This window comes from Mytilus galloprovincialis, chromosome 12 (assembly GCF_965363235.1).
Source record: "Mytilus galloprovincialis chromosome 12, xbMytGall1.hap1.1, whole genome shotgun sequence".
Lineage (NCBI taxonomy): Eukaryota > Metazoa > Mollusca > Bivalvia > Mytilida > Mytilidae > Mytilus > Mytilus galloprovincialis.
In genome coordinates, this window is record NC_134849.1 from 51,264,796 (window position 1) to 51,369,050 (window position 104,255).

General features: G+C 32.1%; 5 protein-coding genes and 1 long non-coding RNA gene across 11 annotated transcripts; 3 read left to right on the top strand and 3 right to left on the bottom strand.

Annotated features, from left to right (window-relative positions):
- Window positions 1-1,668: 1,668 nt before the first annotated feature.
- On the bottom strand, window positions 1,669-25,023 carry LOC143054146 (zygotic DNA replication licensing factor mcm3-like). The gene is made up of 22 exons (XM_076227058.1): window positions 24,865-25,023; window positions 23,881-23,993; window positions 23,376-23,498; window positions 22,986-23,071; window positions 22,476-22,606; window positions 20,831-20,905; window positions 20,336-20,419; window positions 19,802-19,881; window positions 19,235-19,343; window positions 15,879-16,009; window positions 14,177-14,233; window positions 13,430-13,527; window positions 10,791-10,999; window positions 10,165-10,254; window positions 9,332-9,416; window positions 9,012-9,141; window positions 7,069-7,222; window positions 6,116-6,256; window positions 4,688-4,797; window positions 3,842-3,936; window positions 2,651-2,765; window positions 1,669-2,168 (listed from the first exon to the last, which is right to left on the bottom strand). Exons 1-22 carry the CDS (start codon window positions 24,931-24,933, stop codon window positions 1,970-1,972), a joined length of 2,484 nt encoding a protein of 827 aa, XP_076083173.1. The 5' UTR covers window positions 24,934-25,023; the 3' UTR covers window positions 1,669-1,969.
- Window positions 25,024-25,049: 26 nt separating this feature from the next.
- On the top strand, window positions 25,050-52,331 carry LOC143054148 (tRNA-splicing endonuclease subunit Sen34-like). The gene is made up of 8 exons (XM_076227061.1): window positions 25,050-25,195; window positions 26,874-27,011; window positions 27,797-27,897; window positions 28,647-28,860; window positions 29,587-29,748; window positions 30,915-31,106; window positions 51,881-51,950; window positions 52,276-52,331. The coding sequence occupies exons 1-6, from the start codon at window positions 25,129-25,131 to the stop codon at window positions 31,100-31,102; spliced, it is 870 nt and encodes a 289-aa protein (XP_076083176.1). The 5' UTR covers window positions 25,050-25,128; the 3' UTR covers window positions 31,103-31,106; window positions 51,881-51,950; window positions 52,276-52,331.
- LOC143054147 (F-box only protein 5-like) lies at window positions 35,259-41,273 on the bottom strand. 2 transcript variants are annotated; one of them, XM_076227060.1, is made up of 5 exons: window positions 41,190-41,273; window positions 38,806-39,538; window positions 38,246-38,345; window positions 37,388-37,528; window positions 35,259-36,890 (listed from the first exon to the last, which is right to left on the bottom strand). In XM_076227060.1, the coding sequence occupies exons 2-5, from the start codon at window positions 39,528-39,530 to the stop codon at window positions 36,648-36,650; spliced, it is 1,209 nt and encodes a 402-aa protein (XP_076083175.1). In that variant the 5' UTR covers window positions 39,531-39,538; window positions 41,190-41,273; the 3' UTR covers window positions 35,259-36,647. The 2 variants fall into 2 exon arrangements, with proteins under 2 accessions (XP_076083175.1, XP_076083174.1); XM_076227059.1 differs by lacking the exon at window positions 41,190-41,273 and adding an exon at window positions 39,869-39,967.
- A 6,089-nt stretch (window positions 52,332-58,420) lies between the features above and the next one.
- LOC143054150 (uncharacterized) lies at window positions 58,421-64,976 on the top strand. The gene is made up of 3 exons (XR_012971575.1): window positions 58,421-59,793; window positions 60,821-61,008; window positions 62,776-64,976. It is a non-coding gene; the product is annotated as an uncharacterized LOC143054150 (long non-coding RNA).
- Window positions 64,977-69,431: 4,455 nt separating this feature from the next.
- Window positions 69,432-76,180, bottom strand: LOC143054156 (palmitoyltransferase ZDHHC22-like). Of its 4 annotated transcripts, none has more exons than XM_076227072.1 (2): window positions 76,115-76,180; window positions 69,432-71,587 (listed from the first exon to the last, which is right to left on the bottom strand). In XM_076227072.1, exon 2 carries the CDS (start codon window positions 71,374-71,376, stop codon window positions 70,426-70,428), a length of 951 nt encoding a protein of 316 aa, XP_076083187.1. In that variant the 5' UTR covers window positions 71,377-71,587; window positions 76,115-76,180; the 3' UTR covers window positions 69,432-70,425. The 4 variants fall into 4 exon arrangements, with proteins under 4 accessions (XP_076083187.1, XP_076083184.1, XP_076083185.1 ...); XM_076227069.1 differs by lacking the exon at window positions 76,115-76,180 and adding an exon at window positions 75,368-75,477; XM_076227070.1 differs by lacking the exon at window positions 76,115-76,180 and adding an exon at window positions 75,347-75,446.
- On the top strand, window positions 75,465-96,690 carry LOC143054155 (uncharacterized). Of its 2 annotated transcripts, none has more exons than XM_076227065.1 (7): window positions 75,465-75,615; window positions 78,431-78,480; window positions 79,545-79,635; window positions 80,469-80,631; window positions 83,181-83,427; window positions 86,601-86,770; window positions 91,737-96,690. In XM_076227065.1, exons 2-7 carry the CDS (start codon window positions 78,462-78,464, stop codon window positions 95,355-95,357), a joined length of 4,311 nt encoding a protein of 1,436 aa, XP_076083180.1. In that variant the 5' UTR covers window positions 75,465-75,615; window positions 78,431-78,461; the 3' UTR covers window positions 95,358-96,690. The 2 variants fall into 2 exon arrangements, with proteins under 2 accessions (XP_076083180.1, XP_076083181.1); XM_076227066.1 differs by lacking the exon at window positions 75,465-75,615 and adding an exon at window positions 75,677-75,806.
- Window positions 96,691-104,255: the final 7,565 nt, after the last annotated feature.

The following is a 104,255-nucleotide window of genomic DNA, read 5'->3' on the forward strand; positions in this document are numbered from 1 at the left end:
CCAAATTAAACTTTTGACCCCAATTTCATGGTCCACTGAACATAGAAAATGACAGTGCATGTTTCAGGTTAAAGTTTTTGGTCAAGGTAGTTTTTGATGAAGTTGAAGTCCAATCAACTTGAAACTTAGTACACATGTTCTCTATGATAGTATCTTTCTAATTTTAATGCCCAATTATATTTTTTATCCAATTTCATGGTCCATTGAACATGGAAAATAATAGTGCGAGTGGGGCATCCGTGTACTTTGGACACATTCTTGTTTTATACATAACATACAAGTAGTGTAAGGGAGGTAAATCTGAACATACCCGACATTGTATGTTTATTGTTTTAGAATTACCTCCCTTACACTGCTTAAGACTGCATTTGTATTAATTGTTCATTGACCAGAAACCCCAGTTTTTCCCTTTTTTTGCCCCCATTTCTGAAACATTTTGAGCCATAAGCCCCTTAAGTCAATTCTAACCATCCCTTCATGGTATGGAAAAATGTGGTTTAATTTCAGAGAGATTCATTCACTTAAACACAAGTTATTGTTTGAAAACTACAAAAATGATTATTTTGGGCCCCCTTTTTGGCCCCGAATTCCAAAACTATTGAGACCATAACCCCCAAAATTAATCCCAACCTTCCTTTAGTGGTATTGAACCTTCTTGAAAAAATTTATAGAGATCCATACACTTAAACACAATTCATTGTCTGTAAACTAGAAAAATGCTTCTTTTTGGCCCCTTATTCCTAAAGACTTGGGGAAAATTAACCTGAAACTGAATCCTAGCCTACCCTGTGTTATATGAAAACTTGTGGTACAATGTCAGAGAGATCCATGCAGTTACACACAAGTTATTGTCTTGAAACTAGAAAAATGCTTGTTTTTGGCCCTTAATTCCTAGACTGTTTGCCAAATAACCCCTTAAGATAATCCCAACCTTCTACTTATGGTATTAAACAATGTGGTACAATTTCAGAACAATTGGAATACTAATACACAATTTTTAGTCCTAAAACTAGATAAATGCTGTTTTTGGCCCCTTTGGGCCCTAATTCCTAAACCTTTGGGATCATAACCTCCAAAATCAATCCCAAGCTTCCTTTTGTGGTTACAAACATTGTGTAAAAATTTTATTGATTTCTTTTTACTTATTCAAAAGTTATTATCCAGAAACAATTCGTCTTTGGATGACCTGATACCAATATACAACCAAAAAATTTTTAATTTTTGTGTTCATATACAAACTGATCAATTGTTGAAAACACCACTCCCAACCTCGCCACAAAGGCAAACCTATGTCTCACCTTCCCTTGCAGGAGTCAATAAAAGGTTACTGGGATTCCTATTCAATATAAACTAGTTGACTGTCAATAATTTCTTTATAAAGTGATCTTATTGCATGGATATTGATTGGTGCTTAAAGTCCAGTGGCAATTGCTACATGCATATCAACACAAGGACATTTAATTTCATATAACTACAAACCTTGCTATATACCAAACAAAATTATAGTGAACAAGTCACCATACATTTGACTGTATATTTGACACTTATAAGACCATGCTTAATATCTGCTATAATGCCACATGTTTAGTTGAGAATTTATACAGTTTGACCAAGCAATGACCTCCCTTATTCCAAGGTATAAGCATGCTACAAAGACAACCAAGGCAGTTTAAATCAAAAGATAACTACTTATTCTGATATCTGTATGTACACATTTACAATATAGCCAAAATTAAAGTTAACATCTTTATGTAAAAATTCATATTTCAATCAGTATACATGCAAATTCATTTTTCTATCACATAATTTATAATTTCATCAGAATAAATTCAACTGGTAAAAATTTCATTGCAAAAAGTTGATTTTTGAAATTTCATTGTTTATGATATCTATGGAAATTGTATCAGCTTATTGGCTTCAGACTCCATAAACACTTTCAGTTTTAATAGCACATTTGAATATCCTGAGTTTAAATTAAGAAAACGACGTCGTCTGCTAACATGACTTGATTAGACTCCATCATTTTTTCAATTGCGGCAAAAATGTCATCTTCACTGAATTCTCCTGCATGTTCTTTTTCCATCTGTCCACGAACCTTGTCTAATGACACAGACTGGGCATGCTCAGACTTAAAGAGGTTGAAAAGTGAAGCTCTAAAAATTTTCAATCTGTAAAATGTAAAGAATTGTTGTAGATTAATTCAACACTAAGATTTTTAAGATAGCTAGAAATATTGCAAGAAAGTTTATTAAAACAACAGATATGTCCTTTCCTTACACATCTTTACATTTATTCTTCTAAAGGAATAATACTGTAAATTATCTCCATTGAAATGAGATGTCCAAACGCTAATTTAACTGTGTACCAAATATCATGCACATACTAGTAGTTCCTAATAAACTGACCAAATCTTAAACTACTACATTGTTTATCTGACAACAGCACGCTAAAGTCTCACTTTTTCTCTCTCGACTTATTCTCTATGATAAATTTTTAAAACTACAGTCTCGAAGCTCAATTTTTGGATAATTTCAGTTACATTGTGACTATAGACGATTTTTTCTAAGCCTGGGCTGCTTGGCCTTTGGCTAAGCGTGAAGACTTCTTTCTCAAAGTAAGACAATCATTGAGATCTAACTTGATTTCTTACCGTTTTTCATCGAATTCTGCTGTTTTAGTTTTAGATTCTGTCTGCATCTGATCATCTGCTTGGTCCTGTCCACTCTTTCTTCTCAATTTCTTCTTCTTTTGAGATTCAACCAATTCTAAAAAAGGTTCAAAATAAAATAAACTGTTTTTTTTAAAGATTGAAATTAAGGGCGGTTCCCTTAAAACTTGCATGGTACCCGGGGAAGGCACTTTGAAAACAGAGTGACAAACCATTGAAGTGATTTAGAGTCCTGCATAATTTTTAAACTGTTCAACACAATATTTCTCATCCGCCCATAGTGGCAAATCTAAGTTGCCTTCCCTGGGTCCCATGTATGTTTTTATGGAACAGCCCTAAATACCTCTCTCAAAACATGATTAATTTCTATGTTATATCTTATTAGTAAACAAAACAGGAGCCTGTAAATTAATCCACAGCAGGTAATTGTAAATAACAAAACCTACCACATTGATAAATCAAGTACATAGACAATAATAGTGTATTGACTTGACATATCAACGATATTAGGATGAGGCTTAGAAACGGGGAAAGCGAGGCTATGCCGAGCATTTCCCCCGGTTTCATGCCGAATCCTTATATCGTTGATATGTGAAGTCAATGCCCTATTATTGTTTTTATATTGCAATCTAAAAAAAAAAACCATTTTCAATTGTTGTTCAATGTGTTAATTTTATTATTTGATTTAAATATTGGGAAACTCCCCCTTTTATAAAAAGGCCCCATAAAATGCAAGCGAAATATTCAACACAATGAAATGTACATTTCCTGATGAAACCCTTAATCGATGGTGAAAGAATTGTTTGAGAATGAACTAAAATATCAACAATAAGCATAAAACATTGATGATTTAAGTGAAATATTTTTTTTCTAAAAATTGTAAAAGAAATAAGTTTGAGTCGACTCGTTGTATACATTGGAAACAAGAACAGGTTGAATAGGTCACATGAATAATTAATTACAATTTCGGCAATTTCTATTTAAATATTCATGAGGAAAAGTGATATCAGGTCAGTGACTGTATATGACATAGAAATATACAGTTAACGCATTTTGACTGCTCAAATAGAACGAGTGCAGTATAAATGATTATAAATTTACAACAGCTCAAAACAAGTCTTGTACCCCTAAAGGACCATGTTTGGTTTTCTCAATTATTGTTTTAAGACCTACCATCCTCACTAGCTGTGTCATCTTGTTCAAAGTCATAAGGATCATATCCATCTTCTCCTTCTTTCTTTGATGGTCGTCGGTCTCTTGTTTTCTTCCTGTTTAAAAAAAAAGTTGCTTTAATCGTCTATATATTGAATTAACAATATCTAACTTCCTGTTTCATCCAACATTAGAACTTTTGTCACCATGAAATACTTATTTTTCTTAAATAAGTAATAATGTACGGTCTGCATAACACTTTTCAGGATCCTCTGAATTTTTTGAAAAAGTTCAAAATTTGAAGGCAAACATTGTATTGAATGACATCACAATTATCAAAACAAAAATAGGAACAGTGTTGTTTGATCATTGAAAATCATACACTTTTCGTCCAATATTGTAAATAAGTAAATAAAATGTATATGTGCATGTTATTTTTTGTAGAACAAGAATGTGTCCATAGTACATGGATGCCCCAATTGCACTATCACTTTCTATGTTCAGTGGACCATAAAATTGTGGTGAAAAACTCTAATTTGGCATTAAAATTAGAAAGATCATATCATAAGAAACATGTGTACTAAGTTTTAAGTTGGTAGAACACCATCTTCATCAAAAACTACCTTGACCAAAAACTCTAACCTGAAGCGGGACGGACGGAGAGACGCAGACCAGGAAACATAATGCCCATAAATGTAATAAAAAAAAAATGTGTCTGAGGATGCGAATGCTCCCTCTAAAGCTTGCTAATAATATGTGAAAATACTTTTGGGAAGGACAGACAAAAAGACAGACAGTCAAAGGTAACATTTAATGCCACTTTCGCCTAGCGGTAGGGGCATACAATTGTATAAAAGATTTACTTACGATTTTTTAAAGGAGACTTCCCCATCCACTTCATCTTGCTGTTCATCAGCACTACTCTCTCCAGCTTCTCCGCTGTCTTTACGCTGTCTCTTCTTCGTCTTCTGTAGAACCTGATAAATAATGAATAGAAAATAAAGAGATGTTAAAATTGTTTTGTTCACTTATTCAATTTAATTGGCTTCATTATAGATATTATGGCCAAAGAAAAAATATTGCAAGCAAAGTTTATGATTCAGTTTTAAAGTATCCATAAATATGTTTTATCCTATAGAAAACAAGAGTGCACACACTGAAATGTCTCGCCTTCTTTACTAATCATTGATATTATGTTGATAGTCCTAAGTATAAAGCTTGATTACAACTGTCACATAAACTTAACATTAACCAAGATAGCTAAAGAAAGACCAATGAACCATGAAAATGAGGTCAAGGTCAGATGAACCATGCCAGGCAGACATGTACAGCTAACAAAGCTTCCATACAACAAATATAGTTGACCTATTACTTATAGTTTAAAAAAAAATAGACCAAAACACAAAAACTTAACACTGTGCAATGAACCGCGCAATTGAGGTCATGGTCAAATAAAACCTGGGGGACTGACGTATAGATCATAATATATTTCCATACACCAAATATAGTTGACCTTTGGCATATAATATTAGATAAAAAGACCAAAACTTAAAAACTTAACTTTGACCACTGAACCATGAAAATGAGGTCAAGGTCAGATGACATCTGCCCGCTAGACATGTACACCTTACAACCATTCCATACAACAAATATAGTAGACCTATTGCATAAAGTATGAGAAAAACAGACCAAAACACAAAAACTTAACTATAACCACTGAACCATGAAAATGAGGTCAAGGTCAGATGACACCTGCCAGTTGGACATGTACACCTTCCAGTCCTTCCATACACCAAATATACTAGCCCTATTACTTATAGTATCTGAGATATTGACTTGACCACCAAAACTTAACCTTGTTCACTGATCCATGAAATGAGGTCGAGGTCAAGTGAAAACTGTCTGACGGGCATGAGGACCTTGCAAGGTACGCACATACCAAATATAGTTATCCTATTACTTATAATAAGGGAGAATTCAACATTACAAAAATTTTGAACTTTTTTTCAAGTGGTTACTGAACCATAAAAATGAGGTCAAGGACATTGGACATGTGACTGACAGACACTTCGTAACATGAGGCATCTATATACAAAGTATGAAGCATCCAGGTCTTTCACCTTCTAAAATATAAACCTTTTAAGAAGTTAGCTAATGCCGCCGCCGGATCACTATCCCTATGTCGAGCTTTCTGCAACAAAAGTTGCAGGCTCGACAATAAATGAAATGCTAGTTTTTATCAAAGTGATTGCAATATTGCGCCCACTTTAAATGTAGGGGAATAACACGACTTACCTTTTTGAAGTAGGCAAACTGTACAAGTTCTATGGCTGCCTGGGCATCTTCCAGGTCGACAGTTTTACTCAATCTTGCCTTGGCATGAGCAGTGCCTAGACGGATCATGGTTTCCAGTGATCGAGCAGTAACTGGCTGAGTCTGAAAAATAAAGTTACAATTTACATTTTATTGAGATTTTTTTTTTCAAACACTAAGGGATAGCATAATTCTGATCAGGAGACTACTGTAAACCAACTTATTTTGCAACTTTTGTACGTAGAAATATAACGTAAATATAAATCGTCATGAATAACTACATCAAGCAAATCAGAAAATCGCGAAATTAGATAGCTGCTAAAGTGGTCTATAAAGGGTAAAAAGCGAAAATAAAGTATCTGCGATAATAAAATGGTTTACTGTTTTTAAAAAGATCCCAATATGGTCTATTATCAATGAATAGCAGATCTTGTGGCCAGAACACTTCTTGTAATCTTTTTTTTAGGATTTAAATAGATTTTTTCAGGATTTCTTTTCTAATCAGATCTTTTCAAATGTTTCATTTCTCTCTCTCCCCTTGAATTTATTTAGATGAATCAACAAGGTTGTCTAAATTGGTCTCTTGGGCTAAAAAAAAGAGTGTTCATGTTTTCAATCTTTAACTTTTTTTCCATCAACAATAAGCACTAAAGTAATCTTTTCCAATAATGTCTATGTAAAGGTAATATCTTTGGTTAGCTTACTTATTAACTGAACTGTGAAGTTATTACTAGGTTAGGTAAACAACCCTCCTTTAAGAGTAGACTAGTCTGACAGATAACCAATCTGTCTGTAGGACTAGACTATTCTGAAAGGAGTGTAGCTTACCTAACCTAATAATGGCTTCACGGTTCAGCAAACAAGCAAGCTAACCAAAGATTATGCTTTTACCTACACACTTAATGAAATCGGCTGTAAATGTGCCAACAACTTACCCTTGCCAGATTTTCTCCCTGTACATTATCTTGACTCCGTAACTTTGTATACTCATCAGCGATGTACTCTGCAGCCTCTCTGGTCAGGGCAGGTTTTAAAGCTTTGGCGACATGTATGTACTTTCTCATAAACTGCATACTCACTATCCTACCACTGCAAACACATTAAAATATTTAAAGAATTTTAATCTTGATACATGTTTTTTTTGTACCGCTATGGATTCATTTATTTTTCTGGGTATCAATTTTCTTTAATTGAGGAAAACTTGCATTTTTGTGGATAGTTAATTTCGTGGTGTTGCCAATTTCTGCATACAAAGCCAACAGAAAATTTGAAATTCGCTGCTCACCTGTACCTATGACAAGAGGCTGTCACAACGACAGCAAACCGGATTTATTAACATTTATTTGTGTCCTGGCTATATCACAAGAACCATTACTGATGAATGGTGAAAGTGAAAATCGTCAATATCAAATTTGACCTCCATTTTGTCATCAGTATCAACATATTAAAATTTGAAAAGCTTAGATTGAATGGTTCATGAGTAAATGCAACAACCTGAATGGAAACGCCATTTTACGATCTTTCAAGAACCATAACTCCTGAACGGTAAAAGTCAAAATCGTCATTATCGAACTTGACCTCTATTTTGTCATCAGTAACAACATATTAAAATTTCAAAAGCTTTTGTTGAATGGTTCATGAGAAAATGCACGGACACGACGGGAAAAACCATTTTTCAATCTTTCAAGAACCATAACTCCTGAACGGTAAAAGTCAAAATCGTCATTATTGAACTTGACCTCCATTTTGTCATCAGTAACAGCATATTAAAATTTCGGAAGCTTTGGTAGAACAGTTCATGCATAAATGCACGGACACGACTGGAAACTCCATTTTTCAATCTTTCAAGAACCATAACTCCTGAACGGTAAAAGTCAAATTCGTCATTATTGAACTTGACCTCCATTCTTTCATTAGTAACAACATATTAAAATTTGGGAAGCTTTGGTAGAACAGTTCATGCGTAAATGCACGGACAACTCCATTTTTCAATCTTTCAAGAACCATAACTCCTGAACGGTAAAAGTCAAAATCACCATTATTGAACTTGACCTTCGTAAAGTTGTCAGTAATAACATATTAAAATTTTGAAAGCTTTGGTTGAACGGTTCATGAGTTAATGCACGGACAACATTTGATTGCCGCCCGCCCGCCCGCCTGGCATCCCCAAATCAATAACCGACATTTTTGTCACAAAAATCCGGTTAAAAAGTGGTATCCAAGGAAAAAATGAATCCACAGTATAAACGTCGTTAGGCGCTAACATATTTATAATAATCACGCTTGCAATTACTAAATGAGGCTAAAATTATGAAAGCTTCCCATGCCAACATCACAAAAGTGTTTTTTCTTTCTTTCAATAGAGCTATCTAAAATCTAAAAGTTAGAACACCTGTATAAATTTCATTCAAAAGAAAGCAAAGCTGATATGTATAGCCTGCATAATTTATCATGATTGAACTTATGGCGAAAGTCTATAATATGAAGATGTTACTACTTATATATACTTAAATATCACATCAACATATAGAATTTAGGATAAACAAGGGAGTATAATTGTGTATAAGAAGTATAATAACTGTTCAAGACTTACAACTTTACAACATTTCACTCTTTATTATTAACCTTTTTTTTACCCAACCACAATTCTGGTAAATAGTTGACTAATTCAACATCAGCCAGGGATCTGACTGTTGCAGGAATATAAACATCTCAGGTGATGTTGAAAATTATAGAAATTGGAGTGGTTCAGTAAAATAAATTTTATGATTTTTTTTTTATGTCATTTGGTTGCTGTCTCTTTGATATTTGCACAAGATTTCTCTCCCCTCATGTTGTAATTATTTTGTTTTGTTTTACTTTATATTATCTTACTTACGATTTTCCTTTATTTTCACCATGTAACCTTTTGTCATATTTATCATAAATGGGCGTCTCTCCTTCATCTTCCTTGTCAACATTGGGGTCAGAGGTTGCCAAGATATCTACATCACTTCCAAAAGGAAGAACTGAAAAAATATTTTGCAAACTTTTTATTTCCACTTCAAACATATACATGATATATTAAATCAGAAATCAGTTATTGTGAAGTTATTTTTGACATGCATGTGTAAAAACTTGAAATTGAAACTGTTGATATATATTTTTTCCTTAAAATTTTCATTATTATATTTTTCTAATTAGCATTTTTATATTTACCGTCTCCATCTTGTTCTCCTGCATTTCTATAACGATGCATACGTAAAACATGATCAGATATCATTCGGTCATTCTCTGGATCCATCTAATAATGAAAACAAACCAAAAGGACATGTTAATCAAAATGAACAAAGATATATAGATGTTCTGACCTTTAACCAACTGGTTTCAGATATCTAGGACAGATCTACAGGTCAGATCTGGCAAAAAGACACACTAAGGAGGCATCTTAGAATTTTGTCTACAGATTGAGAACCATTGTTGATTAAAGATGGTAGACGACTGCCTTAGTTTTGAATGATGTTGAGAAGGTTAATAAGGTACAAGTGCATACTAAAGTTAAATTGATATTGAATAGGTATTAAATACATTCTCATTTTTGTTTGCTTTTCAAAATTATTTTTTCACAATATTGATTAAAAAGAAAACTGTGACAGAGTAAAACAGATTCAATATTTCACATTTTTCATGTCAGGGCCTTTTAATGTCGACTATACAATATAGTATTTTCTCATTGTTGAGGGTCATACAGTGGCCTATAATTGCGTACATCCATGTATTGAACTCCGTTAGACAGTTGTCTAATGTCATTCATACCTCATCTCCTGACATAACTTCCATAACTTTATTATCACCTAGCGAAGACTCTGAAAAGTAATGTATTTAATTTAATGCCAGGGCCTATGGTCATAAAATTTTACTAAATACTCTAAGAAGATAATGTGTGCTCAAAACACGAAAATCCATATTTTGATTGGTTAAATTTTTAATCTGACTACGACAAACATACTCCAGGTTTTTGAAATCCTTGAAACCTTTTATAATAAACTTACCTTGTCCAGTACAATAAACAGTAGATCAAAACGTGACAACAGTGAATCCTGCAAGCCAATATTCTCCATAGGACTTTTATACTGGTCATACTGTAAATATAAACTAGCTATTATAATAACATTATTTACATATAATTACATGTCATATGTCTAATACTATCTGAATTTTCTGATATATGTATATAAAAGAGATTTCCCAAAAATAAATGGAAAATGTGTCTATGGACCACAGATCTGCTTGTAAATATGCACAAGTCAACTTCCACATACAGATGCAGGATTCATGTAGTTGAGGCCTGTCTTGTGGTTATAAGCATTGTTTATCAGTTTCATAACAAACGGCTAAGACAAACTAACGTTATAGAACGGAAACGACAGATTTAGCAATTTTTCCATTTATAAAGGGTAAAAGTGACACCATACAATTTCTAACTTGATCTGAGTTTTGTGGTAATAAGCATTGTGTATAAGTTTTATATCATTTGGTTGAGGTAAATTTAAGTTACAGAACCGAAACTATAAAGGGGAATAACTCATGAACTGTAAAAGTAACGCCACCCAATTCATTTTTAAAATAGTATAGATACAAACAACTAGTAAGATTGTTTTATCTATTGACTACATACCCTTCCATAAACTGGATTAGCAGCAGCCAACACACTGCATCGGGCATTCAACTTAGCATGAATACCAGCTTTGGCAATTGTGACACGTCCCTGTTCCATAACTTCATGAATAGCTGTCCTATCTATGTCAGACATCTTGTCAAATTCATCAATACAAACCACACCACGATCAGCCAACACCATAGCACCTGCTTCTAATCTTCTCTCACCTTCAAAACATTAGAGGTCAATGTAGAGAAACAACATACCGGACTTATCACTACATTTAATTTTTTTAACAAGACCAATTAACTAAGCCCATACTGCAGGTTTATAAAAAGCAAACATATGATGATAACTGTAGATTATTTACTTTATTATTTGTTGGTACACGTGTCTGTATAGGTGAAGACAGAAAAACTTTTCAATAAAATACAACCACAGAATAACTGTTCAATAAAATACAACCATAGAATAACTGTTCAATAAAATACAACCACAGAACAACTGTTCAATAAAATACAACCACAGAATAACTGTTCAATAAAATACAACCATAGAATAACTGTTCAATAAAATACAACCACAGAATAACTGTTCAATAAAATACAACCACAGAATAACTGTTCAATAAAATACAACCACAGAACAACTGTTCAATAAAATACAACCACAGAATAACTGTTCAATAAAATACAACCACAGAATAACTGTTCAATAAAATACAACCATAGAATAACTGTTCAATAAAATACAACCACAGAATAACTGTTCAATAAAATACAACCACAGAACAACTGTTCAATAAAATACAACCACAGAACAACTGTTCAATAAAATACAACCACAGAATAACTGTTCAATAAAATACAACCATAGAATAACTGTTCAATAAAATACAACCACAGAATAACTGTTCAATAAAATACAACCACAGAACAACTGTTCAATAAAATACAACCACAGAATAACTGTTCAATAAAATACAACCATAGAATAACTGTTCAATAAAATACAACCACAGAATAACTGTTCAATAAAATACAACCATAGAATAACTGTTCAATAAAATACAACCACAGAACAACTGTTCAATAAAATACAACCACAGAACAACTGTTCAATAAAATACAACCACAGAATAACTGTTCAATAAAATACAACCATAGAATAACTGTTCAATAAAATACAACCACAGAATAACTGTTCAATAAAATACAACCATAGAATAACTGTTCAATAAAATACAACCACAGAATAACTGTTCAATAAAATACAACCATAGAATAACTGTTCAATAAAATACAACCATAGAATAACTGTTCAATAAAATACAACCATAGAATAACTGTTCAATAAAATACAACCACAGAATAACTGTTCAATAAAATACAACCACAGAACAACTGTTCAATAAAATACAACCACAGAATAACTGTTCAATAAAATACAACCATAGAATAACTGTTCAATAAAATACAACCACAGAATAACTGTTCAATAAAATACAACCATAGAATAACTGTTCAATAAAATACAACCATAGAATAACTGTTTAATAAAATACAACCACAGAATAACTGTTCAATAAAATACAACCACAGAACAACTGTTCAATAAAATACAACCACAGAATAACTGTTCAATAAAATACAACCATAGAATAACTGTTCAATAAAATACAACCACAGAATAACTGTTCAATAAAATACAACCACAGAATAACTGTTCAATAAAATACAACCATAGAATAACTGTTCAATAAAATACAACCAACTAGACTTTGTATGTATAAATTGTCAAAACCACAGGATCAAATCTGTATTTTTCAATACATGAAAATAACGAATTAACAAGAATGTGTCCATAGTACATGGATGCCCCACTCGCATTATCATTTTCTATGTTTAATGGACCGTGAAATTGGGGTAAAAATTCTAATTTGGCATTAAAACTAGAAAGATCATGGAGTAAAAATTCTAATTTGGCATTAAAATTAGAAAGATCATATCAAAGGGAGCACATATACTAAGTTTCAAGTTGATTGGACTTCAACTTCATCTAAAACTACCTTGACCAAAAACTTTAACTTGAAACTTGCACTATCATTTTCTGCATTCAATGGACAATGAAATTGGTGTCAAAACTCTAATTTGGAATTAAAATTAGAAAGACCATATCATAGGGAACATGTGTACTAAGTTTCAAGTTGATTGGACTTCAACTTCATCAAACACTACCTTGACCAAAAACTTTAACCTGAAGTGGGACAGACGGACGAACAGACCAGAAAACATAATGCCCCCTCTTCTATCGTTAGTGGGACATAAAAATAATCAATTTGAGCATTAATATTAGTATGATATTACACTGACGATAAATAAAACATTCAGATCTCCTCAACTTTTACTATTCTGCTATACTTCAATATACAAACGGTTTATGATTTCTTCAGCAGTTTTTACCTATACTATGCACAAGCAAGGTTAATATGCTATTTATTAACAGATTTAAACCTCGTCTAAAAGTAGTTACAGGTCTTTTGCTAATTTGACTTGACATTTATTTGATCAACTCTAAAAATAAAATATGTCAATATTATAAGTCTTGAGTTTTCCCCCTCTGGGTTTGATTCATTTGTCCAAGTAGTTTGACCATACCTGTCTCCTGATCTGAGGTAACAGCAGCAGTTAAACCCACACCAGACGATCCTCTTCCTGTAGTAGCCACAGCTCTAGGTGCTGTGTACAAAACATATCTAAAACAAATACATACATATGGTAAAATTTACTGCATACAGATACTGCAGAATCAATATCATTTGTCACTTCATCCTTTCTTTGCATATAATACAATTATTCCAGTAAAATAGGGACTTCAAATATCCTCCTAAAACACTTTCTTATTGTTATTTTATGTACATACAATGGACTCTCACCCATAAATGCCATAAATAAAACTTCTCTTCTTAACTTTTCACATTCTTTTTAATGGAATAGCCTTAGTAAATAGTGTTTCAAGCACCATGGATGAAGTCGGTCACTTAAATTTGACTATCACAAATAGCAGCATATTCATACATGTAAAATAATACATTATAGCATTTCTTATCAAATGTTTTGTTTTATAAGTTAGCAAATAAAAAATCGATATTAAAGCTAATTTCCTAAATACTTTTTCAATCGTTTAAATGGGAGACCATTCAATAAATTATCCAAAGTTATGAACAAATGACATGTACAAATTTATTTCAGTGTTGATTTTGATTACTTGGATAACATAATTCAAATAGAAAAAGATTTACAAAACTAAAACTTCAATCAAATCACATGTTGCTACCTTTTAATTTTAGAACAGAGAACTTTTACAACTGTCCTCTGTTTCTATACATAACAGTGAAATCTTACCGTAACATTTGAGACTTTGCAACAGAAGGGTCTCCAATCAATAACACATTGATATCCCTGTAATATAAAATATAGGACTAATGGTTCTTAGTATCATAAAAGAGACTATGAAATGTCTTTCTAAATTTGAGTAGTAGAAATCCATGTTTTTTTTTTTACAGTATCAAATAATATATAGGGGTCATTTTCCGGTTGGTTGTACATGAACCTTTAAATTGTTTTCTACTTATCACTGTATGTTTTAAAGGAGATGAGGGGTCTAGGTCAATAATACAGCACACAGAATGACAGATAACAAAAATTACAAGTTATTAAGTCATTCAGAGGGTATTTATGAAGAGTATTAATAGGCATACTAGAGATCACCTCTGACAATGCATTGGCTTCATAATGTAATTAGACCTTGAAACAACTTTTTAGAAGCTGGAAGCCAACTTATTTTTTAGTACACAGAACCCATGTTTAAAATATTAATCAGGCCTCGACAATAACGCTTGTCCGATTGTCCGGTACCAGAGGGAAAAAAGGTCGGACAAGTAAAAGCTGGATCAAGCTTGTCCGTCGGGACAAGTACAATTATTCTGCAGAAAATAAATTTATTCCAACTTTGATAAACAAAGTATTTTATTATAAACAAAAACAAGAAAACAAATATTTATTTGACATGTTTCTGTATATTCTGTTTATTCAAATGCAAAACCTTTTTCTTCAACATGTTTACTTGCAATCGATAATTTTTAACTGGTTCTTTGTCAGGTACTTTTTAACAGGTAAAAGGTATACTATTCTCAGAAAACAGTCTTACTGATCGGAATCAATGATGCGCTTTGTAGATAAGGTAACTTTACAGGACAGTTCGTCACCTCGAAAGATTCAGCTCCAATTGTTTAAGAGACAGTTTGGCACCGTAGGAGACATATTTAGTAGACATGATTGATAGATAGTTTGACAAGGCAGGAGACATTTTGGGACCAAGACAAATCTGTACCTCATTTTGCTACCTTATTCTGTTCCTTATAATAAATACCATACCGGTAATTTTTTCACAAAAATATTTTTTTTTATTTACCATAAAATTCACAAAATCATATTTGATCATAAGTAGAAAAAAACATTACTTATGTTGGCTTATCTTCTTTTTATTGATTGGATTTGAATAAACTTTTTTTTTTAACTTAAAAAAAAATAAACAGAATACAAATCCAATGAGTGTACAGGCCTATCATTGGTGCCTCATGATTAAGAGTCTGATGAGACTAGCATTGATGGAAACTAGAACCTAATTCCTGTGATATGACTAGTTTCACAGTTGTACTTGACTCATATTTTTTTAAAGTATTTTTAAAAAAATACATCAAATTCTGTTATATTGTTTAAATTCGTTTTGTTCCTTTAATCAACTAAAAATGTTAAAAAGGTTATTTTTAATAGAAAATTTTTGGACAAGTAACAATTTCATTCGGACAAGTAAATTTTGGTATGTGCTTGTCCTACAGGACAAGTTGAAAAAAAAGTTATTGTAGAGGCCTGTTAATAACACCTTGTCACAGACAATTTAATTAAATGTTTTGAAAGTTGACGAGAAACCCAGACCATATATTACTTTTGACGCTAATTTTAAAATTCTAGTCAAGAGTGGTTCTACTGAAGTTTATTTCAGAATCCATGCACACATGAGTACTTCTCATTTAAGATCACATACCCTCTTATTCTTGTTCCATTAGCCAATACCTTTTCTGTGCCTCCCAATAACATGCACAGCACAGCCTTCTTAATATACTCATGTCCATGTATAGAGGGGGCCATTGATCTACCAAGAACTTCAAAAACATCCTGTAAACAAGAGAAAATGTTAACAGTTTAAACAAGTCTCATTTATATAATATAAATGCTAACATTTGATTATAAAAGTTTGAAACATTTTGGATTTTGTTCTTCTACATTGTATATCAATTTTCCTATTATTGGGAAAAAAAAATTTTTTTGTTGTGGTTTATTAGCTTCATCAAAGTAACATAAATTTTGTATTAACAGTTAAACCTGTGTAAACCAGCTGGCAACTGGACTATGAAAAAAGACCGGTTTGGACAGTGAGCCGGTTTATTCAGATTTCCCTTTTGACCGGAAGTAATGACTTGTGACTTGGCTATAGAAATTCCAGAAACGAGTTGTTCCTCAATAAACAAGAGGCTCTCAAGAGCCTGAATCGCTCACCTGGTAAACAATGCCTTCGGCCATGTTTTTTGACGAAATAGAAAATAAAACACAAACTTTATTTTATACACCCTACTGATCATTCAAATGAAGTTTGGTTGAATTTGGTTGAGTAGTTTTAGAGGAGAAGATTTTTTAAAGTTAGCAAATATGATGAACAAATTGTGAAAAATTGTCATTAAAGGACAATAACCCCTTAAGGGGTCAATTGACAATTTTGGTCATATTTAACTTATTTGTAGATCTTACTTTGCTGATCATTTTTGCTGTTTACAGTTTATCTTTATCTATAATAATATTCAAGATAATGACCAAAAACTGCAAAATTTCCTTAAAATTACCAATTAAGTGGCAGCAACCCAACAATGGGTTGTTTGATTCATCTGAAAATTTTAGGGCTGATAGATCTTGACCTAATGAACATTTTTACCCCATGTCAGATTTGCTTTAAATGCTTTAGTTTTTGAGATATAAGCCAAAAACTGCATTTGACCCCTATGTTCTATTTTAAGTAACGGCGGCCATGTTTTTTGACGGATCAAAAATCCAAGCACAAACTTTGTGCAGGATAATCTAAAGAACAATCATGCTAAGTTTCATCCAAATCCATTCAGTAGTTTCAAAGAAGAAGATGTTTGAACAAGAGGCAAACCGGATTTATTAACATTTATTTGTGTCCTGGCTATATCACAAGAACCATTACCGATGAATGGTGAAAGTGAAAATCGTCAATATCAAATTTGACCTCCATTTTGTCATCAGTATCAACATATTAAAATTTGAAAAGCTTAGATTGAATGGTTCATGAGTAAATGCAACAACCTGAATGGAAACGCCATTTTACAATCTTTCAAGAACCATAACTCCTGAACGGTAAAAGTCAAAATCGTCATTATTGAACTTGACCTCTATTTTGTCATCAGTAACAACATATTAAAATTTCAAAAGCTTTGGTTGAATGGTTCATGAGAAAATGCACGGACACGACGGGAAAAACCATTTTTCAATCTTTCAAGAACCGTAACTCCTGAACGGTAAAAGTCAAAATCGTCATTATTAAACTTGACCTTCATTTTGTCATCAGTAACAGCATATTAAAATTTCGGAAGCTTTGGTACAACAGTTCATGCATAAATGCACGGACACGACTGGAAACTCCATTTTTCAATCTTTCAAGAACCATAACTCCTGAACGGTAAAAGTCAAATTCGTCATTATTTAACTTGACCTCCATTCTTTCATTAGTAACAACATATTAAAATTTGGGAAGCTTTGGTAGAACAGTTCATGTGTAAATGCACGGACAACTCCATTTTTCAATCTTTCAAGAACCATAACTCCTGAACGGTAAAAGTCAAAATCTCCATTATTGAACTTGACCTTCGTATAGTTGTCAGTAATAACATATTAAAATTTTAAAAGCTTTGGTTGAAGGGTTCATGAGTTAATGCACGGACAACATTTGATTGAAACAGCCCAACCGCCCGCCCGCCGTACATCCCCAAATCAATAACCGACATTTTTGTCACAAAAATCCGGTTAAAAATTGTTAACGACGACAGACGACGACGAAGGACGCCAAGTGATGAGAAAAGCTCACATTTCCTTTTAGGAAAGGTGAGCTAAAAAATGTAAAATTTCCTTAAAATTACCAATTCAGGGGCAGCAACCTAGCAACGTGTCGTCCGATCCATCTGAATATTTCAGGGCAGATAGATTTTGACCTGATAAACAATTCAACCACAGTCAGATTTGATCTTAATGCTTTGGTTTTTGACATTTTACCCCTATGTTCTACTTTTAGCCGTGGCAGCCATCTTGTTAGGATGGCCAAGTCACCCGACACATTTTTTAAACTAGATACCCAAAAGATGATTGTGGCCAAGTTTGGATTAATTTGGCCCAGTAGTTTCAGAGGAGAAGATTTTTGTAAAATATTACTAAGATTTACGAAAAATGGTTAAAAATTGACTTCTAAAGGGGTCAATTGACCATTTCGGTCATGTTGACTTATTTGTAAATCTAACTTTGCTGAACATTATTGCTGTTTACAGTTTATCTCTTATAATAATATTCAAGATAACCAAAAACAGCAAAATTTCCTTAAAATTTCCAATTCAGGGGCAGCAACCCAACAACGGGTTGTCCGATTCATCTGAAGATTTCAGGGCAGATAGATCTTGACCTGATAATCAATTTTACCACATGTCAGATTTGCTCTAAATGCTTCGGTTTTTGAGTTATAAGCCAAAAACTGCATTTGACCCCATATGTTCTATTTTTAGCAATGGCGACCATGTTTGTTGATAGATCAAAACTTCAGATACAATTTATAAACTAGATACCCTAAGGAACATTCAGTTAAAGTTTGGAAGTATTTGGCCTAGTAGTTTCAGAGGAGAAGTTTCTTGAAATAGTTTACGACGACAGACGACGGACGCCAAGTGATGGCATAAGCTCACTTTGGCCCTTTGGGCCACATGAGCTAAAAAATAATATTTTAACCTTGTTTTACATTTCTTCGTATGTAATTAAGAGTGTTGGGACCGCATCATTAGACCGGAATTTGGAATACATAGTCGCTGCTTTACAAAGGGTATTTTAACAAAGACTTTGAAGGGAAAATAACGGGACTTCAATTTTCGCCCAAAATGAACAGGAATCCGGTTTACTCAGGTTTGACTGTATAGAGAATATAATTTTTTAGTTTCCCTGTTTGATATTTATGCTTCTATAAAATTCAGAACTTTAAATGAAAATTAATTCAACAGTATAATTTTGTTGATGAACATGTTCTTTTGAGTTTCTTCATGGGTATTAACTTTCATCATATCAGATATTTACTGTGTTTTTCTGTCTGCTGAATTTTTTGATTTTAGCCACATCTTCTGCAGAAAACAATGGTGCCATCTCTTTACTCAGTAACTGTACATTATTTGCTATTAAAATTGTTCTGAAATAAAAGAATCACATATATAAGGCTATAGAAAATGTTTCCAAGGTTCATCTAAATAATTCTTCAAGGAGCAGACAGGCATCTTTTATTTCTTTTTAAAACTGCTGGTCATTGACACTAAGCAAAAGATTATTTTGATATTTTCTTTAACACTCACACCGTTAAATCACACGAAAAGTAAAATACATAATAAATGCACACAATAATTTCTAAATTACAGTGTTTTGTCGCTTGTGGCAACTATATGTTGAAACATCTTTCTAAGCAAAATGATTTTTCCGACAGATAAATGTAGATCATCGTATTACTTTCACTATTGGTATATACCTACCAACTACATTTCAGTTCATTACTGAAATACTATAGACAAAACCAGTAAATGACAAACAAAACCCTTATATATAAACATGCTACTCTAAATATATAATATTGCTACCCTTGTAAAATGCCTTTACCTGAATGTTCCTGTGGTAAATCCATTTCTTTTACCTGGTAAACATCTGTACATGCCAATTACCTGAATACGATCTCCTGGCTGCAATAGAATATTGTAAAAACTATAAGAATGTAAGAATAAGCAGTTGTGGTATAATTGACAACGAGACAACTCTCTATCAGAGACTAAATGACATAGAATTTAACAACTATAGGTCAACAATGAAGATTTCTTGAAGATAACATTTTTATTTAAATTCAAAATCCTAATTTAAACCATATATTTTTATTCTATTTGAAAACAACAGCACATATACTATAGATTCATTATTATTTGTTGGATACCAAGTAAGTGGGATTCATGGGCACAAATGAACCTTGATTTTGAATGCTTGTCTGATAAATTTTCATAGGCTTTGTATGCAAAGAGAGAGAATAGTAAAACTTTGAAATTAAATATCCACGAAAATAAATGCATCCACAGTAGTCAAAGTAATCAAGTCTGAACATAATTTACCTATCTCTACAGCTAAGATGTACATGAATGTTCTTACCTTACAATTATCTACCAAGTCATTGTCACAAATAATATCAACAGATCTGGGTAACTGTCCTGCTGGTGCCTTCTCTGGCATTTCCTAGAGAGAAAATAAAACAGGTTCATTTTTAAAAACATTTATTCAGCCTCATCAAATAATTTTCTTCTTTGATTTTAAACTAATGCATGTAATGTGATATCTTCCTTTCATGAATTTGAAGAGCAGAAAAACTTGTCTGAACCAAAAAACTACTAGTCGAATACCATTATTCTGACATGTTTTTTTATGTCTAATTAAACTGAAAATAATGCAGATTGATTATTTCACAGTCACTTCTTTGAATTTCAAAGTATAATCACATTTTTTTTATAAATATGGACGTTATGTAAATGTCATTTATTCATTAATTTTGCACTATTAGGCAATCTTTTCCAAAATCTTTTACTACTGATGAAGAAAAAGAACTGATGCTTCTACCACTTCAATGGGAACTAAGTGATATCACTTTACCTGTATGCTGAATGTTTGATGATCTTTGTATACAGACAATCCAAATTCTGTCTCTAACAAATTACCATCTTCATCCTGTAATTATATCATTTGTTTATCAAACATCTATTGTCATGACTTTGTACTAACAAAGATTAGGTAAATATACTCTGGCTTGTGTCGAGTGAATCACAGTGAAAGAGTTTGATTACCGGCAACTGAAGGTGACAAAATTCTAATTTATTAACCTGTAATGATATCAATGGAAAAAGATATTTTACAGTGAAAGATCTACACCAATTAAGATGAATGTCATCAAGAGCAGAGTGTTCCGTCTTTGAAATACTATATATTTTTATTTTTTTTATTATTGCGAAAAATTGTGAAAATTATAGGAGCATTTTAATTCATAAAATTTTTGAAAGCATCATTGGTATGTAGTATGTCCTGAAATTGTAGTACTTCAAAATGCACACAATAATTTATAAATTACATATGTACATGTACAAGCTTGAATGCTTAAATATGGTTCTTCATAATGGGGAATCATGGTAATCTATGATTTATAACCGATGTGAACTAGTCTTAAATATATAGATGGTTTATCCTCACATTTATAACTTTTACTTTATTAAAATTTGAAATTGAACAAATGAAAATCAGTAAGTGCTCATACATTTGAAAATAATTTTTTTTCTTCCTCAAATGTGACAAATCAACTATTCCTTTAACCCTTTAACCCCCAATCCCGCCTGTAGGCGTGATGGCGACAACCATTCTTTGATGGCCCGTATGACCCTCCATACTTTTTTGAACTGCCCCAGCTGAACTGTCATTATAGCAGGGACTTAAACCAAGCAGTTCATGGTCCATCAATTCTCAGATGTCTGTTCATGAAAATATGGCACTTTGAAAGCCGTTTAAGAGTTCAAAATCGGAAAAACATGAAAAGTAGTCAAAATCAGGTAGGGGTGGGCATCTTTTGATGGCATGGCCACTACGTAACTGGAAGTGACTGTTGGTAAAAACTATCATCATATATGCATGCATAGGTGGTATAGGAACACAACGAGGTATAATATGGCCAATAGGAATCTAGTCTGTAAAATCTAGGTCACCGTTTTGTCAAAAATCCACAAAAACGGACATTTAGGCAGACCTGACTCGACAATAATAATTCCCAAGCAAGACACTGAAGTCCAATATACTCCCACCTACCATGAATGGACTACTGTAACTATAGGGTAATACTTGAATGACAAAAAAAAACACAGTCTTGTCAGTGTTCACCTCTCAAGGTCGTTTTAAAATCGGAAAATAGATGGAAAATTACCATTTTTCACTGGGGGTGGGTTCAAACCCACGAGAAAATATTGCACCTCCCACCCCACCCCCCATCCATGCCATCCGCCCCCAAATCCAAATAAGTAGTTTAATAGATGACCATCAGTTACAGCATCAGGAGTCTGCTCATTTGCATATAATTTGCATATGTTTGCAAATTTTTGAAAGTGCCTGATTTTCCAAAATTGTCTTGGGGGCGAATGAGTTAATAAATTCATATCATCCTAATTTCAATTGGTTTATGAAGGGATAATATAAAATTATATATATTTCCCAATATTATAAATGAATGTGCTATAAATAGAATATCTATTACAGATACCTTGGTAGGGTAGATACTAGATGATGGCACAGCCTCTAATGAGGTCATATCTGTATAACGTCTTTCTAATGATTTCTTGGTTGCTGGACAATAATGTACACTCCTCACTACCTTAGGTCTAATAAGTGAACCTGGAAAAAGATTGTAAACAGATTGTGTTAAGCTCGGAGTTATTTGTTTTATACAGTGCAAACAGCAGTTGTTGAGTTAAAATTCACTCTTTGTGCTGGTTTGTGGTATGTATATCTCTCTGTTCATTAACACCTGCTGTCATGGAAGATATTCTTCCACCAATATTTGATTTTTTCACTGAACAAAACTAGTTTCAATCTTAGATTTATTTGACAGAAAAGTTATGTTGCTAATTTGGTTTTAAAAGCTTTTTATATCCCCAACAATCGACGGATTAAGTAGATATAAACTATTAAAGCAAGCAACTTTTTCTTTACAGTGAGAAAAATATACTGTTGATATAAATTTCTGTGCAAAAGGAGCAATATAAGTACTTACATTTGGTGACAATGCCCTCCACACAAACCATATTACCAAGGAATCGAGATGTCAAAGACCTAGGTGTTACATGCTTGGCACCAAAACTACAATAGATAAATTTTACATCCTTTATATTTCATTTAGAGAAAGTCTACCTTGCTAACTCAAAATCATGTGTATCTTTTACACCTTTAAAGAAATTTTCATATAATTATTATTGCTACATTTCATTTTTAAAATTAAAATCCTCAGAAATTTCTTACTTTTAAAAGAGAAATAATGCATTTGATTTGTAATATCTGGCTTTTATTTGCTTCATGCTTAAGCACATCATATACTAATATTGCATTTTCATTTTAATCAAATTGCTGAACATGCGAGTAAAAGGGTAGATTGGCGAAAACAAACCTTCCTTCAAATCCGACAAAGAATTCTTCATATTGTTTACTGTAGGTTGGATCAGCTGATGCTACAAACTCCTTGAGAGCTCTCTGGAATGCAACACACTCTTCAAAAGATTCATTTACTAATCTGCAAATAAAAATAACTATTGAGATAAACAACAGAATGCACTTTTTGTTTGTATCTTCTCACAACTTGAAACTTTTTTTCTGTCATTTATTTGTTGAATTTTAATCATTTACATGATTTAAGAATTAATAAAAACTTTTGTATTAAAATGGTTTAATTAAATATTATTTTATTTTTAAGTCATTGATTTTTCCCCCTGGTATGACTCAGTCTGAATTTTCAAACCTACCAGGCCTGAAGCTCAAATTATGGAAAATTTTCGTTAGCTTCGGTTTGCTTGAAGAGATTATTTTAACTTGGCATAGTGTGAAGACTATATCAAACACTACATGTTTCTGACAAGCACATGGTCTGATTTGAATCTTGATCATTAATAACTTACGACAGCGCTCTTTTTGCATTTTTTCTTCTAAGATCATTTATGTTAACTTTAAGCCTCACTTCGTTATTTGTTATCATGTCTCTGACTTTCTGCTGATAAATTCCCTGGTCTTCCTGAAATCACATTTTATACATAATTTAGATGCAGGTATAAAGGTCCATAACAAATGGAAAAATATGGCTGTATTTTAACCTCAAAAACTTCTGTGTACAGACTTTATTTATACCTGTGCAGTTTGGAAAGTTTTAAAGCCTGGCTTTCACTAGATATATAAAAGTTAAACATATTTTGCATACCTGACAGAAAGATAAAATCATTTTTGGATTATAATGAACCATAATGTTGTTGGAGTTTAGTGGTAATGCTTTTTCACTGAACTTGTACACACTTTTTATTTAAGAGGGCCAGCTGAGGACCACCTACAAGATTTTCTAGCTGCATTGAAGACCTATTGGTGGCCTTAGGTTGGGTTGTTGTCTCTTTAGTATGTTCCAACAGAAGGACATCAATGGGTCTTCAATGCAGCCAGATAATCCTGTAAGTGGTCCTAATCTTGTCCTATTATAATAAAATTGTGTACTAAATATATTTGATTTATTCCCTATATATATCCATTCTCAATTTTATTTTCTATTTTTTTTGTCTGCGAAGTGTCACAGCAAAGTATTACAATAAACTTTAAAGACGTCAATAATTATTTGGACTATAATTAACTTCTATTCTATGCTTTGTCCATTGATCATGACAGGTCAGATGTCTTTCAGTTTCAGTCGAGTTTGAGTGATCTACTGAAGTAAATAACTCGTTCACCGATGAAAGGAATCAAACGATTCATGGTTTTTGTATCCATTTACTGATATTACTGAGTGATGTCTGATGTCAGTGATGATCAATGAAAAGTAAAATACTGAACTAAATATTAGTCAGTGATTGACAAATAATAAGTCTTTTACAGGAAAGTTATAGCATCGTTTTTATACTTACTCCATCATCAAGGAAATCAAGATATTCTCTCTGTATTTCTATTATTCGCTGATCTATTTCTGCTGCCATTTTCCTTGATAATGTTATTTTCCTAGGTTCTTGTTTCTTTGTGGAGGTAATGCTGTATTTTCCCGCCGTTCATGTCACATGGGAGTTATTTTTAGTGTATTTATTCCACGTGGTTTCCGTTCGTAACATCTCTATCTTTTTGTGAAACTGAAAGTAGATTTTTCTGTCTTTCTTTAAAAATCGTTGGAAAATGTAATGTCTGATCGTTGCAGAATCAAAATATATTTACAGAACCAAAATGTATTTGTATGGAGTGCTAAAGGTATTGAAAAAACATCGTGAAAAGTGAAATTAAAAAAAAAACACCAAAACACCATAGATGCCAAAAAAGTATAAATTATTTTGTAGTCCTGCTGCAATGCACTATAAAATAATGGTATACAAATCCTTGCTATAATTAAATTGATATTAAGGGCTGGAACCAATAAATCTATCATGCATTAGAACTCAGCTATTAGAATTGCAGAAGAAATATTTAATTCAAAGAAGATATATATATTTAAAAAAAGTCAACAAGACAGTACTAGTTCTCAACACAACAAAACTTTTATGCAGGGATGATTCCAGGTGTTTTCAAATGGGTCCCTTGAACATCAATTGGGAATTTTTATTCTAATTGGGAATTTTTTAAGCATAAAATGTAAGACGAAATAACATTATTTTCCTGTAAAAACAGAAAATGTATATTATTAAGTTTAACCTATACACTAATGTTCATGTAAGTTGTAACATTTTGAATAATTCTAGATGGGCTACTGTTATTACATGAATATCATTGAACATGATGTACTAGTCTATCAACTTAGCTATAGTTATCTAAGCCTATTACAAAAACATATAATATTTCAGCTATCATAAACCACTGAAAAAATCATTCATCAGGTATTTTTCAACAGCAGGTCATCTCTAAAAATTTACCTTGATTCAAATGGATTTCAAATTGAACTGGTCAATTGTCGAATTCAGAAAAGCAATTACAAAAGTTCATATACTTAATTGATAAGATATTTAAAGCATTGAACCAGTGATCTTTAAAATTATTTGGATCATCTTCAAATCTTTTGAAATAGGTCCATTATGATGACATCGTATTTCATGAATGGTCTATCATCAACATTGTTTTCAAAAAACGCTAAAACTTTTGTCTTTTGAGGAAATAATTTCTTTTACAAAACAAGTTTTCATCATATTATATAACCGGCTCTGCTGGGCGATCTGCTTTTACGAGATCGGCGCCCATTAAACTTTATCCATCAATGTTATATCAAAATTTGAATTTGCTCTCTGCCGAGGTCTGCTTTGACACCCATTTTTATCAACCTGCTGGGCGATCTGCTTTTACAAGATCGACTACTCTCATAACATATTAATCAATTGAATTGGGCTGCTAAAATTGTTTGCCACATGTTGACATAATTAAATCGTTGTTAATAAAATGCGATCGTAAACAGCTTTCTTATCCGGATTTTAAAACGTTTTGACAACAAACTATGAAAAATTATAGTTGCCTTAATCGGTGATAGAAACTTTTCTGGAAATATCGATTTTTATTTTATTTTCCTGAATTGGGAATTAATTTTCATGTACATTTTTTTGGGGCCGCTGGCCGATTTAAGGACCGCTAAGCGGCCCTAAACTATATAGTGGAATCATCCCTGTTATGTATGGTAAACATCTTATTTCAAAGTTAAGTTTTTAACCAGATGAAGACACCATTTCCGACTTAAAATAAAAGTAAGCAGTAATAACATGACAATTTACTGAAAAAAAAATCATCTATCATTTTAATCTTGGCGTTATTGTTAAAAGCACTTATTTTAGTGTCTGTATTATTTTATAATTTTACCTGACTTCAGACAAAAGTGAGACTGACATTGATTAACCCTTGTCATTTGATATTTAATGGGCTTCTTAATTTATAACATTTTGTACCTTGATAGATTCTGTGACATTGAGGGAAAAATGGAGAATTGTTGGATCATTGGTTGGATGTCTTCCACGTTTACCTCGACAGAACAACCAGCTGGGGCTACCATTACAGTTACTTCCAGAGGAAACCACAATGTTACTAGAAAAAGGTATTTACCTATTATACAAATAAACACAACATAACAGTTCAGAGTTATTATTAAGTCATTTGAAAGACTTATTCTCATTTGATGATTTTAAAGGTTTTATATGGTAAAATACATGGTTATACATCTTGAAGTCATGTGTAAGTAAAAAGAATTGTGAGGTATACATCAATACAATATAGTGACCCAATGACACACAAAAAGAATAATTGGAAGATTCACAATGGTTTTAAGCAAAATTTAATGACAATATGTACTGGAAAGGTTTGTCTATGTTGCCAAGATCTAAAAGGCCCCTGTGACTTTGTTCAATTTGAAAGTAATATACAACAGATAATATTCATCTTTTGACTCAAAACAATTATTCTGTCATGACTGCATTTGAATATACATGTATATGTAATATGAATAATGAGCTGTATATGCATGTTTATCAACCTAATACATGTATTTAGGTGGTACCCAACACCTTCACTAAAATTAATTTGGCTCGTTTAATTTTCATAAAATTTTGATAAAGTATTTACTTTGACCCTTTGACAAAAATATAAAAATTTCAAAATATTTGAACCATCCAATTTTATATCAGAAAAATTACACTGGTTATATAGCAGTTTGACAAACACTAATTATGATCAAGAAGCTTAATATTCCCTTAACACCACACCGTAATTAAAATGTTTAGCTGATTTTACAGAGTTATCTCCCTGTAGTGTTAGGTACCACCTTAAATATTCTTTATATTCAATACCAGCAAAATTGCATGAATAGTTATTTGATTATTGAAGGTGTGTGCTTGTTGGTAAAACCAAAAGAAAACTTACTGGAACCAACACCTGAACAGGTCAAAGAGCATGAACAATTAAGACTTGATTTGTACAAGGAGCAGGTAACCATATAACATGGAAAATTGATACACTGTAATTTATGAGTATGAAAATTGGAACCTTTTTTCAGTGCATACTGTTTGAAAACATTTAGTTCAAAGCATTAAATACTTACATTTTTAACCACAAATCTTTGATGACAGAAAGAAATGAACATGTTGTATTGTCAACATATATTTGTTCCACCTAACAAAAGTTCCAAAGGAAACTTTGCTATAAACATTGTCATAATATCTATTCCTGTTGGAACAAATATTCTATACCATTTATTCCGTTAGGAACATATTCTGTAATATTTATTCTTGTGGTAATAATATTCCAGAATAATTTTTCCTTTTGGAACTTATATTATGAAGGAACTTCTGTTCCGTGACAGCATATATGTATTTGTATAATATGGTAAGTCTGGGAACAGTATAAGAACTCATCTGTATAATAAACAATATAAAAAAAGAGACACAAAGGGACATTCAAACTCACAGCTGAAAAACAAACTGACAATGCCATGGCTAAAAATGGAAAACCAACAAAAGACAAACAACACTTCACAAAACACAATATAGAAAACTTAAGACTGATCTTGAGCAATAGAAACACAACCAATAACCTGGGATGATCTAAGGTGCTTCAGTAGGGTAAGCAGATCCTACTCCACATGTGGCTCTCTTGTTGCTCATGTGAGTAGAAACCCAATGATAATGATAATTGGGATGTCACTATTAAAATTAAAACTTTTATTGTAATTCTTCAGATTGAACTTTTTAAAGATGAAAGAAGGAAAGAAATGATGCACAATCTTCATCAGATCAAAGAAGGAAAGAGAAAAAAGCTAAAGGAAGAAATAGAGAGAAAGAAAGAAGCAGGAGAAACAGTCAATGAAACAGATTTAGATGTAGAAATTGATATAGACACTATACAGATACCTTCTGTTGCTCTGAAAAATTCACTAGTACAACTTTATACTGGTTAGTTAATATGTCATTCATTCATTCAATGAGGTTACCATTGGCTTGAAGGGGATGGCTACCTTTGATTTAATGCTTATTAAGCATAAGATTTTTTTGTGCATGAAGTATTTAGTACTATTTACAGCTAACAATTTAATATATTTTTTCCAAATCTGTTGTATTGAACAAGGCTTTCAGTAAAACATCAAGGAAGACTTTTGCTTGAACTTTCTTTATTTCTTAGTTAAACATTAAAACTAATTCTTTGTATTACATGTTTCATATTTATCTGATTGTGTTTTATTACCAGCTCCTATACTTGTTCTTCCTTAGCTCCATATTATTTCGTATTTTCTAAATGAGAACATGCTGCAATGAAAATATTGAGTTGTCTCCCTTTCTACATGTAATTTTAATTTCAGCAATACAATGTACCATTATGTTGAAATTTTGAATTACATTTTTGAAGTACATGTAACATTATTGTTTTTGTAATTAATATGATGTTAATTAATTTTGTACTTCATACTGCCCAATTAAGTATACTTTGCCTTAAGAAATATTACAAGAAAATCGTCTAGATATGATTTCTATCTCCTTGTAGTGGAGACCTATGCATTAAAAATTAATTGATGATTCACTTCTGAAAAGATTGAGATTTTTTTAATCAACTTTCTCTTTGTTTAACTTTGATAAATAAATACATGGTATATGATGGTCTAATAAGTCTTTCATTATTTGTAGAAAGTCCATATAATGAAGCTTTAGATGAATGTGCCTCTGAATGGAGTTATCCTACCAGTGACAAAGAGACTACGAGATACAAAGTATTTACAGATTTATGGAAGAAAGGGCATTATCTAACATCAGGAAGTAAATTTGGTGGAGATTTCTTGGTTTATCCAGGTGAGATTTACTAGATAATTTATAAATTGTGCTCTAAAATTTCTTAACCAAATAAAAGTACCTTGGTAAAAAAAGGTGTGGTATGAGTGCCAATTTAACAACTGTCAATCCAAGTCAGAATTTATAAAAGAAAACCATTATAGGTCAACGTTTGGTCTTCAGCACCTTGTCTTGGCTCACAACGCACAGCAAGCTATAAAGGGTCCCACAAATTTCTAGTGTAAAACTATTTAAATAGGAAAACAGAAATATATGTGGTTCCATGTGGTTCCAGTTACACAATCAACCCAAGTTAAATCCATGACCCTACATTTTTTTTTCCATTTCTGAGAAATTATTTGTTCAATTATTAAATTCAGACTTCTGTCATCTGAATTTCCATTAATAGAAATATCTTCTATAGCTAAAATTGTTTAAACTTATTTTATTAAGTTTTCTCTAATTATTTGGCAATTTTTAAAATCATTTCTGGACACATTGTTTAAAAAAATTTAATCAACATGTGGTTTGCTATGATCTCAAAAGATGATAGACTACTTTATAAGGTAACAAACCTTTATCAGCTATTTGGATGAATCTAATTGTACTTACAGGTGTTATAAAAGAGAAATCAAGGATTTGTAAAGGGACTATACTATACAAATCCTTGCCAAAATAGATAACTTTGTATTCATATTGGAAAGAATTGAGTAATGTGAAATGCACTTTAAGGGGATTTTCTTTTATCAAAAATGAAAAGTTATTTGATAATCATTTTAGAAACAGAATCTTAGATAGTTTCTCAAGAATTATAGGAATTATCCAATCATTTTCTTAAGTCCTGTCCATGGTCTCACTTTAAAATTGTTAATTTAGCTATTTTATCTTTTTAAAATCCCATAACCCACTGGTACCAAATTATGTAATCGATTATGTTTAAAAACAAGCATGGTATTTCCATATCTGGAATGCAAGCTTGTTCTACATGTTAACAAGTAAGATGTTTAAGAAATAGCTTATTTCTTCTTCTAATGCATTTGATTTATACTGTTGAAAGAAAGACAACTCCTAATTTGTTCAAAGTGTCCATTTTAAAAATACTTTTTGCCAGAATATGATAATTAATTAATGTTATAGTATGTGAGTTCTCACTTTGGATGTCATCAATACATACTTGTTCTTTGTAGGAGATCCTGCCATATTCCATTCATTTTACATAGCTGTGTGTCGGCCATACAAACAACAGATATCCATGTCAGACTTTATATCATTGGCAAGAATGGGATCAAATGTTCGTAAAACTGTAATATTGTGTTCTGTTGATGACAATGATCAGGTTGTTTACACCTCTATACAATGGACAGGAATAGCTTAACAGGGTAATGTACCTGCTGGTTTATAGATGTATTCTCTGTTACCAAATAGGCAAGCAATACAAGGATACATTGGATAATGCTGTGAAGTTAGGGACAGAGAGAGAGATGTGTACAATTGGAAAATGTAGATTGAAAATATAAGAATAGAAGGAAATATCTAAATTGTTTTTAAAGTTTAATGCATGACAATTGTGTCAGGCTGTTGATTCTTCTTAAATATTATTAATTTTGAGAAAGTGTCAAAGTGAGTTTATATTGCCTATTTGTTTTTACAAACACTAAGTTTGAAATATTCTATACATATTCTGTGCCATCCTCTATGAGTATAAAAAAATAAGGAGATGTGGTATTGATTTCAATGAGACAACTGTCAATTAAAACATATGGACAAAGATGTAAACATTTACTGTTACAGGTGACTTTAACAATGAGCAAATAGATATAAGAAGATGTGGTATGAGTGCCAATGAGACAACACTCCATAATAGTTACAAGTAGTAAAAATTTAACCATTATAGGTCTAAGTATTGCCTTCAACAGCAAGCTTTAAAACCCATAAAGAATAGAAAACTGTAAAAGATAACTTGGGAAACAGTTTAAATATGAAAACAAATGGCCTGATATATAATCAAGTTTATAACAAACAATGCAAAACAAATATGGCAGACAGCAACCAACAACAACTGGATTACAGGCTCCTTTCTTGGGACAGACATATAGAGAATGATTTGTTTTTTTGTTGAGCCGTTGACTTTTCTCGCAGAAAGCTTGACATATGGATAGTGATCTGGAGGCCTTAGGTAACTCCTTAAAAGCTTTATATTTTAGAAGGTGGAAGACCTGGATGCTTCATTCTTTGTATATGAATGCCTCATGTCACAAAGATTCCGTCAGTCACATGTCCAATGTCCTTGACCTCATTTTCATGGTTCGGTGACTACTTGAAAAAAAAGTTAAGATTTTTTGTAATGTTAAATTCTCTCTTATTATAAGTAATAGGATAACTATATTTGGTATGTGCATACTTTGCAAGGTCCTTATGCCCGTCAGACAGTTTTCACTTGACCTCGACCTCATGTCATGGATCAGTGAACAAGGTTAAGTTTTGGTGGTCAAGTCCATATCTCAGATACTATAGCAATAGGTCTAGTATATTCGGTGTATTGAAGGACTCTAAGGTGCCCAACTGGCAGGTGTCATCTGACCATGACCTCATTTTCATGGTTCAGTTATAGTTAAGTGTTTGTGTTTTGGTCTGTTTTTCTTATACTGTATGCAATAGGTCAACCATATGTTGTATGGAAGAATTGTTAGCTGTACATGCCTGCCTGGCATGGTTCATCTGACCTTGACCTCCTTTTCAAGGTTCATTGGTCAATGTTTAGTTTTCTTGGTTAATGTGAAGTTTATGTGACAGATGTAATAAAGCATAATATTTATGACTCAACATAATATCAATGATTAGTAAAGAAGGCAAGACATTTCAGTGTGTGCACTCTTGTTACATGAATGTAAACAATAAACTGTCTCATAACCTTTGACAGTGAGGTTACAAACCAACTTATTTCAACTGTTGTAATCAGCTTGGAGGATCTCATCTCATCAAATCGACACCAAGCATGAAAAAACAAATAACAAAAAGTACAGATCTAAGAGTACTAACAATAGTGAAAGTTATTCAAAGCCCTATTTGAACTAAAATATAAACAGTCTAGTCTTAGCCTAAAATGTCTATCAGAACACCTCGATCAAATATAGTCAGTGTAAAGGCTTCTAATTCAATTTGAATGAGAAAATGACAAAATATGTACTTGTACTGACAGGATATAGGACTGCAAGTGTTTATACATGTAGTAATATCTGTGTTAATTTATAACAACCTGTATTAAAACTAAAATTAATCATACCAAAAATAATAATTTCTTTCTGAAATCAAATTCAGGAAGCAAAAGCAATAAATAAGAATGTGTTGAACTAGGTTGTGTTTTGAATAGCTGTTTCTTTTTCATTACATTATAAAGTAAATGTTTTCATCATTCAATTGTGTCTTTTGTTAACCCATTCATTCATCTTCTTGCTCTAATTATACCCCCGCTTTAAAAAAGGGGGGGTATACTGTTTTACCTCTGTCTGTCAGTCCGTCCGTCAGTCCGTCCGTCCCATGAAACTTTCGTCACATTTTTCTCAGGAACTACACACCCACCCTTTCTGTAATTTGGTATCAACATTTATATATGTCAGCCATACCGTGTGATGCGTTTTCAGATTCATCACTTGACAACTTCCTGTTTACCGAACACTTGTCTGATTTTACACATGATCGCCAAGTTGAAAATTTTCGTCACATTTTTCTCAGGAACTACAATACAAGGATTTCTGAAATTTGGTTTCAGGATTTATATAAGTCAGCTATACCGTGTGATGCGTTTTCAGATTCATCACTCGACAACTTCCTGTTTACCGAACACTTGTATGATTTTACACATGATAGCCAAGTTGAAAATTTTCGTCACATTTTTCTCAGGAACTACAATACAAGGATTTCTGAAATTTGGTTTCAGGATTTATATAAGTCAGCTATACCGTGTGATGCGTTTTCAGATTCATCACTCGACAACTTCCTGTTTACCGAACACTTGTATGATTTTACACATGATAACCAAGTAAAATATTTTCGTCACATTTTTCTCAGGAACTACAATACAAGGATTTCTGAAATTTGGTTTCAGGATTTTTATAAGTCAGCTATACCGTGTGATGCATTTTCAGATTCATCACTCGACAACTTCCTGTTTACCGAACACTTGCATATTTTTACACTATTAATATTATCCACTTGCGGCGGGGGTATCATCAGTGAGCAGTAGCTCGCAGTTTCACTTGTATATAACCGTAGTCACAATACAACAGATAAATCCATGGTTAACTAGCTATCTAAGTACCACAGCATATATTTTCTTCCGATCTTAGATAACATTGTAGTGATGAACCTGAATCACTTATTAGCTTATATTCACTTCATTTGAACTTTGGTGGATAGATGTCTCATTGGTAATTATACCACATCTTCTCATTTTCATAATAATAGCCAGTCATGTTTATAAGTCCAAAAAGCTATAGGTTCTGCTTTTCAAGTGTCAGCTAGCATAGTTCATGTCATGATTTTTTGCTTGAAAACAATTTTGATAGAACATTTATTTCATTTAATTTTTACCTCAATGCACCCCCTTTTCCATATCTTATTGTTTATTACCATGTTTAGAATTTGATGGTCTCTAATTTTTCTTTTTTTATGACAAGAAAAAAAGAGCTGGACATTTTGTTTTGGTTATTGTATTGGTTAACTTAATAGTCACGTTGTTTCCAGTTATTTTGTTTTTGATCTCAAGGATGTATGTTCCAATTCCAAATTGACTTTTAGTCATTAATTAAAGGCACAACCTTATCAATCTGATTCCACAGATTGTGTAGTTTCTTGTTTGTTTATGAGGTAGATATGGTAGGCTGCTGATATTTAGTAATTTCATATGCAGTACATGTATGTAATGTAATTTTGTATGCTGTTACAAGTAGATCAGATTTTTTCTACTAAACATTGTGAGAACTAGTCATTCTTCTATCAATTTGGAATATTAAATCAGGTTGTTTAATGTTATTTTTCAGAAAAAGGGAGTTTAAAAGTATGTTGTATGTAAAGTCTAATTTTTTTTTTTACATGATCATACATGCCGTTATATGGTAGTCTATCAATTACCTGTTTTGTATGTGCTTTATTTTGCCCCAGTACCTTTTTTTATGGATAGTAAAACTTTGGTTCTCGGGATGTACTAGTGTATTTTCCATCATGTAGAATGTAAAGAATCAAATGTAAAATGTTACTTCTTGTGGCTTAACCATTCTGCTGATAGGTAAGAAGTTCTAACACTTCGTATTTCAAGATGAATATCTGTAATTTGTTTTCACCTTGTAGATTTGCACTTTAGATCATGTGGATATTGCACGACTATTTTTGGCTGCCACAGACATACACTTTTCTATACCCAGTTGCAACATGGCTGCCAAAGACTAAAATGGATGCATATCAATTGCAAAATGGAACACTTTTACATAAACATAACTTATATGTATATTCTTATTATTACTCAAAACAAGGTGTAAATAAAATAATTTTATTCAGTAACAAGAGATTCAAGGAACACAATCTATGGTGGATATCATTTTGAACACATTTGTGGCAGATATCATTTATGAACACATGCCTGGTCTTTATAAATTGAACACATTGGTGCTCCCGTCATTAAATAATAGCTTACTCACTTAATCTGCGGACACATACACAATTACTCCATCAGATACATTTCCATCTTTTTTACACATGCACACTACTATATACACTCAATTCATTGATTCACTCATGCATTCCAATGACAGTATCATTCATGTTTTCTCTTTCGCAATTTCATATTTCTGAAACACATTCTATACCCCTCTTGATTTCTGTAATAGTGATGAGCACCATAATTTTTCACAACACTGTAATTTTTGAATATCTTCTTCTAAAAATCAACAAGTCATATAAAAATGCCCTTTCTGATTGTTGATTTTAATGAATGTAAATTCTGTTGTCAGCATTTTCAAATATCAAGATTTTTAATTTTCCAATTTGGAGAATACCTCTCATTAGTACGTTCTTTTCAAATCTATTCTTTAATACATGTACATAAAAATCTGTTATCTCTATATATGTAATCTACTCTTGCATCAAGTCATTTCTTCTTCTCATTCATACAATACATTCAAATAAAAGTGAAATAAAAAATAACAAATAAAAATAATATGAAAAAAACATTGTATAAAATATTTTATACTAGAACAAAGTTTGCAATACATGCAAATGTAAAAATAAGTGTATAAAAATTAGAAACATAAAAAGTTTACATATATTGTGCATACATGCATATTTTCTTAATTTCTTTTTTGCCTGATTTATGATATGTTAATAATATATATCGGACAACATATCTAAGCTTTAATGCTACTATCTTTTAAATTTCTATAAGAAATATTGACTTAATAAGTCTTTAAAGCACAATTGAATTGCCAAAAGGTTTGGTCATTGTGAAAGTATTAAATAGCATAGAAAGAAATAAAAAACGGTTTTATTGTTTTCAGATAAAGTGATTATTCTAAAAATCATTGACTAGAAATAAATATCTAAAAATGTGTGCTTTTAAAGGCTCTTTCAATTCACCGGCTAGCCCATCTTGGACTTATTGTTGCTGAATCTTGTCTGACAGCTCATCAAGAGCTATTCCTTCATATGTGCCCATCATGGAAAATGGCCAACCTTTTTCCCCCAGCTGCTCAATAGAAAACTGATTTTCTATCACAAAGTCATCTCCAGTGTAAAGGGAAATAGCTCCATTTTCTCATGGTCTCCTAATTGGAGACAACTCTACCTGGCCATTCCTTCAGCTAACTCCACAGCATTGCTTGCTGGGATATATTGCACTTTTAACCTGCAACCAAGAGTTGCCTTATGAGCTACAGTCTTCTTAGATTCTTTTTACTCTTTTTACCTCCTATAGACGTGGTCTTTGCCTTCTTAGGTGACATTGGTACACACGGTTTTGAGCCATGAAAATTGTAAAAGCATTTTGTACAAAAGTCAAACAAACAATCTATGTTTTGACACTGTCCTCTTTCCTGGACTGGTAATACTTTGGACACTTTGGAACATTTCGGACACTTTCTTAATTTTTCATCATTCTTCAGAGAACTGGCAGCCTGCAAATAAAAGACATTATGAAAAGCAAGAAAACTATTTTATATTCATAATAAATTTGTAGGAATACCATAACTGAATATCAATGTATAAATATTTGATTTACATGTATGATTCTTTTTTTTTATCATTCTGTGCTTAACTGTTTTATGTCAGCTTTAAATGCAAAGAACATTTATACTATGTTTTATACTTTGTTTATATGATTTGATTTTCTTGACTTATCACAACCTTTCACAATTTTTGATACCTTTTCTAACATTTAGAAAAACTGATGTACATTAAGAACTTAGCTGATAAAGTTTTTGTGCAAATTTTTTGGAACAATTTTCTGGCAACAACTTTTCAAAATCCCAGCACCCCTGTGTATGTTGACATTTACAAAATGTCTGTCTTGACTTTTGGGTTGTGGTCTTGGGTTGCTGTCTCAATGACATATTCCACCTTTTTTTTAAATATATACTAGTACATTTTGATTTATAATCCTTATTGAACATACCTTTTGAAATAGATTAACTTTAATAGAACATGGAGTCAGTTGTTTGGTTAGTTTTCCTACAAGCTGTAGTGGTGCCAATGTGGTCTGACTATTCGTTAACCCTCGGAACTGCTTTGGTGGAGATCTTTTTCCTGCATTCTCCTATAATCAACAAAAGAAATGGTAAATTTGTTTGAAAATGAAGTCTCCCTGAAACAGACCTATGTCCATCATTATTATTAAGAATATGTATTGTCTGAAAGGTAATCATGGTAATGGGTACAAATGCTTAGAAGATTTCTAAAAGCAACAAAATAAAATAAAATATACAAGGTCACAACCATATAAAATTGAGAATGGAAATGGGGAATGTGTCAAAGAGACAACAACCCGACCAAATAAAAAACAACAGCATATGTATGGATTGCTTTATTAAAAAAACAAATGAAACTTTCATTGGTAGGAGAAAAAAATGGGTCATCTGTTAATATTAAACAAAAAGAAATCTGAATGCGCAGAAGTACATGTAAGTAAATGTGTTCCAAACCATTTTACTTGCCATCAAACATCATGGCATATCTATAGTGTGGCCACATTTTGTTTGTATTTTGAATTGCTTCATCATTATCATTTTTTTTTAAACTCATTATAGAAATATTTTCTCTGTGAGTGTGAGACTGAATTTGAAAGAAAAAAAAAGAACTTTTAATTTGCATTATAAAAGGATAATATTGTTTTTTGTTGCTTCTCTTCTTTAGAATATGATCTTAACATGCTTTATAAAGCTTGTTTTACAACAACCTATCAAAATGTATTTGTTTTCCATATTTAAAATATAGTGCAGTTTACAAAATCTTATCATTATTGAAGGGATTTTACCTTGCCAATAATCAGTCTGTCTGTGATGGATCTCTTTCTTTTCCGACTGACTGGATCACCATTACATACTGTCTGCCATCTTCTGCTCACCTCACACATACTGAAAATGGATATGGCCATAAGATCAGCTGTATATTTATATGTATACAATTAAAGATATACTACAACATTTTTTTGGGGGTCTATGTACATGCATACATGTACGTTTAGACACAGTTTACACTCTTATATTTTACAATCATTGTGCATGTATATTACATGTACTTGTACATGTTGTAACTACATAATTCACAAAGATGTTAAAAGCACTTTTAGCCATTTCCATAATTTTCACTCTTGACAAAGTGTTTTTACAAAAGAATTTATTTTCTTCAGTTCTATGTATATAGTCATATTTGTCAACCAGTGTCTTTTTTTTAATGTTGAAATGAGTTTTCTACATTTTTCTTGTTGAAAAATTTCATATAACTTTCATAACTTCATGAAGAATATTTTATGGCCTAATCATGCTAAGAAAAGAAAATGTATTACTAGCTCATGACCAATAGTTAGATGTATACCTGCATAAATCTTTTGGATCTAAGTACTGAAGTATTGCAGAACAACTTATGTTTCTATCCGCTAGTTCTGAGATGATGTCCACATGATCAAGGCCCATCTTCCTTCCAATCACTTTTTCAGGATATATGGGTGAAAATTTAAGCATAACTTCATCAAATCTTTCCACTAAACTTGAAGTGTAATCGTCAGTACCAAGTTCCATGGGACAAGGTTCAAGGTCAAGGTTTAAACTGTAGGAAGGAATGGTAACGGACTGTCTCTTACTTCGCCCACTTTTCCTGATGTCATCACAATCGTCTATTGTGTCAGCGAAAAATGTGGAACCTGGTGTTTCAAAGAAACGATTGACCTTGACATTAAAAGCACATGTGTAACTATCGTCTAATACGCTATCACCTCTGTACTTGTACATATCATCAAAGTTTGTCACAGGAGACCATTTCTCATTCTTACAAACTGTACTAGGAGTACTCATACACATTGTTTCATCACCACAACATGAGTCTGTGAAGGATTCATCAAATCCTGAATCATTGACTTGACCTGTTGACATTGATCTTGTGACCTTGGGCGTCTTCTGGTCAACCATCTCTCGTGTTAGAATTGGAGTAGATGTGCTGACAGACCTCATCTTTGCTGGATTGAAAGGTTCCATATCTGAACGGAAATCTGTTGACATGAGCGGTCTCAGGAATGGTAACGGTCTGTGTAACAGGTCATCCATTCTTCAAACTAAAAGAGAACAAGTATATATTATAATTTAAGTTACTACCATGATTACCCTTATGAAGGTACATTTCATGTTTATTTGTACATCCTATACAATATAAGAAAGTTATTTCCTATGATTTATAAAAGTGGGTTACCTGTATGTGTGCAGTAGCTTAATAATGCTTAAACAGACGGCAAAAAAAACTTAATTTAAAATAGTTTGTTAGCTTTGATTTAGTCACTAAATCATACAGTAGCATGCATTCAAGTTTTCGGGTTTGTCTCCCTTACAATGGAATATATAAGCACTTACAAAAAATGTATACATGTATATATAAAAAAATGACTTACATGAAAATGAATAAGGTTTTCCATCATTTAAAAGTTTTAAGAACAAATGTACATATATATGCAAACATATATATAGCTGTGGGTTGGTAAAGTGCCAGATAGAGAACTTCTCAATTCTTGATTAAGTTATTGTTTTAATTCATTCCAGTTGTGTTAATTAAATTGACACATACATTGCAAATTAAATATGAAGCATTTGATATATACTCATAATGGACAAAATATACGTGTAAAACTGTCAAAGTATTAAAATTTAAGTATAAGTACAAAAATGGAACACATGACATGACAGCTTGGACAAACAAATGCTTATATATACAATGACAGCTTGGGGTACAAAACATTGGTAGAGCTTGGACAGACAAATGCTTATTATTGACAGCTTGGAACAAAAAACAGGTGTGTACTCAGAAGATTTAGTTCTATGTCTCAGAGCCTTAATAAAAAAAATATACTTATAATTCCTTAAAAGGGAAGACAACACAAGTTTTCAAAATGTCTAGTTTTTTTAAATTGACACATGATTAATATGATGATAAAAATAAAATATTTTACATTTATCCTTCTGTCTAAGATAAGAAGATTACACATCCTTAAGAAACAAGAATAGTTTTACATTGTAAATTAGTTAAAGCTGATTTAAAAGTATATACAAGCATGACAGGTAAGATAAAGCAAAGTGTTTATCTGAACAATGTCAGATTCCATTTTTTACATTTTAAATAATGTAGCATGTGCACTACACAGTACTTAATGTATTGAATGGTTAATTTGACCCATGTCTTCTTGGTTCTTTCTAAATTCTTAAATATCATCATTGCATGTTTAGATCATGACCCTAATTAGGGGTATCTTTCTGACAATTATTGATGTAAATTCAAACCTACACTGTAGTAATTTTTCACACAAAAGACCCTCATCATCAACCTTGAACAAGTCGATTATCACTTTTAACATATATATATATATATATATATTGGAACCTACATTTAATTTCATTTTTAAACACATTCATAGAAAAAAGTGAATAGATTATAGGGTATACGTAATACACATGTAATTTACATTATGTATGTGGTAAACCCTAAAAATTAAAAATAACATAAATTACTTTCATCAGCAAGTTTCTTACCTTATTTAAAAATATTACTATATATTATAGAATAAAAACTCAACAGTGGTCAGTACTTCCTCCTTTACCAATTTTTTTTTATGGTCAATCTTCTCTTAGACATGTTAGAAAATAATAATCCCTGATGATATCATAAATGAAGATTAAGTCTTGACAAAAATATAAGTAATAAAATTCATAATCACAGACCTTATCAGTTGCTTATCAGGATATACCAGTTCACTTTGTAAAAAATCCTTTGAAAATGTAATATAACTTTTTTCTTGATCAAAGGTCTTTTTCACATCTGATTACAAGATAGCAGATTTCTAAATTTTTTAACAACTATTAAACTAAAGATTGACAATGAAATGTAGGACAATATGCAAATGACCTGAGGTGATTAAAGGTAATTATGACACCTGCATTCCTCAGGTAATGCAGATCAAATATTTTGTCATTAACTAATGAACTTTCAAATAACTGATTGACACTGGTCAATTATATAATTATTTCATATATCTTTGAATTTATAACCTGTGTACATCATGTGCATGCTGTTGTCTTATTTAAACATTGGTATTTATATTCTTATTTCATGCATATATATACATAATCATGATAATACTTTTATGAGTTAACTAAAAAAAAAATAAAAAATGTTTATATTGATTTCATGGTACAACCTTAAAATGTATGTTCTTACCCTGTACTCAGATATTATTTGAAATGACTTCATACAAGTATGTCATAGATAACAAATATATAGTGAAAATACATGTTGGTATCCAAATGGGTTTATTTCAGGGAACAGAAAGTTAAGAGGAAGACCTTTAACCAGTTTTGAAATTACAGACAGGGAGAATATTTATTTTTACCATGTTTACTCTGGTACACATTTGCTTCTTGTGTTTTGCATTGTTTTGTGTTGAAGAATTTTCCTAATTAATAAATTATCCTGTTTTGTGCAAAATTTTAAAGTTAGTTATTTAAAAGGGGGGTTCCTAGCCCAAGACAAAAGGGGGGAGGGGTGTTCCAACTACATGTCCCCATCCCCCTGAAACCCCCCCCCTCTGGATACACCAATGATTTTTACCTCGCCAAGTTATTCATTTTTAAAATCCTTACCCAGGAAAAAACAAATGCCATAAATTATATAAAATGTAACAGTATACACCATATCGCTATTTGTCCGCTATTACTGGATATCACACAGGTTCCCGTAAAATTTTGACGTCATAAAGCAAAATATCTGACGCCACAATGGAAAAGTGGTTGTTGTTTGCATCAAGAGTTCAAGCGGCCAGGTCGGCCAGGATTAGCGATTAGGTGTATTATACTAACTAGTTGTGTTGTTGAATGCAATGACTTAAAATCACGTTGTTCTGGTTAAACCTGGGATATAGTCTCAAGTTAAACTTAAGAACTCCCTATACATTTAGAGGTGTATAAACAAAATCTGCAGATGTTATGATATAAATCAATGGATTACAAGTATCCCTTCCTGACTTTGCCAAATATTCTTTCAAATCATACAAAATGTGACTTACTCACGTTTATTCAAAATTTTTAAAGAATCTTAAACAATATTAAAAGGATTAAGGCATAAATTAAACTCGTTGATTCATATCTCATATCAAAACAGCATTCTTTCTGTAAAAATTATGCAACTTAAATTTTGTAAACAAGTGGGCTTGGTACTGTCAAAGCGGGAAGGTTGGGACACGCAATCAGTGCAACCAAAAATGACTTACCATTCAAAATTGCGGTCTCACTAATTAGCGACAACAAGAATTTTAGCGACAACAAGCGTCAACAAGCGACAAGAAGCGACAACAAGAATTATTTTAGCGACAAGAAGCGACAAGAAACTATTTAGCGACAAGAAAACATTTTTTTTTTAATTAAAATTAATTATTGCAATAAATATTAAAAGAATATGCAAAAGAAAATAATTTTAGCGACAAGAAAGTTAAAATTGATAGAAAAAAATGAAACATTATTTACATAATATTTTATCATCTATTATGAATAACAGCCAGTATTACGTTTAATTACGTGTAATTATTGTATTATGAGATTACTTTTCCTTGAGTTTTAGAACATATTATTTATCTTATAATTTGTTTTTTAAAACTCTCTTCGTGCAATATATATTAAGCTCGCAAAATGAATTATTTGTGCATCATTGTCCTGAAAATATTGACACAAATTGTGAAATACAAAGAACTGAAATCAAACAGGAGGAAAAGAAAATTGAAATGTGAATGTTTCCATCTTTTTATTTGTTTATTGCCTCATTAAACGATATTTATCATGTTTATGCATATTGATTGAAGATGAAAGGAAATTAATGACAATCTTGAGTTTTCAACAGGTGTTCACTATTTACAATGATTGTATATTCTGGCGCGTGTAATTGTATAGTCTGACGCGTGTACAAAGTTGAAGGTGTTAATTGGATGTTATTGTAGCAATAAAACAGGGGACACGCGACTCGTTAATCTCATTTGATGTTCCACATTGTGTGTACTGTTGTTACCTTAGGGTGAAGCCACATCTAATGTTGTTCCTATCAAGAACAATGAATTATACTGTTAGAAAGGAAATAATATTTCATGTTTTTGTTTCAATAAATCCTTCAAAGGAAAGTTGAGCTTTTTTTGTTTTTGTTTCAATTTTATAGCGTGTGCATTTCCTTTGCTCTACCAAGCTGACTGAAGCCATTCAACTTTTATGTTTAGTATAAAGTAAATTGTCAGCATTTCAGTATTATTCTCGCAAAAGTACGTGCCCTGTGCAATTGCTAGAATCTAAAACGCAACTAGGTATACCTTTGATTAATAATTGGTACAGGGTTTCAATTTCCTTTTGGGCAAGGGAAAAAAAGGTTACGACTCGAACTTCGATAAATGCATATAAGAAGTATTATAATTATACTATAGTGGACACGTCCGTTCATGATATCCCCTTGGGCAAGGGTAAATATTGAAACGCACTTATTTTGTCACATCGCCGTGTCAGTTTTGGATCTTAAGTCAGACTAAAAGCTGTGATTTCATATGTACACAATGTTGTCATATAAAAGATCATTTTGAGCTAAGCTCCTCAATAAGCCATTTTCAATGCACAAAAGCTCTATGGCAGATTAAATCGGAGAAAGAAAAGGCTTTTGCATTGCAAAAATTCTTGACTCATGGTAGAAAGTTAAACGCAATCCCAGAGTCCACCACTTCAACAGATGGTGGGCTGACAATCCCCAAAACAAGTGCATGTGCACGTAAACCTTGCCAACGGAAACGTATTAAAAATGCTAAAACTACAACTTCAAAAAGGGCAAAAATACAGTGAACCTTAGTGGTAAAAATCTACGGCTTATCAAAATGTATAAATATTATGTTAGATAGGAATGTACATAAATATTATATAATGACTAAAAATAATTAAAAAAAAAAATTTAAAAAAAAGCATCGAATTGACATAACAAGAGTACACTTAGAGCATAGTATTAAGCAAATGAATCAAAATATTATATTCCATTATGCCTGCTCCATATATATCTCCATTCGTTTATTCATATTTTGACTTTGATGAAAACAGATACATACATTATCTTATACATATTCTTCATATTTAAAAATAAAAAAAAGAAGCTCAATCTCTATCTTCTTCACAAATGTTAAATTTCTTCATCTACCAATATACTAATATAAACTTCACAATCTCTTTCTTCCTCACAAATGTTTCATTTCTTCGTCTATCTATATAATAATAAAACATTTTAATTAGACATATCTGCTCGTATATTTAAAAAAAAACATTAAATACAAATTTCTTTATATCTAATAAAAAAAAAAAAATGTTTTCTTGTCGCTAAATAGTCTTCTTGTCGCTTGTTGTCGCTAAAATAATTCTTGTTGTCGCTTCTTGTCGCTTGTTGACGCTTGTTGTCGCTTCTTGACGCTTGTTGTCGCTTCTTGACGCTTGTTGTCGCTAATTAGTGAGACCCCAAAATTGATATAAGAATCGTCGAAATCAATACGCTAGGTAGTGAAATGAGTGTGTAAAAATATAGATTTAACAGTTAAAATGTTAAAATATATGCACAAATGTCTGTTTTCAAATATTTTTCTTCAGATAAAAATTGATACTTTCAAAATATTCGCCAAGTAAATTTGACCAATCAAATCATTCTTCTTTCGAGTCACTCTGAAAAAAAGAATTGTCATTAGGATAAGTCTCGAGAAAACCGAAAATATATACTCTCGCGAGATATTATTTGTTTACAATTTTAGAACTTCCTGTTCCGGAGAAGCAAAAACGAAACAACGTGCAAGTTGACAAATTTGCATTATTTCTCCTAAGTATTTAAGGAAGACAACAAGTAAAGACACAAACCGCAGTATGTTTCAAAATAATTAATTTATCGTACAATTTAGGGAAATATTTGAAGGAAATGTCATCTGATATACAAAATTTGGAAAAATATACAAAATCCAGAAAAACACCATAAAATGATTAATAATAAAAAGTCAAATCTTGTAACATAAGCATTTAAAGATAACATTTTTTTTTATTATAAATGATTTATTTACAATGAAGCATACAGACGCATATATACCAAAAAAGCACAAACAAATCAAATATATATATATTGCATGGGAGATAACTCCAGTTTATAGGCAGTACATGTAGGTCTTTTCATCATTCCAGTGATCAGGTAGGACGTGCGCCATGTGCCAATTGCGCTTTTCAACCAGAAACAGCACAAAGAGTGACAAATGTAAGCACCCACATGGTGCACAATATTTTCCTCTCTATTTTATAATGTTTAAATATGGTAAAATGGATTTCTGATTGTGGTTCGTGTGGTATCCGGTCGTTCCGGCCCCAAACCGATCCGACCCCAAGTCAATCCGGCCCAAGTCGATCCGGCTCACGTCGATCCGTCCCCAAGTCGATCCGGCCCCATAATAAAATATGAATAAACTATATTCACTATATGGAGGAATTTGTGACAAATTTGAACAGTATAAACGGAATTTGCAAAAAGTGTCGATGATGGATGACAACAGGTAAGTGAAGCATTGGAGTATACTAGTTAAAGAACTATTTTTAATCAATACGAAACTGAGTGTTATTGTGTCTGTTTGTATAGCAGCTCTGTCCCCCTCCAGCTCTAACATATTTTAAATGTGAAGATATTTTCCATGTTTAACTTTTTTTTTCTTTTCTTTTTTTAATGAGCACTCAGACTGAAGGGTATGGAAGACAATTTTAAAAATCACAATATGACTTAACTTATAATTAATACAGTAATATGATTAGTATATAATATTAATAATTAATAGTTGTTAAAGAGGGATGAACATATATGCATAGAAAGAAGCTGGGTTTGGGCTTTACTTATTAACGGATGTCTAGTGAGTTAACAATAGCTATATTTAACTGACCAATAATTAGGAAACAATTTATTCAAAAAAATTATTGGGATGCAGGCCTCAACCTTCCTTCTCATGTTGGTGGAATTGGTATATGTGGCATAAATTATGTCATCATTATGGTGTTAAGAATATGAATTAATCCACCTGAATTGATAACATAACTTATTTGATAAATTGAATAAACATATGCATACATTGATGGGAATAGTTCCTGTGGTATATTAAATAACAAACAGTTAATTCATTTAAAACAAAAGTTTCATCATTGATTTCTATTCTAATAAAGTCATTTGTATATTTTCGGAATAGTCTAATTTTTTACAATGTAGCAGTAAATGATTTAGGGTTTCATTTTCCGAGTTACAGAAATAGCATATCGGAAAAACATTACTATAATTTCGTCTTTTTTTTATTATCTTTAGTAGGAAGAGCATTATGCACAACTCTGTAAATAAAATCTTGCTGGTAATTGTTTAACTCATCATAATGTCTTGTTTAACCAAATCATTAGTCTAGAATTGGTTTGTTTATTCAACAATTGTCTGATGATTGTGAACTAAGGTAATGCCACTTGTAATCACTTAATTCAATCAAATCCTGAATCAACAAGTTCTTTGTAGTTTGGTCTTTTCGTTTGGTGTATATAATAATAATTAATTGTATTTTTTCAGGTAACATCAGAGGCTTCTATAACACTTGGTTTTTATGCCCCACCTACGATAGTAGAGGGGCATTATGTTTTCTGGTCTGTGCCTCCGTTCTTCCGTCCGTCTGTCCGTCCGTCTGTCCGTCCGTTCAGGTTAAAGTTTTGGTCAAGGTAGTTTTTGATGAAGCTGAAGTCCAATCAACTTGAAACTTAGTACACTTGTTGCTTATAATATGATCTTTTTAATTTTAAAGTCAAATTAGACTTTTGACCCGAATTTCACGGTCCACTGAACATAGAAAATGAAAGTGGGAGTTTCAGGTTAAAGTTTTTGGTCAAGGTAGTTTTTGATGAAATTGAAGTCCAATCAACTTGAAACTTATTACATATGTTCCCTATAATATAATCTTTCTAATTTTAATGCCAAATTGGATTATTACCCAATTTTTACAGTCCATGGAACATGGAAAAGGATAGTGCAAGTGGGGCATCCGTGTACTTTGGACACATTCTTGTTTCTTTATAATATCGAATACAGTCAATATATTTTTCTTAACGTTGACAATATTTTGAAAAGTTGTGTGTACATTTTTTTTTAGATTAAAAAAAAAAAACAACAACAAGTTATATGAGTATCCAATATTCTGTATCTGTAGATATAATTGATTTTATTATGTTTCCAAACTTCAGTAATCAATAATTTATTTTGAAAGTGAAAGTTTCATTTACTAAATGCATTCTGTCTTCTCTTTTATAGAAAGGATTCGGCATATAATATATATCTTTATTTTTATTCCTTATAAATATAATTTTTATTGGGGTTGGATCGACCTTACATATGGGCCGGATTGATGTGGGACGGATCGACTTTGGCCGGATCGACCCGAAAGCGGTTCGTGTCACCTTGTTAATATACAAAACTGTGTAGTATTCCCGCCAATGATTGGCGCATCGACTATATTTTTTTTGGACGTGTCAGGCATTGTCCTATGGTTATAACAGCAACATGGGGGTATAACTGATTACCTAAAAAAAGGTAATCAACCATCATCCTAATATAATTTTTAATATGAGGCACGTATTACCTGTGAAAGGGGACAAAGTCTGTATGATTTTTTTTTCAAACATTTTTTATTTCAAAAAAGGAATACCGCAAAGTTCTGATTTTGATTCGTTGTTAGGGATTTTACTTGTGACGTTATTTAAGTTATGACGTCATGTTCAATGTAAACAAAGAAACGCGATCATCAACTAACGTTTATTCATATCAAAGACAAAGAATTATTAAAAATGAAATATTAGTATTGTGTTCCTTGAGTTCCTATATTTTACTAGACCACTCAAGGTCGCACGACAAGGAGACCGGAAGAAGGAAGAAGATTTCTGCGTTCTGCGCAAATGCGGGAATTAAAAAAAGCAACAAAAAAAGTTTGAACGATTTTGAGTTCATTAGTACAATGCAAATTTCGGGAAATTTTCCCAGATTTTTTTTTTTTATTTTTTATTTTTGATTTTTCTACTGTAATCTGGTAATAGAGGACTTCGTCTCCATATAAACAACTTTAAATTTGTGAAATTTGGCAAGTACTGACGAGAATTTTTCTCTAATAATCTTTAAAGTAAACTTGCGATTATTATACGACCGCAAAATTTGAAAAATTTTTCGTCGTATATTGCTATCACGTTGGCGTCGTTGTCTGCGTCGTCGTCGTCCGAATACTTTTAGTTTTTGCACTCTAACTTTAGTAAAACTGAATAGAAATCTATGAAATTTTAACACAAGGTTTATGACCACAAAAGGAAGGTTGGGATTGATTTTGGGAGTTTTGGTCCCAACATTTTAGGAATTAGGGGCCAAAAAGGGCCCAAATAAGCATTTTCTTGGTTTTCGCACTATAACTTTAGTTTAAGTTAATAGAAATCTATGAAATTTTGACATAAAGTTTATGACCACAAAAGAAAGGTTGGGATTGATTTTGGGAGTTTTGGTTCCAACAGTTTAGGAATTAGGGGCCAAAAAAGGGCCCAAATAAGCATTATTCTTGGTTTTCGCACAATAACTTTAGTTTAAGTAAATAGAAATCAATGAAATTTAAACACAATGTTTATGACCACAAAAGGAAGGTTGGTATTGATTTTGGGAGTTGAGGTCCCAACAGTTTAGGAATTAGGGGCCAAAAAGGGACCCAAATAAGCATTTTTCTTGGTTTTCGCACCATAACTTTAGTATAAGTAAATAGAAATGTATGAAATTTAAACACAAGGTTTATGACCATAAAAGGAAGGTTGGTATTGATTTTGGGAGTTTTGGTCCCAACAGTTTAGGAATAAAGGGCCCAAAGGGTCCAAAATTAAACTTTGTTTGATTTCATCAAAAATTGAATAATTGGGGTTCTTTGATATGCCGAATCTAACTGTGTATGTAGATTCTTAATTTTTGGTCCCGTTTTCAAATTGGTCTACATTAAGGTCCAAAGGGTCCAAAATTAAACTTAGTTTGATTTTAACAAAAATTGAATCCTTGTGGTTCTTTGATATGCTGAATCTAAAAATGTACTTAGATTTTTGATTATTGGCCCAGTTTTCAAGTTGGTCCAAATCGGGGTCCAAAATTAAACTTTGTTTCATTTCATCAAAAATTGAATAATTGGGGTTCTTTGATATGCCAAATCTAACTGTGTATGTAGATTCTTAATTGTTGGTCCCGTTTTAAAATTGGTCTACATTAAAGTCCAAAGGGTCCAAAATTAAACTAAGTTTGATTTTAACAAAAATTGAATTCTTGGGCCTCTTTGATATGCTGAATCTAAACATGTACTTAGATTTTTGATTATGGGCCCAGTTTTCAAGTTGGTCCAAATCAGGATCCAAAATTATTATATTAAGTATTGTGCAATAGCAAGAAATTTTCAATTGCACAGTATTCAGCAATAGCAAGAAATCTTCAATTGCACAGTATTGTGCAATAGCAAGAAATCTTCAATTGCACAGTATTGTGCAATAGCAAGAAATTTTCAATTGTACAGTATTGCACAATAGCAAGAAATATCTAATTGCACAATATTGTGCAATAGCAAGAAATTCCAATTGGATTTCAATTGGAGTTATCTTTCTTTGTCCAGAATAGTAGTTGAATCAACTTAAATCATTGTTTTATACAATATACAATGTATATTCACTTTTACTACCAACTGATAGATTAAAACAATCTTTACCATTCAGTAATAACAAGCACTTTTTTTTACATTTTAATATTTTATGATGTATTTAAATGCATGAGTAGTTATTGTTGCAAACTTCATTAGAAATTTGAATTGAGATCAGTTTTGAAATAAGGGAAAGGGGGATGTGAAAAAAAAATTGGGGGGTCAATTTTTTTCATTTCAGATTTCATAAATAAAAAGAAAATTTCTTCAAACATTTTTTTGAGAGGATTAATATTCAACAGCATAGTGAATTGCTCAAAGGCAAAATTTTTTGTTTAAGTTCATTAGACCACATTCATTGTGTGTCAGAAACCTATGCTGTGTCAACTATTTAATCACAATCCAAATTTAGAGCTGAATCCAGCTTGAATGTTGTGTCCATACTTGCCCCAACCGTTCAGGGTTCAACCTCTGCGGTCGTATAATGCTGCACCCTGCGAAGCAACTGGTTTTTTAATTGAAATACCCAAAAGTCTTTGTTTGAATGTAATATTTGTCTACATAAAAGGCCCTTAAGTGTCCTTGGCAATTTTTTGGTCTTTGGCACGTTTGAATATTTTGTAAACATGCCTTTGGCGAATTGTTGCTGTGTCTTATCAATTAATGTTACTCTGTACTGTCATGACTGTTATTCTTTTTAATGTACAGAAGTAATATTAAAACAAGAAGTGCAGAGGAAATGCCAGAAAAGTCCTCTAATAGGGAACGTCTGGAATATAGTATGTCAATCGAAGAAGACCCAAATTTCAATTAAAAAAACATGAATATGAACACGGCAACAGTACCAGTTTTAACATTGTAAATAAAGGTTATCATAAATGTTGGCCTGTTTGGATGTTTGGACAAAGTTATTCATTGGAATTGAAATTATAAAAGCACAGGAACAATATCCATAATATCAATTAGAATCATACCAGTAACCACTACCTCTTTGCTGAAATATACACATTTTTATTGTAAAGAAATGGCCCACTCATTTGACAATATGGCCCTTTAATTAAAAAAAAATGGCCCATTGAATTTATTTTTAGGGGGCCCTGGGCCCATAGAGAAAAAATCATTCAAGATCACTGCATTCATGATCACACATAAATTGATTAATGGATTTTTGGTGTTTTAACGCCACTTTTACGCACAGTATTTAGGCTGTTTCATGGCGGCCAGTTTTTATTGGTGGATGAAGTCGGAGTCCCCGGAGAAAACCACCGACCTTCGAAAGTAAAACTGACAATCCTAGTCAATTAAGATTTGAGTTGAGTGCACCCACACGAGCGGGGTTCAATCTCACAAACTAAGACCACTTGGCCACCGAGGCCCCTCAAACATAAATAGGTATACCACCAAACGCATTAACATGCATGTATATTGTTCTGATCTTTTTTATCTTTGTTTTGATCTTTGTTATATATATTTCCCTTCTCATCCATGTGATCAAAGACAAGAACAATAGATACAGAACTTCTCATTTGTCAATGAGACATACATGAGTGCCATCTCAACAATGTTGATAACAGAATTGAAGGAAATTTTGCATTGTCAAGTTTTGCTCTTGTGAAAATTGGAATGGCTTATTATCTCAATAAACGATTTTTTGTTTATTTTCAGGTAATCATGGAGCAAGCAAAAGAAGGATCAGCTCCTGCCAAACAGCAGACAATGATTTATATATGTGGGGGTAAGAAAATATTACAGAAAACAATTATATATATTAAAGTTTTTAATTTGGGAGGACTAAATATTTAAATGAATGCCAGTTATGTTCTACATAAAAAATATTATGCTTATCAATTGTAATTAAAACAAAAACAAAAATTAACAGAAAAGTATGGCTAAATCATCTATTTTTTTTCTAAAGATTTTCTGGATTTTAGCTTTCTTTCATTGTTTATGTTTGGTTGTCGATATGTCCTCTCACTGATGGCCCTTGATTGGAATATTAAAAAAAAAAGAACTTTATACATATATTGGATTTTTACAGAATACTAACTTTACATTTACAGAGTGTCACCAAGAAAATGAGATAAAAGCAAGAGATCCTATCAGATGTCGTGAGTGTGGTTACAGAATTATGTACAAGAAAAGAACAAAAAGAAGTATCCTTTGATGTATAATCATTAATATGAACACAATTACTCAAAAATAATAACTCAAGAACACAGTTACTTTAAATGATCAATGGTATGCATTAATACACATAACTTAAAATTATTATGATCACGCAAAACTTTCATTGATTACTCATGAACACAGTAAATCTGAATGATTCTTGGGTATTCCAGTAACTTAAAATGATTACTCATTAAAACACAGAAACTTAAAATGATTACTCATAAAAACACAGCAACTTAAAATGATTACTCAGGCCTAAAAAAAATAATGTTGTGTTTCCGATCACCCCCTTGAAATTTTGAAGGGACGGTAGGTAGGGATTTTTTTTTTTTTTTTTTTTTTTTTTTTTATAATATTAATATATAAAACTCAATTTCCAGTTACCAGACAAAAGTTTGGGATTTAATAGAAAGAGATTGATTACCCACTTTAAAAATCTCCCTGAGATAATTTTTAGTTTACCCCTTTTAAAATCCCCCTGAAATAACTTTTAGTTTACCCCCTTTTAAAATACCCCTGAAAAAAAAAACTAAGTCCAAACCTAAAAAAAAATTTGGGCAGCACTTCCCCTAGGAAATTAGCTTTTTAAACCCAATTCCCCCATTTCAGGACCAAAAGTTTGGGATTGTCAGAGAAAGAAATTGAGAAGATGTGGGGCAGATTCATTTATAGGAACATGAACCAAACATCATCCCAAACCTACAGATAGACAAATATATTATATACACTGTACTTGGCAGGACACTTTCTTTTGGCAAAGCATCTGGCTTTTCATCAGAATGTCTAAAGCGTTGATTGGCTGACCAGTTTCAGATGGATTAATATCAGGTTCATTTTGAAGAGGGGTCTGGCATGAAAATTTGATAAATTTAATTCCAAAAGATTGCATTGTTCAAACAGTTGTGTTATTGTCATCAATCTCGGTCCAGTCATTTTTGCCGGTGGCCGAGCACAAAATTTGTGTTGTCTATTTTTTTTCATCGATGTTAGACATTGGATGAATTTCATTGCTAATGTCCAAAAAGGTGTTACTTTCTGTAAAATTTAGAAATATTTTTTTCTCCGCGAAATGGTCACAATTTCCGCGTTGAACATTGAATAGGACGCGTTGTGTTGCCATGTTCAAACACTGACAAATTAAAATAACTACTGCGCATGCTCCCGCATATATAATTAGCCAAGACGATTCCACTTTCCAGTACATTCTAAAAATAAGCCTCGAGTTTAAAATTAGCGTTGTTTTCTTTTGGGGCGATAAAAAGATCGAGGGACTTAGAATTTTTTATTTTCTTTCAGAAAAAACGGTTGGTAGGTATACAAATTATTTTTTTTCCCACATCAGCTTTAAAAACTTTTGAGTCGGGGGTCTGAAGGACGGTCGGTCGGGTGACCGGAAACACAACATTTTTTTTTTTAGGCCTCATTAAAACACAGTAACTTAAAATGATTACTCATAAAAAACAGCAACTTAAAATGATTACTCATAAAAACACAGCAACTTAAAATGATTACTCATTAAAACACAGAAACTTAAAATGAGTACTCATTAAAACACAGTAACTTAAATTGATTACTCATAAAAACACAGTAACTTAAAATGATTACTCATTAAAACACAGTAACTTAAAATGATTACTCATAAAAACACAGTAACTTAAATTGATTACTCATAAAAACACAGCAACTTAAAATGATAATTATGAAAGCACAGTAACTTGAAATGATTACTCATAAAAACACAGTAACTTAAAAAGATTACTCATTAAAACACAGTAACTTAAAATGATCACTCATAAAAACACAGTAACTTAAAATGATTTCTCATAAAAACACTGTAACTTAAAAGGATAATCATGAAAGCACAGTAACTTAAAATGATAATCATGAAAGCACAGTAACTTAAAATGATTCTCATGAAAACACAGTAACTTGAAATGATTACTCATGAAAACACAGTAACTTAATTTTAAAATGTATTCGATAAAAATAAATGGATGACATGGGGTACTTGCAGCAAAGTAATGAAACATTGACTGTAATTTTCGAAATCCGCTTAAGTTTGTATTACATATGTTATTTTTTTCTAAAACCATCTTTTCCAGCAAAGAAATGAAACACTTCAGTAAGTAAAGAATAGTGTTATGACATAAAGCACATTTCAAATAATATCTAATATGTTCAACTAAAGTTTACAATTATAATGTGAAGTAATGGAGTTCATTTATAGAACAAGGGTAATATTCTGATGATGAAGTATTTTGTTACTTCTGTACCAAAACTTTTTGCGATTGATTGATGTGGGCTAAATTCTTCAATCATGGGGAGATAACTTTTAAAATCAATAATCTGTGGTTTTGACTTTAGAATTTTCCTTTTTATTTTTGTTTTCATTTAGAGGATTTTTCTTTCTAGTTTGATGATTGAGAATTCATACATTTTTTATACGACTGCAAAAATTGAAATTTTTTGGTCGTATATTGGTATCACGTTGGTGTCGTCGTCTGCGTCGTCGTCCGAATACTTTTAGTTTTCGCACTCTAACTTTAGTAAAAGTGAATAGAAATCTATGAAATTTTATCACAAGGTTTATGACCACAAAAGGAAGGTTGGGATTGATATTGGGAGTTTTGGTCCCAACATCTTAGGAATAAGGGGCCAAAAAAGGGCCCAAATAAGCATTATTCTTGGTTTTCGCACAACAACTTTAGTATAAGTAAATAGAAATCAATGAAATTTAAACACAAGGTATATGACCACAAAACAATGTTGGGATTGATTTTGGGAGTTGAGGTCTGAACAGTTGGCCAAAAAGGGGCCCAAGTAAGCATTATTCTTGGTTTTTCGCACCATAACTTTAGTATAGGTAAATAGAAATCTATGAAATTTAAACAAAAGGTTTATGACCACTAAAGGATGGCTGCGTTTGATTTTGGGAGTTTTGGTCCCAACAGTTTAGGAATAAGGGGCCCAAAGGGTCCAACATTGAACTATGTTTGATTTCATCAAAAATTGAATAATTGGGGTTCTTTGATATGCCCAATCTAACTGTGTATGTTAATTCTTAATTTTTGGTCCTGTTTTCAAATTGGTCTACATTTAGGTCCAAAGGGTCCAAAATTAAACTTAGTTTGATTTTAACAAAAATTGAATCCTTGGGGTTCATTGATATGCTGAATCTAAAATTGTACTTAGATTTTTGATTATTAGCCCAGTTTTCAAGTTGGTCCAAATTTGGGGTCCAAAATTAAACTTTGTTTGATTTCATCAAAAATTGAATAATTGGGGTTCTTCGATAGGCCAAATCTAACTGTGTATGTAGATTCTTAATTTTTAGTCCCGTTTTCAAATTGGTCTACATTAAAGTCCAAAGGGTCCAAAATTAAACTAAGTTTGATTTTAACAAAAATTGAATTCTTGGGTTTTTTTGATATGCTGAATCTACACATGTACTTAGATTTTTGATTATCGGCCCAGTTTTCAAGTTGGTTCAAATCAGGATCCAAAATTATTATATTAAGTATTGTGCAATAGCAAGAAATTTTCAATTGCACAGTATTCAGCAATAGCAAGAAATCTTCAATTGCACAGTATTGTGCAATAGCAAGAAATTTTCAATTGCACAGTATTGCGCAATAGCAAGAAATCTTCAATTGCACAGTATTGTGCAATAGCAAATATTTTCAATTGCACAGTATTTCGCAAAAGCAAGAAATCTTCAATTGCACAGTATTGTGCAATAGCAAATATTTTCAATTGCACAGTATTGTGCAATAGCAAGAAGTATCTAATTGCACAATATTGTGCAATAGCAAGAAATTTTCAATTGATTGGAGCTATCTTTCTTTGTCCAGAATAGTAGTTGAATCAACTTAAATCATTGGTTTATACAATATACAAAGTATATTCACTTATACTACCAACTGATAAATTAAAACAATCTTTACCATTCAGTGATAACAAGCACCTTTTGATACATTTTAATATTTTATGATGTATAAAAAAATGGTAAATTTTAAATGTGAAAATAAGCTAAAGTTCATGGATAACCATGAATGTATGCTGGGGTAGCCCCTCTTCCTACAGGGGTAAGTCTAAAAGTTAAACTTTCATCATACATATCTGCATTGTCCTTTCTATAGAGGTAGATGGGAATGCACTTCAGATAAAATTAGTGTTTCTTTAGAGATTCCATACTAGTTTATAGATGTATAATTATATGGAATGTTGTATTTACATGATTTATAGGATGATTGAATTAAAAGTGAAATATACTTTATGCTCTTACACCAGATTCTAACTAATGTTTATAAGTTTCATGTTAAGATGTGAAGAGTTGTTTTAAAATCCTTAACTTCTTGACAGTGATAGTGTTTGATGCCAGGTGAAGATATATACACACACAGAACCTTTTAGAAAATACAGACACAAGTGCAATTTGGGCAGGAGCTCTTTTTTCAGGATTGGACAATTCAATTGGCTATGTGAAACATAACATTTGGATGAATATCAATGATTATATGTTTGTTTTATTGTTGAATGGAAACTTATAGTCAATAAATATAAAATAATGTATTATTACTTAAAATTATAACTGAGGACACATTTAAACTTCTTGAGTGGCAGCAGCGACGTTAGCTAACTTCTTGAAAGCTTTATATTTTAGAAGGTGGAAGACCTGGATGCTTCATACTTTGTATATATATGTACATGCCTTATGTTACAAAGTTTCTGTCTGTCACATGTCCATTGTCCTTGACCTCATTTTCATTGTTCAGTGATTACTTAAAAAAAAAGTTAAGGTTTTTTGTAATGTTAATTTTTCTCTTATTATGAGTAAAAGTATAACTGTATTTGTTATGTGCATACCGCCTTGGAAAGTCCTCATACAGTTTTCACTTGACCTCAACCTCATTTCATGGATCAGTGAACAAAGTTAAGTTTTGGTGGTCAAGTCCATATCTCAGATATTACATTATATTATATAAGCAATGATCTAGTATATTCGATGTATGGAAGGACTGTAAGGTGTACATGTCCAACTGGTAGGTGTCATCTGACCTTGACCTCATTTTCATGCTTCAGTAGTTATAGTTAAGTTTTTGTGTTTTTGGTCTATTTTTCTTATGTTGTATGCAATAGGTCTACTATATTTGGTGTATGGAATGATTATAAGGTGTACATGTCTAGAATCTAGAGTCACTCTAGATGGTAGGTGTCATCTGACCTCGACCCCATTTTCATGGTTCATTGGTCAAAGCTAAGTTTTTAATTATAATACCATATGCAATAGCTCAAATATATTTGGTGTGTGGAATATTTTATTATGTAAATGTCAGTCTTGCAGGTTTTGTTTGACCTTGACCCCATTTTCATGGTTCATTGCTCAGTGTTCAGTTTTTGTGTTTTGGTCTGTTTTTCTTAAACTATAAGCGATAGGTCAACCATATTTGTTGTATGGAAGGATTGTAAGTTGAAAATGTCTGCCTGGCATCGTTCATCTGACCTTGACATCATTTTCATGGTTTATTGATCAATGATAAATTTTCTTGGTTAAGTTTTTGTACGACCGCAAAAAAATTTTGTGGTCGTATATTGGTATGACGTTGGCGTCGTCGTCGTCCGAAGACACATTGGTTTTCGCAATATAACTTTAGTATAAGAAAATAGAAATCTATGAAATTTAAACACAAGGTTTATGACCACAAAAGGAAGGTTGGGATTGATTTTGGGAGTTTTGGTCCCAACAGTTTAGGAATTAGGGGCCAAAAAAGATCCCAAATAAGCATTTTTCTTGGTTTTTGCACAATAACTTTAGTATAAGTATATAGAAATCTATGAAATTTAAACACTAGGTTTATTACCATAAAAGAAAGGTAGGGATTGATTTTGGGATTTTTGGTCCCAACAGTTTAGGAATTAGCCCAAAGGGTCCAGAATTAAACTTTGTTTAATTTCATCAAAAATTGAATAATTGGGATTCTTTGATATGCCGAATCTAAGTTAACCATGTATGTAGATTCTTAATTTTTGGTCCCGTTTTCAAATTGGTGTACATTAAGGTCCAAAGAATCCAAAATAAGACTTAGTTTTATTGCTTGCAATAGCAAATCTAGTGTGTTAGAATAACTCATTAGCAATTCATTTTCGCGGACAGGCTTGTGTGCTATAAGATAAACAGAAAGTAAAGATAAGGTGTATGTTTTTGTTATAGGGATAGTTTTTTGAAGCTTGTATGACAACTTTTTATGCATTTTATGGTATAGTACATAAAGAAGACAAAAATTCTACAAAATAAACAGATTGTAGTAAAACTAACCATGATTCAAATAGCTATTACACAAAGGCACAAGAAAAACACAAATATATAATGAGTTTATTAAGTAGACAAAAAAAATAATAATTTGAATAAAAAAAAAAAAAATAGTGAACAGGAAAAAAACACATCTTGCCGCAAACAGGGTATAGTTACTAGAAGTACTATAAAAATACAATAATGAAAAAACTACCATTGTAACTTATTATTTTCTATTACTTATATAAATAACAGAAGAATATAAGAATATTTTGATACTAAAAGGGGTTTGAAAGTACAGTATAAGGTAAGTAATGGGAATTCACCCCTCAGCCTCCCTGGGATCCCAATTTTGGACCCCTTTTGGGTTTTCATTTTACAGAAACAACATGGAATCATTTTGGAATGCATTGGCTTTAGCTTTGTCTAAGAAAAGTGAAAAATATTATGGAAATTATGATTGTACAGTGTGGGTTGGAGCTTTGGAGCATGGGGTCTATGGGAAAAAAGTTATGAATTGGCCTGATGGCACTAGAACTCTTGAAAGAGCTCACAGATTATCTTATATGCTAGATAAAAGAATATTAAAAGAAAATCTTCCCCGTTTCTCTCCAAACGGCAATCCTTTAGATATTTCACACCTTTGCCATAACCCCAAATGTATTAAACCGGAGCACCTGATTTTAGAGTCGCACAGTATAAACATAGAGAGAATTTTCTGTAGACGGACAAAACAGTGTACAAATAATCATTTACCGTGTTGTCTTATCTGATGCAGGTAATTTATTTATTTTTAACATGTCTTGATCGGAGTTTTTTGGCAAACGAATACTCTTGAGGCTGTTTTGCGGCCAGCCGTTTTGTCGGTAAAAGTTTGTTTTTCTCATAGTCTTTTTCCTCTTGATACTCATCATATATTTTATATAGTTCATGCTTTTTTGAGCATCTCTGATCTGTGTACTGCTTTGACTGCTTATATAATTTATGTTTTTCATTGTGTTGTTGAATATTTTTCAGACCTCGGGCAGCACGACTTCCTGGTTCGATGGGAACCCCAGCCGCTTTACAGAGTTTAACGATGGATTCTCCAGGGCCATTATTTACATTGTGTATAGCTGTATGTACCCTTCCTTTATAGTTTCTGGTAAATGTTACATTGCTAGGTACAGTTGCACGTATTGCACGGTTAGTTGCTTCAGCTTTTTGTGTGTTAGTGTTTTTACATGTACGGTTTAGCATGGTAGGTCCAAGGCGATATTTTACGCATTCACGTAACAATGCTGCTGTGTTCTCTGATTTATTTAATTTAAAGTTATTTTTCAGATAAGCTGATTTTTCAGTCCATGTCTTCAAACTGTTCCTATTTGAACAAACAAGGGAATATTTTGTACACCCGTTATGATCACCCTGATAGCAAGAAACAATAGCATGACATGCATATGATAGGTGAACTTTTACCCGTACAGAGTCCATATTGAATTTATCAAAGGCAGCATTGTACTCTGCCTGACAACGTACTGCCATATCTAATGCAAACCTTTTTAGCATTTTATCTTTCTCTGAAACTAATCGTGCTGGCATTATTTCCTTCAGACCTGACATTTTTTTAATAAAATTTCTATGATTTGCGGACACATGTCTTGTATCTAGAAAATGAATTGGCTGAGTATTGGTTGTACCAGCTTTAAAAAGAGACTCTGCAGCTCTAAATGCACTGCTGTCAGGGTCAGTGGTAATTTCTTGAACTTCCAGACCATCATTTTTCAGGTCTAACAAGCAGTCTTTAGCCCTTCGCTCCTCACTGCCTATGCTGTCATGCATTTCAATGTTTGCGGAACAGTGACCTTTGTGAGATTTAACTTTTGTTTTTGTTTTGTGTTCACTCTTATTTGAGCAAAGCTTAGACACTTGTCTTGTGCTTACAATACTGTGCTTATAAGTATTATTTTCTAACATGTTATATGTACATTGGGTAGCTGGTTGAAATGGTGTTTTACCCATTCCGGAATAAATAGGGTTATTATACATTCCGTCGGCCTGAATGTTAATAATATTAGGATTATCACCTCTTAATATGTTTATTTCCTTAATTAATTTTCTTTTCTGAACCAAATCCTTTTGATTGTACTCTTCTATAATTTCAGAAACAACATTAGCACTGTGTTGCATACTTGAAGTGGAAGGAGCTGGTATATTAGAACCAAGAAATAATTTCAGTTGTGCTGATAGCTATGTGATTAAGTGCGACTTGTATGGATAGATTAATAGCTGCTGTTCGACGACCACGTTTCTTAGCGATCACCTCATTGTAAAGGTTGAACATTTTTGAATGGTAAGAACACTCATTGCAGCTTGCCTTTTCCCTCCAGGCAAGCCCCTCTTTGCTGCTCTGCAGTTAAATCCCATGATATGAACCCTGTACACATAGGGGATATTTGTCTGTGTTCTATGAAAACCTCATTCCACATCTGTTCAAGTTCATTGATCCGAAGGAGTCGAAAACTATTTTTCTCTGACCTGAAGTTGAAAAATGTTGCCAAAGTTGAAGTGAATTAGTTTTTTTATTTGTTAAACTAAGTTTGGAAAATGTGAAAATAATTTTATTTTGAATTACCTCCCTTACAATAGTGTTTTCTTTAAATAAGCTTTTTGATCAAATGTACTCTCAAAAGTGCATATTTTTTTCTTTGCCTGTGTTTTTATATATATTATATATAAAAACCATGCACTATTTAGCTCTTGAAAATATATATAGGACTAGAAATTTTAAAATAAGTATAATCCTAGCTTGCATTTTCTTCAGATGTCACATTTAAAGAATTGGCATATAAGACACATGCCTTTTTCTTCATAGTTGTTTATAAATGGCATTTTTAAACAAGTTTAATTATTTTTGAAAGCTTAATAACAAAAAAAGTATTCTTACCCTGTTTTTGTTTCATTTTCAGCACATTTTTCAACTTCTGTTTTTGTAGGAGGCTTCGGCCTTAGAAAGCGAGCTGACTTTGTAGAGGCAGGAATTAGTTGAACATTCTTTTTATGAACAGATTTAGTCACTAAGTCATACAAGTCTTTTGGTAGTCTCACAAATTTGCCTTTTTCAGCAGGTTAAGTCTTATTTCTGTATTTTTTCCCCTTATTATATGGCTTGTTTCCTTTCTGAAATGTGTATTTCCTTAGACGCCATGGGATTAGACCCATTGTTATTGTAAGAATTGTTTGAAATGCACTTTATTCCAGTATTTTAATATTTAAACATCAAATATAGGACCTTACAACTAAACAATCATGAATGACTAAGTTTTTTGTTTATATCTGATGGAACTGAAGGTGACCCCAGATGTAAGATTTTTTATATAAATCATATAAAAATCATCATGATGGCTAATCTCATTATTTTGTAATTTGACAAGTTCATATAATTTGACCTCTCTTCATTTAATTTTTGTATCAGTGCTGACAGGCTTGTGTGCTATAACATAAACAGAAAGAAAAGATAAGGTGTATGTTTTTGTTATAGGGATAGTTTTTTGAAGCTTGTATGACAACTTTTTATGCATTTTATGGTATAGTACATAAAGAAGACAAAAATTCAACAAAATAAACAGATTGTAGTAAAACTAACCATGATTCAAATAGCTATTACACAAAGGCACAAGAAAAACACAAATACATAATGAGTTTATTAAGTAGACAAAAAAAATAATAATTTGAATAAAAAAAAAAAAATAGTGAACAGGAAAAAAACACATCTTGCCGCAAACAGGGTATAGTTACTAGAAGTACTATAAAAATACAATAATGAAAAAACTACCATTGTAACTTATTATTTTCTATTACTTACATAAATAACAACAAGAATATAAGAATATTTTGATACTAAAAGGGGTTTGAAAGTACAGTATAGGTTGCACTTTGTAAATCACGTGTGATTTGCAAGTCACGCCTCTTTTGGGGAGAAATTGAATGTGCATAAAATACTGCTACTGTTTACATAGTTGTTGCCATGGATGCAAAGTAATTTTTTTTTAATTAAGACTTGATTGGAGAATTAAATGGATATAAATAAAAATGTCTATTTATTTAACTTATTTTTCAGGAGGACTGGAAGACATTTGGGTGTTGAGTCAAATTTAAACGAAAAATTCAGTGCGAACCTGCAATGTTTATAAATGGAGGGCAGTAAAACTTGAAAATATGCCGCACAGCTATATGTTTTTATTAGTGCAAAAAAAAGTAGTGCATGTCTCCTTTCCAGGGAAATATAACATTCTCCTCAAAACTTCCTGAATGAAGAGTGACTGCATATGCAATTTAGGCAGTTCCTATGGAAAACTGCATTGCTGGTTTTACACAAGTGCAACCTCCATCCAAATCACAATGTTCAATTTTCTTCAATTTCTACTTAAAATTGGCTGTCAAAATGGTAACATTCCAAATTTCAATAACAGTTAACAGCAAATACAATCTCACAATAACAGATAACAATCAAAATAATAGTCCTATAACAGCTAACAAGGAATAAGACAATAACAGCTAACAGTAAATATATTTTCAGAATAACAGATAACAAAGAATTAAATTACCCCATAACAGCATAACAGTTAAACCCTCGCCCTCCCTCAGTATCCACAGTTAATCTAAGTTTAAGTCTAAGAAGTCAAAGTCAGATGTCAGAATAGGTAACAAAAGAGACAATAATACATAAACAAATAAAGACTACTTTATATGGTGTGTAGAACAATTGTAAGGTGTACATGTCAGACTGGCACGTTTTATCTGACCTTTTCTAATTTCAAGGTCAATATGATAGCATTATTTAAGTTTTGGTGGTTTTGTATGTTTCTTAGATAATATTAGAAATAAATCAGTTGTATGACCTGATTGGAAGTTGTAAATATCTGTCTGGCAGGTTTCATCTGACCTTAAGCTTTTTTCATGGTTCATTTGACAATCTTTAAGTTTTGGTGGTTTGGTCAAATTTCAGATACTATAAGCAATAGGGACAGTTTATTTGGTGTATGCAATAATTATAAGGTTTCATGTTGTCTAGCCGGTTTCATGTGACCGTGACCCAATTCTCTTGGTATTATACTAATGTAAGTATTTATTTTTATGCCCCTACCTAAAAGTTTGAGGGCATATCGTTTTACCCCTATCCACCAATTCTTCCGTCTATTATGGGTATATAGTTATTTCTACAGTTTGAATCCTAGGGAGTTTTCACTTTGCTGTCTGTTTGTATGTATATATTGAAGGACTGTGCATGTGGTCAGGATTTTGATTTTTATTAGCTAAAGATTGCATAAAATGCAATCAAAACCTTATGGGACTGACTTGATATCTAAATATTCCAAGGCTTATCACTACCTTTTTTGATACTAAAAATATAGTGCATTGATCATAACATTCTATACATCATATCCATGAACATTTCCAGAAATTTATCAATGTTTTCCAGAAATTGATCAATGTTTTCCAGAAATTTATCAATGTAATATATGCTCAGATAATCAAAGCACAAAATGATGTTTCACTTGTCAAGAAAATTACATAACTTTTGCAAGATGCAGGAATCTAATATCTGTTCTAATAAATTGTTACCACAGAGATATGTCTGGCTTTTTTGTAATTTTGATAATGCAAATGTTGAAATTAAAATTTCAGCACTATAACATGTAAGTTTTGCAAATATATTCAAAGTCAATAAACTATGACTAAAGGTACATGACTTAACTATCTCCATGGAAATGAGATGTGCCAATGCTAATACAACTGCATACCAAATACCATTGACTTATCATAACTAGTTCCCTTTAAACAAACATAAAAAAAATCTAAAACAGGTCAACTAAGCCAAATTTCAAAGTCAATAAACCATAACTAAGGATTGGGGTAAATAATCTCCATGGAAATGAGATGTGCCAATGCTAAAACAACTGCATTCCGAATATCATTGACCTACCACTAGTGGTTCCCCATAAACTGATCTAACCACAAACTAATACATGAAAACTTGAGCAAAAGGTTCAAAGTCAATTGACCATGACTGAGGTGGCAGGGCCAAATAATCTCCACGGAAATGAGATATGCCAATTATTATACAACTGCACACCAAATATCATTTATTTATCACTAGTGGTTTCCCATAAACTGACCTAATCACAAACTATTACATGAAAACTAAGCAAAAGTTTCAAAGTCAATAGACCATGACTGAGGGGGCAGGGCCAAATAATTTCCATGGAAATGAGATATGCCAATGCCTATGTAACTGCATACCAATTATCATTAACTAACCATTAGTGGTTCCTCATACACTGACCTAATCACAAACTTATACATGAAAACTAAGCAAAGTTTCAAATTCAATAGACCATAACAGAGGGGGTGGGGCCAAATAATCTCCATGATAATGAGATGTGCCAATACTTATATAACTGCATACCAAACATCTTTGACAGACAATTAGTGGTTCACCAGAAACTAGACCTAATCACAAACTAATACATTGTTGATGCCGCTGGACACAGCATACCTATGTCTCACTTTTTGACTCCTTCAAGCGAGACAAAAATAGAATGATGACATTGCTAAAATCATCTTTAAAATGGAGTTATGCCCTCTTTGTCTAGAATTGCTGTTAAATCAACTACAACCAAGGCAATATTTAATTTTTCTTCCCACTGATAATTTAAGCAATCTTTACCGTTCAGTGCTTTAATACAAACACTTAGATTAATATTTGCTCTTTTTGAAGATACTGATACATGTAGTTGAACTTTGCCATTTTTGGAGTATTTACTTGCATAAAAAGAGCATTTCCAGATAACTTTTCCTCCAGTTTGAATGATAGGAAGTTAATCACTTGGTGCCTGTTTCTACATGTATATTTAAGGTGTGCATGTGGTCAGGATTTTCATTAATATTTGCTCTTTTTGGAGATAATTGAACTTTGTCAATTTTGCGGTATATGCGGTTAAATGTTATTATATAGTTATTATTATAATTACACTTTGCATTTGAAGGGGTATCAATTGTGTCTCCCAGACACACTTCTATCTCAAAGAAAGTCCTACATTGACTTTGTGATAAAACAGTTAGTTCAGAGTGAACCTCACTGAGAATGAGATAAACCCTTTTTATATGACCACAAAATTTGAAAAATTTTTCGTCGTATATTGCTATCACGTTGGCGTCGTCGTCTGCGTCGTCGTCGGCGTCGTCGTCGTCGTCCGAATACTTTTAGTTTTCGCACTCTAACTTTAGTAAAAGTGATTAGAAATCTATGAAATTTTAACACAAGGTTTATGACCACAAAAGGAAGGTTGGGATTGATTTTGGGAGTTTTGGTCCCAACATTTTAGGAATTAGGGGCCAAAAAGGGCCCAAATAAGCATTTTCTTGGTTTTCGCACTATAACTTTAGTTTAGGTGAATAGAAATCAATGAAATTTAAACACAAGGTTTATGACCACAAAAGGAAGGTTGGGATTGATTTTGGGGGTTTTGGTTCCAACAGTTTAGGAATTGGGGGCCAAAAAAGGGCCCAAATAAGCATTATTCTTGGTTTTCGCACAATAACTTTAGTATAAGTAAATAGAAATCAATGAAATTTAAACACAAGGTTTATGACCACAAAAGGAAGGTTGGGATTGATTTTTGGGGTTGGATGTTACAACAGTTTATGAATTAGGGGCCAAAAAGGGGCCCAAATAAGCATTATTTTTGGTTTTGCACCATAACTTTAGTATAAGTAAATAGAAATCTATGAAATTTAAACACAAGGTTTATGACCATAAAAGGAAGGTTGGGTCTGATTTTGGGAGTTTTGGTCCTAACAGTTTAGGAATAAGGGGCCCAAAGGGTCCAAAATTGAACTTTGTGTGATTTCATCAAAAATTGAATAATTGGGGTTCTTTGATATGCCGAATCTAACTATGTATGTAGATTCTTAATTTTTGGTCCCGTTTTCAAATTGGTCTACATTAAGGTCCAAAGGGTCCAAAATTAAACTTAGTTTGATTTTAACAAAAATTGAATCCTTGGGGTTCTTTGATATGCTGAATTTAAAAATGTACTTAGATTTTTAATTATTGGCCTAGTTTTCAAGTTGGTCCAAATGGGGGTCCAAAATTAAACTTTGTTTGATTTCATCAAAAATTGAATAAATGGGTTCTTTGATATGCCAAATCTAACTGTGTATGTAGATTCTTAATTTTTGGTCCAGTTTTCAAATTGGTCTACATTAAGGTCCAAAGGGTCCAAAATTAAACTAAGTTTGATTTTAACAAAAATTAAATTCTTGGGCTTATTTGATATGCTGAATCTAAATATGTACTTTGATTTTTGATTATGGGCCCAGTTTTCAAGTTGGTCCAAATCAGGATTCCATATCAAGTATTGTGCAATAGCAAGAAATTTTCAATTGCACAGTATTGCACAATAGCAAGAAAAATCTAATTGCACAATATTGTGCAATAGCAATTAATTTTCAATTGGAGTTATCTTTCTTTGTATAGAATAGTAGTTGATAACATATGTTGGAAATTTGCCAGACATGACTATGATGTCATTTTCTATTTTTATTTGCCAATAACTTTATGTAAATAACTTCATTGGAAATTTGCCAATATAAAATGTTGCTGATGAAGCTTTTTTTCCTTATCTTATCTAAAATGTTTTTAGATAATGTATGTTGGAAATTTGCCAGACATGACTATGATGTCATTTTCTATTTTTATTTGCCAATAACTTTATGTAAATAACTTCATTGGAAATTTGCCAATATAAAATGTTGCTGATGAAGTTTTTTTTATTGTTTTATACAATAAACAATGTATATTCACAGTGTTCTCCCCAGGCCCTTAAAGGACCACGGGCCCGGGATGTATAATTTTCTACCGCGGTGGTATCGTTCTTGCCGCGATGTATAATTTTTCTCCGTGGTGCTAAAGTTTTTGGTAAAAAAATCGTAAATCGGTAAAGTTTGAGACGACTTGTTCAACTTTCCGTGAGGTTTAAAATTTTACATGAAAACTGACCAGTTCTAACCAGTTTAATCCAGATCTGACAGGTAGATTGTTTACACCACGTGATCAATTTACCTTTTGAGGTTAACCTTGATGATTGGATTTAATCGATGTACATGATTCTTTTGTGTTTTAATTAATTAAGAGATCATAATTTTAATAACAGACTTGTGAGGGACAAGCAGACATTTGTTAATGAACGCCAGTCTCGAGTCAAAATAATTTGCCTGTTGGAAATTAATTGTGGAGTTACTTCCCCTGATTTTGCTTATCACAAATAAATGCTCCTCAAATATAATTTCTCATTGAAAATAAAAATAAATTACAAATTGAATGCAAAATTATATTAGAATGTTACATTAAGGATAAAAACTTTCTTAGAACATACCAACAAAAATGTTTTGAAAATTATTTTTGAGAATCATACTTTTATTGATGCACAGACATATTATATTAAATTAGTAGATTTTTCAATTTTTTATTAATATGACTGTGCATAGGCTGACAAGCCCGCTGCCAAAATTACAATATAATCCAAAGCAGGGCTACAGCTAAAGATGAACTAGTGGATAGATATATTTATATAAGTACTGTTCATGTCTGAACAAAGTATTAACTATAAAAATAATTTGTAGTTGTTTAAAAGAATCAGGTCTAAAACTATGGAAAATAGTTTTAATCTACTGAAGGTTCTGTATCAAAATTTAATCTTGTTCAAAGTTAATTGTTATGGTGAAATCTAACATGGGGAATGTGTAGTGTCACTACAAGTATCAGGACAAAATGCCTTGATCAAAAAATATAAGAAGTGACTTTAGTTTAAAGACTAATTGTGCTTTCATTTATCTATTCTTCAAAGATATTAAAGTATACAAACTGTTTATTGATTTACTTTTTCTACCAATAATTTTCTGACCCAAAGTCCATACAACACAGTACCACAGTTCACAAAACAAAGGCAAAAAGGTAATGACAAAAACTAACAAGAAAAAAATAAGCGACGCAACGTGACACAAAATATTGTAAAATTCATTTCGTCACGCGTTACCCTGGTGCTATCAAAAAATCCTGGGGAGAACACTGATATTCACTTTTACTACCAACCAATCTTTACCATTCAGTGATAACAAGCACTTTATTTTACATTTTAATATTTTATGATGTATTTAAAAGAGTAGTTATTGTTGCAAACTCCATTAGAAATTTGAATTGATATCAGTTTTGGAAAAAGGGAAACGGGGATGTGAAAAAAGGGGGGGGGTTTAAATTTTTCTCATTTCAGATTTCATAAATAAAAAGAAAATTTCTTCAAACATTTTTTTTGAGAGGATTAATATTCAACAGCATAGTGAATTGCTCAAAGGCAAAAAAAAACTTTTAAGTTCATTAGACCACATTCATTCTGTGTCAGAAACCTATGCTGTGTCAACTATTTAATTTTAGATTTAAATAAGTTTGAAGAAGAAATCTTTAATTGATTTGTAAAATCTTGACATTTGTTTTGTGTAAAAAAAAACATGTAATGTCAAAAATTTGATCACAAACCAAATTCAGAGCTGTATCACGCTTGAATGTTTTGTCCATACTTGCCCCAACTGTTCAGGGTTCGACCTCTGCGGTCGTATAAAGCTGCGCCCTGCGGAGCACCTGGTTTCTATTTATAGCAAACCAAGAATATTCCACCTTTAAAATATAAAATTAAACCCAAGCATAATACAAAGAAAACATATGCATAAATTTATTTTGTTAAAAATAAGAATACCAAAATTCTTTAACACAACAAAATATCATTCAAACATCAAATTCAAATTATATGTGCATGTACTTTTACAACCAAATTTTGAATAACATCATGAACATTTTAAATAAAATTTAATTAAAAAATCAATCCTTCAGTAGAACTGTTCAAATAATTCTTTTCTTAACAATGAATTTAATGTAAAATTAGATGCAGCTCATTTGTTTTTAAATTCAATGGGAGATAACTCTTCTGATTTTGAAAATTTTTTATGAATGAAATTTGAAGGCATTTTCTGCTGTTATTTGTTTTTCATTTAATAAATATTTCATTGAAATGAAAATATACTGAGGTTAAAATTTTCAAGACATTTTGGGACAACAGTGGTAGTTGCTCATGATCAAATATCCCAATTAGGAGGGAAAAAACTGAATTTCTCTCTACTTAGCATTATTACACTACAAGTAGATGTTTCTCTGGTAAAAATCTACAAATAAATGTCAAATCATTTAAAAACACTACATATATAGAATGAAAGAGAACAAAAGCTTGAAGCTATCTGTAGTATTGTTTTGGGGTATCAAGTGATATGAGTATGAGGGTATGTGGGTTAAAAACAATAAATTATTTGAATAATTTAAATTCCAAAATATGTACATGATGTATGGGATGATATAATATTAAGAACGTTTACTAAGACTTGAAAAAAAAACATTTCTGATGTCTGTTTTATACACAATAGAGGTAATTAGATTTGTATATAAAATGTATTTCCTAAAACTAATCAATGTTATAAAAAAACATATGGCAGACAAAAAATAAAAATATTTAAAAAAAAATTGAAATTAAGTTTTTTAAATGACAAATTGTTCATATTCTCTCAAAATTAAAATTTCAATGAAAATTGAATTAAGGATATGAATCAGTACTGAAACCATTGGCAAATTTAATTCTAAATATATCAGCATGTTCATGATTTTTTACAAATATTTTGTATTCCCGTTCATCCAGGTTTTTCCGTCTCCTTCATTCTTAAAACATGGCATTGGAAATATGAAATTTAAAATCCAGAATGGACCAAACACTGATCTAATACTAGTTAACAAATTTGTCTGGTAAGTTTTCTTTCCTTTAACAAACTCATAACTTGTCTGACCACCCTTAACTAAATTAAACTGCCATATAAAGAAAAATATTGAAGCTAAAAGTGTGGTAATGTTCAGATAAAATATCAAAATGTAAAAAAATATACCAAACGTGGTACTCCCAAATAACCAAACAACAAGTGCATATGGTAAAAAGTATTTAAAGAATTCAGGCCCAAGAAATGTAACATAGTGGGCACTCAAATATGTCATCATGAAATAAAAAGATAAAGCACAGCATAGCAAGGTATGGAAAGCACAACAAATAAAATATCGTTGGTTGTGAAAACCAACGCAGCATCCTACGAAGAAACAATGATGGTCACGCTTCAATACACACATATTGCAAAGGGGGCAATGATGTGTTCTTTCTGGTACCTCCTGGTTACACTGTTTACATGTCTTCCAGTCTTCTCTTGTTGTGGCACTGTAAAGGGGCAAATCTCTTGGAGTACAATAGATTGATTTCTTTGCTCCATACCGTAACAGAACATAATTAGCTATGAAATTGAAATAGATGTAAATTGTCAGATAACGTATGGATGAAATTGATTCTTCATCGCGATTTCCTGAACCGTCTTCGTAGGCAAATGGAATTGTCACAAAGAATGTCACCACAAATAACAGTAGAGAGTATCCTAAAGCATATGAAATTCCGAGGTAGTTTAAAGCACGTAGATGGACTTGTTTTGTTTGGTCCAGCTCTGTGTTGGAACTGTTGGACAATGTTTCAAGTGATGTAAACAGTTTCCTGAAATAATCAAATACAGCAAGTGGAGGAAGCATTGTTCTCGTTGAAATTTAAGCTTCAATAATTGATTTTCTTAACTTGTGAAAATATAAATGTAATAAACTTCTGCACTTCTAATAGATAGCTGGAGCTAAATTATATCATCACATGATCATTGGTAACCACTTCTTTTGTAATTAATCTTTGAAGTGTTGTTTCACTTGCAGGTTCTTTCAGGTAAGATAACCTTCTTTTTTCTTTCAGTATCTGAAATATTAAGCAGAATTGTTAATCAAGTTAGGTCACATAAATAAGACTACAAAAATTGAAGTGCACTGAAAATTATAATTTTTGTTATAAAGATTATTAGGAACAGTGAAGAGGAGATACATGTTAAAAATCTGTCCCTCTACAGTCAGAATGGAAATTGCCACAACAGGGTTCTCGCTAAGGATTTTGGAAGGCGAGTCCAGGGACTCGTCATTTTTGACCATGATGAGTCCAACAGCAAGAAGAAAATATTTTATTACAATATAATGTAATATTTTAGTCTCCATTTCATAACAGAGCGAAATGACATTAAATTCATATCACTTTTAAACTTTTGCTATAAAATGATGGTATTTGTGTTTAACTTTGTTCAGTTTATACAAAATATTTCAAAGTAATTTCAATCTTGATGCATCTGTGGACTCACCAGTTTTGAAAATGGTGATTCCAGACAGATTTTGATGAGTCCAGGACTCATGGACTTGCCTTAGTGAGAACCCTGCACAGCACTATATTTTTGTTTTAAAGAAAATAGTAAAAAGAAGACCATTCCAAATTTACCAAAACTTATCAGCTTGCAGAATTTTTTGTTATTAATTTAAGCATAATTATTACTTTTCAGGTAACTTAATTTAAGCTTGAAATCACAGATATTAGTTACAATGAAGGTTAATATGTTGAAAGATTGTTTTTATATTTAAAAAATAAACAGCCTAAAACATTCAACAATTTTGATCACCTTAACATTTTAGTCAAAGTTCATCTTTATTACATGTAACATGTGTAACCGAGACAAATATAGAGATGTGAAAATCCATGTTTTAATTCAGCTGTAGTTGACTTAGCATGCTTAGATAAATTATTAATTCTTAATGTACATTTATGATTCTCTCTGTTCTCTGAAGTGATTGTCCTTATTTTAAGATAATGGCACAATAATTTAGATTAAAATGTGTCTCTTTGGAAGGAATATAACACAGAGGCAAAAAATAGCATTCAGCATTAAGGAATCATATATGTTGTCAGAAATAAGAGCCAGAGAATATATCATGTATACAATTAAGTATTACGCAAAAAAAATATTTTTTATTTTAAAATGTTTTGACATGGAGTCTATATGGGATTGGACTTTCTAAGATTAACAGTACTGATTGAAAATGAGAAGAAACTTAAGTTCCTCTGCTATTTTTGAGCTTTAAAAAAGGGAGAGTAGGGTTATAGGAAACACACATCTTTTTTTGTTTGGCCTTACTGCATTACTACCATGACTACCAGATAGCAATTACTTGGGGACATGTGCAACACGGCCACTACATGGTAAATGTATATTCAAATTAAAGTGAAATAAGTGCTGTTATCGCCCATATACTGTATATTGGCGATAACAACACACATTGTCCTTAAACATATATATATATATATATATCTACATGTATATATATAGGCAATAGACAATATTCATTAGCACAAAAACATTTACATTAAATGATTATTGAGACAATGAACTGACAATTAAATTGACTATAATTATAATATAAGTGAAAACAATCACTAATATGGATCTATTCAAGTACACCTTTTAGTTTGCCCTATAGTGACTCAGCTGTCAACACCAGTTTTTCCCATGTTTAAGGTTGTTTATGACTTTTTGTGTTAAGCAAAAAAGCAAGCATGACATTGACAATTAACATAAACATTTAACATTTTTGTTTTTCAAATAAACATGCACACTATGTTGACAAATTTAATATGTTGAAAGATAGGGCCCCTTTGTCAAAACTAAGGCTAATTAAGTTCACACAATCTTGAAATTGAAAGAGGTAGATACATGCAATTAAGTTAACAGAGAAGAAAGGTTGTGCAAATTATGTCATAATAAAAATATAGAAGATGAAAAACTTTTTATCTTGAACTGCACAAAATATGAATCACAAAGTCTAAATGTTCTTACATCAAAATTGTCCTATTTTAAAAATTATGACAAACAATCCAAAACTGAGGATGAATATATCAAACTACTAATTAATAGCAAGTGTAGAAAAACACTTAGATTTATATCATCTTTTATTAATCAATCATTTGAATTAAGGAAAAATGTCCTTATAAATGAGTAATACATGTATGAACAATTTGAAGCATTAACATACAATATACTTATATCAGTAGTCTATTCTTACAAATTAACCTATATTGATATATTTATAACTGCACATTTCATTGTTTGAAATGTGCCCAATGATATGCTATGTAGTATTGTTTAATTGCTGCATCATTACTATTTGTATACTTGTTGTATGGCAGTGGCGGATGCAGGAATTTTCGAAAGGGGGGGTGCTAGCCCAGGGCAAAGGGGGGGTGCAGGGGGGTGCAAACATATGTCCCGATTCAAATGCATTGATCGGCCAAAATAAAGGGGGGGTGCGGACCCCCGGAACCCCCCCTCTGGATCCGCCACTGTATGGGCCGTTGCCAATTATAATTTGTAATTGAGTTTCTGCCAATAAAATATTTGTATTTGTATCGTCTTGGTACCTGTTTTGACGCGGACCAGAAATGACGCACCAATTTAGTTTTGGGTTTTATATCTCTAAACAAAAGATGTGACGTCATCGATAATTACTATTCATAACATGATGGTGAAGGTCATATGACTACAACATAGATGCCTCAAACTCTGTCCAGAAATGTTATTATTGCTTGAATTAGTAAAGATAATGCAATTTCTGCCATTTTATTAAGGTCAAAAACAGTCTACCCTTCCCAGAATGATTATCAGTCCTAAATCCACTTTGGCCGGCAAAAGTATGTATGCACATGCTGCCCCAGTTTGTGTTTTTCAAATCATATGACTGTCATGTGACATGGTTTTACATTTAAGCGGGAATCACTGTAGAACAAATGATCGTCGCTTATATAATTTTCTATTGTTTATCGATTTTTTTCATTCATTGTACGAAGTATACATTGATAAATGTTTTAATGTCAATGTTGTTTTATGAATGCAATTACTTCTTATTTTCAAGTATATGGAATATATATGTCACTTTGATAAATTTTGAACAATTTTATATAAAATTTGAAATAAAATATAGGTTACAATTAAATTAATGAAAAAAATTGTGTTGCTATCAACATGATCATAAAAGTGACTGTAAATGTCAAAATTTGTTATTAAAATTAAATTTGTTGAATAGTGTTAACTTTAAATTATCCGGATTGAAGCAATTTTTCGAACATCAGGTACACTGCAAGTGGTTTTTACTGGTTTGTTTATAGTGCGTCATTACTGGTACCCATCATAAGTTGACAGTCCGTTTGTAATGTTAGCAAACATGATTTTTATTGCTTTTACTGTTTCAAAAATCAACTGTTTAATGATTGAAATACATTAACAAGTGATCAATCTTTCATTCTATTCCGTGTTTCTTTTTCTTTTAAATGGTAGATTAAATGCAGAGACAAACACAACGTTAGGTGCGTCATTACTGGTTCCTCGGGGATATTTAAACCTTAGATATTAATGAAAACTGTTAAAAAAAAATAGTTGAATTACCTTAATTGTGCAGTTATGATTGAGGAAATTAACCAAAGTGATTAAAATGTGTTTGAATTTTGTCATGCATTCCTAACATTGGGAAATAATATGAACAAATTAAGAAATTGCTAGACCCAACTCTTAACCTAAGCAATGATATGAAATTGCCACGCCCCTTTTGAAGATTTGGTGTTTTACAGCAGTATTGTCAATAAATCTACCATAATTTGATATAATGATACCTAGAAGTAATAAATGTAGCATTTGAAAACGTGTTTGGGAAGCTAGTTGCTTAATGTTGTTGATATAATCCAGGAAGTAATTTAGAAAATATTTTTAGCGCCTGCGCAATTCTTATTTCCTGTTCATTCCTGAAAAATTACAAGACGCACTTCAACTTCATTTCTTCGAAATGTACACTATTTATTACAAGAGCATTTGTTCTTGAGGGTTAATTTCTAATCATCATCCCATATTAATCATTTCTAAGGTAAAAATATATATGTGTGGAGTTTAAATCAGGAATTTACCTTTCAAGAAAATGGCGGAAGGTCGGCGTACCGTTTCGCCATATTTAAAATCAGTAGTTTTGAATTTTGGTTTCACCAAGTAAACAAAAAAACACGTGAAAACGTTCAAATCAAAGCAGACCATTTATTATAAATTTTAAAGACAAAAAAGGTTCAGTGACCGTTATGAATGGTTTCTAGCTTACCTTTGAAGTTAAAATGCATGACATTGGGGGCTTTGGCTCCAAAATACAATAATTATAACATTTTATGGCTTTTCTATAGCAAAATAGTTTCAATGACACTTATAAAATTGGGACTATTCATAAGACTATACTAGAGTTGAAACACAATTTGAAATAGCTATCGAAGGCAAACTAAATCCAAGTTAATATCATTTAAAATTTGATCCCTAAATAAAACAATAATATCACCAATGTGAAGATCGCTTGATCAAGACTCCTTTTCAGATTCACAAACCTGTCATATCTTAACTCGATTCAATCCCTCTCCGTTTAGATACACCTTATCGCTTTTTGTTCGCCATTACTGGGCATGCATCGCACAGATTCCCCTAAAATCTTAGCGTCATAATACCAAATATCTGACGCCACAATGGAAGCGGGACGGATTCTCAGGTCAGCCAGGAATAGTGATAAGGTGTATAATCATCCATGTAAAGATCACTCTAGACTCCATGATAATAAGCTTTTCAGATTCATAAACCTGTTATATCTACTCAATAGAGAGTGCTATGAATCAGAATGTGCTCTGGTATGATCACCTCATTAACCTATGCGTGTACATTTACAATCTGGATAGAAAAATAAAAGGTGTATTACTTGCCAATAATCATTATAATAAGACCGAAAATGGAAATTCAGTCAATTAAAGTAGACTATCACAGTACAGCTGATCAAAGCTTCCAGTCTTGAGTACAAGGGACAGCAATGCAACACCCGTTTAGGGGATTGACCTAAATCTATATTTATAATTAATATTATAAGCTCTACTGTGATGCTTAACATTATTATTTACAGATAATTGATAGAATTTATGATTCCTGTGACAATTAGGACAAATCTTCACCTGAGACCAAATGACATACATACATGTACAAGTTTTATTTGTTTATAGGTCACCCTGCTGCCTTCAACAGTAATCAAACAAAAAACATACATATACCTAATCATGCTAATCATGCTAATAGCTAGCTATACAAGGCCCTAAAACTACAAATTTTATGTAAAATAATCTCAAACTACATAAAAATTAAGCCTGATTTATGTATAAAACAACATGAACAATATACAATATAGGAAAACTGTTAAACAAATATTTGATAATTATAAACAGCAAGAATTGAAAGACAACCTCTGAATTACAGGTGCCTGAATTGGGATAGGCACATACAGAATGAAGTACATTAGCCTGTGTTTAGAATGATTAATCACCAAATCAGCATGAGTAGTTGAAAATGCATGTAATATTTGCTACTGGTCATTAAAGTTAATGGTTAAACAACAATCCTTCCATCCATGAAATGCTATTGAATTTATTCTTATAATAAGACATGAACATGATGAATGAAAAAAAATATTATGTACAGATGTATTACATTGATTTTTAAGATGATCATGATGATGCACTTTAATTTGTTTAAGAAAAAAAGTTTTGATACATCTTAAAAATGCATCATGTAAGTTAAAAATATAGATTCAATAGCATTGCACACTAGTTAATATGCATGGTTTTATTTGTATACAAAACTTAAATCATATACTGTATATTCATTATATATAATTAATATTCTTAGGATACCAATTTTAGTGGATTTCAAGCATGTCATGGGGAACGACAAATTAAATTGTTGAACAAATTACAAATTTTCTAAACATGCTAAAGGAATATAAGCAGACTTTACACCACAAAATTATGTATCCATGAATATGCAAGTGTTTCTCAAACCACGAAAAATTGGTACCCATGAAAATAAATGAATCCTTAGTATATTTGATATTTTAATAATGTAGTTGGATTATTTATACTCTAAATTGAATCTAAAGCAATGTTATAAATGTCTTGCATATCAGCCATTGTGATGAAATAAAGATCAGTCATGGTTGCAAAGGCTTTATCAAATCCCTCAACTGTATACATTTGTATGCATAGGATATACACAATAAAGATTTTTCAATATTTTTATAAACTGTAAGGCAAGGCTATTTAGATTATTGTTGTTATAGGTATAGAACCACTAATTCAGGCTCAGTCAGAAAGAACATAGAAGAAAGTAGTACATATTTTAAACAAAATAGTTCCTACGCATAGCTGTATCTTTGTCAATAGCGGGAATATTTGGGTAGTTTTTGTATCAAATGAAAGCTTGGGGACTTGGGATCACTGAAGAACCCTTGTTAAAAGTTTTACTTGAATAATAAAGAAGTTTATGGAATTTTAATAGGAGGGCACATTTGGCCTGTTGTTCAGATCAGAAGTTCCTGTTTTTGTACTATCAAACTTCAGGGAACCAGTACGCTTTAATATGCAATTAAGGTATGTTGATTTTTGCAGCACAAGTCAGGATAAGGTACAGTTTTGACATGAAATAACTGCCACTTTATTTGAACTTAAGACAAAGTAGCCATAAATGCTTGAAATTGCAAAATTTAACATAGAATGCAATGGGGCTCTGAATTAGTGGTTTTATACCCAAGTAGAAACTTGTGTGATTTTGAATAAAGATTCTCTATTTATTTATTTTGCATTTGACTATTAAATTATTGTATTTTGCAGGCATAAGAAGTGCTTTAACTAATAACTTAAGATGGAGACTCCATTAGAAGGTAAGAAATATTTCATTAAACATTGAGGTACTAGAGTGGAGGTGAAAAGACATTTTCAATAATGATCACATATAAGATTATTACATAATTATAGTTGAAATAAAAAACAATATATTTTTATAGTCATTTTGATTTGAAATGAAGAATAGGGTATGGAACAGTATGTAATTATATCAGAATTGAAAGAGAGTATTTAACAAATCAAATATTACCATGGGCATCTTGTCTGAATGCATTACTATGAATAAAATAACATGTTAGAGATATTCATCAATGAACCAGCTTTGATACAACACATATGAATCAAAAGGAATTCACGAGTTTAGTTATACAATGTATATTAATAGATTAATTGAAAAATAACTAATAACTAACAGAGTATTAAGATATTACTCTGTTAGTTATTATTTCTTTTTCAATTAATTTATTTATATAAGCTTCTACATGTAATTGAAATTTTTAAAAATATATTGTAAAATAGGTTTTATAAGTTTTAACAGGCGAAAATGAATTCATTTGGTTTCAGAATGTTAACTGCAATATCATGAATATTTTATCTAACATCAGCATGAAATATATTAAGGTTCAGGATAAAGTAAAATGCATGAGGTGGGTCTCATTGGGGTGTAAGGGTGACAAGGGATTGCTGATTTTTTGTAAGCGTGACACGTGAAAGTCAAATTATTGCGCCGTGAAAACGGGAAATAAAGTCTATCGGGACGTGGGAAATAAAAAAAAAATGAGAATTGCTTATGTACATAGTGTATTAGAGCAGGATATGGGAATCTGACAAATAAGTATGCGGTATCCGGGATTAGAACCCTCAATGAGAACCCCTATGAGAGTTATGATTGTGTAAATTGAATCCCCCCTCCCCCAGCTTAAATTAACATAGAAGTATACATGAAATTCATAGTATAAACCACTTTTCTCCAGTTCAAAATATTAGTTAAATTGATAAATATTGTGTTTTGTTAGGTGGAACAAAATATATGTTGACACACCCACTGATATTAGTATAGAAATATACTTTAAATTTATTGTACACACATGTTATATTATAGGATGTGATGTATGTGGGGAAGATCATGCTACAGTGCTGTGTCCTGAACTTGGTCTACATAATTCTGATCTTGAAGATGTTGTAGTTACAAGGTATTTAGAGAAGCATTTATAAAAAAAACATGTCATGCAGAATAAAAAATAAATGAAGGAGTAATCACTCATGTAAACTATACAATGTCAGATTTACTACAATAAAAAAAGAAAGCAGGGGAACAGATATTTTCAATTTTAAATGACTATCTGAATTTTTAACCAAATTTTTGAATTAAATATTGGTTATTGATTTGGGGATGTACGGCGGGCAAGCGGTCAAACCATCAATATTTTGATTGAGAACTTGATTGTGATTTCACCTAGTTTTTTATTGCAATGACCAACACTACAGATATCCGTGCCTTTATTGAAAACAGATCTGCTTAACCCTCTTATGCAGATCAGATCATCCCCTATTTAATTTTGTGTTGCTTTGGAGGACAAAGTTCCTGGGATGTATTCAGAAAATTGTGAGAAAATACTGTTTTTAAAAAAGAAACATACAATAATAATGAGAATTTATAAAGCCCTATATAAAATATAGAAATTACTTTAAGGCACTTTACGTAAAGCAGAGTAAATAAAATAAATCAAAGACAAAAATATTAAACTTTCAATATGTCACATGCAAATACTGAAAAAAAATATCACAAAAATGCCTGCCATTTAACAAGACAATACGAAAATATGAAAATACATATATTGGTTCTCAATGCTCTTAAACTTCGTACTTTATTTGGCCTTTTTAACATCTATGATTCCAGCGTCACTGATGAGTCTTTTGTAGACAAAACACTCGTCTGGCACAAATATAAAAATGTTGCTGGTATCTAATAATAATATTGATAATTCTATGGTGAGTTTATATGTATGCATTGAAAATTTTGCAGGGCAAGGCTGACATTACCTCATTCTCTGCAAGCAGTAGATTTAGGCAATGGAGAAGTGACTGTTTACAGCACTGAAAATCTTTGTAAAAAAACACAGTTTGGACCTTATGAAGCGAAAAGGACAACACATGAGTTTAATGATGATGGCTTATTTGTTCTGAAGGTGAATTTATCATGATAATGTTTATTACATATAAGTTCATATTTGTATAAAGGTTTCTACAAAGTAGAACTTAATATTTTTCATTCGTTTATAGTTCACAAATGGTATGGTTGTTGTTACTTATTGTAGGCTGTACACAGTGACCTTTATTTTCAGAAGCCTCCTTCATTTGGATAATTGGAAAGGTGTCTCTTTGACAATCATTTATACATTCTAATTCTATTTATTTAAACAGTAGATTAGCAAATATGTGATTAAAATACACTGGAAAGTGACTGGAAACGACTACTGAAGATTTTTTGGATAATTTTTCAAAATTTGTCTTGTTAATGCTTTTATTGTTTCACATTAAAAAGTGTAACTTAATATCCAATTTGTTGTACAAGCAATCATCAAACCCTTTGTTTATATTAAAGAAACAGTAGTAAGCATTTTTAAATATCATATTTGTACATTGTACAATGTAAAGTGAAATTTTTATCATATAATTATTTAACTGAAAAATATATATTATCAAAAGAAACCAAAAGTCCTAATGTAATCTTTAAAAAATTATATTTTTGATAAAATCAGTATATTAAAAATGATTGTTATTATGCTGTTAAATCTCATGGATCATTTTTAGCTCACCTGGCCGAAAGGCCAAGTGAGCTTTTCTCATCACTTGGCGTCCGGCGTCCATCGTCGTCCGTTGTCGTCCTGCGTTAACTTTTACAAAAATCTTCTCCTCTGAAACTACTGGGCCAAATTTAACCCAACTTGGCCATAATCATCATTGGGGTATCTAGTTTAAAAAATGTGTCCGGTGACCCGGCCAACCAACCAAGATGGCCACCATGGCTAAAAATAGAACATAGGGGTAAAATGCAGTTTTTGGCTTATAACTCAAAAACCAAAGCATTTAGAGCAAATCTGACATGGGGGGTAATATTGTTCATCAGGTCAAGATCTATCTGCCCTGAAATTTTCAGATGAATCGGACATTTCGTTGTTGGGTTGCTGCCCCTGAAATGGTTATTTTAAGGAAATTTTGCTGTTTTTGGTTATCTTGAATATTATTATAGATAGAGATAAACTGTAAACAGCAATAATGTTCAGCAAAGTAAGATCTACAAATAAGTCAACATGACCAAAATGGTCAGTTGACCACTTTAGGAGTTATTGCCCTTTATAGTCAATTTTTAACCATTTTTCGTAAATCTTAGTAATCTTTTAGAAAAATCTTCTCCTCTGAAACTACTGGGCCAAATTTAACCAAACTTGGCCATAATCATCATTGGGGTATTTAGTTTAAAAAATGTGTCCGGTGACCCGCCCAACCAACCAAGATGGCCGCCATGGCTAAAAATAAAACATAGGGGTAAAATGCAGTTTTTGGCTTATAACTTAAAAATCAAAGCATTTAGAGCAAATCTGACACGGGGGTAAAATTGTTGATCAGGTCAAGATCTATCTACCCTGAAATTTTCAGATGAATCGGACATTTCGTTGTTGGGTTGCTGCCCCTGAAATGGTAATTTTAAGGAAATTTTGCTGTTTTTGGTTATTATCTTGAATATTATTATAGATAGAGATAAACTGTAAACAGCAATAATGTTCAGCAAAGTAAGATCTACAAATAAGTCAACATGACCAAAATGGTCAATTGACCACTTTAGGAGTTATTGCCCTTTATAGTCAAGTTTTAACCATTTTTCGTAAATCTTAGTAATCTTTTAGAAAAATCTTCTCCTCTGAAACTACTGGGCCAAATTTAACCAAACTTGGCCATAATCATCATTGGGGTATCTAGTTAAAAAAATGTGTCCGGTAACTCGGCCAACAAACCAAGATGGCCGCCATGGCTAAAAATAGAACATGGGGGTAAAATGCAGTTTTTGGCTTATAACTCAAAAACCAAAGCATTAAGAGCAAACCTGACGGAAGTAAAATTGTTGATCAGGTCACGATCTATCTGCCCTGAAATTTTCAGATGAATTGGATAATCGGTTGTTAGGTTGCTGCCCCTGAATTGGTAATTTTGAGGAAATTTTGCTGTTTTTTTGTTATTATCTTGAATATTATTATAGATAGAGATAAACTGTAAACAGCAATAATGTACAGCAAAGTAAGAACTAAAAATAAGTCACTATGACCAAAATAGTCAATTGACCCCTTAGGAGTTATTGCCCTTCATAGTCAATTTTTAACAATTTTCTTAAAATTTGAAGATTTTCAATAACATTTTCCACAGAAAGTACTGTTATAGATAGAGATAATTGTAAGCAGCAAGAATGTTTAGTAAAGTAAGATCTACAAACACATCACCATCACCAAAACACAATTTTGTCATGAATCCATCTGTGTCCATTGTTTAATATTCACATAGACCAAGGTGAGCGACACAGGCTCTTTAGAGTCTCTAGTTCATGTTATTCTGACTTTCTAATTTTATTGTATTTTTCTCAGTTAAAAATAAGGTCCAATGTAGACATTTTTTTGTGAAAGTCACATGCATAAATTGTCAGAAATTATTTGATGATTAACTTAATTTGACATTTATTTTTTAGATTTTGACAAAAGATGGCATGAATGTTAGTCTGGACACAACAGAGGAGAGTGAATGTAACTGGATGTGTTTGGTCCAAGCTGCTACTGAATCTCATCAACAAAATCTGATGGCATATCAACTGGGTACCAGTATATTCTACAGTACAACCAGGAATATTGACCCTGGGACAGAGCTACGTGTGTGGTATGCTCCACAGTATGCTAAACGCCTGGGAAAACAACCTAATCCTGATGGCTATAGTAAAGGTAATACTGTCGGTCAGGGGAAATACTTCTTGTTCTATTCATTTACTTAAACAGTAATGTTTACTTTTAGTTTATATTAAAGTGAATTTGTAAGATTTTGATTTTCTTATCAAATTTTGAATTAATTTTTTTTACCACCCATTTAATTCTCATGTTTTTTCCAATATTAAATATTTATAAAATTTTTTGGATTAGTAATAAAAGTAGATTTAGTAGATTTCCACCTTTTATCTTCAAGACCTAAAAAAAATGTTAAGGAACTGTGCAAACTGCTCCTTTGAGGCCTCTAGTTCTTAACAAATATCATTTTGAAGATAACATACACATGAAATTTGCATTGTCCATGATATTTATTTATATACTTTTATGAATAGTAAATGGCTGACTGTCAAACCGTTGTAAAAAAACACTAATGAAGAAAGAAAAAAATCTAGACAAGAAGAAAATATGATTATTTAAATATAAAAAAATCAAGTTAACAAATATAATTCTAAGGGACATAACTGTACTTTTACAAATTGTAGGTAAATAAAACAAATGTTTTCAACTAACTTTACTGTAAAACATTTGATCAGAATGACTTCATATGTGGTCAGCAGCTTGACAATGAGTTAGAATGTGTGAGCCCTGTTTGGATCTTTAAAGTTGCGTAAAAAAGATTAAAGCATAACACTATTTATTTCAATATGTCGAAAGTATAGCGTGATGCTGTTTTTTAGCTCACCTGACCTGAAAGGTCAAGTGAGCTTTTCTCATCACTTGGCGTCCGGCATCCATCGTCCGTCGTCCGTAAACTTTTACAAAAATCTTCTCCAATATACTGGGCCAAATTTAACCAAACTAGGCCACAATCATCCTTGGGCTATCTAGTTTAAAAAATGTGTCCGAAGACCTGGCCATCAAACCAAGATGGCTGCCATGGCTAAAAATAGAACACAGGGGGTAAAATGTATATTTTGGCTTATATCTTTAAAACCAAAGCATTTAGACCAAATCTGACATGGTTGAAATTGTTGATCAGGTCAAGATCTATCTGCCCTGAAATTTTCAGACGAATCGGACAACCTGTTGTTGGGTTGCTGCCCCTGAATTGTTTATTTTAAGGAAATTTTGCAGTTTTTGGTTATTATCTTGAATACTATTATAGATAGAGATAAACTGTAAACAGCAATAATGTTCAGCAAAACAAGACCTACAAATAAGTCAAACATGACCAAAATTGTCAGTCAACCCCTTAAGGAGTTATTGCCCTTTATAGTCAATTTTAACAACTTTTTCATCATTTTTTGTAACTTGTACAAAAATCTTCTTCTCTGACACTACTGGGCCAAATGTAAACTAACTTGGCCCAATCATGATTGGGGTATATAGTTTAAAAAATGTGTCCAATGACCTGACCATCAAACCAAGATGACCACCATGGCTAAAAATAGAACGCAGGGGTTAAATGTATATTTTGGCTTATATTTTAAAACCAAAGCATTTAGAGCAAATCCGACATGGGATAAAATTGTTGATCAGGTCAAGATCTATCTGCCCTTAAATTTTCAGAAGAATGGGACAACCTGTTGTTGGGTTGCTGCCCCTGAATTGGTAATTTTTAAAGGAAATTTTGCAGCTTTTGGTTGTTATCTTGAATACTATTATAAATAGAGATAAACTGTAAACAGCAATAGTGTTCAGCAAAATAAGAGCTACAAATAAGTCAACATTACCAAAATTGTCAGTCAACCCCTTAAGGAGTTATTGCCCTTTATAGTCAATTTTAACAACTTTTTCGTCATTTTTTGTAACTTGTACAAAAATCTTCTTCTCTGACACTACGGGGCCAAATGTAAACTAACTTGGTTGCAATCGTAATTGTGGTTTATAGTTTAAAAAATGTGTCCGATGACCCCACCTACCAAACAAAATGGCCAACATGGCTTAAATTAGAACATAGTGGTAAAATACAGTTTTTGCTTTATATCTTTAAAACTAAGACATTTAGGGCAAATCTTTGAAGATTTAAATGTCCATCAGAATAAGATCTATCCCCTCACAAATTTTCAAATGAATCCTATAACCCGTTGTTGGGTTGCTGCCCTAAAATTGGTAATTTTAAGAAAATTTCGCAGTTGTTTGATATTATCTTGAATACTATTATAGATAAAAATAAACTGTAAACAGCAAAAATGTTCAACAAAGTAAGATCTACAAATAAGTCAACATGACCAAAATTGTCAGAGAACCCCTTAAAGAGTTATTGTCCTTTATAGTCAATATTGAACAACTTTTTGTCATTTTTGTAACTTGTACAAAAATCTTCTTTTCTAAAACTATGGGCCAAATTAAACCAAACTTGGCCACAATCATTACTAGGGTATCTATTTTAAAAAAGTGACCCCACCTACCAACCAAGATGGCCAACATCAGTAAATACAGTAACAGGTGAGCAACACAGGCTCTTGAGAGCCTCTAGTTTTGTTGTCATAAAGGCTAAAAATTGTCTTTTATAGTGATATTTCAATTTAATTTCTGGGCTCGATTCTTAAAGGTTAATTTCTGGGTTCGATTCTTAAAGGTTAATTTCTTTCTTCTTTTTTGTAGATCAATGAATCAGAGTCTCCTGTTTCTATTGGTAATTCTGTCTAATATAAAGTCAATAAAAGAGTTTTTCTTCGCTTGTAGAATTTAGAAAAAATTGTGATTTGATCAGACATTAGTTGTATTGAAGTATATTTATAATACCAAAAAAAACATATGTGTGAAAAGAACACTATAGCCTCTTACATAGTTCTGCAAATTATAACTTCTGAGTCAAAAACCTCATTTAGCATATAAATTGAAGTTTACTTGATAAAAAACATTTGTACTAAATTTCAAAAACTACAAACAACCTGAAACCATGAAATTTAACTGTCCCATGTTCAGTGAAATCTGTGTAAAAAAAACTCACTTGATTGCCACATTGGACAGTTCATTTCATAATGAGGATATGTAAGTGGATGTGACCACAAACTACCTTAAACAAAAACTTTAACCCGACAAACAGATGCACCAGAAAACATAGTGTTCCTCTTCTTTCTTAGGCAAGGCATAAAAAAGTTTAATGCATTAATTTTATATAATATTCTATCAGCACAGTATTTCAAAACAGTTTTGTAATACCAGTAGAAACTTTATATTTTCAGTTATGCTAGGTATGAAGGTTGTCTATCCATCAGTAGACGAATTGGCAGAGAGCCAGATTATCAAAAATGTTGTGGAAGAGGGAAGCAAACATTTGAGTGAATCACCAGAAGAGGTCATTGAAAACCAACAAATGGAGATTAATACTTCATTAGAACAAGGAATGTCACAGGTAAACATCACAAATATAAATTATGTAATGTGGATAAAAGACTCAACACTAAAGACAACACATAAAACTATACAATGCAGTCATATCCTAGAAAGATAAATTGTTATCACATAAGCAACACGACGGGTGCCACATGTGGAGCAGGATCTGCTTACCCTTCCAGAGCACCTGAGATCACCCCTAGTTTTTTGGTGGGGTTCGTGTTGTTTATTCTTTAGTTTTCTATGTTGTGTCGTTTGTACTGTTGTTTGTTTGTCCTTTTCATTTTTATATATGGCATTGTCAGTTTGTTTTAGATTTATGAGTTTGACTGTCCCTTTGGTATCTTTCGTCCCTCTTGAATGGTTGTTTGTTGCATTTCTGCAACCAATATAAAAATAAGAATATTAGTCATGGTTGCCATGGAGACAACTATTAACCAGAGACCATCTGATGTAGATGTCAACACTTTAAAGTAGTGGATGGCCTTCAACTTTGAGCAAAGCCTATACCAAATAGTCAGCTTTGTACTTCCTTCAGAAATTTATAAACTGCCATTATGAACACATAATCATTTCATCATGTTTAGGTTTCATTTATCGAAATACCATATTGTAAGCTGTAAGTATGATATCGATACTGATTCAGTTCTTGATATGCATGATATTGCGTAATTTTCTGGATATGAACATTTAAAAATATTTCCAAACAAATTTTTTACTGAGCATGAGAAATCTCATTAAATTTGTTTATGTATATATTTTTTTAATTTAATTTCAAAGTTGTTTGAGATTTTTTGATTGATGATTTTATGATGACCTATGTTTTACATTATTGTCTCTCACATTCTTTGATAGTTTGGCAGCAAACATTATCTACAAATAAGTCAACATAGCAGAAATCAACTTGTGATTGGAGTTATTGCCCTTTAAGGATTTTTGCTCCTCTTGGTTTTTGAAATTTTGCCAGATTTTTTAAATCTTCTGACTTTACCCATCTATTGCCATTAAAAAAATGCCCACTAAATCCTACTTTTCGTTTCTTTATTGCATATAGTTAAATAAGCAAGATGAGAAAATCTTTAAATATAAAATCCTTGTTATTTTTTCATAGTTTTTTTAAACATAAAAACGGTCAATTTTAAAGGTATGAAAAATCTAGAGAGAATCATTTCCTGCCAAATTTTCAATCGCATATATCTTGAAAACAAGCACACGGACCCCTATTTTTTAGCTCACCTGGTCCGAAGGGCCAAGTGAGCTTTTCCCATCACTTTGCGTCCAGCGTCCGTCGTCCGTTGTCGTCGTCCGTCGGCGTTAACTTTTACAAAAATCTTCTCCTCTGAAACTACTGGCCCAAATTAAACCAAACTTGGCCACAATCATCATTGGGGTATTTAGTTTAAAAATGTGTGGCGTGACCCGGCCAACCAACCAAGATGGCCGCCATGGCTAAAAATAGAACATAGGGGTAAAATGCAGTTTTTGGCTTATAACTCAAAAACCAAAGCATTTAGAGCAAATCTGACATGGGGGTAAAATTGTTCATCAGGTCAAGATCTTTCTGCCCTGAAATTTTCAGATGAATCGAACAACCCGTTGTTGGGTTGCTGCCCCTGAATTGATAATTTTAAGGAAATTTGCTGTTTTTGGTTATTATCTTGAATATTATTATAGATAGAGATAAACTGTAAACAGCAATAATGTTCAGCAAAGTAAGATCTACAAATAAGTCAACATGACCAAAATGGTCAGTTGACCACTTTAGGAGTTATTGCCCTTTATAGTCAATTTTTAACCATTTTTCGTAAATCTTAGTAATCTTTTAGAAAAATCTTCTTCTCTGAAACTACTGGGCCAAATTTAACCAAACTTGACCATAATCATCATTGGGGTATCTTGTTTAAAAAATGTGTCCGGTGACCCGGCCAACAAACCAAGATGGCCGCCATGGCTAAAAATAGAACATAGGGGTAAAATGCAGTTTTTGGCTTATAACTCAAAAACCAAAGCATTTAGAGCAAATCTGACACGGGGGTAAAATTGTTCATCAGGTCAAGATCTATCTGCCCTGAAATTTTCAGATGAATCGGACATTCTGTTGTTTGGTTACTGCCCCTGAAATGGTAATTTTAAAATTTTGCTGTTTTTGGTTATTATCTTGAATATTATTATAGATAGAGATAAACTGTAAACAGCAATAATGTTCAGCAAAGTAAGATCTACAAATAAGTCAACATGACCAAAATGGTCAGTTGACCACTTTAGGAGTTATTGCCCTTTATAGTCAATTTTTAACCATTTTTCGTAAATCTTAGTAATCTTTTAGAAAAATCTTCTCCTCTGAAACTACTGGGCCAAATTTAACCAAACTTAGCCATAATTGGGGTATCTAGTTAAAAAAATGTGTCCGGTAACTCTGGCCAACAAACCAAGATGGCCGCCATGGCTAAAAATAGAACATAGGGGTAAAATGCAGTTTTTGGCTTATAACTCAAAAACTAAAGCATTAAGGGCAAATCTGACAGGGAGTAAAATTGTTGATCAGGTCACAATCTATCTGCCCTGGAATTTTCAGATGAATCGGATAATCGGTTGTTAGGTTGCTGCCCCTGAATTGGTAATTTTGAGGAAATTTTGCTGTTTTTTTTGTTATCTGAATATTATTATAGATAGAGATAAACTGTAAACAGCAATAATGTACAGCAAAGTAAGAACTAAAAATAAGTCACTATGACCAAAATAGTCAATTGACCCCCTAAGGAGTTATTGCCCTTCATAGTCAATTTTTAACAATTTTCTTAAAATTTGAAGATTTTCAATAACATTTTCCACAGAAAGTACTGTTATAGATAGAGATAATTGTAAGCAGCAAGAATGTTTAGTAAAATAAGATCTACAAACACATCACCATTACCAAAACACAATTTTGTCATGAATCCATCTGTGTCCATTGTTTAATATTCACATAGACCAAGGTGAGCGACACAGGCTCTTTAGAGCCTCTAGTTTTCTTATTTTTTAATTCCTTTATTCATATCAATTAAAAACGGTCTTTTTATCTAAAAAGCTTTTTATTTGGAAACAGAGTAGCAAACATCCTTAAGGCCACGGTTTTTTAATTTGTTGGTTTACGGATTTCCCCCATAAAAAAGTCGGGTCGGTCGGTCGGGAAAAAAAAAAGAAAAAAAATCATCTTCGAAGACAAAAAAATATGCAAAATCAATATATATTTCACCTTTCTAGCAATATGTTTGTTATGCTATTTTATCATCATTTCTAAAATTTTAGTTCGATGAAATATTATTGCTCAGCTGTTATAAACTACGCATGACATTGTCTAGTAATTTACAGTAAAAAAAAGGGGATGCACGGACAAAGACGAAATTAAATCATCATTTCAGAAACAAGAAAAATAGATTCGCGTAGCTCTTAATCAATTCCAGAAAACTTGGTAAATAATGATCTTCAAGCACGAAAACTGATAAAGAAAAAATGCATAAACGTCGTACGAAAATAAGTTCCAACACACGTGTCAAAAACCTAATAGAATCGTCCACTGGAAAAACGATATCGGGTTAATCTGTTGTCTTGCATTCCCGTTTTTTTATCCAAATGAACGACATTTTGTTTATTACCTATAAAAACAAGAAAATTCCTAATGATTTGTTAATATTCAGTTCTTTAATTTGATGCCTTCACCCTGTCCACATTTGGACAAGTCTATTTCTATGAGATGATGCATCTTACGGACTGATGACAAATTAGGTAAACGAACTTATTGTGTAATTGGTTTTAAACACAAGTTTCGTTCCGCAAAATTATTTGCGCAAACGACATTTCAAGGTCAGTTATAATTGATTTGTCTATATTTAGAAACGTAAACTGGAAGGTTTTTTTTCACACCAGAAAGTGTTGTCAATTTTGTTAGTGATTAATGCATTTCATTTCAGGAAAAAAAAATATTTTAATTATTTTTCAGGGATAATGCATTTGTTAAGGTCGGCGGGAATAAAAAAGCGTGAAAAGTGAATTTTATTTTGATTCTGGAAATCAGCAAAATCGGGTCGGCGGATCCGTAAACCAATAAATTAAAAAATCCTGGCCTAATGCTGTTTCTTAACAATTTATTTGGGAAACTTAAAACTATAAACCCAGGGGTTTCATTATCTTTCATGTTGACTGGTACTTTCCACGTTTCTAGGTGGTACTTTTCAATTTATTTCATGAATATCTTATAAAAAAATTCCTACATTTAGGCGGTACTTGTCAATAGCATAGGAGGGTAAAAGTACCGGGTACCGCCTCCTAATGAATGGCCTGTAAACCAGAGATAAAAACTTGAATAAGCAAAAATGATCGGCAAGACAAGATCGCCAAAAAAAGAAATCTAATGGCTGAAATTCTTTTTTGACTCCTTATTTAAGTTATACCCTCTAAAGAAGAATTTTACATATTTTTTAGTTTGCTCCCCCTATATCTTGAAGACTATAATAGATATATGAAAACTTAAATAGGCAAAACTGATCAGTCAAAATTGCCTAAATCTTCAGTCATCTCCTTATTTGAGTTGTTGCTCTCTAATGAAGATTTATACTCACTTTTAGTGTTTTTGCCAATTATCTTGAAAACTTTAATAGACAGATAAACACTGCAAATAGTCAAAACTGTCAGCAAGACAAGAACTTTAAGTAAGTGAAATTTTGCAGAAATTGTTTGTAGACTTTTAACAGAAGTGATTTCCGTCTAATGACGATCCCCTTCCCCTTTTCTATGTTTCTGGGCAAAAACCAAAGGAAATAGCTAAAAACTGAAATAGTATAATTGATCTGATAGTTGTACAAGACTAATAAGGAACAGATTTTTGTCATGGATGCTATTCTAGTCAACAATGTTGGAGAGGTCTATTGTTGAAGATGCAAAACTAAGTGACAACACGCTCAGGCTCTTTAGAGCCTCTATTTTAATCTACTTTTTGTTTGTTTCAGACTGAAGAAGATGATCAACAGTTGATACCAATAACAAACTACAGATGTCGACGTTGTGGAGAAGGATTTATGACAGAGATTGAACTTGGAAAACATATAAGAGAACATATAAATCCACCAGGGTCTGGCAGAAGAGGAAGATTACCAAAAGTGGACAAAGTCATCAAGATTTTACCAAAGAAAAAGAAGACAGGAAAAATGGAAAAAGAGGATACGGATAGCTGTGAGAATGATGAAGAATTCACACCTAAATCATACCAGATGTTTAAAATAGAACCTCAAGATCCCACACGCTTAAGAGTTCTGCCTAAGCGTAGACTGAAAGGGAGGAGAACGACTGGATTCTTAGTTGATGAAGAATTTCTGCTTACTAAATCTCAAATTAAAACAGAACCTGAAGAAGTCACAGCAGAGGTACATGTTGAGATCCTAAAGAAAGATGAGTCAGCTTCCACCAAAAGAAAACGTGGCAGACCACCTCAAAAGAGTAGTAAAACTGTTGAGTCTCCAAATTCAAAAAGGAAAAAAATATTTGAAAAAGAAATTGAAACAGAGAAATGTATTACACAATCAGATGAACTGAGAAATGATTGTGCAGGTGAGTTGCTTGAGAAAGTTGATACAGTTAATACAGATGACAACACTGTTGATAATCATGATACTGGCAACAAAATTGAAGATGATGATAAGCATATGAATTTACAATGCACAGCTGCTGAAACAAATGAAATAATTGATGCTCCAGCTAACAAAGCTGACAATCAGAATGAGAATGCTAATGCTATAACAGAGGAAGTCACATCAAACAATGAGTTCAGTTCTACAGTGTTAGAGTCGTCAGAGTTTCCTTCTGATTATCTTATGGCATCAAACCATACAACAATAGAGAGTGAACAGGGAAAAAATGAAGAATTGAATAAAACATCGGTAGAGGAAAGAGACACAGAAGAAAATGAAAAATTATCAGCTGTCAAAACTGAACAGAAAGTAACAGATGGAGAAAACAGCAGCAAAGAGAACATAGATGAAGAAATCAGCAAAGAAAAAATAGAGGAAGAAACTAGCAAAGAAAAAATAGAGGAAGAAACTAGCAAAGAAAACATAGAGGAAGAAATAAGCAAGGATAACATAGATGACGAAACTAGCAACGATCATATAGATGAAGAAGAAGGCAGTGATAAAAGCAGTGGGAAATCAGAAAAAGAAAACTCTAAAAATAAAAAAGATGACAACAAAAAAATTCACAAGAAAATTACCAAATCAAAAAAGGAAAAAGATAAAATGAAAAGAAAGGCAAGATTACTACCTATACCAATGGAAGTTAGAGATACACCTAATGGTAAAGAGTATATTTGTACCATCTGTAATAAAAAATATAATACTGAAAGGTACTTGCGTCTTCATGCTCCAAAACACACAAGTGAATTTAGGTGTGAAACGTGTGGCAAGTCTTTTGCTAGGAAGGAAAGTTTACAGAAACATGAATGTCGTTTTTCTGCTAAGATTATTACAAAGGAGCCAACTGAATCGGGACAACAGACAGAAGGTAATCAAATGTATAGTTGTTCAAAATGTGAAGAACAGTTTTATGACCTGGTAGAAGCAGAGAATCATTTGCAAGTACACAGGATTGGAATTACATGTGAACATTGTAAACAAGTATTCTTAAAAAGGGTCCAATGGAACCAGCATGTTTGTCCAGATGTGGAAAAATCCAGATATTCATGTGACATTTGTTTCCAGACATTTGGGAATGAACAGAGCTTGTTCCGTCATGTTGCAATGCACACTGATATCTATAAATGTGAAAAGTGTGAGAAATGCTTTTCACGAAAGGATTCTTTGCTTCGTCATATTACTACTTGTTGTCCAGATAAGGCTGAGGATTACGGTGTTTTTTCATGCAGGAAATGTAGTAAAACTTTTGGAACAAAGCTAGGATTGGAAAATCATGAAGCAAGATGCAGCATGCATTGTTGTGATGCCTGTTTTCAAGTCTTTGATACAAAACCCAGTTTGGATGAACATAAATGTAGACCTCTACCAGAAAACAGTGACTCTAGCACAAAACAAGTGAAATTTAGCTGTAGCGAATGTAATAAATCGTTTAAAAACCTGCATTATCTTCTCCAGCATAAACAAGTTCACTGTAATTCTCATGAATGTGAGGTATGTGGCAAAAGGCTGAAAAGTCAGGAAGATAAAGAAGATCATGAGAGATTCTGTCTCGCAGTGAATAAAATAAAAATGGAAGGCAAAATAAAATGCGATCGTTGTGGAGAAGAATTCTTTTTAGCAAAAGAATATAAAGAACATTACCAGACACATACTCACACGTATCACTGTGAAAAGTGTGACAAACGATTTGTAAAAATAGGCACTTTACACACTCACCAGTGTGTGACAGCAGAAGGCGTTAATTGCCAGTTTTGTAAAAGAGATTTTAAAAGTAAAAAAACATTTCAACTACATATGGTCACACATTCAGATATTGTGTCACAGTGTCCAAAATGTAGTAAATATTTTGAAAATGATATTTTTGATGACCATTCATGTGATGTGGAAGAATCGAAAGAAGAGGAATCATCTGCAAAGTATATGTGTCACCTTTGTGGGAAAAATTTTGTCAGCACTAGTAATTTGAACAAACACATGAAAGTACATGGAGACAAGTCCATTTCTTGTCCATATTGTGACAAAAAATTCCATTATCCAGAATATCTTAAAGTTCACATAGCAGGTGTCCATGAAAAAAAGACCCAGTATCAATGTTCCGAATGTGGAAAAATTTTAACGTCCAAGCCAGGACTTGTGTCGCATATGAAATTATTTCACTGTGAAACTAAAGAAGTGTATCCTTGTCCAGAATGTGGGAAATGTTTCAGTCAGAAAGGAAATATGAAAACACACATGTTTTCTCACGGTAAAGAACGAACATTTCAATGCACATATTGTACCAAGGCATTCAAATATCCTGACCAACTCAATCGTCACAAACTATGTCACACATTGGGTATGAAATTCCAATGTGAAATTTGTGAGAAGTCTTTTGTGAAGGATTACGAGCTACAAAAACACATACAGGTTAATCACAGTAATAAAATGTATGTGTGCGAGTTTTGTGGATCTCGGTGTGGACTTAAGCATACATTACAGAGACATTATAAAAGAAAGCACAATGCCTCTGCTCACCTGGTTGATAATGCTGAATACCTGGAATCACGTTACCAAGAAGTTGATATTGACAACTCGCCAATGAACAGGACAAATATTGTGTCAATGGTGGAATTAATGCCACAAGCTGCCGCTGAAGCTTTGAGTAGTCTGTCCACATCAGTGGGTCAACAAACTGTAATTTCTAACGAAGTGGCACAATTGATTAGTCAGGACGGAACTATAGTACAACTTCCTGGCCATGACAACATGTTTACAATTCCTACAAGTCAGGGCAGTGGTGGTGATGAGCAGACAGTAGTCATTCTTCAGATTGTGAATCCTCAGGAACAACAAATAGAAGTCCAAGAAATGGAAACCCAGGTTATAGACACAATGGAGTTAGAAACAACAAGTCAAGATGTAACAGACTATCAATATACTGAAAATATCATCAGTACTTCTTAAATCTTATAAACATTACAAAATGCACAAATTAAACATAATTATCCCTTTTTTTTTCTTTTTTCTTTAATAAAGTTCTGCTAATATTTTTAAAAGACCTGTACACATCTCTTTGTTCAGTGACCATGATGCCGAAAAAGATGTGTTTTTTTCTGAAGCAATCTAACATTTTTGTCTAACCCAGAACTCTACTGACAATAATTTTTTGATAACTAATTTTTATGAATTTTGTGCTAAATCAAAGTCTTTCTATATGCCTGAAAATTGTATTCTCTAAAATTACTCCTGTTTCACCTGTGTGTTATACCTTATTTCAATGTACCATTTATTGTACTAGACTGAAATATTTAAAAAAGATCAAAGTATGTGTATGCTGTTAAATTTTTATTTCTATGAATTAAATTCAGAACTTATATATATATATGTTTTGGTGATGTAACATTTTGTTTATTAAAATAATAGGTATTGCACAATCACAAAATAGCATCTAATTGTATGGTATTGATAAAGTTTAATGGTTTCATTCTTACATTTGAACCTATTCATGCAGTTTTTGCAAGAAAATACCAACCAATGCTGTTAAAAGGAGATTCACGGATTTGGTAAAAGATTGTAAACATAATGTGTTTTTTTTTTTGCATCACTTTAAATTGCAGTGCATTTATACAAATCTGACCTCTATTAAAATGTGTTAATGATATTGACTGAGTAACAGCATGAATTAGTTGTGAATGAGTTTAATGTGTGAGCAAATCTGTAAGTATCTGGGCTAACAATACTTATAAAGTTTTCGTGCCTGTATTTTTATATCATAATATTTTTGGTTTATTATGAAAGGTTAAACTTAAACTGTATTTACAAAACAGGAGTATAAACTTTTGTTAGATTAAAATTTTTTTGAAATCTATCTAGCTGTGATACCCACTTGAATTGTTTTTTAAAAGTAAAGAAGCATAAAAAAAAGATCTATGAAAAGGAAATTTGTCTAAAGTAATACAAATGTTACAGAATCAGGGGTGGATCCAGCCATTTTAAAAAGGGGGGTTCCCATCCCAGGACAAAAGGGGGGGGGTGTTCCAACTATATTTCCCCATTCAAATGCATTGATCGTCCAAAAAAAAGGGGGGTTCCAACCCCCGGAACCCTCCCCCTGGATCCGCCAATGAGAATTTAAAATACAAATATGTATTATCAATCACATTTTCTGATTTTCCTGTTCTGTTGTTTTATCATGTTTATGAATGTTGACAATTTTAAAATATTTCTTTCTTGTATGAATTGTATATTTGTATGGTTAATTTAAAGCTATTGAATAAAAAAAGTTATTCAAAATGTATTTAGTGATTGTAAAATCAATACTGAAGAAAAAGAGAGCCACTAGAAAACTGATTAAAAAAAGAGAGAAGATACCCACATGAACCAAGGGAACACCAAAACATAAATCAAAAGAAACAGCTGTCAGCAACATGACTTAAAGAATGAAAACAAAAAACTGATGTCCCTATTCAAAAGTATTGATCATATAAAACAAGGGGGGCCTTCGGAAACCGACCCTTGGATCAGCCACTGAAATCTTTAGTGCTTGCTATGGGTGGGCAATTACTGCTTCATTGGGATCATCAGTTATTGTCCTCATTACAAAATCAGTGATAATTAGCAATCATAAACAGGGCAAATAGGACTTGGTTGTAACTAATACAAGAGGAACATGTATTAAATGTACTGTAGTAACCACTAGTGGTTGATGTATTAGGGGGAATGGCCTGTATACAAAATCCAAAAAATGTTAAGTTGATAAAATTCTTTGGCTATTTGGATAATATAAAATACAAATATATAAAAAAAGACTTTAGGGTAGAAAACTTTCGTTTTCATATGCTCATCCATAGAATTAATTACATAGGATGGTTTACTGTTGGCCTCAATTATGTGTTCACTATTTTCACCTTTTATAGATCTATGTAAGAAGATGTGGTATGAGTGCCAATGAGACAACTCTCCACCCTAGTCACAATTTATAAAAGCAAACCATTATAGGTCAATGCAAATTACTGTCTTACTGTGATTCAACACAGAGCTTTGGCTCTCACTGCCCGCCAAGGTTGAAGCTATCAGGGCCTTGAAAATTACTAGTGTAAAACCATTCAAATGGCAAAACCAACTTTATAATCTATATATATATATATATATCGTGAAACGAGAAACACTTAATATGAAACTCTTTTTAACAAACAACAACTCAGAATCCTGACTTAGGACAGGTGCAAACAATTGAGCAGGTTTAATGTTTTGATGGTACCAAACCTTTACCCTTATCATATTAAAGCAATAGTGTAACATCAAAACATTACATGCATTCATAAGATTGTGAGGCAGTGGCAGATCCAGAAATTTTCATAAGTGGTGCCTGTTCCAGTCATGCTTCAGTGATACCCTATATAATCTAACAAATGTCTCCCACACACCGGTAATCATCTTTATGGTTCAGCGATTGCTTGAAAGAAGTTTTTTTGTCAGTTATTTTGAGTGAAGGGATAGATATATTCGGTGTCTGGGATTTTTGCAAGGTATATCAGATAGGCTTCACCTGACCTCGACCTATCTTATGAACTAGTGAGCAAAGCTAAGTTTGCCCACGGTTTTATGTGGGGTTCGTGGATCTCATTCTTTAGTTTATGTGTTGTGGTACTGTCTTTCGTGTTTTGCCATGAAATTGTCAGCTTGTGTTTGCATTATGAGTTTGAATATCCCTTTGGTATTTTCCGTATCTTTTTTATATCTCATATATTTTGTAGGCATGCCTATTTTGTATATGGAATTCATCTCACTTTGTTCCTAATTTTCATAGATTATTGGTCAATTTTTATAAGGTTTGGACCGATTCTTAGATACTATAAGCAATAGATTCAGTAAGTTTGGCGATGGAATTAAAATAAGGTGTAGTACAAGTATGTCTGCCAGGTTTCATCTGACGTTGACATAATTTCATTGAATTGTAGGGGTATCGGAATTGTAGGTATTTTTAGTTTATATCAATTAGTATAAGCAGTAGATCAACTATATTTGGTGAATGAGATGATGACAAGGTGAACATATGGTTAGGGTTTATTTTGACCAAATTTTCATGGTTCTGTCTGTCAATATAAATTTTGCATGGTTCTGTCCGTCAAAATATTTTCATGGTTATGTCTATTTCTTAAAATAATTTTCGCTAAACTAATACACACTGTTGTTTATGTTGTTTATGGGTTAGCTGAAGCCGATTCCACGATTTTCTCGCTGTGTTGAAGACCCATTGGTTACATTGGGCTGTCTTTTGCTTTTTGGCAACATTTCCCTTTTTCATTCACAATTCATTGACAGGGCCTGTGTGGCTTGCACCCCCCTTTTTGTGCGAAAAATTTAGTTGATTATATATATAATCACTGGAGCGGGCACCCACTTAGGTGAGTCAGTGTGCCCCCTTACAAAATGTTCTGGATCCGCCACTGCAATTCTCAATTTTATAACTATATTTGGTGCATAGAATCATTGCACGATGGACATGTCATCTTGCAGAACTCGCATGACCTTTACCTCATCTTTATGGTAGTTTCGTTTCTCAGATAATATATAACTAATAGGCTCACAATATTTGGCGTAAGTGATCCCGTATTATGTTCAACCCCGCCACATTATTTAAAAAAAAAGTATGTGCTTGACCCGAGTCAGGAGCTTGTAATTCAGTGGTTGTCATTTCTTGCAGTATTACATATTTGTATTTCGTTCATATTTTTGTACATTTATTAGGCCGTTAGTTTTATAGTTTGAATTGTTTTACATTTGTGATTTCGGGGCCTTTCATAGCTGATTATGCCGTATGGGCTTTGCACATTGTTGAATGTTGAAGGTATGATGGATTGTCACGAAAACAATCGCCAACACTTATTTTACATTATTATTAACCATCTTTATTATCAAAGAATGTATCAAGTGCTGGTCGTTTTTCATTCACGCATATCCATCTACCATTCCGAAGTCATGTCGCTACGAAATTTCATGCCTTTATGAGAGTCTGGGTGAGGTTTATAGTACATAGATAATAATGGGACAATATTGCAGAAAAATGGATTAAAAAATTAGACACGCAGAGAAAAATAGGCAAAAAATAAAGAATAATGGGGTTGCTAAAGTATAAAGAATAGGAAATGGGAATAATCAATATTAATCCAATAGAGAAAAATAACAGAATACACGAAGGATCCCATATCAAGACCATCTTGTATTGCAGTAAACGTTTCCCCATTGGTATGATTTTTGTAAATAGCACCTAAATATAAATATACATTGAAGTTTTTAACGGCAGGTTTTTATTCCCAAGCTGGCTTTTTATTCGTCTTGAAGGACATGATATCTTAACAATTTAACGTTTTAAATGAAATATTTCACATGTCGCATACGAAAACAGTCAGTACAGTATCTGCATAACCTACTGACATGAAACCAAGCTATCCTAATTTCTAATATCGGTGGCTGCACTTCTCAGAATATTGTATACATCAACGTATTTTAAAAATTAAACAACACAGGACGACACGATTCTTTTCAGTGTCGTGAAACAAAAATTTGTCCATAATGCAGAACTTATTTGCCTTTGATACAATCGGACTAAAAATCTGAAACCCTGATACTGGTCATTCATTTTATTTTATTTTTTAAATATGAACAATCAGGCTGGAATTACGAGACACTGCTGCCACTCATTTTCTTATTTTCCACGTTGCAGCAAATGTGTACTGTATGGATAGGTAGAAGAACACATTATATAACTGAAAATAAGGTAAAGAGACTGATAGAAATCCAACAACAAGAAAAAAGGGGGTCCATACCCCAAACGCGATTAATTAAACTATAAGGCTCGTTCTTCGAAAATAATTTGAACGTATTCAATTGTCGAGTTGTTCTTAGTTCAAAAAATAATGAAAGGATATTTAAATCATTCATAAGTACTGATTGACTATACGATTACAAGTAAAATTCAAACTTTGTTAAAAGTCTATTTAAAGCTGATATATAAATCATACCTTCCGTGACATTTAATCTTTTGTAAGATTTTTAAGTACATAAATTAGGTTTATATATTCTATTTACTTATACATACTTTCATTGTACACTCTTTCGTGTAATTTTTAAATAAATAAAATATTTATTTATAAATTAAAAGATGCCAAAATTAAAATTTGGACCAAATTATTCACTTAATACATATGTAAGTTATTAAACACTCAAAACACAACTGTACGATCTCCTTGAATTTTAAAGAACATTTTCAGTCACATTGCTTAATTATTTATGTTAAATGCATAACCTATACGCCATATTGGATTATATTTTCTAATATAAAGTGCATGGACGGTTAATTTAAGAAGTATGCGTTCTAGTTACTTGGATTACGATTTATTTTACTATGCATTTTGCATTTTGAATGGCAATAATGGATAAATAACGATCGACTCGACAATTTCTATTCTCAGCACCAAACTTCTGAAGAAAAAAGTATATATTTTGTTATCTTTTGCATATTTTCTGGAGACACTTAAGGATACGATATGTGCTCCGAAAACAAGACAAACGTAACTGAATTACTTCGTATAAAAGAGGAAGGGAGCAAAGCACCATATGACCATTTGGGAGCTATGCAATTTATCATTGCCGTTATCGTTGTGTACAGTGGTTCGGTAACGGCAATGTTCATAGTGCGCATATTCCGGAAGAGATTTCTAGTTACGGAAAAACGTGATCTAGACGCCGAGACGGATAGTTTCTTAAAGACAATGCCTAAAATAAGAGTCAGGTTGGAACAAGAGAACAAACAGCGTACGATACAACAGTTAGAAAAAATGTACAGTTTTCAAGAAAAGGAGCATAAAGGGACCACAATGTTTGGGCGAAATTTGGCGCCTTTATTTGCTCTTCCAATGACTTTGGGTGGAATCGAGGCAAGTGATATTTCAGGAGAAATAGTACCACCTACAATAAATGCAAACGCATCAAAACCATTGAAATCTCCTGATCAATGTAATAATGTTAACGAAAACAATGACACTATAGTAACAATTAACGACGAGCAATAAACAGTGTACGTATAAGGAGGGTTGCACAAGACGCAAATATACTCTCGTGTCTTAGACTGATTAAAAAGGTCATCTTATATTTACAAATTAATTAGTGTAAGAATTTGGAAATTGGGACTTATAAATAACGAGTTAAACATGAACCAATCCAAATATTAACCGCTTTCATGGGGACTTGGCAGGATTAGGGGACGACCATTTGATAACCTGGCGGTGTTGAGAGGAGGATTTTCCCGGATTCATCACTTTATTTTTATTTGTTGCTACACATGCTACTTTTGCTGTAGCTTTGTCTTGCGAAAATGTATTCGCTTTTGTATGCAGTATTTTGTCCCCTGCATATTTTGTTGCAAAATATTCATTATCACCCCGTCTTGTGCAAAGTTTTTCATTTTTAATTCTCGCTGAAGTCAAATTTTTCAAATCCTCCTACTATTTAAAACTAAAGGACGGGAATGTCAACATATCATGCTGTTCATCATATAATCTGAAGTTTAAATGAAATATACGATTAAGCTTTTTTCTTGTTACTCTTCCTATGAAATAAGAATAGAAAAAGAAAACAACAGACAGCATGCACAAGACTTGAGTTTTGCAAATTCCATATAAGTAGATAATAATTCCCGTTATTCAGTCTAATTGTTTTACAGAATAGACCTTCCGCTAAATCGTGTCGCTGACGTATTTGCTCTCCGATTGACCATTTAAATATGTAGGACTCTAAAGTGCGATGGGGACGCTAAAATGCGATGGTCACGCTAAAGTGCGATGGCCTACGCCGATGGTTTGATACGCTAAAGTGCGTTTTTCCGCAAATACAACGACGAGAATGTTTGTCCAGATTAAGGATTTTTATTACACGAGAAAAGAAAGAAGAGAAGAGAAAAACAAATGATCACAATCTGGTATTTTTGGTCGTTGCTGAAATAGGTGAAATTGTAGAAATAACTTTAATCAAAACATTTACTTTCTAATTGAATTATTCAATACAAAAAAAAAAATAATTCTAAACGATTTGTTATTTCTGTTGAATAATATATACTAGCATATGTCAATTAGCCAGCAACCTAACAAACAGATGTGTAGTATCATCATACTATATGATTGCCAATACGACAACTATCTATCTTCGACCTAATGTCATTGAAATATGCAACTTTAAGTATGACCTTTAACACGGGGCATTGTCTTATAACATATTATTTTATTAAAAAACGACTTCCACTACATTCCAGATGTACTAACAATTTAACTTAGGTGATACCAGAATAAAATAATATATAGTATAAAACAATACTTCAGTGTAACCATTACACCTTTTGAACAACTATCGAACTTTAAATAAACATAAGAAGATGTAGAATAAACTATCCATTCAATCCCAAATGCCGTTCATGTATGCGGCTAATAATCATACGGCCGTCAACGTAAAGCATTGGTCCATGCCGCTACAAGCTATATAGGGTTATACAATGACCAGTGTAAAACAATTCAAAAGATAGAGACTACGGCTTGACACATAATCAAAACAATAAACGAAAATGTAATAGGAGCTCAGCAACAAATGAAAACCATTGCCTGAACCACATCCCTGTTACACCATCGGACTTTAGCGTGTCATACCATCGCACTTTAGCGTGATTTCTGATCGCACTTAAAAAAACAAACAACCATCGCACTTTAGCGTCTGACACCATCGCACTTTAGCGTAGACCATCGTACTTTGGCGTGACCAACGCACTTTAGAGTACCATCGCACTTTAGAGTCCTACAAATATAATCAGCATTATTGTAATTATTAGTGTTATATATTAGTAACGTAATGGTAGAGAGCATTTGCCTTCAGAACAGCAGCGTTCTATGTTAGACTCATCATTTTACCTTATAGGTTTAAAATAAATAATTTTATAAAATGCAGTAACGCTCTATGCTGTCGTCGAAAATATATGAGTGCTCTGTATTTTTATCGATCAGAGCAGTAATCGGTATAATTAGATATAAGAAGATGTAGTAAGAGGGCCAATGAGACAACCCTCCATTCAGGTCACAATTTGTAAAAGTAAACCATTATAGGTCAAGGAGCCTTGGCTCATACCAAACAGCAAGCTCAAAAGGGCCTTAAACCATTTAAACAGGAAAGTCAAGTGTCTAATCTATATAAAAAAACGATAAACACGTATGAACCATAACAACAAACGACAACCACTAAACATCTGGTTTCAGACTTAGGACAGGTGCAAACAAATGCAGCGGGTTTAAAAGTTTTAATAGATACAAACTTTCACCTAATAAAACTATAAAATTTTGAAAGATTTCAACAATATAATTATTCGTCGTTGTGTATCAAATACAAATGTGAGCAAACATATCATCACATTCACATGTTTTTTTTGCTGATTGTTTTGCCGTTTGAATGGTTCCACATTTGGTCATGTCGGCCCTTTATACGGTTTTGGTTTTGCTCATTGTTGAAGACCGCACGGTGACCACTATATGTCTTATACCTACGTCATTTGGTCTCTGGTGAATATAGTATTATTGGCAATCGTATAACATCTTCTTATTTTTATTCAAATAATATCAAACACCGATGAACTCAGGTCTAACTCCATCCCTGTTGAAATTTGTTGGTGAAAAGTATAAACAATAAGGAAAAAATATTAAAACCCACTTGATGAAAAGGTAAATACAACATCAAAACCAAGAGGTCTCTATAAAAATCATTTCTAGATTATACTCCCATACCAACTTGCATGAATTATAGTGAAAATTATGTATGATCTGTAGG

Coding starts and splice junctions, on each gene's coding strand:
- LOC143054146 (XM_076227058.1), bottom strand. CDS start 24,933: ATGGCAGCAGAAATAGATCAGCGAATAATAGAAATACAGAGAGAATAT. Junction 20,420..20,830: donor ATCAAACATTCAGCATACAG/GTAAAGTGATAT, acceptor TTTTCTCTCTAG/GAAATGCCAGAGAAGGCACC. Junction 7,223..9,011: donor GGTGAAAATAAAGGAAAATC/GTAAGTAAGATA, acceptor ATGTGTTTGCAG/TGGTAGGATAGTGAGTATGC.
- LOC143054148 (XM_076227061.1), top strand. CDS start 25,129: ATGTCTGATCGTTGCAGAATCAAAATATATTTACAGAACCAAAATGTA. Junction 27,012..27,796: donor CACAATGTTACTAGAAAAAG/GTATTTACCTAT, acceptor TGATTATTGAAG/GTGTGTGCTTGTTGGTAAAA. Junction 28,861..29,586: donor ACTAGTACAACTTTATACTG/GTTAGTTAATAT, acceptor CATTATTTGTAG/AAAGTCCATATAATGAAGCT.
- LOC143054147 (XM_076227060.1), bottom strand. CDS start 39,530: ATGGATGACCTGTTACACAGACCGTTACCATTCCTGAGACCGCTCATG. Junction 37,529..38,245: donor ACAGACTGATTATTGGCAAG/GTAAAATCCCTT, acceptor TGTTGATTATAG/GAGAATGCAGGAAAAAGATC. Junction 36,891..37,387: donor AAGTTAATCTATTTCAAAAG/GTATGTTCAATA, acceptor TTTTATTTGCAG/GCTGCCAGTTCTCTGAAGAA.
- LOC143054156 (XM_076227072.1), bottom strand. CDS start 71,376: ATGCTTCCTCCACTTGCTGTATTTGATTATTTCAGGAAACTGTTTACA.
- LOC143054155 (XM_076227065.1), top strand. Junction 80,632..83,180: donor ATGGCTTATTTGTTCTGAAG/GTGAATTTATCA, acceptor TTTATTTTTTAG/ATTTTGACAAAAGATGGCAT. Junction 83,428..86,600: donor TCCTGATGGCTATAGTAAAG/GTAATACTGTCG, acceptor TTATATTTTCAG/TTATGCTAGGTATGAAGGTT.